The sequence below is a fragment of the Cetorhinus maximus genome, chromosome 30 (assembly GCF_964194155.1).
Source record: "Cetorhinus maximus chromosome 30, sCetMax3.hap1.1, whole genome shotgun sequence".
Lineage (NCBI taxonomy): Eukaryota > Metazoa > Chordata > Chondrichthyes > Lamniformes > Cetorhinidae > Cetorhinus > Cetorhinus maximus.
In genome coordinates this window covers 8,066,384-8,210,562 of record NC_135908.1, presented here as the reverse complement: position 1 = coordinate 8,210,562, position 144,179 = coordinate 8,066,384, and the positions used below count along the sequence as shown (strand labels likewise).

General features: G+C 42.0%; 2 protein-coding genes across 2 annotated transcripts in view; one reads left to right on the top strand and one right to left on the bottom strand.

Moving 5' to 3' along the window:
• The window catches only part of mfap1 (microfibril associated protein 1), a 12,403-nt gene extending 8,553 nt beyond the window's left edge, over positions 1-3,850 (bottom strand). The window contains exon 1 of the mRNA XM_078532393.1: positions 3,669-3,850. Within this exon, the coding sequence (XP_078388519.1) occupies positions 3,669-3,750 (82 nt within the window). The 5' untranslated portion in view covers positions 3,751-3,850. The remainder of the gene's footprint in view (positions 1-3,668) is intronic.
• Positions 3,851-29,611: 25,761 nt separating this feature from the next.
• furina (furin (paired basic amino acid cleaving enzyme) a) lies at positions 29,612-135,238 on the top strand. Its single transcript, XM_078532390.1, has 15 exons — positions 29,612-29,840; positions 87,508-87,606; positions 96,927-97,022; positions 100,027-100,155; positions 100,900-100,976; positions 102,832-102,920; positions 105,372-105,544; positions 105,795-106,007; positions 107,218-107,318; positions 108,370-108,473; positions 110,667-110,784; positions 114,634-114,813; positions 116,268-116,392; positions 117,829-117,954; positions 128,325-135,238. The coding sequence occupies exons 1-15, from the start codon at positions 29,670-29,672 to the stop codon at positions 128,891-128,893; spliced, it is 2,370 nt and encodes a 789-aa protein (XP_078388516.1). The 5' UTR covers positions 29,612-29,669; the 3' UTR covers positions 128,894-135,238.
• The last annotated feature ends 8,941 nt before the right edge of the window (positions 135,239-144,179 follow it).

Genomic DNA, 144,179 nt, shown 5'->3' with positions numbered 1-144,179 from the left:
TTCTGGAAAGGTTCCATCAGATTGGAAAGTAGCAAATATAACCCCTCTATTCAAGAAGAGAGGGAGGCAGAAAACAGGAAACTAGAGGCCAGTTAGCTTGACATCTGTTGTGGGGAAGGTGTTAGAATTGATCATTAAGGAGGTTATAGCTGGGCACTTTGAAAAACTCAAGGTAATCAGGAAGAGTCAACATGGTCTAGTGAAAGGGAAATCACGCTTAACCAATTTATTGGAGTTCTTTGAAGAAGTAACATGCGCTGTGGTTAAAGGGGAGCCTGTAGACGTGCTGTACTTTGATTTCTAGAAGGCATTTGATAAAGTGCAACATCATAGGCTATTGCGGAAAATAAAAGCTCATGGTGTAGGGGGTAACATATTAGCATGAATAGTAGATTGGCTGGCTGGCAGAAAACAGAGAATATGCATAAATGGGTCTTTTTCTGATTGGCAGGATGTGATGAGTGGAGTCCCGCAGGGGTCTGTGCTGGGGCCTCAACTTTTTTACAATTTACATCAATGGCTTAGATAATTAGATGAGCAGAGTGAAGGCATGGTAGCTAAATTTGCAGATGACACAAAGATACGTAGGAAAGTATGTTGTGAAGAGGACATGAGGAGGTTGCAGACAGATATAGACAGGTTGAGTAAGTGGGCAAAAATCTGGCAGATGGAGTATAATGTGGGAAAATGTGAGGTTGTTCACTTTGGCAGAAAGAATTTTAAAAAAGCAGAGTGTTACTTAAAAGAGAACAACTTCAGAATTCTGAGGTGCAGAGGGATCTCGAAGTTCTAGTGCATGAGTCACAAAAAGTTATTATGCAAGTACAGCAAGTAATAAGGCTAATGGATTACTACTAGGAGAGGAATTAAACATTAAAGTAATGGCGTTATGCTTCAGTTATGCAGGACGTTGGGGAGATTACATCTCGAACACTGTGTGCAGTTTTGGATCCCTTATTTAAGGAAGGATGTAAATGTGTTGGAGGCGGTTCAGAGAAAGTTTACTAGACTGATACCTGGAACGAGTGGGTTTTCTTATGAGTGTAGGTTGGACAGACTGGACTTGTTTCCACTGGAGTTTAGAAGAGTGAGTATATAATTGATTGAAGTGTATAATATCCTGAACGGTCTTGACAAAGTGGACGTGGAAAGGATGTTTCCTCTTGAGTCCAGAACTAGGGGGCACTGTTTTAAAATTAGGGATCGCTCTTTTAGGACGAAGATGAGAAGAAATTTTTTCTCTCAGATGTTCGTGCGATTTTGGAACTCTCTGCCTCAAAAGGTGGTGGTGGCAGGGTCATGGAGTATTTTTAAGGCGGAGATAGATACATTCTTGTTAGGCAAAAGAATCAAAGAATATCGGAGGTAGATGGGAATGTGGAATTCAAAATGCAAACAAATCAGACATGATCTTATTGAATGGCGGAGCAGGCTCAAGGGGCTGAACGGCCCACTTCTGCTCCTATGTTTGTATGAGACAGAGATTAAAACCACCATGGGCGAGAAGTCACAGAGCAGAGTTTGATGGAGGTGGAGGGAATCCATCACTGGAAAAACACTAGGATGGTACTGGGTGTCATAAGTGCCTGAGAGGAGGAGTGAGGGGTGAAACCAGTAAGATGCCTGAGAGAGACACAAAGGTGTGATTTAGTGATGTGGGTGACGGAGTGGAAAGTACAATCACGTAGGAAGGTTACAGGTTCCAGTCAAATCCAGATATCAATGCAATCTTCCACAATGAGCCTGTGACATTCCAGAGAGAAAGAGAGAGAGGGATGGCATTCGTTGATCTGTTATGGGGGAAGGTTGAGGTGAGCGGAATCAATCGCCAGCCAAACTGTCGCCTGGGCAGGACGGTCTGGATTGATTCCTCAATGGACACATCGGAAAGAGAAGGCGGGGGGATTATCCAGGGACAACAAGAGTTTCGGGCGGGGCAAAAGCACCCGAGAGGAAGGAAAGGCAAAGACAGGATGGGCCTTCAGTGGGATGTGATTCTCTGGGGGTGGGGGGGGAGAGTTGGCAGTGACTGGACTGGCCTCTGAGGCTGGAGCCGTTACCAAATAAACAACTTGTATTTATACAGCACCTTTAACATAGTAAAATATCCCAAAGTGTTTCACCAGACGACATCTTTCACTGAGTCAACAGCCCCCGCTCAGCCCCCAACTCACTCCGACCCCTCACCCCCCGGGCCCCTCGCTCGCTCCAAACCACACCCCCCCCCCCCCAAGGCCCCTCATTCACTCCGACCACCCACCCCCCCAAGCCCCTCGTTCGCTCCGACACCCCCACCCCGGCCCCTCATTCACTCTGACCCCACCCGGCCACTCATTCACTCCGACACCCCCCCGGGCCCCTCGCTCGCTCCGACCCCCCCACCCCACTCCCCCCCCCCACCCCGGCCCTTCATTCACTCTGACCCCACCCGGCCACTCATTCACTCCGACCACCCCCCCGGGCCCCTCGCTCGCTCCGACCCCCCCACCCCACCCCGGCCCTTCATTCACTCCGACACCCCCCCCGGCCCCCCGCTCGCTCCGACATCCCCCTGGCCCCTCGCTCGCTCCACCCCCCCCCGGCCCCTCACTCATTCACTCCGATCCCCCTGGCCCCTCGCTCACTCCGCCCCCTCCCCCGGCCCCTCGCTCACTCCACCCCCCCCCCCACCCGGCCCCTCGCTCATTCGGTTCGATCCCCCCGGACCCTCACTCACTCCGACACCCCAGGGCCCTCACTCACTCCGCCCCCCTTACTCACTCCGGCCCCTCCCCCGGCCCCTCACTCACTCCGGCCCCTCCCCCGGCCCCTCACTCACTCCGGCCCCTCCCCCGGCCCCTCACTCACTCCGGCCCCTCCCCCGGCCCCTCACTCACTCCGGCCCCTCCCCCGGCCCCTCACTCACTCCGGCCCCTCCCCCGGCCCCTCACTCACTCCGGCCCCTCCCCCGGCCCCTCACTCACTCCGACCCCTCCCCCGGCCCCTCACTCACTCCGACCCCTCCCCCGGCCCCTCACTCACTCCGACCCCTCCCCCGGCCCCTCACTCACTCCGACCCCTCCCCCGGCCCCTCACTCACTCCGACCCCTCCCCCGGCCCCTCACTCACTCCGACCCCTCCCCCGGCCCCTCACTCACTCCGACCCCTCCCCCGGGCCCTCACTCACTCCGACCCCTCCCCCGGGCCCTCACTCACTCCGACCCCTCCCCCGGGCCCTCACTCATTCCGACCCCTCCCCCGGGCCCTCACTCACTCCGACCCCTCCCCCGGGCCCTCACTCACTCCGACCCCTCCCCCGGGCCCTCACTCACTCCGACCCCTCCCCCGGGCCCTCACTCACTCCGACCCCTCCCCCGGGCCCTCAGCCACTCCCCCACCCCCCGGGCCCTCAGCCACGCCCCCCGGGCCCTCAGCCACTCCCCCCCGACCCCCCGGGCCCTCAGCCACTCCCCCCCCACCCCCCGGGCCCTCAGCCACTCCCCCCCCACCCCCCGGGCCCTCAGCCACTCCCCCCCCACCCCCCGGGCCCTCAGCCACTCCCCCCCCACCCCCCGGGCCCTCAGCCACTCTCTCTCTCCTCCCCCCCCCCCCCCCCCGGGGTCACTGTAACGACCGCCCGGGGCTCCGGCCGTGACTAGGCCTCAATCCCCTGGCCAGGCCCCCGTCACCTTTCTCATTGAGGACGGGCACGGCTCCAGCCGTGGACTGGATCGGCGGCTGTTTAGCGTTGAGACCGAGCGGAGCCGCCATGATTGCGCCGCCGGTTCCGGAGACAAAACTGGGGAGAGAAACGAAAACAATCGGAACAGAATCAATCCGCAAGATGGCCGCGGGGAGGCGCGTAGAGATGATGACATCAGAAAAGCGACCAGCCACGCCCCTCGGCCCGGTTTCTTTTAAGGGGCGGGCGGGGCTTAGTGTGAGGTAATACAATCAGGGGCGGGGCCAATGGATGGGCGGAGCTAGTAAAGTGGGCGTGGAATGGACGGAGCATGAGGAAAATACCCGGCTCACGGTAGTGGGCGGGGCTCTAAAGGGGATGGGGCGGGGCTTGCAGAATAGGCGTGGCTAAGGGTTAGGTTGTCTTTCCCAGGGAGCAGCCGTGGGTCTCTGGAGGGGGCAGGCAGCACCTGGGGGACTGGGTTCAGGGACAGAGGGCTTGGCCATGGAGACCACATGGTGTGAGGAAGTGGGTGAGCTACTGCCAGAAATTCACTGATGGCATCTGTCTGCACATTCATTGACTCCGGCAGCAGAGAAGGAGGCCATTCAGCCCATCATGTCTGTGCCAGCTCCTTTAAACCTATCCAGTTAGTCCCACTCCTCTTGCTCTGCCATGATTGAATGGCGGAGGAGACTCGATGGGCCGAATGGCCTAATTTCTGCTCCTATGTCTTATGGTCTCTTTCCCCACAGCCCTGCAAATTATTCCAGTGTCCTGGTGTCTTTAGAAAGTTCCTATGGAATCTGATTCCACCACAAATTGAGGTGGTGCCTTTCAGATCTTAACCACCCCTCTTCTGAAAATATTTCTCCTCATTTTCCCTCTGGTTCTTTTGCCCCTTGAGTCTGAAATTCATGTGTTTGAGTCCCATTCCATGGCTGACTTTCCCAGTACCGAGGGAGTGCTGCACTTCCAGAGGCAATATGTTAAACTGAGGCCCCATCTGCCTCTAAAGGGAGGCAGGGCACCTTGGTAATTTCAAGGAAGAACGGAAGGATTTTCTCTGGTGCCCTGGCTGGAGCCAAATTGGCTTCTGTGTTTAGATATTTTGACCATGGCAGTTCAAACTGGTTTGAGAAGTACTTTGCATAAGAACATATGAAATAAGGGCAGAAGTCAGCTATTCAGCCCCTCAAGCCTGCTCTGCCATTCAAAAAGATCATGGTTGATTTGTTTGTGTTTCGAATCCCACATTCTCATCCACCCCCGATAACCTTTGATTCCCTTGTCTAACAAGAATCTATCTACCTCTGCCTTAAAAATATTCAGTGACCCCGCCTCCACCACCTTCTGAGGCAGAGAGTTCCTAAGTCACACAGCCCTCTGAGAGAAAAAATTTCTCCTCGTCTCTGTCCTAAAAGGGCAACCCCTAATTTTAAAACAGTGCCCCCTAGTTCTGGGTCTCACCCACAAGAGAAAACATCCTTTCCATGTCCAACTTGTCAATCATTCAGGATCTTATATGCTTTAATCAAGTCACCCGTCACTCTTCTAAACTCCAGTGGAAACAAGCCCAGTCTGTCCAACCTTTCCTCATAAGACAACCCACTCATTCCAGGTATCAATCTAGTAAACCTCCTCTGAACCACCTCCAATGCATTTACATCCTTCCTTAAATAAGGAGACCAAAACTGCACACAGTATTCGAGATTTGCTAATGAATAAAGCCTTGAATAAACCAAGAGGCTAACACCAAATTTGGGTTTTCTGACTATAGCGGTAGCCTGACACTGGGACTTTGACACAAAATCTGCAATACAGCAAGTCCTCACTTAAAAGCTGAAATTGCATCCTGAAAATCACAACTTTATGTGAAACGACTTTAAGTGAATCATATTTTCTCATTAAAACCAATGTAAAAGCTGCAGTTAGGTTCCGTAGCATATTCCTCATCAGAAAAAACATTAAAACATTATACTCTTTAAGTTGAAATACTTTACATTACTCAGTTCCTATATTGGTAAATGAAATGACTTTTAAAATAAAATAAACTTAAAAATATAAAGGAAAGATGGTAACTTTATACTTACAGGACCTCTCGCTCACTGCCATTCCTGCTCACTACGCATCCTGTTCTCTGACCCTCCTGGTCGCTGCAGGCCCCTCCTCTCAGGAAGTTCCAGTTCGCGGCCTGTGTCGTTTCCTGACTCACTGCTGACCCACCAGACCCGTGGCCTCTCCCACCCCTGAACCCACCCTCTCGCTGCCGACCCCCTGGGCTCGAGGCTTCTTCTGCCCCGAACCCATCCTCTCGCTGATCCATCCTCTCACCAAATCTCCCCCTTCCTGATTCTCCTGCTTGCTTCTTCCCTCTCCTGGACCCTCTCTGTGGGCAAGGGCGCTGAAGATGAGCAGCGAGAGGCAGGAGGAGCACTTTCAGGAGGTAAGTTTCTTCAAGTAGTTTTGAAACAATGTTAATACAAATCTCATAATGCTAAACATCAATACAGGTCCCATTAACTGACATACATTAAAACAAAACCATGTTAAACGGAGCAACATTAAACAGGGACTTACAGTAATAGAGGATCACTGATGAAGAAACTTGAGGGGGTGCAGTAATTTATAAATCAATTAATAAATTGAATAAATTATGATAGTGATGGCAGGATGGGTGATGTGTTGCTACTGCAGCATGTGGGAGTAGCTGGACACCAAGGTGATCCAGAGCAAACACATCTGTAGTAAGTGTTTGCAGCTCAAGGAACTTCAGATCTGAGTTGAGGAGCTGGAGTCCGAGCTGCAGACATTGCATCACATCAGGGAGGGTGAAAGTTACCTGGACACTTTGTTCCAGGAGGCGATCATACCTCTCAGATTAGGTAATTCAGAGTAGGTCTGTGATCAGGAATAGGAGGGTGTGACTGCGGGTGAAGCAGGTTTGGCGACTCAGGGGGTAGCCTTTGAGGAGCCTCGGTCCCTGCAATTGTCCAACAGTTACGAGGTTTTTGCAAGCTGTGTGGATGAGAGTGGGGACCGCAGGGAGGATGAGTGAACTGACCACTTGGTACAGGGATCAATTCAAGTGGGGCGAGGAAATAGGAACGTAGTAGAAGTAGGGGACAGTATAATTCGGGGGATAGATACTGTTCTCTGCAGCCGTGAGTGTGAGTCCCAAAGGCTGTGTTGCCTGCCCGGTGCCATGGTTAAGGACATTTCCTCAGGGCTGGAGAGGAACTTGGACTGGGAGGGGAGGGATCCAGTTGTCGACGTCCATGTTGGTACCAACAACCTTGATAGGACTCGAAAGGAGGTTGTGCTGAAAGAATTTGAACAGTCAGGAGCTAAATTAAAAAGCAGAACCACCAAGGTAATAATCTCGGGATTGCTACCTGAGCCAAGGGCAAACTGGCATAGGGTAAATAAAGTCAAGGAGTTAAATGTGTGGCTCAGAGGTTGGTGTGGGAGGAATGAGTTTCAATTCATGGGACAAAAACAAAAATTGCTGGAAAAACTTAGCAGGTCTGACAGCATCTGTGGAGAGAAAGACAGAGTTAACGTTTCAAGTCCGTATGACTCTTCTTCAGAGCTAAAGAGAAGTAAAAATGTGGTGAAATATATACTGTTTAAGGGGGTGGGACAGGTGAAGCTAGATAGAGGGTCAGTGATAGGTGGAGGCAAAGGAGAGATTGTGAAAGATGTCATAAACAAAAGGTCGAAGGGGTGTAATCTTCAGATCATGAACTCTCTCCTCCATCTTCACCCCTTTTTGATCCCTTTTTTCCAAATATTTATTTAAAAATTTTTATACATATTTTTTCCCACCTATTTCTATTATTATTTTAAAAATGTATTTCCATTCACTGTTTCATCCCTGCCTTTTAGCCTACTTTGATCTTTTCTCCCACACTGTCCCCTCCCCCACCCCACCCTCACTAGGGCCATCAGTCACTTGCTCATCCTGCTTTCTACTCTTAGTGTCACCATTAGCACATCCTTTAGCCAGTATCACCACCATCAACACCCTTTTGTTTATGACATCTTTCACAATCTCTCCTTTGCCTCCACCTATCGCTGGCCTTCTACCCAGGTTCACGTGTCCCACCCCCTTAAACAGTACATATTTCACCACATTTTTACTTCCCTTTAGCTCTGAAGAAGAGTCACACGGACTCGAAACGTTAACTCTGTCTTCCTCTCCACAGATGCTGTCAGACCTGCTGAGTTTTTCCAGCAATTTTTGTTTTTGTTTCAGATTTCCAGCATCCGCAGTATTTTGCTTTTATTTCAGTTCATGGGGCACTGGCACCAGTACTGGGGTAGAAGGCAGCTGTTCCGGTGGGACAGGCTTCACTTGAACTGTGCTGGGACCAATGTGCTTGTGAACTGAATAACTAGGGCTGTAGAGAGGGCTTTAGGCTAAATAGAACGAGGGGGAGGGTTCTGGAAAGGGGATACGTAAGCTTACAAAGCAAAAGGACATGGCAGCCTTGCAGGGCAGCTATTTGGGTAATGATACCAGAGTGTGACAGGAAGGGACAGAGTGTACAAACTTAAAAAAAAACAGCAAATAGGGTCAAAAGAGGAAATAATGGTAAAAAGGTAAAATTAATGGCCTTTTACTTAAATGCACATAGTATTCGGAACAAAATAAATGAATTATCGGCACAAATTGAGGTTAATGGGAATGATCTTGTAGCCAATACGAAGTTGTGGTTACAAGGAGTTCAAAGCTGGGAACTAAGTATTCACGTGTATGTGACTTTTCAAAAGGACAGGCAGGATGGAAAGGGTGGTGGGGTAGCTTTGTTAGTACGAGATGGAATAAATACAATAGCAAGAAATGATCTTGGATGGGAAGATGCAGAATCCATATGGGTGGAGGTAAGAAAGAACAAGGGGAAGAAGACACTGGTGGGAGTAGCCTATAGTCCCTTGACAGTAACTATACTTTAGGAAAGAGAATAAATCAAGAACTAATGAGGGCATGTATAAAAGGTAGTACATTAATCATGGGTGACTTTAATCTTCATGTAGATTGGGAAAATCAAATTGGCAGAGGTAGACACAAGCAAGAATTCATAGAGTGTATTCGGGACAGTTTCTTAGAACAATATATTGTGAATCCAACTAGGGATCAGGCTATTTGGATATGGTAATATGTAATGAGGCAGGTTTAGTAAATAATCTCAGAGTAAAGGATCCCCTAGGAAACAGTGACCATAATATGGTGGAATTTAGCATTCAGTTTGAGAGTGAGAAACTTGGATCAGAAGCAACTGTGCTAAACTTAAATAAGGGTAATTACAATGGAATGAGGGCAGAGTTGGCTGGAGTGGACTGGGAAAGGAGTTTAGCAGAAAAGACGGTTGGTGAACAATGGCAGACGTTTAAGAAAATAGTTCATGAGTCTCAACAAAGATATATCCCAGTGAGGAAGAAGGATTCAAGGAAGGGGATAAACCAACCATGGTTAACCAAGGAAGTTAAGGACAGTATCAAATTGAAAGAAAAAACATAAAATGTAGCAAAGATTAGTGGTAAATTAGAGGATTGGGAAAGTTTTAAAAACCAACAAAAGATGACCAAATAACAATATAGAGGGAGAAAATAAACTTTGAGGGTAAACTAACAAGCAATATAAAAACGGATAGTAAGAGCTTCTTGAAGTATATTAAAAGGAAGAGACAGACCAAATTGAACATAGGCCCCTTAGAGAATGAGGTTGGGGAAATAATAATGGGGAACCAGGAAATGGCAGAGGAGTCAAGTAAATACTTTGCTTCAGTCTTCAAGGTAGAAGATAGCATTCCAAAAATACTAAATAATCAAGGTGCAAAAGTGGGGAAGGAAATAAATACAATAACTATCACTAGAGAAAAAGTACAAGGAAAATTAATGGGGCTAAAGACTGATAAGTCCCCTGGACCTAATGGGTTGCATCCTAGGATATTAAAGGAAGTAGCTACAGAGATAGTGGATGCACTGGTAGTACAACTTCCAAGAATCCTTAGATTCTGGAAAAGTCCCAGATGATTGGAGCCCGTCCAATGTAATACCCTTAATCAAAAAGGGAGGGAGACAAAAAAAAACTATAGGCCAGTTAGCTTAACACCTGTCATTGGGAAAATGTTGGAGTCTATTATAAAGGATGTAATAGCAGAGTGTTAAGAAATACATAATCTAATCAAGCAGAGTCAGCATGGCTACATGAAGAGGGAATCATGCCTAACAAATTTATTAGAATTCTTTGGGGAGGTAACAAGAGGATAGATAAAGGAGAACCAGCAGATGTAATATATTTGGATTTCCAAAAGATGTTTGCTAAGGTACCGCACATAAAGCTACTTAATAAGATAAGAGCCCATAGTGTTGGAGGTAGTATATTAGCATGGATAGAGGATTGGCTAACTAATAGAAGACAGAGAGTTGGGATAAGGAGGGCATTTTCAGGATGGCAACTGGTAACTAGTGGAGTGCCAAAGAGATCAGTGCTGGGGCCTCAATTATTTACAATATATGTTAATGACTTGGTTCAGGGAAGTGAATGTACTATTGGTAAGTTTGCGGAATACACAAAAATAGGTGGGAAGGCAAGTGGTGAGGATGACACAAGGAGTCTACAGAGGGATATAGACAGGTTAAGTGACTGGGCAAAAACTTGGAAGATGGAATATAACGTGGGAAAATGTGAGGTTATGCACTTTGGCAGGAAGAATAGAGGAGCTGAATATTATTTAAATGAAGAAAGACTGCAGAAAGCTGCAACACAGAGGGATTTGGGAGTTCTTGTGCATGAATCCCAAAAAGCTAACATACAAGTTAGAGAAAGCAAATGGAATGTTGGCCTTTATTTCAAAGGGAATGGAGTATAAAAATGGGGAAGTCTTGCTAAAACTATATAAGACATTAGTTAGACCACACCTAGAATACTGTGAACAGTTTTGGTCCCCTTATCTAAGGAAAGATATACTGGCATTGGAAGCAGTCCAGAGAAGGTTCACTAGGTTGATCCCGGGGATGGAGGGATTTTCTTATGAGGAAAGGTTGAGTAGGTTGGGCCTGTACTCATTGGAGTTTAGAAGAATGAGAGGTGACCTTATTGAAACATATAAGATTCTTAGGGAGCTTGACAGGGTAGATGCTGAGAGATTGTTTCCCCTTGAGGGAGAGTCTAGGACCAGGGGGCATAATCTCAGGGTAAGAGGGCGCTCATTTAAAATAGAGATGAGGAGGAATTTCTTCTCTCAGAGGGTAGTCAATCTGTGGAATTCTTTACTGCAAAGGGCTGTAGAGGCTGGGTCGTTAAATATGTTGAAGGCTGAGAAAGATTTTTAATCAGGAAGGGAATCAAGGGTTATGGGGAAAAGGCAGGAAAGTGGAGTTTAGGAATATCAGATCAGCCATGATCTCATTGAATGGTGGAGCAGACTCGATGGGCCGAATGGCCTACTTCTGCTCCTACATCTTATGGTCTCGTCAGGTAAGTAGTACAGAAGATGCCTCAACAGATGGAGCTATTTGATTAATATAGTAAAATTGTTCAGTTAGCTATGAACTAAGGACTCTTTGTTGGTAGAACACTCCATCTAGTTTACTTGCAACAAAATTCTAAGTTTCTATTAATGCTAAAAATCTGCAAACAAATTGCCATACCCTAGTGACAGGCAGTGTGTGTGCAGCCTGTACCCCAGTGAGAGTCAGTGTGTGTGGAACCTGCACCCCAGTGAGAGTCAGTGTGTGTGGAACCAGTACCCAAGTGAGAGTCAGTGTGTGTGGAGCCTGTACCCCAATGAGAATCAGTGTGTGTGTGGGTCCCGTACCCCAGTGAGAGTCAGTGTGTGTGGAACATGTACCACAGTGAGAGTCAGTGTGTGTGTGGGTCCCGTACCCCAGTGAGCGCAGCGTGTGTGGAACGCGTACCACAGTGAGAGTCAGTGAGTGTGGACCCGTACCCCAGTGAGAGTCACTGTATGTGGAACCCGTACCCCAGTGAGAGTCAGTGTGTGTGGGACCCGTACCCCATTGAGAGTCAGTGTGTGTGGGACCCGTACCCCAGTGAGAGTCAGTGTGTGTGGGACCCATACCCCAGTGAGAGTCAGTGTGTGTGGAACCCGTACCCCAGTGAGAGTCAGTGTGTGTGGGACCCGTACCCCAGTGAGAGTCAGTGTGTGTGGGTCCCGTACCCCAGTGAGAGTCAGTGTGTGTGGAACATGTACCACAGTGAGAGTCAGTGTGTGTGTGGGTCCCGTACCCCAGTGAGCGCAGCGTGTGTGGAACGCGTACCACAGTGAGAGTCAGTGTGTGTGGGACCCGTATCCCAGTGAGAGTCAGTGTGTGTGGGACCTTTACCCCAGTGAGAGTCAGTGTGTGTGTGGGACCCGTACCCCAGTGTGTGGAACCCTGTTGGATCCAGTGCCCTGGGTTTTTGGGGCTAAAGGATCTGGGTTGCACAGTTGTTTTGGGGTAACCGAGTTGGAACCAAGACAAAGAAGATCTGTAGATCGTTCTTAGAAGAAACACGTTTTATTTATTTACAAAAGAAACTCAGCAGCTACACTCGTGTGCTCACAACTCAAAACTCTGCCTTTACTGTTCAGACTCTAACTCAAGACTACTGACTACAGAGATATCCCGCACCAATCTGCTATTGGGCATCTATATTATGCAATCTTACATTGCAACATTTGTCTTAAAGTTAAATTACACATCAGATTACTACATCCCTCCCCCTTTACTCAGAAATACATCTCGCAATTTTTCTCAAAATATCAAATTATTCACAGAAGTAAATAATTTACAAAGTCAGTCTCTCTGGGGGTTTCCCTATGCGTGTAGAATGTCTCAACTCTACAGCTTCTGATGTTTTATCCGGAACCTCCTTTACTGGAATCGTCTGAGTATCTGGTTCTTCAGCAGGTACCTGCAAATCTGTTTCTTCGACTCTTTCAGGTACAGTCGGCCCTTCAGACGCATCTGTACTCCGTTGAGTTCTTTCAACAGGAGACGTTGACTCAGTCACAAACACTGGTGGAATCATTTCTGGGTATTTTGTTTCTCCTCTCCTTACATGATCCACCTGTCTCCGTTCAACTTGATCTTCCACTTTCACGTGGTAGGGAAGAGGTTCCGTTACTGCACTTGTTTCCCCTAACAACCATGCTGGCCCTTCTCTAAAAGTCTTCACAAATACTTTCTCTCCTACGTTAGAAGTCCCGTCACGACTGTGACAGTCATGTCCAATTTTCTGACTTTGCTGACTCCTTTCCACTTTCTCCCCCAAGTTGGGCATAATGAGGCTCAGTCTCGATCGGAGATGGCGCTTCATCAACAATTCCGCAGGTGTGACACCTGTTGTAACGGAGGGATGGTTCTAGAATGGAAAAGAAAGCGGGCTAATTTAGTCGCTATAGAATCTTCAGACAATTCCTTCACACCAGATTTGAACGTCTGAACTGCTCTCTCAGCCAGTCCGTTTGAAGAAAGGCGGTATGGTGAAGTTTTCACACGAGTAATACCGTTGAGGCTGATAAATCAGTGAAATTCAGGTAAATACTGTTCCATTGTCTGATACGACCACTTCAGGTAGTCCGTTGATTGCAAAACTTTGTCATAGCTTGTCTATTGTAGCAGATGATGTCGGTGACCTCACTCCATATATGTCCATCCATTTTGAATGTGCGTCGACGAGAATTAGACACGTTGTCCGCATAAAAGGTCCCACATAGTCGATGTGTACTCGCACCCATGGCCTTCCTGGCCACTCCCAAGGGTGTAACGGAGCTGTTGAAGGTAAATTTTGTACTTACTGACACTGCATACAATTTCTCGCTAGGTTTTCTATTTCTCCATCCATCCCAGGTCACCATAAATAGCTGCGTGCTATTGTCTTCATTCAGGAGATTCCGGGATGTGCACTGTGAAGTTCAGATAACAACAGCTTTCATCCTTTTGGAAGAACAATCACTCGTGCTCCCCACAATAAGATGCCTTCCTGGCTGGTTATTTCGTATCTTCTCTGGAAATACGGTTTCACTCCATCAGATTCTTGCTCGTGCCCAACCATGAAGAACACTTCATCTCGCACTTTGGGTAAGACCGGGTCTCGATTTGTCCAGTCTTTAATCTGTCTGGTACATATCGGTGATGAATCCAGGAAGTTCAATAATGAAACGGATTCTTGAGGAATTGGAACATTCTCATCTTTTACTTGCATGGCCAAACAGCTGAGTGCCTTTGTGTTTGCAATTTGACTTCTGGGTCTATGAATGAAAGTACAACCATACACTGCCAAGATCAATGGTATTATTTGTGTTTCTGTGTCTTCTTTCAATGGGCATTTTTCTTTCCAACACTGACTTTATTCTCGACCTTCTTTTCGACTTCCACATTGGCCAGACTAACCTCAGATGTAAGCTCGACTTGAGTGAACTCGGTGGTTGCGTTTTCCTGAATTTTATTACCTGTCTGCTTCTTAGAAAATCCTGGGGCTTTTGCCTCCAAAGCCTCTTTGGTTTCACGTAGCTGAGTTTTCAGCTCTTCCATCTCTTTTGTGCATTGGTGGCCTGCCTCCTGGAAAATTAAGCATTGACGTGTCTTCTCTGCCAAATCGTCCTTCATTTTACTTAGAGAAGTGCAGAACTCTTCCTGTTTCTCTTCATACTTTTCCACTTAGATAGGATGGAAACTGGTCGTGTGTGAAGATCTTTCGGCAGGTTTTGACTTTTCTTATGGAATCTCTGTGACAAATCAAGGTTGATTTCCCTCAGCCAGTTTCATCCTAGTATGCTTGGTCCTGTGCCTGCTACCACCATCAAGGGTAATCTCACTGTTTGACCTCCGTAGTGGACTGTGGCTTTACACACGCCCTTGACTTGTATGTCTTCTCTCATGTAAGTTTTCAATTTGGCAACAGTTTCTTCCAAATTTAGTTTCCGTTCCCCATGATTCAGGTACTTAAAAGTATGCTCACCTATCACCGTCGTGGCTGTTCCAGTATCCACCTCCATTCTGATAGGCCTCTCATCCACTCTCATGGTTACATAGATAGGCTCTGTTCTTCCTACCTTTAGATTATATAGCGAATAAATATCTGAATCTATTACTTCAGGCTTTTCAACGCTGTTAGCCTCATCGGGTTTTTGCTTTTGTCTGAAATTCTGCCTGATTCTACCTTTACAATGTCTCATGAGGTCTCCATTTTGATGACAGAAAAAAACATTCGATCTTTTTAAACTGCGATTCATGACAAAGTTGTCTGCTCCCACCTCTGTTACCATTATACCATGTTTTTGCTGCTAGGTTATCTCTTTTAATTTGTCTGCTAGCGGCGGCTGCTTCCCGATTCTGAGCAAAGCTTTGCACTTGCGCGATCTTATTGGCTGAGGCTCCCCACCCAACATGGAGGACGGCGCCATTTTGCGCTCCCTGAATGCTTTCGAGTCTCGCACTGCACCTCCCAATGCCAGAGTGATTCCCAATCCCTTCGGAAGATCTAGATTTGTTTCAGACAGTAATCCCTTCTTAATCACATCTTCATTTATACCGCACACCAAACGACCTCGAAGCATATTATTGATAGATGTACCAAACTCGCATTATTCAGTTAATTGTTTCAGACTTGCCACATAATAAGCAACTGTCTCGCCCGCGGCTCTATTCCTTGAGTTAAATTTGAACCGTTTCATCGTCACCGACGGCTTGGGCTGGTAATGAATCTTTACGAGGTTCACTGAGTCATCAAAACTTTTCGAACCTGGGGCACTGGGTGCCAACAAATTTTGAATTAATCCATCTGTTTTACTCCCACAGGTGGATAAGAGGATCGCACGCTCCTTCTCCTCCCCTGCAACGTCAATCGCCTGGAGGAAGAATGCAAGGCATTCGATAGAGTGAGACCAGTCGACCGAGGTTGGATCGAAAGGATCAACTCTTCCGAATTGTGGCACGCTCTGAGGGGATCGCTTCAACGATGAGGAAGGAAATTTTTCTTCACTCACAACTCGATTTCGGTTCTTCTGGTTTCTTTTGTTCTTGCCTGCTTTTTACCTCGCCCTTTCGTGTCTTTTCCTGCTTTTTACTCTCGTCACCAGTTTGCTGGATCTAGTGCCCCGGTTTGTTGGGGCTAAAGGATCCAGGTTGCACACCTGTTTCGGGGTAACCGAGTTGATATCAAGACAAAGATGATCTGTAGACCGTTCCTAGGCGAAACACATTCTGTTTATTTACAAAAGGAACCCAACAGCTACAACTCAAAACTCTGTCTTTACCGTTCAGACTCTAACTCAAGACTACTGACTACAGAGTTAGCCTGCGCCCCTCTGCTATTGGGTACCAAGATTATGTGATCTTATATTACAACGTTTGTCTTAAAAGTATATTACACATCAAATTACTACAAACCTATACTCCAGTGAGAGTCAGCGTCAGTGGAACCAGTACCCCAGTGACAGACAGTGAGTGTGGAAACCATACTCCAGTGAGAGTCAATGTGTGTGGGACCCATTCCCCAGTGAGAGTCAGTGTGTGTGTTGAACCCGTACCCAGTGAGAGTCAGTATGTATGGAACACATCCCGAGTGAGAGGAAGAGAGTGTGGGACCTGTACCCCAATGAGAGGGAGAGAGTGTGGGACCCATCCCTCAATGAAGTTCAGTGTGAGTGGAACCCATACCCTAGTGAGAGTCAGTGTGTGTGAAACCCGTACACCAATGAGAGTCAGTGTGTGTGGGACCCGTACCCCAGTGAAAGAGTCATTGTGTGTGGAACCCACACCCCAGTGAGTCATTGTGTGTGGAACCCGTACCCTGTGAGAGTCAATATGTGTGGAACCCATGCCGAGTGGGAGGAAGAGAGGGTGGGACCCGTACCCCAATGGGAGGGACAGAGTGTGGGACCCATCCCCCAATGAAGTTCATTGTGAGTGGAACCCATACCCTAGTGAGAGTCAGTGTGTGTATGGCCCATCCCCAATGAAGTTCAGTGTGTGTGTTGAACCCGTACCCCAGTGAGAGTCAGTGTATGAGGAACCCGTACCCAGTGAGAGTCTGTGTGTGTGGAACCCATACCCCAGTGAAATCAGTGTGTGAGGAACCCATACCCCAGTGAGAGTCAGTGTGTGTATGACCCATCCCCAATGAAGTTCAGTGTGTAAGTTGAACCCGTACCCCAGTGAGAGTCAGTGTGTGTGGAACCCATACTCCAGTGAGAGTCAGTGTGTGTGGAACCCGTACCCCAGTGAGAGTCAGTGTATGTGGAACCCATACTCCAGTGAGAGTCAGTGTGTGTGGAACCCGTACCCCAGTGAGAGTCAGTGTATGTGGAACCCATACTCCAGTGAGAGTCAGTGTGTGTGGAACCCGTACCCCAGTGAGAGTCAGTTTATGAGGAACTGGCACCCAGTGAGAGTCAGTATGTGTGGAACCCATACCGAGTGAGCGGGAGAGAGTGTGGGGCCCATCCCCCAATGAAGTTCAGTGTGAGTGGAACCCGTACCCCAGTGAGAGTCAGTGCATGAGGAACCTGTACCCCAGTGAGAGTCAGTGTGTGTGTGGGACATATACCCCAGGGAGATCAGTGTGTGAGGAACCCATACCCTAGTGAGAGTCACAGTGTATGGGGAACACCTACCCTAGTGAGAGTCTGTGTGTCTGGGACCCATTCCCCAGTGAGAGTTAGTGTGTGTGGGACCAGTACCCCAGTAAGAGTCAGTGTATGTGGAACCCGTACCCCAGTGAGAGACAGTGTGTGTGGGACCCATACCCCAGTGAGATCATTGTGTGAGGAACATCTAACCCAGTGAGAGTCAGTGTGTGTGGGACCTGTGCCCCAGTGAGAGTCACTGTGGTGGAACCCATACCCCAGTGAGAGTCAGTGTGTGTGGAACCTGTACCCCAGTGAGAATCAGTGTGTGTGGAACCCATACCTTAGTGAGAGTCAGTGAGAGTGGGTCCCATATCCCATTGAGAGTCAGTATATGTGGAACCTGCACCCCAGTGAGAGTCAGTGTGTGTGGGACCTGTACCCCAGTGAGAGTCAGTATGTGTGGGACCCGTGCCCCAGCGAGAGTCAGTGTGTATGGGACCCGTACCCCAGTGAAAGTCAGCGTGTGTGGAACCTGTACCCCACTTAGAGTCAGCGTGTTTGGAACCCGTATCCCAGTGAGAGTCAGCGTGTGTGGAACCCATACCCCAGTGAGAGTCAGCGTGTTTGGAACTCGTATCCCAGTGAGAGTCAGCGTGTGTGGAAACTGTACCCCAGTGAGAGTTAGTGCGTGTGGAAACTGTACCCCAGTGAGAGTCAGTGCGTGTGGAAACTGTACCCCAGTGAGAGTCAGTGTGTGGAACCCGTACCCCAGTGAGAGTCAGTGCGTGTGGAAACTGTACCCCAGTGAGAGTCAGTGTGTGTGGAAACTGTACTCCAGTGAGAGTCAGTGTGTGTGGAACCCATACCCCAGTGAGAGTCAATGTGTGTGGAAACTGTACCCCAGTGAGAATCAGTGCGTGTGGAAACTGTACCCCAGTGAGAGTCAGTATGTGTGGGACACGTACCCCAGTGAGAGTCAGTGTGTGTGGGACCCGTACCCCAGTGAGAGTCAGTGTGTGGAACCCGTACCCCAGTGAGAGTCAGTGCGTGTGGAAACTGTACCCCAGTGAGAGTCAGTGTGTGGAACCCGTACCCCAGTGAGAGTCAGTGAGTGGAACCTGTACCCCAGTGAGAGTCAATGTGTGTGGAAACTGTACTCCAGTGAGAGTCAGTGAGTGGAACCTGTACCCGAGTGAGGGTCAGTGTGTGTGGAATGTTTAGAAGTACCTATATTCAAGGAAAATAGAAAAAAACTGGGGGAAACCCGGTTGTAAGAACCAGAAAAACCAACAGAGGAAATTCTTTTGCGCACAAGAAACCAAAATGGCAGGAAATTAGCTAACTGAACACTTTTTATCTTTTCCAAGAACCCAGTCAGACCACAGCGTGTTTTCCCGAAGGTGATAACATATCTATGTCTTTTTGCTGAGACACACATAAATGTCGACTTGTCCTATGCTAGAGTCAGGACTGCTAAAACCACTCAGAGAAGCAGCTGGGAGATAAAACCATGCTCGAGCATTAGAAATAGGAGCCCGAGGAGGAGACCCTACCACCCTCCAAGCCCATTCCGTCATTTATCATGATCATGGCTGCACTCCATCTTCCTTCCAGAGCCCCTTATCCCTCGATTCCCTTCATGCCCAAAATCTATCGATCGTGGTCTTGAATAAACTCAGTGACTGAATGTCCTCAGCTGTTAGGGTAAGAGAGTTCCAAAGATTCATATCCGCTTTTACATAATTAGATTAAATTGTTACTGCTTTGCCATTGTGCATTTTTGGCTTTCACACCAGTGTTCTAAATCCATCATTAATCACTTTAATATGCAGTTTCATTTGTTTTCAAAACTTGACATCAACAGTTTGTTTTTGAGTTCATCTAAAGCTCCGCTGTCCCTGTCCTAACTCACACCAAGTCCTGTTTACTCCTCACCCTGTACTCACTGACCTACATTGGCCCCTGGCTGAAAACTCCAACTTATTGGGGTTGTTTGAGGAAGTAACATGTGCGATGGATAGAGGGGAACTGGTGGATGTACTGTACTTAGATTTCCGGAAGGCATTTGATAAGGTGCTACGTCAAAGGTTATTGTGGAAAATAAAAGCTCATGGCATAGGGGGTAACATATTGGCATGGATAGAAGATTGGCTGGTTAACAGGAAACAGAGTAGGCATAAATGGGTCTTTTTCAGGTTGGCAAGATGTAACAAGTGCTGTGCCACAGGGATCAGTGCTGGGGCCTCAACTGTTTACAATTTATATAAATGACTTGGATGAAGGGATGGTTGTCAAGTTTGCTGATGACACAAAGATAGGTAGGAAAGTAAGTTTTGAAGAGGACAAAAGATGGCTACAAAAAGATATAGATACATTAAGTGAGTGGGAAAGATCTGGCAAATGGAGTATAATGTGGAAAAATGTGAAATTGTCCCTTTGGCTGGAAGAATAAAAGAGAAGTCTATTGTCTAAATGGTGAGAGATTGCAGAAGTCTGAAGTGCAGCGGGATCTGGGTGTCTTAGTGCATGAATCGCAAAAGGCTAGTATGTAGGTACAGCAAGTAATTAGGAAGCTAATAGAATGTTATCATTTATTGCGAGGGGAATTGAATATGAATGTAAGGAGGCTATGCTTCAGTTATACAGAGCATTAGTGAGATCACATCTGGAGTGTGTACAGTATGGGTCACCTTATTTAAGGAAGGATGTAAATGCGTTGGGAGCAGTTCAGAGAAGGTTCACTAGGCTAAAACCAGGAATGGTTGGGTTGTCTTATGAGGAAAGGTTGGACAGGTTAGGCTTGTATCTGCTGGAGTTTAGAAGAGCAAGAGGCAACTTGGTTGAAGCCTTTAAGATCCTGAGGGTGGATGTGAAGAGGATGTTTCCTCTTGTGGGAGAATCTAGAACTAGGGGTCACTGTTTAAAGATGAGGCAAAATGTTTTTCTGAGAGTCGTGAGTCTTCGGAACTCTCTTCCTGAAAAGGTGGCGGAAGCAGAGTTTTTGAATATTTTTAAGGCAGAAGTTGATAGATTCTTGGTAAGCAAGGGGGCGAGAGGTTATCGGGGGTAAGCAAAATGCAGATTTGAGGTTACTATCAGATCAGTCATGATCTTTTGGAATGGCAGAGCAGGCACTAGGGGCCGAATGGCCTACTTCTGCTCCTTGTTCGTATGTTCGTAAAAGTATTAAAATTCTCATCCCTCTGTGGCCTCATCCTTCTTTCTCTCTGTAATCTCCTCCAGCTCCACAATTCTCCAACATATTTGCATTTCTCTAGTTATGATCTATTGCACACCCTCAATTTTAATCACTCCATAATCAATGGCCGCGCCTTCAGCTGCCTTTTCTTTTTATTCATTCACGGGATGTGGGATTCGCTGGCTGGGCCAGCATTTATTACCCATTCCTAATTGCCCTTGAGAGGGTGGTGATGAGCTGCTCCCTTGAATCACTGCAGTCCATGTGGTGTAGGTACACCCACAGTGCTGTTAGGAAGGGAGTTCCAGGATTTTGACCCAGCGACATTAAAGGAATGGCAATATATTTCCAAGTCAGGATGGTGAGTGACTTGGAGGGAACTTCCAGGTGGTGCTGTTCCCATCTATCTTCTGCCCTCTTGTAGCAGTGCATCTTGTAGATGGTGCACACTGCTGCTACTGTGCGTCAGTGGTGGAGGGAGTGAATGTTTGTGGCTGTGGTGCCAGTCAAGCGGGCTGCTTTGCCCTGGATGGTGTCGAGCTTCTTGAGTGTTGTGGGATCTGCACTTCTCCAGGCAAGTGGGGAGTATTCCATCACACTCCTGACTTGTGCCTTGTAGATGGTGGACAGGCTTTGGGGAGTCAGGAGGTGGGTTACTCGTTGCAGGATGCCCAGCCTCTGACCTGCTCTTGTAGCCACAGTATTTATATGGCTAGTCCAGTTCAGTTTCTGGTCTATGGTAACCCTCAGGATGTTGATAGTGGGGGATTCATGTTGGTAATACCATTGAATATCAAGGGGCGATGATTAGATTCTCTCTTGTTGGAGATGGTCATTGTCTGACACTTGTGTGACGTGAATGTTACTTGCCACTTGTCAGCCCAAGCCTGGATATTGTCAAGGTCTTGATGCATTTGGACACGGGACTGCTTCAGTATCTGAGGAGTCACGAATGGTGCTGAACATTGTGCAATCATCAGCGAACATTCTCACTTATGACCTTATGATGGAAGGAAGGTAATTGATGAAGCAGCTGAAGATGGTTGGGCCGAGGACACTACCCTGAGGAACTCCTGCGGTGATGTCCTGGAGCTGAGATGACTGACCTCCAACAACCACAACCATCTTCCTTTGTGCTAGGTATGACTCCAATCAGCAGAGTGTTTTCCCCGATTCTCATTGATGCCACACTCGGTCAAATGCTGCCTTGATGTCAAGGGCAGTCACTCTCACCTTACCTTGGGGATTCAGCTCTTTTGTCCATGTTTGAACCAAGGCTGTAATGAAGTCAGGAGCTGAGTGGCCCTGGCGGAAACCAAACTGGGCATCAGTGAGCACGTTATTGCCAAGCAAGTGCCACTTGATAGCATTATTGATGACCCCTTCCATTACTTTACTGACCTACTGATCGAGTGTAGACTGATGGGACGGTAATTGGCCGGGTTGGATTTGTCCTTCTTTTTATGTACAGGACACACCTGGGCAATTTTGACACATAGCTGGGTTGATGCCAGGGATGTAGCTGTACTGGAACAGCTTGGCAAGGGGTGCGGCAAGTTCTGGAGCACAAGTTTTCAGTATTATTGCTGGAATATTGTCAGGGTCCATAGCCTTTGCAGTATCCAGTGCCTTCAGCCATTTCTTGATATCACATGGGGTGAATTGAATTGGCTGAAGACTGGCAACTGTGATAAGACCATAAGACCAAAAGACATAGGAGCAGAAATTAGGCCATTCGGCCCATCGAGTCTGCTCCGCCATTCAATCATGGTTGATAAGTTTCTCAACCCCATTCTCCCGCCTTCTCCCCGTAACCTTTGATCCCCTTACCAATCAAGAACCTATCTATCTTGGTCTTAAATACACTCAGTGACCTGGCCTCCACAGCCTTCTGTGGCAATGAATTCCATAGATTCACCACTCTCTGGCTAAAGAAGTTTCTCCTCATCTCTGTTCTAAAAAGTCTTCGCTTTACTCTGAGGCTGTGCCCTCGGGTCCTAGTCTCTCCTACTAATGGAAACATCTTCCCCACGTCCACTCTATCCAGGCCTTTCAGTATTCTGTAAGTTTCAATTAGATCCCCCCTCATCCTTCTAAACTCCATCGAGTATAGACCCAGAGTCCTCAAACGTTCCTCATATGTTAAGCCTTTCATTCCTGGGATCGTTCTCGTGAACCTCCTCTGGACCCTCTCCAGGGCCAGAACATCCTTCCTGAGATACGGGGCCCAAAATTGCTCACAATATTCTAAATGTGGTCTGACCAGAGCCTTATAAAGCCTCAGCAGCACATCCCTGCTTTTATATTCTAGTCCTCTCGAAATAAATGCCAACATTGCATTTGCCTTCCTAACTACCGACTCAACCTGCAAGTTAACCTTAAGAGAATCCTGGACTAGGACTCCCAAGTCCCTTTGCACTCCAGATTTCTGAATTCTCTCCCCATTTAGAAAATAGTCTATGCCTCTATTCTTCCTACCAAAGTGCATGACCTCACACTTCCCCACGTTGTATTCCATCTGCCACTTCTTTGCCCATTCTCCTAACCTGTCCAAATCCTTCTGCAGCCTCCCCACCTCCTCAATACTACCTGTCCCTCCACCTATCTTTGTATCATCTGCAAACTTAGCCAGGATGCCCTCAGTTCCTTCATCTAGATCATTAATGTATAAAGTGAAAAGTTGTGGTCCCAACACTGACCCCTGCTGAACTCCACTAGTCACCGGCTGCCATCCTGAGAAGGACCCCTTTATCCCCGCTCTGCCTCCTGCCAGACAGCCAATCTTCTATCCATGCTAGTACCTTGCCTCTAACACCATGGGCTTTTATCTTACTGAGCAGCCTCCTGTACGGCACTTTGTCAAAGGCCTTCTGGAAGTCCAAGTAGATAACATCCATTGGCTCTCCTTTGTCTAACCTACTCGTTACCTCCTCAAAGAATTCTAACAGATTTGTCAGACATGACCTCCCTTTGATGAAACCATGCTGACTTTGCCCTATTTTACCATGCACTTCCAAGTATTCTGAAATCTCATCCTTAATAATGGACTCTAAAATCTTACCAACGACCGAGGTCAGGCCAATCGGCCTGTAATTTCCCGTCTTTTGCCTCACTCCCTTTTTAAACAGGGGGGTTACATTAGCAATTTTCCAGTCCTCTGGGACCCTCCCTGACTCCAGTGATTCCTGAAAGATCGCCACTAACGCCTCCACTATCTCTTCAGCTATCTCCTTCAGAACTCTGGGGTGTAATCCATCTGGTTCAGGTGATTTATCCGCCTTCAGACCTTTCAGTTTTCCTAGCACCTTCTCCTTGGTAATGGCCACCATACTCACCTCTGCCCCCCGACTCTCTTGAACTTTGGGGATGTTACTCGTGTCTTCCACCGTGAAGACTGATGGAAAGTACCTATTCAGTTCCTCCGCCATTTCTTTGTTCCCCACTACTACTTCTCCAGCATCATTTTCCAGCGGCCCAATGTCCACTTTTGCCTCCCTCTTACCCTTTATATATCTAAAAAAAATTCTTGCAATCTTCTTTTATATTACTGGCTAGTTTACCCTCATATTTAATCTTCTCCCTCCTTATTTCTTTTTTAGTTGTCCTCTATTGGTCTTTGTAGGCTTCCCAATCCCCTGGTTTCCCACTGCTCTTCGCCGCATTGTATGCTTTCTCTTTAGCTTTCATGCTGTCCCTGACTTCCGTTGTCAGCCACAGTTGCCTCGTCCTCCCTTTAGTATGCTTCTTCTTCCTAGGGATGAATTTTTGCTGTGTCTCCCAAATTATTCCCAGAAACTCCTGCCATTGCTGTTCCACTGTATTTTCTGCTAGGCTCATTTCCCAGTCAATTCTGGCCAGCTTCTCCCTCATGCCTCTGTAGTTGCCTTTATTCAACTGTAATACCGTTACATCTGATTCCAGCTTTTTCCTCTCAAATTGCAGGGTAAATTCTATCATATTATGGTCACTTCCTCCTAAGGGTTCCTTCACCTTAAGCTCCCTTATCAAATCTGCCTCATTACACATCACTAAATCCAGAATTGCCTGTTCCCTAGTGGGCTCCACCACAAGCTGCTCCAAAAAGCCATCTCTTAGACGTTCCACAAATTCCTTTTCTTGGGATCCACTACCAACCTGATTTTCTCAGTCTACCTGCATATTGAAATCCCCCATGATCACTGTAACCTTGCCTTTCTAACACGCCTTTTCTATCTCCTGGTGTATCTTGTGCCCCACATCCTGACTACTGTTCGGAGGCCTGTACATAACTCCCATTATGGTTTTTTAACCTTTGTGGTTCCTCAACTCTACCCACACAGATTCTACATCATCTGACCCCACGTCATTTCTTGCTATCGATTTAATTTAATTTCTCACTAACAAAGCAACCCCACCCCCTCTGCCAACCTGCCTATCTTTTCGATAGGATGTATATCCTTGGATATTTAGCTCCCAGCCCTGATCTCCTTGCAGCCATGTCTCCGTGATGCCCACCACATCATACCTGCCAATTTCAATCTGCACCACAAGCTCATTTACCTTATTTCGTATACTGCATGCATTCAGATACAACACCTTCAGTCCTGTATTTCCCGTCCCCTTTCTCATTGTCGTCCCTTTATCTGATGTGCTTGAAGTTAGATTCCTAGCCCTTTCCAAACATGCTGTCCTATTTTGTATTCTGGAGACTTTAATAGCCTCTCCTGGGCTCTCCTTTCTTTTCAGTTTTTTCATAATTTTCCATGAAGTTGAATCCATTCCCCCACACGCTAACCTGCTGCTTTGTTTCCCATTAGTCATACTTCTTGGAGTTTTACCCTTCCCTTCCCCCCCACTTTCTAGTTTAAAGTCCTGTTGACCACCAACTACCTACACCACATGGACTGCAGCGGTTCAAGAAGGCAGCTCACCACCACCTTCTCAAGGGCACCTAGGCATGGGCAATAAATGCTGGCCCAGCCAGCGAAGCCCACATCCCCGTAAGAATAAAAACAAGGAACCAATGTCGGTGACAGGTGAATGTGACTCCTTGCGAATCAGGACAGTGTGCACAGCTGGGTGTGTCAAAGATGCTGGGGATCTCTGGAGGGGGCTGAGATGGATCATCCACTCGGCACTTCTGGCTGAAGATTGTAGCAAATGCTTCAGCCTTATCTTTTGCACTGATGTGCTGGGTTCCTCCATCATTGAGGATGGAGATATTTGTGGAGCCTCCTCCTCCAATGAGCTGTTTAATTGTCCATCACCATTCACAACTAGATGTGGCAGGGCTGCAGAGCTTAGATCTGATCCGTTGGTTATGGGATCGCTCAGCTCTGTCTATCACTTGCTGCTTATGCTGTTTGGCACGGAAGTAGTCCTGTGTTATAGCTTCACCAGGTTGACACCTCATTTTTAAGTATGCCTGGATCTAAGCTCTGAGTATTCTCACTAAACCTCTCCACCTTTCTCCCTCTTTCTGCTCCTTAAAACCTACCTCTTTGACCTAGCTTTTGGTCATCTGTCCCAATATCTCCTTATGTGGCTTAATGTCAATATTTATTTTATAAATATTCCCTGTGAAGCGCTTAGGGGTGATTCCCAATGTTAAGCCAAAGACACCGGACCAAAGTGCATCTCCAACACTTGAGAAACTCAACACCATCCAGGACAAAGCAGCCCGCTTGATTGCCACCCCATCCAACACCATAAACATTCACTTCTTCCACCACCAACGCACAATGGCAGCACCACAAGACGCACTGCAGCAACTCACTAAGGCTCCTTCAACAACACCTTCCAAACCCACGACCTCTACCATCTAGAAGGACAAGGGCCGCTGACACATGGGAACACTGCCACCTGCAAGTTCCCTTCCAAGCCACTCACCATCCTGACTTGGAAATATATCACCGTTCCTTCACTGTTGCTGGGTCAAAATCCTGGAACTCCCTCCCTAACAGCACTGTGGGTGTACCTACACCACATGGACTGCAGCAGTTCAAGAAGGCAGCTCACCACCACCTTCTCAAGGGCACCTAGGCATGGGCAATAAATGCTGGCCCAGCCAGTGAAGCCCACATCCCTGTAAAAATAAAAACAAGGAACCAATGTCGGTCAGTGGGTGATAGGTGAATGCGACTCCTTGCGAATCAGGATAGTGTGCATGGCTGGGTGTGTCAATGGGTATTTGTGTGGGTGGGGTGTGTGGGTGGAGTGTGAATGTTTGTGTGGATGGGTGTTTGTGTGAATGTGAATGTGTGGGTGTTGGTGGGTGTGTGTTTGTGTGGGCGTGACTGTGTGGGTGATGGTGGGTTTGTGTGGACATTTGAAGGGGTGTGTGTGAGTGTTTGTCTGGGTATGTGTGGCTGGATGGGTGTGTGTTTGTGTGGCTGGGTGGTTGTGAGGGTGTGGGTGTGTGTGGCTGGGTGGTTGTGAGGGTGTGGGTGTGTGTGGCTGGGTGGTTGTGAGGGTGTGGGTGTGTGTGGCTGGGTGGTTGTGTGGGTGTGGGTGTGTGTGGCTGGGTGGTTGTGAGGGTGTGGGTGGCTGGGTGGTTGTGAGGGTGTGTGTGGCTGGGTGGTTGTGAGGGTGTGGGTGGCTGGGTGGTTGTGAGGGTGTGTGGGGTTGTGTGTTTGTGTGGGTGTGTGTGGCTGGGTGGCTGTGAGGGTGTGTGTGTCTGGGTGGTTGTGAGGGTGTGTGTGGCTGGGTGGTTGTGAGGATGTGTGTGACTGGGTGGTTGTGAGGGTGTGTGTGGCTGGGTGGTTGTGTGGGTGTGTGTGGCTGGGTTGTTGTGAGGGTGTGTGTGGCTGGGTGGTTGTGAGGGTGTGGGTGGCTGGGTGGTTGTGTGTGTCTGGGTGGTTGTGAGGGTGTGTGTGGTTGTGTGTTTGTGTGGGTGTGTGTGGCTGGGTGGTTGTGTGGGTGTGTGTGGCTGGGTGGTTGTGAGGGTGTGTGTGGTTGTGAGGGTGTGTGTGGTTGTGAGGGTGTGTGTGGCTGGGTGGTTGTGAGGGTGTGTGTGGCTGGGTGGTTGTGTGTTTGTGTGTCTGGGTGGTTGTGAGGGTGTGTGTGGCTGGGTGGTTGTGAGGGTGTGTGTGGTTGTGAGGGTGTGTGTGGCTGGGTGGTTGTGAGGGTGTGTGTGGCTGGGTGGTTGTGTGTCTGGGTGGTTGTGAGGGTGTGTGTGGCTGGGTGGCTGTGAGGGTGTGTGTGGCTGGGTGGTTGTGTGGGTGTGTGTGGTTGGGTGGTTGTGAGGGTGTGTGTGGCTGGGTGGCTGTGAGGGTGTGTGTGGCTGGGTGGCTGTGAGGGTGTGTGTGGCTGGGTGGTTGTGAGGGTGTGTGTGGCTGGGTGGTTGTGAGGGTGTGTGTGGCTGGGTGGCTGTGAGGGTGTGTGTGGCTGGGTGGCTGTGAGGGTGTGTGTGGCTGGGTGGCTGTGAGGGTGTGTGTGGCTGGGTGGTTGTGAGGGTGTGTGTGGCTGGGTGGCTGTGAGGGTGTGTGTGGCTGGGTGGTTGTGAGGGTGTGTGTGTCTGGGTGGTTGTGAGGGTGTGTGTGGCTGGGTGGCTGTGAGGGTGTGTGTGGCTGGGTGGCTGTGAGGGTGTGTGTGGCTGGGTGGTTGTGAGGGTGTGTGTGGCTGGGTGGCTGTGAAGGTGTGTGTGGCTGGGTGGCTGTGAGGGTGTGTGTGGCTGGGTGGCTGTGAGGGTGTGTGTGGCTGGGTGGCTGTGAGGGTGTGTGTGGCTGGGTGGCTGTGAGGGTGTGTGTGGCTGGGTGGCTGTGAGGGTGTGTGTGGCTGGGTGGCTGTGAGGGTGTGTGGCTGGGTGGTTGTGAGGGTGTGTGTGGCTGGGTGGCTGTGAAGGTGTGTGTGGCTGGGTGGCTGTGAGGGTGTGTGTGGCTGGGTGGTTGTGAGGGTGTGTGTGGCTGGGTGGTTGTGAGGGTGTGTGTGGCTGGGTGGTTGTGAGGGTGTGTGTGGCTGGGTGGCTGTGAGGGTGTGTGTGGCTGGGTGGTTGTGAGGGTGTGTGTGGCTGGGTGGTTGTGAGGGTGTGTGTGTCTGGGTGGTTGTGAGGGTGTGTGTGGCTGGGTGGTTGTGAGGGTGTGTGTGGCTGGGTGGTTGTGAGGGTGTGTGTGGCTGGGTGGCTGTGAGGGTGTGTGTGGCTGGGTGGCTGTGAGGGTATGTGTGGCTGGGTGGTTGTGAGGGTGTGTGTGGCTGGGTGGCTGTGAGGGTGTGTGTGGCTGGGTGGTTGTGAGGGTGTGTGTGTCTGGGTGGTTGTGAGGGTGTGTGTGGCTGGGTGGTTGTGAGGGTGTGTGTGGCTGGGTGGCTGTGAGGATGTGTGTGGCTGGGTGGTTGTGAGGGTGTGTGTGTCTGGGTGGTTGTGTGGGTGTGTTTCTGTGGCTGGGAACATAAGGACGAGGAGCTGGAGGAGACAATTCAGCCCCTCGAACCTGCCGGAAGAGAGAGGAATGAAGAAACATTTTGTTGACGGCTCTGACGTCATTGGAGAGGAAAGGCAGACGTCACAGCGGCAGCGCGGGGGCGGGGCCGGGGAGGCCCTGGCGTCAACCGTGCCCCCGGAGGCGGGGCCAAGGGAAGTGGGCGGGGATGAAGGAGGTGGGCGGGCCCGGGGTATGTTTTTCTCTCGGCGGTCCGGGGTTCCTGCCGTCCACGCATGCGCGCGAGCTTCGGGGGGGCGGGGTGTGTGCTTTGAGGGGAGGGGGGGTGGGGAGGGATCGCGCGGAGATAAGGGGCCGCGAGCCGAGCGGGAACCGGGTTGTTCACTCGGAGCTGAGGGGAAGCGGAGAGAGTGAGAGGCGAGCGGCGGTGTCCTTATTCCCCCCCACCCCCCTCTCCAGCCCCCTCACACACACACACACACACTCAGCCCCGCAACATGGACACCCGGCACCGCCACTGAGGGCCCAACTCCGGCCACTGCCTCTCAAATTTTTTTTTACCTCACGGAGTGACCGGCTCCTCAGGAGAAGAGGGGGTGGGGGACGGACGGAGTGAGTAAGAGTGACCATCCTTACGGGGATAGAGAGAGCGGGTGTAGGCCGGTTCCCCCCACCCCCCCTGGGACTGACGTGGGGGGCCGAGAGAGAGACACCCGAGCCTGGGGCCCTGAGGCGGCGGCGAAGCGGACAGGCGACCCTCACCCACCCACACACACACACACACACCCCCTAAGGTAGGGGGGGGGAAGTGGCCGGAGCGTTGAGGAGCCGCTGACCCACTGGCAGTCTGTCCGGAGCGGCCTTGGGGGATGGAGCCGGGGCTGAAGGCCGCCCTCTCCCTGTGGACCCTGGTCGCGCTGTGCGCCGCGTCCCCGGCCCTGGCCAAAGTCTACAGCAACACCTGGGCAGTACGGATCCCCGGGGGTCAGCAGGAGGCCGACAGGGTGGCCAGAGAGCACGGCTTCACCAACCTGGGAAAGGTGAGCAGACTTCTACACCCTCAACCCTTTACCTGTGTGACCCGACTATAAAAGTTCACCCGAGCAAACCCCCCCCCTCAATCCCCCCCCCCCCTCAATCCCCTCCCCCCCCCTCAATCCCCTTCCCCCCCCCTCTCAATCCCCTTCCCCCCCCTCTCAATCCCCTTCCCCCCCCTCTCAATCCCCTTCCCCCCCCCTCAATCCCCTTCCCCCCCCTCTCAATCCCCTTCCCCCCCCTCAATCCCCTTCCCCCCCCCTCAATCCCCTTCCCCCCCCTCAATCCCCTTCCCCCCCTCAATCCCCTTCCCCCCCCTCAATCCCCTTCCCCCCCCCTCAATCCCCTTCCCCCCCCTCAATCCCCTTCCCCCCCCTCAATCCCCTTCCCTCCCCTTCCCCCCCCAATCCCCTTCCCCCCCCCTCAATCCCCTTCCCTCCCCCCCCTCAATCCCCTTCCCTCCCCCCCTCAATCCCCTTCCCTCCCCCCCCCTCAATCCCCTTCCCCCCCTCAATCCCCTTCCCTCCCCCCCCTCAATCCCCTTCCCCCCCCCTCAATCCCCTTCCCCCCCCCTCAATCCCCTTCCCCCCCTCAATCCCCTTCCCTCCCCCCCCCTCAATCCCCTCCCCCCCCTCAATCCCCTCCCCCCCCTCAATCCCCTTCCCTCCCCCCCCTCAATCCCCTCCCCCCCCCTCAATCCCCTCCCCCCCCCTCAATCCCCTTCCCTCCCCCCCCCTCAATCCCCTTCCCCCCCTCAATCCCCTTCCCTCCCCCCCCTCAATCCCCTTCCCTCCCCCCCCTCAATCCCCTTCCCCCCCCCCTCAATCCCCTTCCCCCTTTCTTATTTTAAACAAAACTAACGAACGAATAAGTTTTCTCCATTTCCAACATACGCCAGAAGTCCGCGGCAACTTTTATCTTTAAAACGAATCCCCCCTCACCGCGGCAAGTTTAAATGGCTTCTGTTTTTGTAGTTTTTTTTTCTCTCTTAATTTAAAAAGAAGCTGTCATTATCCCCCGGCCCCTATGGGGCGGATTGAAAATGATTCACTTTAATTCATCAGGGGGGTTGGGGGAAAATGAGTGGGCTGCTCTTCAAAGGAAAGTTGGATCCGTCTATTTTTCCGGCGAGGCTTTTTTTTTGCTTTAAAATCGATATTCCTACTTCCCCCCCCCCCCCCGCCCCCCCCAACCTCTTGTATATTTCCGCCCCCCAACCTCTTGTATATATCCCCCCCAACCTCTTGTATATTTCCCCCCCAACCTCTTGTATATTTCCCCCCCCCAACCTCTTGTATATTCCCCCCCCCAACCTCTTGTATACTCCCCCCCCCAACCTCTTGTATATTTCCCCCCCCAACCTCTTGTATATTCCCCCCCCCAACCTCTTGTATACTCCCCCCCCAACCTCTTGTATATTTCCCCCCCCAACATCTTGTATATTTCCCCCCCCCAACCTCTTGTATATTTCCCCCCCCAACCTCTTGTATATTTCCCCCCCCAACCTCTTGTATATTTCCCCCCCAACCTCTTGTATATTTCCCCCCCCAACCTCTTGTATATTTCCCCCCCCAACCTCTTGTATATTTCCCCCCCAACCTCTTGTATATTTCCCCCCCCAACCTCTTGTATATTTCCCCCCCCAACCTCTTGTATATTTCCCCCCCCAACCTCTTGTATATTCCCCCCCCCAACCTCTTGTATATTTCCCCCCCCAACCTCTTGTATATTTCCCCCCCAACCTCTTGTATATTTCCCCCCCCAACCTCTTGTATATTTCCCCCCCCAACCTCTTGTATATTTCCCCCCCCAACCTCTTGTATATTTCCCCCCCAACCTCTTGTATATTTCCCCCCCCAACCTCTTGTATATTTCCCCCCCCCAACCTCTTGTATATTCCCTCCCCCAACCTCTTGTATATTCCCCCCCCCAACCTCTTGTATATTCCCCCCCCAACCTCTTGTATATTTCCCCCCCCCCCAACCTCTTGTATATTTCCCCCCCCAACCTCTTGTATATTTCCCCCCAACCTCTTGTATATTTCCCCCGCCAACCTCTTGTATATTTCCCCCACCAACCTCTTGTATATTTCTTTCCCCCCCCTCCCAACCTCTTGTATATTTTTTTTTTACCTGTGCCCTTGAGAGTATACTCCCAAACACAATCCGCGATAACTTTTTAAAAGGGGCTTGAAACAGATGTAAAATTTAAGGAAAGGAATGGTCAAAGGACAAGGGAATGAATTTGATGGTGTAAGCGCTCTTCAGAGATCTGACACAGAAATGATGGGCTGATTGGCTTCCTTCTGGCTGGAAAATGATCACTGATTCTGCTTCCAGTAGCCCACTTGTCATGCATTCTGTATTGCAATAACCCTTCGTGGAAACAACTTTTTTTTTAGACGCACCCAATTTGTTTTGTTTCTAAACATGTAATTTAGTTACATAAACAATTACACCTGATTATATTTCTCTCTCTCTCTCTCCTTAACTACAAAGCTAAGCCAAGCATTTGCTATATAAAGGTGCTGTGAGCAAGAGACTTATGCAATCAATATTCTTTATCATTGGTCCCTGAGGCTCTAATTTCTGTTCTGCTTTAAAGTTCTTGCAGCCCTTTCTCAGCCCTTGTGCTCTTATCCAATATTTTTCACCTCCTGATTCTCAGTTGCTGTTAGAAATTTAAAAATGAATGAGAGGATAAGTTGAATGGAACAAATGACTTCCCTTGCTTTAATATAAGCCATAACTTTTATTTGCAATGTCATAATTGTTTTTAATGTTGTAGGACTGATACAGTAGGTTTAGGAAGGTGAAAGGTAATGGAGATTCAATTTTATACTCAAACCTCTGAATAGGTTTTGGAATGAGACCTCAGGCCTCTAACTGCATATGATTTGGAGTATAGATTGTGTACTGTAACAATAAACCCTTTTATATGATTTTGATTCCTTTTTACCACTATATTTTGCCATCATATCAAATCTCTATAGACAGTGTTGTTGCATACTTTGCTGTTGGATGTTGCCACTTGTTCCTATCTTGTAAATACAAGTGTGGAGCCAGCTAGCATTCCTGGATCTCAACAGAATCTAATTTCCTAGATCACAGGGCAAAGAGTTCACTATATATGAACTACTGGTGTCTAGATATTAGCCAATATCCAGAATTATTTTGTGGTTACAGATTCAAGTTTTTGCCTCTAGCTCAGTGATATCTAGGAGTGGGTCATATGAGTGACGTAAGAGCTTGAATCATTCAAGGTTTAATATTGAATACTTAACTTACCCTTGTGAATATTCTTATGTTCTAAAGTATGTGTACTGGTTTTTAGTGTACCCTTAATTAAAAGTAATGATTTGCAGTGTCTACAGGTGCTCCTGTTTCTTGTAACGGATTTATAGAATTTTATTAAATCTTTATGCGAATATCTCAGAATGCAATTTTTAAAAACTAGTTGATATGTAGAAACTGGGGAGATGAGTATAGCAGTTTTCTAATGTCATTAACTTTGTTATCTACTATCCCACATGGATTTAATATTTCCTGTTTAAAAATTGCCATGTTTAGAAATACTCCAAGTCTTGAAGTGAGTTAACTGGCTGTCTGCTTGTGATACACTGAGCTGGTTTATTCATGCACTGCACTGTGCAGTTTCTGTTTCTGTAAATTATATATTCCTAACTATAGCCATCTTGTTTGGGGAGGATGAGGATGTTGTATTCTTGCTCCCATTTCTTAAGTTTTTATCCACAATCCCATAAAAGACAGTAGTAATGGGGGGTGAGAATATGCAGTATGAATTGAAACAATGAACAGGATACACTTCCATACCATTTTGAGCTTCAGATTGAGTGAGATGTAGCAGAAGGTTGTGCAATTTGGGAAGCAGTGAATACAATCATTGTAATGTCAGGGAGGTTCAGATGACAAGCTAAACTGCATGAGTAATGTTTTTTTTTAAATCTCATAAGGCGTCTAGGGAAGTATTATTCATGGTGACTTGAGACATTGGTGTGCTGCTCACCTCTGTTTCCATTAGCTGGTGTTGCTGGTCTAGAAACCTGTTTGAAGCTGGAAATCTCCAATAGAGGGGTGTGAATCTAGTTCTATAGGATTAGGGTGGGGGGAAGCATGGTGAAAGCTCATGAAAGTCTTAAATGTGCGACTGTAGTGACATTGAGTCCTTTATATTGCAGTTGCTATTAGCAGCAGGAGCTTTGCATAAAATGACACTTGTGGCATTTTAGGTCGATATCAGAGCCCCTTGAGTGAAATAGATTTTTGATTTCAGAACTATCCGTACTGTAATTTTGTACATTGCCCATGAAACTGTCCATGAAACCAATATTAATCAAATGTCCTGCAGAAATAATCATACTGCATTTGGGGTTAAAACATAGACACTGTTGCTGACGAAGTGGTTAGTGTTTAATGCTGTAATTCTGTACTGTGATCTTCAACGCGTGATACACTCTAAAGCAATCTTTGTCATCTTGTTGAATCATTTCTGTGTAATGTAAATGGAGTAATTTTCCTGAGTGAGCTTGATGAAAAATTTGAGTTTAATTTTGCCCAAGGCTACATTTGACCTTTTCATAGAAAATAGCAATCGCTTACAATGATTTGATTCTTTGCAGTAGGAATAAGAGTAGACCATTGAGCCCCTTGAGCCTGTTCCGCATCCAGTGAGATCAGCATCCCAGCCCCATTCATCCACCTTGGCTCCACACCCCTTAAATCCCAGAAAAGCCAAACAGGATCCGCAAAAATAAAATCCACTTTACAGTTGTTCTTGTGGTTCATGTATAGATTCAGTGTGTACCTTGTTTTTAAAGTTGGGCAATGGTATCTTAAACACCATTAATGGAAGAAGTTAAATAATCTAGTTAAATCAGTATAGTTAAAATCTGTTGGAAGAATATATTCGGGTTTAGTTACAATTAAAGAGCAATTTTAGTATTTGACCTTGTGCTCACTAAGTCGAGGAAAGGAAGTTAAGGTTGATTTGATTATAAACTGTTGTGCATCTGTTTGATTTTGGTCAAGATACAATTTCTTAGCAAATGGGATTTTTTCAGCAAAATTCTTGGTGCATCATCTTAGTACAACTATTTCTAAGTATTTTGAATTTTTTGGGTAAAGATTTGAGAAGAAAGGATAAAACTAATTTTATTACTGGATGGTCAGGATTTATACACTGCAAAATGCCATTGCTCAAGGACATTTAGCCCGTTCAGTCTGGCTTGTGTTTTTAGCATTAAGAATGTTTTTAATTATTAAAGATTGAGTATTTTTGTGAATCTCTGTCAGCTGGCAGATTAAGATCATCAAAATGTCATGTGATCTTACTGGATAGGAGTTTTCGGTGTGACTCTGAATGTAGTGTCTAGGCTACGGTGGAAAGAAACCTTTCAGTAACTTTCCCAAGTAGTCAAACATGAGCCGCAACAGCATTTTGAGAATGAGAAAGCCATTGCTAAGAGCTGCTAATGGAGCACTGCAATTGAATTTGAGACCTTACTGGTTGGTATATTCGTGTACGTGTCCCTTGATCTATTTATTCACTGGGTTATTATGGAAATCATTTTAGATGTTATATTGGTACTGGCTGTAAGTGTCTAATTTATCAGCTGAGTAGCCCTTGAACCCAAACCCAAAATGATAGCATCATCTAAAGCTGTAGGAGGAAAAGTAAACAGAACAGATCTCCAGTTAAATCTGAAACTTTTATTGAAATATGTAAAGGAAGGTGCTTTTTTTATTATGTAAGGCATCCACATTTCTCACAGCAAAGTCCCACAAATAAGGGAAATGACCAGATAATCTGATTTTTGAGTGAAAGTTTTAGTTGGGACACCAGGAGAGCTCTAATGCTCTTTGTATAGTGCCATGGAATTTTTTGCATTTACCTGCAAGGTTTCACATCTTGTACACTGTATCCCAAAATGAATGAGTAATTTGAAACAGTGTATGTGGCAAGTGTAAATATGTGGGAGCAATAGGTGACTATAGTTCCCAAAGCTGTTCACTACTGGAGTTTTCCAGGTATCATATTGGCAAAGAATTAATAGAGCTAATAGAAATTATAGGGTAGTCGGCAACTCTATTATCATTGTGTCAATGAACTAGATGGACTTTGGTCCTTTCTAGCCAACAATTTGTATGTTCCTATCACCTGAAAAATGGCATTATTGATACTGCATCACTACTGATACTGTTGTAAAATGTCAGCCTAGATTATGTTTTCAAATCTGTGGAGTGGGGCTTGAACCCATGATTCTGATGCAGGGGTAAGTGCTACTATTGAGCCAGGACTGACTCATGAAAACCCTAGTTCTTAAAAAGCTTTGTGTAAAGTACGTGTTGAGAACAAGACTCTTGTGCAAAATAATCCTCTTTATCTCAGTTAGCAAAACTGCTGCTTTCAGAGGTCGGGAGTTAATTGTTTGTGCTTTATTATGAGCACACCCTGGTCCCAAAACAGTGGGCATTCTCTAACCAGAGAAAACATCAATTTCAAGTTCTAAATATTTAAATAGCATGTTTGAGGTGTCTTGGATTGCAGTAGACCTTGTGTATTGTACCATGGAGGGGAAAATAATGACACCACCTGTGTGCTGGCGTGCACTAGCTCGATGACCAGTGACTAGAGCAGCTTAGCAACAGGCGCCAATACCCAAAACAACCCACAACATCACATGGCATTTCATTGTGATGCTTGTGGCAGACCCTGCCTCTCAAGGGTTGGCCTTCAGCAAAGATGCCCCAAATGAAGACAGCCCCCACCTGCAAAACTAACTGAATTGTTTGCTGTGTGTCCATCATTTCTCATAGATGGAAGGATGCCAACAACAGTATTTACTGTACAGACTTAAATTTTGCTTCTATATTATTTGCTCCCTCCCAACCATGTAAAAAAAAAAGTGACTGCTATTCAAATTCCTGGATTAAACAAAGTCTGTGCTCATTTCCTGAAACTTCAGGCGTGGTTCCGAGTAAAAACAATTACCATTTACGAGGAAAGAGATGTGGTGATGTTGAAGTGGTTGGTTTGCAAATGTGCGTTGTTATGTAGTGGCGAGATTTGAAGCAGCAGTCATTTGAACATTTGCTGTGTTTGGAGAGAATACATCTTTTGGCTGACTTAAAAAAAAACTTTGATTAAGATGCAGACTAATGTCAAAATTTTAGTTATAAAATTTAACTTGATTTGTGAAAAGTATTTAGGATTTGCAAAAAGTCTTTAGGCCCATGGACCTAGCACTTCTAAGTTTTAATTTGTTGACTTCAAATAGGTCTTCAATTTTGGTAGCATTCATTGTCTTCCTTGGAACCCAATATTTGCCAGAGTAATTTTGCAGCAATGTGATTTTTATGTGTAGTAACTGATTCAAATTCAATACTATTGCAGTTCAAGTTTGCGATTTTAAGTGCTGCTACTTTGAAAATGGTGAATATAATTAAATAAACTTGTAATCATGTGAAACGTTGAAGCATGTATAATCCTGAAACCTGACTGTCCATTTATAGTAAGCATTGGGATAGATGTCAGAGGGAATATTAAGGTGGAGTTATGTTTTTATTAGCTTTTGGAGGTCATTGATACTATTTTACAGTATTGTGACATGAGTATTATCACTAGGCTATTGTTGCATATTGGTATCAGCAGGCAACAGAAAAATCGTATGTAAGCACTTAGTTTTACATTGTAGTATTTGAGGTGGTAAATTGAGACAAAACCGCCCCCATGACAGGCCTATAACCACCAGAACTTCACCCTATTTCAAAATGCTCTCTCCAGATGTAACCCAAATTTGATGCAACAAACTCTGATTATATTGCTGTTTTTCTGAATACAAATTGAGTTGTAATATCCATCTACTTTCCAAAATCTTTTGGAATTTTCACAAGGAAAAGCCATGTGGAAGAATTTTTTGTTCCCTTTCACTGAATTTTATTGAAAAATATGATTTAAAGAATTATCATTCTTGTGCTAAATGTATTGCTGCACTGTATGTGGGGGACTGTAATCTGAAGGACACTGTGTTGAGAGAAATTTGTATCTAATGGTACTTTCTCTTTATTCCAATCACTGCAGTTTTTTTCTTGCCCAAGAGAAAGGATAAGTGTGAAAATTAGTCTGTTTACATAGTTAAAGTCATCTCTTGGTTTCCTTTTACACATTACAAAAATGTGGCATTTTGGTTTTTACAATAACCGCATGTATGTTACATTTCTGCTGTTACAGTAAAATTTCACACTAGTGTTAAAACAGCTATGGCAGTGTTTGCATTGTATTGTTACTACAGAAGCATCAAGAGCGCAAATAACCTTTGCCATGCCCCATCACACATTGGGCTAGAATGTAATGGTGTTCTGTTGTTTTGCCTAGCGAGATGCTGCACTGCATTCTAATATTTGTATGTTTTTATACTGTTGAAACGTTGTCTTAAATTCACACTGCGTACATTGCTTCTGGCTTTTTGGATCCTGTGGGGGAGTATATCAAACTTGGATATCGGGGAATAGTTTAGTTTTTATCCCCATCTCTAAACTTGGCTGCTCCCTACCTTGAAAGTGTGCTGATTCATGATGTGGTTTAGTTCCACAGTAGTGGCAGTCTTTTTATTTCACTCAAGCAACTATTGTTCATGTGAAGCCTAAATGCTGGCAAACTTTGGAATTGGGAGATATTACAGCTAGGTCCAACCCTGTCCTCTCCAGCATTTCCAGCACGGAATTTTGGATTAAAGGCAGGGGGAAAAGATCAGAGATGTTGAAGCTAATTGTAGCACCCCTGCTGCTTCAGCAGCTGAGCAACTAACTCAGCACTCAGGGATTGAATCTAGGACCCTCTTAGTTTTTGCAGATCTACTAATTGTCTTTAGCAACTGAGCCATTGAAGAGTCAAGTCAGACTGGTACTGTAAGTTGATTAGTATCACCACAACATATACATAGGGCTATTGGACATTTTGGGTAAAAATACTATGGGGGGTGGAGAGTATCCTGCACCACCCATAAATTGGCATGATAGGAATAGAGGAACTGTTAGGAGGGATTTGGATAAATGCAACATTTCACAGGTATACAGTGCAGTACTTCATATTTGCAGTGTTTGGCTCTAAGAAAATTAGCAAACCGTTGGGTGGCATTAGGTTGAAATGTGTATAAAATGTGCCAGATTTTTTTTTAGTCAGTTTGTGTACCACTTTCTCCAGAATAAATAGTGGTGCTAGTAAATAAACCTATAGCCTAAGGTTTCAAAATTTAGCAGCTTTGACTTTACTTGATAGTTTTGTTAGTACTTTGAGTGAAACCAACCAACATCTGTGCACACACCTAGCAGGAATTGCTGCATAGCTATTGGGAATGGATGTTGCATTTTGAATTGTATAACACTGAAGTGAATTACTAGTGGAAGCAGTTAGAAGAGATGAATGAGGATCATGCAAGAAGCTTATTGGCACAACATTAAAGTGCATTAACATAAATTTTTCCCAGAGCATTTTGGTATCAATATGCTAAACAAGCCATGTATTAACACTAGAATCTCTGTCAGCTTAGATTGGGTTATCAAGAAGTAATGCAGAAAATGTTTCCCAAAGGAAGTTTATTGGGATGAAATAATTATTGAAATAAAAGCAGGAATATTTTTTATACGGTTAAACATATAGTTGAACATTTTAAATGCCTATCAGTTTAGGAGGAATTAGGCAGAGGAGACTAGCACATTTCAATTTGCCCAGTTTAGGGCAATTGAAATGGGATATCACTGAAGTTTCATATTTCCCTGTGTTGTGACTGTAGTGTAATTATTAATTTGAATTACCTATTCATTTTGTGCTAGCAGTTTAAATTCCAGCTGGTCTGTATGTTGACAATGGTTTGACTGTTCAGCTGTCAGTCCTAGTTACATTGAAGGCCTTTTCCCTCTCCAATTTTGAAGGGATTTTAGAAGTTTTGTATACTATAATTGCTGGAAAAATCCACATGATTACTTACATTTTTAATATTTTAGCATATTCTGTCAGTAGGACAGAAATCCAATCTTTGTGATCAGCAATACATGATGTCAGCAAAATATAGATTGGGGCCTTGTGAACTTTGCACTGCATTTAAATCAGAAGACAGCTGTTCTGGATACTATATCTGTAATCGAAACTTGTTATGAAGCTGAGGTGATAGCTGGTTCCTGTTTGGGACAAATGGAGGTTATTGACATCAGGACTTGAGTTACTAAAATGTCTAGTGCTTAGGAAGTCAGTACTGTATTGTCATTGATTGAACTTTTAATTTTCAAACTTCTCTCAAAATAGTTTCTAATTTGTATATTTTAAAACTAGCTTTTAATAATGTCCATGATAGGTTTTCTGTTGAAGATTTATTCTAGGCATTTGTGTATTGTCTTTAGTGTTGGTGAATACTACAGACTGTTTTGTTCCATTCCTATATCACTTAAGTGATATGCAGCCATTGTGGTGGGCTCAAGATAGTACATCAGATCTTTTGAGTATTTGTGCCACTATGGAGTTAGTTTATTAAAACTCACTTGAGCCTGATCCTGATGCAGTTGGCTAGTGTATTCCTTGTCTACTGGATTTCACCTGCATGTGATGAACATGTACCAACCTAGCCTGTTGCTTTATTTGTGAAATGTTTTAGGGTAACTCGTGGCATGACTAAGCAATATTTAGCAGGTTTAAATGTCTTTTACTGATGTTTGTAATGCTAATGCAGTGGAAAACCACATCAAATGAAACAGTAATTTAATCTTCAAATTACTCTATAAAAAAATTAATCTTTTTTTTCTTTGTATCTGGAGAATTACTGAAGTTTCTTTAATACTAAAGTATTTGTGTGGCTGAACTATAATCTGTAGTAAATAGAATTGTTAGTCCATATAATTGTGGTGAAATGTAGAGTTAAGACCTTGTTTATTTGGCAGTTGTAATAATTGCATTTTTTTAAAGATTTATATTGGGGATTGGCCTGAAATTTTCTACTAAAGATTTAACAGAACAAGAACAAGACATTCAGACAGTAAGTCTGCGCTGGTGTTTCTGATCCACGTGAACCTTCTGTCACCCAACTTCATCTTGCCCTGTTGGTATATCTTTGCACTCCTTTCATGCACTTATCTCAATTAAACCATGTGGTGGCGAATTCAACATTCTCACCAGTCTTTGTAAGGAACTTTCTCCCCAAATTCCTCATTAGATTTATGAGTGACTATCTTGTATTTATAGCCTTGAGGATTTTATTTTCTAATGCTTTATACTTTAGTAAGCACAACTGACCAGTTGGCAGAATAATTATTTTATTTTCTTCGGATCTGTGATTTTTGTTTTTGGTCTCCCTCATGATCAAGTTTTGTTCCATGTAAAGTTTAGAATTTTTGGGAGCCAGTGTATAAATTTTGTTCTGTTCAATTAAACAAAAGACCTGCATGCCTGCTCAGGCAGAGGTAAAATATCTTATGGCATTATTCGAAGAAGAGCAGGGGCAATTTCCTGGTGTCTTGGCTTTTTAAAAAATTCATTCATAGGATGTGGGTTCCGTTGGCTGGGCCAGCATTTATTGCCTATCCCTAGTTGCCCTTGAGAAGGTGGTGAGATGCCTTCTTGAACTGCTGCAGTCCATGTAGTGTAGATACCAACAGTGCTATTAGGAAGGGAGTTCCAGGATTTTGATCCAGTGACAGTGAAGGCATGGCGATATATTTCCAAGTCAGGATGGTGAGTGACTTGGAGGGGAACTTCCAGGCGGTGGTGTTCCCATCTAACTGCTGCCCTTGTCCTTCTAGATGGTAGTGGTTGGGGGTATGGAAGGTGCTGTCTAAGGAGCTTTGGTGAATTCCTGCAGGGCATCTTGTAGATGTTGCACACTGCTACTATGCGTCGATGGTGGAGGGAGTGAATGTTTGTGGATTCAAATCAATCAAACAGGCTACTTTGTCCTGGACGGTGTCAAGCTTCTTGAGTGTTGTGGGTGCTGCACTCATCCAGACAAATGGGGAGTATTCCATCACACTCCTGACTTGTGCCTTGTAGATGGTGGACAGGCTTTGGGGAGTCAGGAGGTGAGTTACTTGCTGCAGGATTCCTAACCTGTGACCTGCTCTTGAAGCCACAGTATTTATATGGCTAGTCCAGTTCAGTTTCTGGTCAATGGTAACCTCCAGGATGTTGATAGTTGGGGATTCAATGATCGCAATACCATCGATCATCAAGTGGCAATGGTTGAATTCTCTCTTGGAGATGGTCGTTGCCTAACACTTGTGTGGCACAAATGTTACTTGCCACTTGTCAGCCCAAGCCTGGATATTGTACAGGTCTTGCTGCATTTGGACACAGACTGCTTCAGTATCTGAGGAGTCACGAATGGCGCTGAACGTTGTGCAATCATCAGCGAACATCCCCACTTCTGACCTTTATGATGGAAGGAAGGTCATTGATGAAGCAGCTGAAGATGGTTGGGCTAAGGGCACTAACCTGAGGAACTCCTACAGTGATGTCCTGGAGCTGAGATTACTGAGCTCCGACAACTGCAACCATCTGTGCTAGGTATGACTCCGACTAGCAGCAAATTTTCCCCATTCACTCCAGTTTTGCTAGGGCTCCCTGATGCCACACTCGGTCAAATGCAGCCTTGGTGGTAAGGGCAGTTACGCTCACCTCACCTCGGGAGTTCAGCTCTTTTGTCCATGTTTGAACCTGTAATGAGGTCAGGAGCTGAGTGATGCCCAGTTTGGGTTCCTGCCAGGACCAGTGAGTAGGTTATTGCTAAGCAAGTGCCGCATGATAGCACTGTTGATGACCCCTTCCATTACTTTACTGATGAGCGAGAGTAGACTGATGGGGCCGTAATTGATTGGGTTGGATTTGTCCTGTTTTTTGTGTACAGGACATACCTAGGCAACTTTCCACATAGATACCAGGGATGTAGCTGTACTGGAACAGCTTGGCTAGGGGTGCGGCAAGTCCTGGAGTACAAGTCTTCAGTACTATTGACGAAATATTGTCAGGGCCCATTGTCTTTGCAGTATCCAGTGCCTCCAGCTGTTTCTTAATATCACATGGAGTGAATCGAATTGACTGAAGACTGGCATCTGTGATGCTGGGGACCTCTGGAGGAGGCTGAGATGGATTATCTACTCTGCACTTTTGGCTGAAGATTGTGGCAAATGCTTCAGCCTGATCTTTTGCTGGGCTCCTCCATCATTGAGGATAGGGATATTTGTGGAGTCATCACCTCCAGTGAGTTGTTTATTTGTCCACCACCATTCATGACTGGATGTGGCAGGACTGTAGAGCTTAGATCTGATCTGTTGGTTGTGGGATCGCTTAGCTGCATTTATCTTCATCCAAAACACATCACCTTATTATTTATCTCTCTACTGTCCGTAGGACCTTGCTGTGCAAAATTGAATGTGATATTAGCCTTAGTAAACATTAATCAATTAGCTTTGGAATACCTTGAGAATGGGATAGGTGTAATATGAAATTCTTAACTTTTATGTTGGTAATTTTAGAAATTTTGTTTGAAAATCTCTCTTCCATGTTAGTGAGGATGAGAGGGCAGTCTGTTAACCAACCATTAGGCTGATATATCAACTTTTTGGTCTGGTCAGAGTATATTTAATGCTGGCATCTTGACAGAGGAGGGAGAAGCAAATAGTTCATGAGCTGTGGCTAGGTTGTGTTGCGCATTTATTGGTCAGACGTTAAGTTTGTGAACATGTGTACATTTGTAGGTGGGAAAGACTAGGACATTAAGGAGTTCCATTCTTTCCAAGTATGAGGAAATATGAGTGGGTCTTGATTTTCAACAGAGCAAGGGCATAGCGGATGAACTCTATATAGGATGGTGTATTTGAAATGTAAGAGAAGCAGTGACAATGCTATTGATGAAGCAGAGATGAGAATGTTGCAACAGCATAGAGTATGATATGTCATAGAATAAAATGTGCACTGTGGAGAATTCTATTGTTGCTCTTGGTTATTTGCTTTTCTGTTGCTGTTCCATACTCAGCAGGTAGTTGGAATGTGTAGACTTTGTAATTGTCTTAACAATACCTAGACTTCAAGTAAAATTAAAATACTAGTGTTGGCATTTTATGCCAATATATTAAATTTTAAATCAAGGTGAAGGACGAACCTGTAGTGTAGGAGCTGCTAAATTCGAGGGAAAGGTAAGAGATTATTCAAAATTAGGAAATGATGGTTAGATGACTTCAGGCTTCTAACATTCAAGCTCTAGTCATAAAGTGTGTTGCAAACAAGAGGTTCACTTCTCTTTCTGTTACATTGCCACTGCCATGGAATCTTATTCTCAATAACAATACCTGCCAGCTTCAACATGCAGAATTCTTTCTGAACAACCTTATAGTAAACTGCAGCTTGTTCTTTGGTACTATGATCTTGATCCTCCACTGCATGTGGATTTGATGTGTGAAAGGCTTAAATTTAGAGTGGATGTCTAAAAGCCTAGTTTAAACCTACATGGGGATGGATTCTCTATGAATATATCCCTTGGCTTGCCACTTTCGCAAAGGGGTCATGGGTAGTGAAGCTCCAAGCTAACCTTTTGAAACTTGATACAGCTTTCCTATAAATATCATGGAACTAAATCTGCTGTTGCATCAGGGTTCCTAACCCAAGCAACCCATCTGAACTTGTATGAAAAGGATATGGAAACATACCTGTGGGGCAATCATTGTTCCAAACTATGGTGCCTTCTCAATTGATGCTGTTAAGAGCTGAGCCAAACTTTCATTATCTGACTTTGCAGCCTCTTAACGCAGATTCTACAACTTGTGTACTCGCTTATTTTTCCAGACCTGTGCTTTGCTCCATTTTACTTGAAAGCTGAACTGGTCTCTTTGTCTCAGGAATGTCCAGTTTATATGTTACCCATAAAACAATGGCAAAATCGGATAAAGTTGCTAAAGTAAGAGTAACATTGCTTCATCTTTTAAAATATTTTCATGATGGGTGTAAGATATCCATATGGATTACTTGCGGAGCCTCAAGCTCTGCCTCTGGCTGTGTAATAATTAAAGCTCGATGCCTGGTTATGTCAGGGGGAAAAATCTGCTGGTTGGAGTCATACCTAGCACAAAGGAAGATGGTTGTGGTTGTTGGAGGTCAGTCATCTCAGCTTTAGGGCATCACTGTAAGAATTCCCCTGGGCAGTGTCCTCATCCCAACCATCTTCAGCTGTTTCATAAATGACCTTCCTTCCATCATAAGGTCAGAAGTGGGAATGTTTGCTGATGATTGCACAATGTTCAGCGACGAGTAACATTGTTTCATCTTTTAAAATATTTTCATGATGGGTGCAAGATATCCGTGTGGGTTATTTACAGAGCCACAAGCTCCACCTCTGGTTGTGTAATAATTAAAGCTCGATGCCTGGTCATTTCCATATACTATGCAAGAATGGAAGGTCAAATTATTCAGACTTGACTATTTGTGTTCCATTTTTTACTTTTCTGTTCCTTCCTCTCTTTTCCCTGCCCCCCATCCCCTTCAAATTACACTTGGGTGAACTAAATACCATTGTGCAGTATTCTTTCTGTTAAAGAATGTCTAGTACTCAAAAGCATAATCTAGATGTCATAGATGAATGCATTTGGAGATGAATTTTACTGATTTTTTTTTACATGAGGAAAACTTATAGTTCACTTTCTATTTGAATAGGTACTGCAATTGTCACTGCTAAGCTAAAGGAGTATGCATTAACTATAGCTGCAATGACTCGCAGCAGGCAGAGTTCCACATTTGCATTTCAGAATGAGAAGTGAGGGAAATGATCTACTGCTTGCATAAAAACAGCGGTACATCAACACTTGACACACAGAATATTTTGGTGAATGAGGTCTGGTGGGTGAAGTACCAATGTAATGGATTGTGCAGTGAAATAGTAGGAGCTGCATTTTCTCTCACTGCCTCACATGGCAGATTCCATGGGAAAAGAGCAAGGAAGTGGGATTTAATGAGTTCTTGTAGAGAGTTGGCATGTAAATGATAGGTCAAGTGACCACCTTCTGTGCTGTAGCCATTCATGGTCCTATGATATCTCTATCTTTTAAATTTTGTTAATTTTGTGCCCATCAAGGTGAGGGGTGACCGAGCTGGAGAATGATACTCTTGCCATTTCAGGCACCTGGTATTAGCATCAATTGCTCACCCCAAGGTCAGGTATTGCACAGCCAGATGCCAGTTCTTTCCCAACAATATGCCTCAGCTCATCCACTACTGCAGCACTGACATTCTTTCCATTTTCCATACTAGCTATACAGTGGCATTTCAAAGAAATTATTGGTGCCAAGATTGGGACAGTTCTGTACTTTAGGCCCAGTTTCACTCCAGACTGGACTGAAACTGCCCAAACACTTCACATATTGACCTTCCAACCAACAGACAAAGGACGCTTGTATCTCTGGGTCATCATGTCATTTAGACACCACCTGAACATTAATGATTTTGCTTTCCTGTTCCCCTTTTGACTATGGTACTTGTTAAAGAAGAGGGATGAGATCCACCACTTAGAAAATATCAATGGGATTAGACGCAGTCAACGTGGATTTATGAAAGGGAAATCATTTTTGACAAACCTAATGGAGTTTTTTGAGGATATAACTAGCAGAATAGATGAAGAACCAGCGGATGTGTTGTATTTGGATTTTCAGAAAGCTTTTGATAAAGTCCCACATAAGTTAGTGTAAAATTAAAGCACAGGATTGGGGGTAATATATTGGCATGGATTGAGAATTGGGTAGTAACAGAAAACAGTAGGGATAAACAGGTCTTTTTCAGAGTAGCAAGTGGTGACTAGTGAGGTACCGCAGAGATCAGTGCTTACGCCCCAGCCATTTACAATATATATCAATGATTTGGCTTAGGGAGCCAAATGTAATATTTCCAAGTTTGCTGACGATACAAAATTTGGTGGGAATGTGAGCAATGAGGGTGTTAAGAGGCTTCAAGGCAATTTAGACAGGTTGAGTGGGTGGGCAAATACATGGCAGATGCAGTATAACATGGATAAGTGTGGTTATCCACTTTGGTAGGAAAAACAGAATGGCAGAGCATTATTTAAATGGTGATAGATTGGGAAATAGATGCACAAAGGGACCTGGGTGTCTTTGTACACCAATCACTGAAAGCAAGCATGCAGGTGCGTCAAGCAGTTCAGAAGGCAAATGGTATGTTGGCCTTCATTGCAAGAGGACTTGAGTACAGCAACAAGGATGTCTTACTGCAGCTGTACAGGGCCTTGGTGAGATCACACCTGGAGTATTGTGTGCAGTTTTGGTTTCCTTACCTCAGAAAGGATATACTTTCTATAGAGCGAGTGCAGTGCAGGTTCACCAGACTGATTCCTGAGATGGCAGGATTGTTGTATGAGGAGAGATTGGGTTGAACAGGCCTATATTCACTGGAATTTAGAAGAATGAGAAGGGATCTCATTGAAAAATATAAAATTCTGACAAGGATGGACAGACTGGATACAGGGATGATGTATCCCTGAGCTGCTGGGGGGGGGTGTCTAGAACAAGGGGTCACAGCCTCAGGATAGGGGTAGACCATTTAGGACTGAGATGAGGAGAAACTTCTCCACTCAAGAGGGTGGTAAACCTAAGGAATTCTCTACTACAGAAGGCTGTGGAGGCCAAGTCACTTAATATATTTAAGAAGGAAATAGATTTCTGGACTCAAGGCATCAGGGGGTATGGGGAGAGCCCTGACCGACTCTGAAATATAGTGGAGGGAGATCCTTTGGATATCGCCTTATTCACCTTGCTGGGCTATACACCAGAATTTACAAGGTTGCTGTTGGTACAAAGGAAACTGCTTCACGTTACTAAATGCACCAGTATCATCTTAAACTGGAATTAAAATATAAACTAAAAGGTCACATTTTGCAAGTGTCAAATACATATGTTTAACCAATGGAATTAAGTTGAATTTGCAATCTCTGAGTTGGCGATGGCAGAGAGAAAGACTGCAGCAGTTTGGAGGTCATTGTATTAATTTGAAATTCATAAATGCTGGACAACTGAGGTGATGTGTATTATGCTAGCTATTAATTCCAGTGCCATAAAACTTTTGGTTAAATTGAAGTCAATTAGCTGAACCTATAAATATGTTAAATCAGCCATTTATTTTAAAACATTTGACATTTAATGCTATTCATCAGAATGAATTACTATGCGGTCCCTCAACTTCTAAAGCTGCAATGAATTTATTTAGTTTAACTTTATAGTCTTTCCTGAATACTGAACTTTTCAGGGACCATATGATCATATACTTCATGTAGGCTTAGATAATGTTTGATTAGTGCAACATTTGCTCTTCTTTAAATGCATTCTTTATATTGTCATGAAATACACTGATCTGTGTGTCCCTGGGTGTTAAACTAGAAGTCTGTGGAGAGCATAACCTAAGAAATAGGAGCAGGATTAGGCCATTCGGCCCCTCAATAAGGTCATGTCTGATCTGCCCATGCCTCAACTCTTTCGTGCCAGCTCCTCTTAGCCCTCAACTCCCTGATGTTTCAAAAATCTACCACCTCTTTAAATACTTTCAGTGATCTAGCCTCCACAATTCTGGGGTAGAGAATTCCAAACATTGACTACCGAAGAAATTCCTTCGCATCTCAGTTTTAAGTGAGCGTCCCCTTATTCTGTAACTATGTCCCTTAGATCGAGATCCCCCCACTAGTGGAAACATCTTAACATCTACCCTGTGAAACCCCCTCAGAATCTTGTACGTTTCAATAAGATCACCCCTCATTCTTCTAAACTGTAATGAATAAAAGCCTAACCTGTTTAGCTATTCTTGATACATCAATCCAGTCATCCCAGGAATCAACCGAGTAGATCTCTTTTGAACTGCCTCCCTTGCCACTATATCCTTTTTTAAATATGGGGACCAAAGCTGTACACAGTACTTCAGGTGTGGTCTCACCAACACCCTGTACAGTTGTAACAAGATTTCCCTATTTTTAAACTCCAACCCCCTAGCCAAAATTCCATTTGCCTTCTTAATTACTTGTAACATTTAAAGTACAGAATGTTCCAATGCTTGTTACATTGGTTCCTGCCTAGTAACAAAGATGGGACTCTCTGGGAGTGCCTTGATAGGTCCTCAGATCGGTCCAAGTCAGTTTCGGGAAGTCAGCCAACAAGTGACAGAGGCAGGGACTGGAATAGGTCCCAGTTAAGTTAAAAGGTTAGAGAAAGGGCTGCGGGGAGCAGACTTTAAGTAAAGAAAGCCATTGGGGCAAAAGTACCCCTTTGGAGTAGTGGTGTTCTGTTTGGCACGGCCGAAAGTCTGGAAGTGTGCTTATAAGCTAGTGTTTGAGTGTCCTCGGGGAATCCAGGGAGAAGGAATCTCAGAAGGCAAGATTGAAGCCCTGTGAGGGGGGCCTTTTTTGATTTAGCTGCAGGATGCCTTTTATCAAACGCAAAATCGAGCCTACTCTAACCAAAATATCGCTGAACATGGGAGTGACTTTTGGAAGGAATTCCAAGGAGAGATCTTCGAAGGTGAAGCTGGGAATCCCTCGTGAAAGAGTTTCAACGAGATTGTTTGACTTGGTGTTTACTGATGTCTGGCTGGGTTCTTGAGAAATCCATAGACTGCCTTGGTTGCACCTGTCATTTACTCTGTAGTGTGGTGTGTGCGACCACAGTTCATTTGTTAATTCACATGTACTTCATACTTGCCCTGAATGTTGGAGCATAAGATACATATTGTAAATTGTTTTATCTTTCTGAACTTGTTTGGTAAAGTTTGTTTTTGTTTGTTCAAAACCTGTGGAACCTTGTGGTTTTATCCCGAAAGCAGGTGTCTTGAATCTCAACCTTTCATCTACTTTAAACAAAATATTATTTGGTCCCTAAATGGATTCCTCCACCACCCCCCCAACGCCCCCATACAGGGGTCGGGCCAAGGATTATAACAATATGTCCAAGATTAGATCCAGAATCCAGCTGCCGTTACTCCTTTCCCAATATCTTTAGTGCAGATTGAAAGCTCAATCCACAGATCAACCCATTTTTCTTGTTCTTTCCATTCCAAAATAGCATTTACAGTTATTACCTCCCAATCAGAAAAAATCTTCAAACCTAATTTCAAAGTTAACTTGAATGTGCTTTTAGATTTTGTGATTCCTCTTTTCGGAATTCCAATGATTCTGTAACTTCAACAACCTCCCCTTGATTGGAATTGGACTTGGCATTTGAAGCTGTAGTCCACAAAAGTGCTTTTGGAAATGGATTTTCCATCAGACAACATGCCTTTTTTAAGACTTTGATTTAGCTGCAGGATGTCTTTTAACAAACGCAAAATCAGGCCTACTCTAACCAAAATATCGCTGAACGTGGGATTTTTTTTACAAAAGTAAAATATTGGAAAGCCAAAATACTGCAGGAAATCTAAAATTAAAGTGTGCTAGAAATGCTGAACTGGTCAGGTAGCATCTGTGGAGAGAAGCATAGCGTTAAACGTCTCAGGTTGATGAAGACTCTTCAGAACACAGTTTTCTTTGCCTACTCCATTCCTGTGGGTACCTTGCAAAAATGAGTTAGCTTTTGAAAGGATTGAATCTTGCTCTTTAGGTGACATTGTTTGTATCCAAGAAATCTCGTGCTTAAATTTGAAGTGGAAGCAGTTCGTAACTTATGTCCTTATGTCATTATACTTTAGTCACAAACTGGCGATGGTTTACTCGAGAACTCTTTGACTATAATGTTTATGCTAGTTCCAGTAAAGTTTGTGTTTTAGAGGAATAGAATTTCCACGAAGTTTCATGGGAAGGAATGAGTGGTAATCAATCTTCAATGAGATGCCTTCTTTGTGGGTTCCCTTTTTGAACCATAATTATTTAGTGACCTTACATTTTGCTTAAAATAGCTCTATTCCTGAGCTTTATTTCATTACAAGATCCATCAAATATTATTATTACAATTTGAATTTGTTTTAAACTTTCAGTAGTAGCATCCTCTGAGGGGAAGCTGGATTCTGGTTTACTTGCATATTGACTGTTCTTTTCTCCCATTCTACTTTTCTTCCTCTGTACAATTGTTTTGAAATGTAGTTACTGTTACTTAGGGTAATATATTTTAATACATAGATGTGGGTGTAGTTGGCAAGGCCAGCAACTATTGCTGTCGAGAGCTTATTTGCTTGAAGCAAGATCCTGCAACCAGTCCTAAACCATGAATAATTAGTTAATATGCTTGGGTTCAGGAATAAGTATTGATCAGAACACTTGGAGACCTCCCACCTCTTCAAATAGTGCTGAGGTATTTTACATCTATCTCAACATGCAAATTTAATGTCCAACCTCTGATACTTCAGTGCAGTATCATCCTAGGCTATGAGCACAAGTTCAACTGTGGGACTTGAACCCATAACTTTTTGACTTAGTTGTGTATGCTACTGTTGAGCCAAGCTTAGAATTGAGGTGCGATCCTATACCTGGATCAGCAGAAGAGATGGGCTACTATTTTGCCATTTAGAGAAAAAACCTGATCAAGAAAAGCTTTAAAAAAGGTGCCTACTGTAGAAATTGGAGATGGCTGCCAGTTGTCATAGTGAAGCTGTTTAATCCAGTACGCTGTTTCAGTTTTAACAGAGCACGTCACCTTTGTTGAAGAAAGTAGAGCTTTTAAAAAAGCTGTTGGAGTATTGGGGGTGAGTGACCATTCACTGATCTATGCTAATTTACTTCAAATAACTTAAGAGTTTTGTGAATAAGTAAACATTTGACCTATTGAACTGTCCTGTACAGTACACTTGAGTCTTTTTCAGACTATTTTTTTCCTTAGCGTATGCATTTAAATAGAAACTTCCAAATTGCCCCTAGTCCTTTTCTGTCTTGAAGAACTAGTTTTGTGGTATAAAAGCATGCGTAACATTCACTTTTAAAGCTTAATCTGACCTTCACAGGTTGGGTAGGCTGGGAAGAATAGTGGGTGTTGTCTTCAGGTGCAGCCAATGAGCAGAATATTTTATTATTGCCTATCAGTACTGATCAAATGTATCTGAAATGTTGATCTAACTTCTATTGGTGGAAGAGATGAGAAATCTTCAATAACCACAAAGGATTCACTTAATTTTTTTCAGTTGCAATGCAGTAACAAGCATGCATTAATGTGCCAAATGAATGGTTCTTTAATTCACTTACCTAAAAACATTAATTCGCATATACTGAAACAGTATAGGAAAACTGTCAATTGAGTTTATATGTTTTAATGCTGTGCCAATACACTACTTGTCATGTTGTTGAGGGATCACCTCGTATTGCCTGATGATTACAACTACCCAACACAAATCTGTAAATATCAACATTTTCCTCACCGTTCAATTCAACAAAATACTCTCCAGTGACAACTCTAGTTTCACAGTGAATCTATAAATGAGCTGCACTGCTGGTGGCTGTTCCAGTTCAAGTGGATATATAGTCTAAAAATTTCACATGCTTATTTTGGTTTAAATGGTATATTTTGCTAGAGCTGTAACTGAAAATTATAGCATTTCAGTAAGAATAAAATTTTACAATGAAGACTTCAAGACTAATTTACACTGAACTCCAGGGTACAGATATGTTCCATGTTATGCACTGTGATCAAGCAGCTGACTTGACAGTCTGCGCCTTGCAAATGTTAAGGCAAATTTCTATGGATTACTTTGAGTGTGGAAGATGAGTTAAGCACACTTCTGTGATTTTCCTTATTTAAGAAGATGGCCTAATGGTAAATGAGCTGAATCACACTTACTTGTTCTGCACCATTTGCCTTCAGGAACCACCCTTGGAATTACTCTTGGATCCAAAGATCAGACCCTCTTTCTTTCTTTCTCTCCTACAACTACATCCCATTTTTGTATGCCTGACCCCTCTCCCATTACAGCCTCTCTACCCCTGATACATGTGGGTCATGTTATCGTAGTTGACAATTTTGTTAGGCCTATTCACTTCCATCTAGTCTCTGCAAGGGATCTTCTATTAAAAATATTTTGTGTTGTACAGCATAATATTCCTGTTGCACAGCAGTATATGTCTTCTGACCAACTATGAGCAGCACCATGGGAGATGACCTTTGAATATTCTGGAATTCTGAAATTAAAAAAACTTAGAACAAATCATGCCTTTTTTCCTGTTTGGGTTATATAGAAGTGGAGGAAGGATTGTATTTTGCAGTTAAAATTTCATTAGAATTTTATTACTGGTTTTATACTTGAGCTGGATATAACTTGGTGTTTATATGATCCATTTTTGTAGTTTGTGGTTCTAATAGCAGCTGGAAATTTTATTTCACGGATGAGTATCGCTTACAAGGTCAGCAATTGTCCGCCCCTAATTGTCCATGAGAAGATGGTGGTGATCCACATCTTTGAACCATTACAGTCCATGTGATGTAGGCACACTGCAGTACTGTTAGAGATTTCCAGCTTGGATCAGTTTGACCCAGTGATGAAAGAATGGCGATTATAGTTCCAAGTCCAAATGGTTTGTGGTTTGGAGGGGAACTTGCAAATGGTGTTCCCATGCATCTGCTATCCTTGTCCTTGGAGGTGGTAGAGGTCATGACTTGGAAGGTGCTGTTGAAGGAGCCTTGATGAGTTGCTGCAGCATATTTTGTGGATGGTACACACTGCATCCACTGCGCACTGGTGATGGGGGGAGTGAATGTTTAAGGTGGTCGATGGGATGCCAATTAAGCGGGCTGCCTTGTCCTGGATGGTGTTGAGCTCCTTGAGTGTTGTTGGATTTGCACTCATCCAGGCAAGTGGAGAGTATTCCTCCATGCTTCTAACTTGTCTTGTATTGGTGGAGTGGCTTTGGGAAGTCTGGCAAGTTATTTGCCTTTGACCTGCTTTTGCAGCCATAGTATTGATTGCAGTATTCAGTAAGTTTCTGGTAACCCCCCAGGATGTTGATGGTTTGGGATTCAGCGATGGTAATGTTGTTGAACATCAAAGGGAGATGGTTAAATTCTCTTGTTGGAGATGGCCGTTGCTTGCCACTTCTGTGGCATGAATGTTCCTTCCCACTTATCAGGCTAAGCCTGATTGTTGACCTGATGTTACTGCATGTTGGCATGGACAGCTTCAGATTCTGAGTCGTCACAAATGATATTGAACATTGTGCAATCATCAGTGAACATCCCCACTTCTGACCTTACGATGGAGGGAAGGCCATTGAAGCAATTGCATATGGTTAGGCCTAGGACACTACCCTGAGGAATTCCTGACATGATTCCCTGGGGCAGAAGATGATTTGACCTTAACTACAACCATCTTCCTTTGTGCCAGGTATGATGCCAATCAGTGGAGGGTTTTCCCACAGACTCCAGTTTACTTCAGTTTTGCTATGGTTCCTTGATGTCACATTTGGCCAACTGCTGCCTTGAATATTTGTGGCGTTTGACAAACCATTTGAAAAGCTGAAAAAAGAGATGTCGAAGCTTTTCATTTTGCACTCATCAGGACACTTTCCAAGAATACCAATAAAAGGGAAAAACTACCAATTTCTACTGTATGAGAAGAGTGCTGATTGGTTGGCAAGTGGACTCTGCTAGAGGTGTTCTTATCAAAAATGCACCAGTGATGGTGACTGACGGTTAACTTTGAAATTTGAACCAGGCAGCTTGACCTTGAGTCAGCAAACTGAGCGTATTAATAGACTTTTCAGTTTTTAAATTCTTTTCGGGGATGTGGGCATCACTGGCAAGACGAACATTCATTGCCCACCCCTAGTTGCCCTTGACCCGAGTGGCTTGCCACCTCATTTCAGAGGATCATTAAGAGTCAACCACAGTTGGGTCTCTGGAGTCACATGTAGGCCAGACCAGGTAAAGATGATAGATTTTCTTCCCTAAAGGGCATTAGTGAACCAGATGGGTTTTTACGATTAGCTTTTCAATTCCAGTTTTATTAATTGAATTTAAATTCAATTGAATTGAGCCGAATTGAATTTAAATTTAAACACCAGCTGCCATGGTGGGATTTGAACCCTTGTTAGCCTGGGCTCCTGGATTACTGGTCCAGCTACATTACCACTATGCCATCATTTCCCCCTGTGGTTGTGGCTGTTATTGCAGTTAAACTCCAATGCTGGTCTTATCCATTAGCCACATGTACTTCTGACAGAATTTATTATTCAGTGGTTAGGATGAGAGTTTCAGTATGCTCTTTTTCCATTACTTATCCTTTGCACTTTTTAAAAAAAAATAAATCTTTCCTATTTCAAGGATGCCAGGACCCAGTTGTACTTGGTGCTGCAGTGCTGATATCAGTCCTGAGATACTCCTAGTTGCTGTGACTCATTGCCACACTATTTGCTCACAGAACCGTCATGGAGTTGGATATAAAAGTTATCCAGTTCCTAAACTGTGGATTATTCCCTCTGTTCAGAGAAAGTATTTTAATTATTCCACAGTGGTATTGCTTTGAACTTGTCCAAATAAATTGTCTTTTCAGTTTCAAACTTGGCAACTTTTGTTAAGGATTATTCTTCAGCTGAATGGAGAATAATCAGCTTAAGCTTTTTTAGAGTTGGCTTAAATAATTTTCCATGCAAGACCAGTTGGAATCTTTTTCATTAAATATTTGTTTTTATGGCACAACCAGTATCCCACACTGCATGACAATGTGATGCCACAAAAAATTCACAACTTCCTTGGAAAGCTCTTACCAGGCTTACATTTTGGACAGTGGATGATTCCTAAATACCCTTGTTTGTAGTTTCGCTCTGGATCTTGAATTCCTTTTATCGAAGGGTCTGATTCAGCAGCTATTGTGACAGTTTTGAGATTTTTGTCAGATGCATATATTAAAGCTATAAAATACTTTCGAAGTCATCAATAAATTTTTTTAGTTAACCTTCAGCAAAGATACATCAGTAGTTTATTGTTGCATTTCTTTGTTATCTTTGAAACATTAAGCACATTGAAAACGGCTTTTGAAGCACAGAAGGAAAAATACAATCTGTTTTCAAATGACCCATGGAGACAAGAGATTAACCTTTTCACATGCTGGGTGAATTATTTTCACCAAAAGGCCATGTGTTTGCATGAAAGCCTTGTATCAAACGAATGAATTGTTAAACAAATAGTTGTACAGTGCTCATTCCCTTTGAACTATAAAAGAAATAGCAGCTGTACATTATCTCAACACCTGTAAATGCGGTTTTTATTGAGAAACCATGGTGAAGAGCCAAGGCCTATAATAATACAGGACACCAATGAGGCTAGAGCAGAGAAGTTAAAGAAAATCTAGTGATTAAGTTGTAGCATAGCTGTGTTTTTAGAAGTTGCAATTTGAAGGGAGAAGGGAAGACTAGAAACACAGTTCAAATCAGTACTGCAGTCTGTTCACTAGTTGCAGAGCAAATCCAGTATACTTTTGTGGTGACTGAAAATAAATTCTTCAAAAGCATCTATTGTACAAGCAAAATTCCATAGCTTGGATATTTCAGGTGCCTTAGTTGAGCTGTCCAGTATCACTCACTGATACTGTATGATTCATTAATGTTCCTACCTTGTGTTTTTATCCAGAGGTGTGGATGCTGCATTAACTAGAATGAAAAGCGCACGTTTGTTAGCTTGCTGCAGTGTTATCTCACATAATGACTGATTTGGAAATGCAGTGACTGTTAGAGGCAAATGTGGTTGCTCTTTCATGCACAGCAAGATTCCATAAACAACAAGACTATTGTAAAATTGCGTCTTTGAACAAGGAAAAGTTTGCAGGAGCAGATGTGTGCATATTTGTGTGAAATTTTAAAATCCTTCCCAAGTTCAGCACCCATTCATTGTATGCGTTTCAGAATATTTTTGTGGCTTGTTATCCCTTGAGGTATGGAAATATTTTTATTGGTTTATTCTACATTATTTCACGAGGCGTATTTCAAATATTGTTCTTTGATCTGTTATAATGGTGAGAATTTGACAGATGCTGATTATGCTGTCTGCTGAACAACCAAAAAAGAAAACAGTCATTTGGTAGTACAGAATTTGAATATTGCTGAAGAAAGTGATATGTTGCCTAGGCTTTGTCTTGCTCTCATCAGGACAGGTCGCAAGATTACCAACAGTAGAGAGAACAACAATTTATACTGCATGAGAAGAGAGTGCTGATCAGTTGGAAAGTGGACTCTGGTAGAGGTGTTACCATGGAGAATGCAGCAGGGAGCAGTTAACTACCAAACTTTTGTTCAAATTCAGACCAGGCAGGTTGACTCTGATTGATCAAGGCATTGCCATGGGGAATGAACCAGGGAATGGCTGAGTATAAATTGTTGTTCCTTTTACTATTGGTAATCTTGCAATCTGTCTTGATGAGTGCAAGGTGAAAAGCATGTCTCTTTTTTTCAGCAATACTCAAAGAAAAGCTACATTTTGTGCATAGGTCCTCTTGCCAGCACCTGAAAGTTGAATTTTAGTGGAGAAGCCCACTGTTCTCATAGCTAACTAACAACAAGTCTGTGTGCATTTCTTAATAGCTTTGTTTGGAGGCGCTTGTGTATGGTGCTGGGCTTTCATGTAGCAAACACCCAACTGGCCCAAAAAAAGTTCAAAATTATATCTTAAACATTTGAAACTGGTCTTACCTTCCTATGACATTCTATGTGGTTTGTGTTGATACAAAGCCACAACTGCATTATCCTAATTGAACTGAGCTGTAACCTGCAGTAACTTTTTTTTTAAGAAGAAAAATGGTTGATTTCTGTTCCAGTTAATGTACTTACTAATCAAAATCTATTTCCCCACCACACTAATCTTTTGCTGCCCTCATTCCCACACCTCTACCTCTCCTTGTTTCCTTCCCCATCCTTTTTCAAGTTGGTGAGGTCTATTCCAGAACTTGTAGACTGAATCTGACATGAAGGTGCTAAGCTACGTATAGTGCAAGCTGGCGTAATGGCAATGCCAGACTTCAACAAAACACACATTCATGCAGATCACAAATGGATCCTAAACCGAGGAGATACAACACAACCTGATAGATTGGTGTTATTGCATTTTGGGAGTCTACAATAAGTTAGAGCCTCTTAAGCTTGTTTCTTTTTCTCTCTCTATAAGAAGTCCTTTTAATTGGCTCAGTAAGTAACATTAAAACCTCTTTTTTGAAAAGGTTAATTTGCTGCTAAGTCAGACTCCCCTCTGCCTTGGTTTCAATATCAAAGATATTGTATATTAATTAGTGCATATGCCAGGTCAGGCCTCTGTAACCTGACTGCAACTATTTGAAAAAGCTGCAGATTAATTTTTCCTGTCTGATTACATTCGTTCAACCATGAATTATTTAACGTTTGTGGCACATTTTCAGTTACTGTAAACTGAAAATGATTAAAACGGCCATATTTCTTACTAAAGTTGAACTATGATAACTGGTCAGAATTGAAAAGTTGAGATTAGGCATTTAAATTTTTGGTTTGGTATTTTTTCTTTTTAAATTTAAAAACAGTAGCTCTTTTTTTCTAATGCATCTACTTAGCTTAAAATTGACAAGTATGCGAAATCCAAGACTTGAGGATATATTGGAGCAGCCTGCCCAGGGTTTCTGTATCTCAACAGTATACACCCTGAATTAAAGACTAAAATAGAGAAGTTTGAGTGCGTAGCTAGTGCAGAAGAATGATTAAGTATACTTTTGGTCATATGTTGGACACGTGGAAGCTTGCAGTTACAGGATATTTGTAAGAGATGCTTCATTTTGCAGTTCCAAATTTCTGATTAATCCAATAAACACTGAAGTGCTAAATGTAATAAAATATTGACTTTCCTTTTCAAGTTTGTTCATTCAGACAAATTTTCCACTTGCTGTCGCTGAAGGATTGGTTGTAATTGGTAAGTGTTAGTGATCTATCTCCCTCTGGAAATTTTTTTTGTATTGGCCCACATGAGCGATCATCACTGTAGAACTTTAAAGATCTTCGTCTCTTGCCTTTTGTGTGGCTGCCATTTTTTAAAATTGAATTTTTGAGTGTAAATTATTGTATATTTGACACAAAAATAAAAATACCTGGAAAAACTCAGCAGGTCTGGCAGCATCTGCGGAGAGGAACACAGTTAAAGTTTTGAGTCCGAATGACCCTTCAACAGAACTAAGTAAAAATAGAAGAGAGGTGAAATATAAGCTGGTTTAAGGGGGGTGGGACAAGTAGAGCTGGATAGAGGGCCAGTGATAGGTGGAGATAACCAAAAGATGTCACAGACAAAAGGACAAAGAGATGTTGAAGGTGGTGATATTATCTAAGGAATGTGCTAATTAAGGGTAGAAAGCAGGACAAGCAAGGTACAGATAGCCCTAAGTGGGGGTGGGGTGGGGTGAAGGAATCAAAACAGAACTAAGTAAAAATAGAAGAGAGGTGAAATATAAGCTGGTTTAAGGGGGGTAGGACAAGTAGAGCTGGATAGAGGGCCAGTGATAGGTGGAGATAACCAAAAGATGTAACAGACAAAAGGACAAAGAGGTGTTGAAGGTGGTAATATTATCTAAGGAATGTGCTAATTAAGGGTAGAAAGCAGGACAAGCAAGGTACAGATAGCCCTAAGTGGGGGTGGGTTGAAGGTCCTTCCTTCACCCCACCCCCACTTAGGGCTATCTGTACCTTGCTTGTCCTGCTTTCTACCCTTAATTAGCACATTCCTTAGATAATATTACCACCTTCAACACCTCTTTGTCCTTTTGTCTGTGACATCTTTTGGTTATCTCCACCTATCACTGGCCCTCTATCCAGCTCTACTTGTCCTACCCCCCTTAAACCAGCTTATATTTCACCTCTTCTATTTTTATTTAGTTCTGTTGAAGGGTCATTTGGACTCAAAACGTTAACTGTGTTCCTCTCCGCAGGTGCTGCTAGACCTGCTGAGTTTTTCCAGGTATTTTTGTTTTTGTTTTGGATTTCCAGCATCTGCAGTTTTTTGCTTTTATCATTGTATATTTGAACCTATTTTACATTTTGCCCATGGGAAAATTTAATTAGATTTCTTGAGGCTTTGCAGTACTGTAGCTGTTTATTTAAGGATTGAAGCAATTTGTTTAGTTGCAGGATCTAGAATTTATTTGAGCCAAGGGAGTAAGGAGGTAACGATCAACTAATGTGACTGAGTATTCGTTGAACTATATCGTATGTCACTTTTCTAATTTGGAAAAAATTCTCACCATGAAGTGGCTTGTTTTTCAATTGGAACTTTTCCATAGCATTTGAGTCCTGGGTGTGAAAACAGATGTTTTGTTTTCAAATCTTGGCTTCCACTTGCATGTTGCCCCTTGTTTTTGCAGAGTGGAAAGGTGCCTTCAAATTTGGTGAATCTAGTTTCAGTTGAAAAACCATCCATGTCAAAACAGAAATATTTAAATGTTGGAATGACTTTCCCAAAAATACTTCAACCACTGTAAACATGAGCATAACCACTGGGGAGAGGAATTGAGGAAACTATTTCCTGCCCTAAGAATTTTTCAGACATCGTCTTTTCCTCCACCCTCCCAAGTCCTTATAAATGATCATGCCATCCATTGTGAGATCTTATTCTGAAGAGTTACTTTTCATGAGAAACCATATAATTAAATTATTCAAGAACTAAAAGCAAAGTGAGCCCACATGCAGGGAAAGAGGGCAGAAAATGCAATATTTGAAGTATAATTTAGTTCAATAATATTAAATAATTTGATAATTATATCAGATATATCAGCTATATTAGATAAATCTAATAAACATTAGATTTCACATGAAATGACCCCATTGGCACAACTTGCCCAGGATTTAGAATAGAATTGGGTGTATCTCTATCAAACTCACCCTATGTTCCCTCTTTACCTGTTTTTCTTCCCTTGTTCTATTTCTTAAGGTTATAATTTTTTGGAGAACAGTTTCAGGAATGCTAAGAACCTCTAGTACCTTGATGGAATTCGCAATCTTCATGTTTAGTGTCCACCCAAGTAACAGCTTGGATTTACTTAGCATCTTTGATATAGAAAAACATCCCACGGCATTTAGCAGAACCCAGACAAAAATGTACACTGAGTCAAACGAGGAAGAGAGTGGGAGGGATGACTCGGAGCTTGATCAGGGAGGTCAGTTTTAAGGACTGTATAAAGAGAAGAATGTGGAGAGGCAAAAGATTTCAGAAGGGAATTCTAGAAGAGTCATAGATGACTGATGGCATGGCCACAAACAATTTGGCTGAAGAAGGTTGGGGGGGATGTAGAACAGGCCAGAGCCATAAACAGTTCTTGGAAGGTTTAAAGTTTGTGGAAGCTACAAAGAGGGTGAGGAGAGGACATTGAAGTGTTTTAAACACGATGAGAATTTCAAAACGGGGGACATTGAGAACTGGGAGACAATGTAGGTAAGTGAGGACGGATGATGGGGGAGTGGGTCTTGGGATGGGGTGGGCAGAGAGGTTTTTGGTGAATTGAAGTTAATGGAGATTAAAGGATAAGAGTAAGGCCAGGTATATTCTAGTCTGGAGGTGACAAAGGCATGGATGAAGCAGAGGTGGGTGATGTTATAGAAATGGAAACGGAGGGGCAGAGGTGGGTGCAGGTGACTGAGGGAAGTTTGGTGAAGGGGGAGGAGGAGTTGTTTGTTTCCTCTTTCTATCTTTCTCACTCCATAGAAATTGGTTCTTGCTCTGCTACAGGGAAAGGAGCTAGCTGTTTGGTGATTCTCTGTAAATGGGTAAGCTGTTCTATCCCTAAGGTTTAAAATAGTATGCAATTTGGTGGTAAAGTTAATAAAATACATAAATCAACATTAATTGCTTAATAACATTAATAACTTTTTAAAACACGTTAAGGATGGCAGGACAGCTGACGTGTCAAGGCTGCAGCATGTGGGCGCTCATGGATGACATTGATCCAGTTCAAACATGTCTGCAGTAAGTGTTTGTGGGTTGAAGAACTTCGGCTCAGTCGCTGAGCTGCAGACTCTGCGACACATCAGGGAGGGGGAAAGTTTCCTGGATGCCTTATACCAGGAGGCAGTCATACCACTTAGGGTCTTCTGATTTGGTCAGTGGTCAGGAGGGTGTGATTGCTAGTGAGGCAGGGAAGGGGGCCCAGAGGGCAGGAGTGTGAGCCTCTGCAATTGTCCAACATGTTTGAGGTTCCCTCAACTTGTTTGGGTGAGACTGGGGGCTGCAGAGTGGATGAGCAAACTGACCATGGCACCTTGGTACAGGAAGTCATCCAAGTGGGGGGAGCAAAAAAGAATGTAGTGATGGTAGAGGACAGTATAGTAAGAGGGATTGACCCTGTTCTCTGTAGCAAAGAGCAAGAGTCCAGACAGCTTTGTTGTCTGCCTGGTGTCATGGTTTGGGACATCTGCTCAGGGCTGGATAGGAGCTTGCACTGGCATGGGGAGGATCCAGTGGTCGTGGCTCATGTAGGTACCAACGACATAGGAAGGATGAGGCAGGAGGCTTTGCATAGTCAGTATGATGAGCTGGGCACCAAATTCAGAAGTCGAACCTCAAAGGTAATTTCTGGATTATTACCTGAGCCATGTGCAAATTGGCATAGGACAAATAAGATTAGAGAAATGATTGCGTGGCTCAAAGACTGGTTTGGGAGAAGTGGGTTCTGGTTTGTGGGGCACTGACACCAGTATTGGGGAAAGTGGGATTTGTACCTTTTGGGATGGTCTACCTGAACCGTGCTGGGGTTGGTGTCCTCGAAAGCTGTCTAACTAGGGAAGTAGAAAGGGTTTTAAACTGAGTAGTGGGGTCAAGGAATCAAATTTGGGAAGTAGTGATAAACCAAAGAGTAGAGACAAAGCAAGAAAGAGAGATAGTACTATGGGAAATGATAAACAGACTGTGACAGGAAGGGACAGAGAGTACGAATCTAAGAATAAATCAGATGAGGCTAGATGCTACAAAAATAATAAAGGGACAAAACTGAAGGCTCTGTATCTAAACACACAGCATTCGAAACAAAACAAATGAACTGAGCGCAAATAGCAATAAATAAGTACGATCTGATAGCCATTACAGAGACATGGCTACAGATGACATAGATAGGGATCTGAATATTGAAGGGTCTGTGACATTTAGGAAGGAAAGGAAGTTAGGAAAAGGTGGAGGGGGTGGCACTGTTAATTAATGATGGTATTAGCACATTAGAGCGAGATGACCCAAGTTCAGGAAACCAGGGTGTAGAAGCGGTTTGGGTTGAGATGAGGAATGATAAAGGCAAGAAGTCATTGTGGGAGTGGTGTACAGGCCCCCAAATTGTAACTAGAACAGTAGGACAGAGTATAAAAGAAGAGAAAATGGGAGTTTGCCAGAAAGGTACAGCAATAATCATGGGGAATCTTAATCTACATATATAGACTGGAAAAATCATATGGGCAAAGGTAGCGTAGATGAGAAGTTCATGGAATGTTTTTGGAATAGTTTCTTAGAACATTTTCTGGAGCCAACCAGAGAGCAGGCTACACTAGACATGGTATTGTGCAACAAGATAGTATTAATTGGTAACCTCCTCGTGAAGTCACCTCTAGGTAGCAGTGGGCATAATATGATTAAATTTTACATTCAGCTTGAGGGAGAAACAAATGCGTTCAAGACTAGTATTTTAAACTTAAGGGCAATTATGAGGCATGTAAGTGGAGCTAGCTAAAGTGAACTGGCAAATGAGGTTAAGGGATAAGTCAATAGAAGTTCAGTGACAGGTCAATAGAAGTTCAGTGGCAGACATTTAAAGGGATATTTTGGAATACACAGAATAGATGCATTCCAATGAGAAAGAGAAATCCCAAGGGGAGGGCCCACCATCCATGGTTAACTAAAAAAGTTAAAGATAGTATCACACTTAAAGAAAAATGATTACGCAAAGACGGGTGGCAGGTCAGAAGATTGGAAAGATTTTATAAAGAACGGCAAAGAATGACAAAAAGATTGAGGGAAAAATTAGAGTATGAGAGAAAGCTAGCTGGTAATGTAAAGACGGACAGTAAGAGTTTCTATAGATATTTAAATTAAAAAGTTAACAAACTGAGTGTTGTTCCTGTCGGGAGTGCGTCTGGGGAATTGATAATGGAAAGTAAGGATATGGCGGTTGAAGTAAACAGGTATTTTGCTTTGGTCTTCACTATAGAGGACACCTAACATATCGGAAGTAGCTGTAAATCAGGAAATGGAAGGTGGTTGGTGTGGTGGGGGGGGATGAAATTACAATCGCCAGGCAAGTGGTACTGAGCAAATTGTTGGGGCTGTGGGCTGACAAATTCCCAGGCCTGGATGGACTTTACCCTCAGGTCTTGAAAGAAGTGGCTAGTGAGATAGTTAATGCACTGGTTTTAATTTTCCAAAATTCCCTAGATTCAGGGAAGGTTCCATTAGATTGGAAAATAGCAAATATAACCCCTTTATTCAAAAAGGGAGGGAGACAAAAAGCAGCAAACTATAGGCCAGTAAGCTTAACATCTGTCAGAGGAAAATGTTAGAAGCTATTATTAAAGATGTTATAGCAGGGCACCTAGAAAAATTGAATCAGGCAGAGTCAACATGGTTTTGTTAAAGGAAATCCTGTTTAACCAATTTATTGGAGTTGTATTTTTGAAGGAGTCACGTGCTGTGGATAAACAGGAACCAGTGGATGTACTGTACTTAGATTTCCAGAAAACATTTGATAAAGTGCCACAGCAAAGGTTATTGCAGAAAATAAAAGCTCATGGTATAGGGAGTAACATATTGGCATGGATAGAAGATTGGCTGGCTAACGGGAAGCGGAGAGTTGGCATAAATGGGTTGGCAGGATGAGACGAGTGGTGTGCTGCAGGGATCAGTGCTGGGGCCTCAACGTTTTTACAATTTATATAAATGGCTTGGATGAAGGGACTGAAGGTATGGTTGCTAAATTTGCTGACGACACAAAGATAAGAAAGTAAATTATGAAGAGGACATAAGGAGGCTACAAAGTGACATAAGTGAGTGGGCAAAGATATGGCAAATGGAGTATAATGTGGGCAAGTATGAAATTGTTCATTTTGGCAGAAGGAATAAAAAAGAAGCTTGTTATCTAAATGGTGAGAGATTGCAGAGCTCTTGAGATTCAGAGGGATCTGGGTGTCCGAGTCGCATGAACCTCAGGGTTAGTACACAGGTACAGCAGGTAATTAGGAAAGCTAATAGAATGTTATCATTTATTGAGGGGAATTGATTACAAAAGTAGGGAGGTTATGCTTCAGTTGTACAGGGCATTGGTGAGACCACTTCTGGAGTATTATGTACAGTTCTAGTCTCCTTATTTAAAGAAAGATATAAATGCGTTGGGAGTAATTTAGAGGAAGTTTACTAGACTAATACCAGAAATGGGTGGGCTGTCTTGAGAAAAGGTTGGACAGGTTAGGCTTGTATCCTCTGGAATTTAGAAAAGTAAGAGGCGACTTGATTGAAGCCTTTAAGACCTTGAGGAATCTTGACACGGTGGATGTGGAGAGGATGTTTCCTCTTGTGGGAGAATCTAGAACTAGGGGTCACTGTTTAAAAATAAGGGGTTGCTCATTTAAGACAGATGAGAATTTTTTTTTGAGTGTCTGAAACTCTTCCTCAAAAGGTGGTGGAAGTAGAGTCATTGAATATTTTTAAGGCAGAGCTAGATAGATTCTTGATTAACAAGGGGTTGAAAGGTTATCGGGGTTAGGCAGGAATGTGGGGTTCAGATTACAACCAGATCAACCATGGTCTTATTGAATGGCGGATCAGGCTTGAAGGGCCGAGTAGCCTTCTGCTCCTAATTTGTATGTTTGTATGGAAGTCAGCATTCTTTGTGACTGGGAGAATATGGGGTGGAATCTTTTGGGTTAAATAGCACGCCGAGGTTGAAAACAGTGGAAAACTTTGTGGCCATGGATCCTCTGAATCAGAGACCAAAACCCTGGCTGATCATATACTGAGAGTTTCCCCTTAGAATAAGAGGGGCATTGAGGCTAACTGAGCTTTGCAACACTGTTATCGAATAGTGCAACACCAGAGGAGACCATTAGGCTCATGTGCTAGCTCTTTGAAAGAGCTTTCAGTTTACTTCTACTCACCTATTATTTCCTATCAGCAATGCAAATATTTCCTTGTCAAGTATATGTCCAATTTCCTTCTCAAAGTTACTATGAATCTGCTTCAAATACATCATTTTCTTCCCCCAGTTCTTTTGCTCATTATTGGAAAAGTTCTTAAAATTGGAAAAGGACTGAGATTGTTCTACAAAAGTTTGAGTCCTTGGTGTTTATTTTTAAAAGTTATCTAATATGTTTTATTAAAAATGTAAAAAAAAATTCAGGGAAAGCAAATAGTGCGTGGTGCTTTGGGTAAGTCGATAATATGCTACATAAACGTCAGTTCACTTGTTCTTTTCCCTCGTTTTTTTTTAAACCTTTGCTGTCCCCAATTTTCTTCCATTTTTCTTTTGTCCTCTGCTCCTCCACAGCCCCACCAGTCAGACAAGTTGCCGAATGTTAGTTTTCTAATTGCGTTTAAAATGGTGTTGCATATACCTTTTTCTTTTTTTAAAAAAAGGCCACCTTACTGTTCCTTGATTAAATTGAATGATTCGGTCCTTTCAGGACGGGTTCAAAAAAACCATCTTGTAGCTTCTGGTAGGTGAATCATCCTTTCGAGATGTATGTTTATGAAGCCAACAGAATATTCAACCACTACAAGATTTGTGTAGTCCGTGAAGCTTCAGTGGAAAACTAACAAAGCAAATAATCTTAGTACCATGCCACTGACTTGCCTGTTTTAAAAAAAAAATTACTGGGTCCGTTAGTTTCGACCCTACTTGAAATTGAAGTTGACTGCCATAGTATCCTTGATTTCTCCTTAAATTAAAATGTTACTAATTCCTCTTGGACTGACTTTAAAGGGACAAAACACGCTATCTTAACGTCACTCATGTATGCCAATAGTTTTATTGTACATGACACATTGGTGTCCAAATCCCACTGGCCCTATTCTTTCCTTTTGTTATTCTGCATACCTTTATGCCAAAAATGGGACTGAACAAAAGATGGGTGTGGCAAATCCATAATAGAATAATCATAACCTGGATACTCTCCAATCTCTCTACTTTTGATACCACTTCTATAAAATGAAGAATGATGAGCCTTGCAGTTTGCCTATCAAATGCTTTTACATGAACAATCACTTGGTTTCAAGGATGGGTCTGTTATTTGATAGCCAAGCACAATGCCATTTTCTGGTTACCAGTTTTTGCGTTTGATTTTTCCTGAAGGGGTTAGTTGAGATGCTATAAATCAATGTTTTATTTTTTAAAAAGGGAAAATGCCGAGGGGCATTGAATGAAAAGCAATCAACTTTTAGATGAATTGCAACTGGCGTATGCAGTAGCTGTGGAAAATAAATACAACTCTATATGTGTGCCTATGATCGGATATTTCCTTCACTTGCAGGAACATTGAGTTCCTAGAGTTCAGGGCTTGGAATGTTTATCCACAGTTTGTACAAAGAGAAATAACCCTGTGCGCACGATTGCTGGTTGCCATGGTAATTGGAGTTCAAGGGACACTGGAGGTCCTTGCACTGAGATTCAGGATTGAGGCCTGAAATTGTCCATGAAAATGTCAGACTAACCATGCTACTATGTTAATAGCGTGCCTGCATGTGGTTCATATTTCAGGGTGGTGTTGTCATTAAGAAATCACTGACTAGCTACAGGTATATGGCTATGGCTGCACTAATTTGGCCTCTTGCACTTATTTTGGTTTAAAAAAAACACCCAATGCTCAATAGAGGTAAATGTGCTTTAGTTACTTATTTGCTATTGTGTTCATGCACTTAATTAAGAAGCATCTGTCAGCATTCAGTGAAAAACTTTGCAGCCTTCCTCTTGTGAAGTTTGGAATTCTGGCATGAATTTACCAAACAAAACACATCTTAGTGCAGTTCCTAGGTATTTGTCTTGCAGCTGCAAGTGACACTTTGACTTTATAAGATTGATTGGTTGTTGACTTGCATGATGAGACCAGCCACCCTTGCTCTCCAACCAAAATGGGGTTTGATGTTGCTTTACCTTAGCCGTGACTTACCCCGTTGGAGCTGCTAGTTATTGGTTTGATTGTCTCCTGGCCTGGGCTGGTTATTCTGAGCTGATCACAATAACTGCTCCCTTCTCCATGCAATGTTGCTGATGTTTCCATGGTAAGCTGGAGTTTTTACCCACTGCACCATTTTAGCAGATAAATAAGCAAGCAGCAACCAAGGAAGAAATTATTTTTTAAAAACTCAACTGCACTCTCTGCTTTCTCACTTAACTATTTTACCAACACACACAAGGTTTAAGTGAGCATGCATATGCCATATAAATTAGCACTGAGACTTGTACTCATTTTCTTAATCATAAATGCAATTAGCTGCATCCACATTCCCAATTAGCCACTGTATTGGGCAATGCCTTTTTAGTTAAACATTTTTCTAAAATCCAAATGAAGAGTTTAGTTGCATGAAAATATTCTTGGCTTTAGCGGGGATAAAAGAAGGTCTTGGCTAATTTAGAAAAAGCCAGCCTTTTGGACATAAGTCAATCCAACAATATGTGCACTACTATCTATTTTCACATGCCAGAGATGTACAGAAATTGAGTTTCTGGAATATCCCTATGATGTAAACATTTGGTAGGGATAAAATAAAATTGTCATTTGTTTCTATAATTTCATACTGTTACTTACAAAAGTTTGACTTTTTGATTATCTTAAATTGGGAAGCTGTAGAAACTTAAAAGCACAATGTCCTCTTTCTCATGTCTTTTGTGATTAAAGCACTATCAGTAAATCAGTACAAATTGATACCATAGTTGAATCTGAAACTAGACTTAAAATCTATTATGGAAATCACTTCTATATTAAGCACTTGCTACTTTAAAGATTAACTGAATTTAGGGACAAAATAGGTTTTAATCTTATTTCAAAGCGGGAGACTTAAAATTGATGTGAAACAGGCAGTAATTTTCAAGTAGGATTTTTTAATGGAAGCATTTTGACAAACAACTGTTTTCTGAAGCTGATTTTGGCCAAAGCAATACTATTTTTGTATGCTATCAAATTCCTGTGGTGTTGATTGCATGAAGAATACATTCTGGAGACTGTTCGTATAAGTGTGTTTTCCTAATAACTTATTGTAAATTTGTCTATGGTCAGAACCACAAGTGGCATGGTAAAAACCATACTTGCACCATCAATTATACCATGAAATTGGAGTGCTGCAATTGATTATGGAGCTGTTTATCTAATGAGGGGAAGATCTTCAGGATCCATGTTGTCGATTGTTGAGTAAATGTGGATGAGGGAAAACTTGTTGGTGAGGACCACTCTATATGGTCTAGTAGCTTAACAATAATCAAGTAGGCCATCAAGTAAAGATGGGCCACTTGAGTGAGTTATTGGAGATTGTTCCACAGCAGCTAGCAATCTCCTAGGAAATGAGAGAAATCATGGAGGAGGAATAATTAGATATAGATTTAATATTTCACCTTTACGTATGGATTCAAGTCAGCAAGTTCTTTGTGTGGCATGGAATGAAATTTGTGCGTCTAATAGTCTCTGGAAACGTTTTTAAGTGATTAATATTTCCTTGAAATGCAAAATATTTCATGGTTATTTTGTCTGTTTATCTGTCACTTGAATGATATCTATGCTGAATTAATAGAAACCATCATACCAAACATGGCACATGATCCTCCAGATTTTAAATACATGTTTGGGTACTGAATATTGGAGGTTGTAGAAGCAATTTGAATCAAATTTTTTCTGAAGTTATTGTATTCAATTTCTGTGCAGATATTGCCTCCTGCCTATTATTGACTGGGCTACAAAGCATGTGCGGAGTGCTTTCTATTTACCGTATGTTATCAAGAGTGGGACAGATTTGTATTTTTTTGTAATACTCCTGGGTACATGTATAACATAGCTTTAAATGAACACTATAGTGCTAGAATGGATGGCGAGACTTAGCCACAAACTGGTAGTGGAAGTTTTTCCTACGTGGCTTGAAAAGTAAGGTAATTCTGAAGCGAATTCATATTGTGCATGTTGTTTTTACGTAATAGATGCCTTTAATGAAAGCCTTTTGTGTATTACCTCCAAAAATACAAGTTTTGTGCCCTTGCTGGATGGATGAATTCTATTGTGGATCAGCTCTTTTTAGTACTTTCAAAGTATGCACTGCTTTTTAAATTAAGGCCATTTGTTTTCCCCTTCCTTCCTTCTCCAGTAAGGAGGGTACTAGCCTTTTTGACCATGCCTTTAGTAAATCCCCTAATTTTTCATGTTCCAACTTGATGTCCATCATTGGTTCTGTAATAAAAATGAAGTTCTGGAAAAACTCAGCAAATCTGGCAGCATCTGTGGAGAGAGAAACAGTTTAACTTTTTAATTCCAAAATGACTCCCCTTCAGAACCGAAGAGAGGCAGAAATGTGATGGTTTTTTTGCTGTTGAGAAAGGGGGAGGGTAGGTGGAGCAAAAAGGGAAGGGCAGTGATAAGTTAGTAGGCAGGAGAGATTATGACAAAGATGTCATGAAACAAATGGCAATGAGTGGAAATGGTAGTAGTAAAGGAACAAAGCATTGGCTGAGAGTAGTAGCAGAAGAAAGGTCAGCGCTGTCTGAAAGCAAAATAGCATGCTTTGAGAAATTTTTACCATGTGAAAAGTGTGCTATAAATGGAAGATGGCTGTTGAGTGTTGCCCACATTGGCTGCCAGGCCTGTGATGTTTGGAATTGCATTGCATTTTCATTGGTTAGCTCCTTTTAGGTCATCTTTTCATGCAGAAGCACTTGCTGCCAAACAGAGCAACACATTTCCTACAAAGATTTATTTATCTGTATTTTTCTTTATTTTTGCTGGAATTATGCCTGAGTAGTTTATTGTTGCTGATTTTGAATGCCAAATCACTCTACCTTTTTTCCAAAATCTTTTAGGGTTCCAAAACTCAAGTGTGGGATCACCCAAGTAATTCTTGATTTACCACTTTCTCTCCCCTACTCTTTTCAACTTCTAATCTGTGATATGGACCGTAGCTCATTACCTGGATTTCTTAAGTTTTTAAAAATCCTTGTTAAGTGCTCTTAAATGAATTTAAGAGCTTCTTAAAAAAGATTAAATTTTGCTGTAATTTCTTTGCTGAATATTGATTCAGTTTCTTTCAGCAGCATAGTTAACATTTCAGGTCTGAAGAAAGGTCCTTGATCTGAAATGTTAACTCTCTTTCTCCCTCCACAGATGTTGCCAGACTTGCTGAGTATTTACAGCATTCTGATTTTATTTCAGATTCACAGCATCCACAGTATTTTGCTTTTGTTTCTTTCAGCAACATCCTTACTAATAATACCTTTCACTTACAGTAGCCATCCAGCTGTTCCTGCTCTACTTATGATTCACAATTTTGGTTTCAAAGTTCCACGAAAAGCAATTTTTTGGCAGCCTTTTCCCAGTAGTCCTGGCCAATGTTATACCACATCTGTTTTAAATTTCTATATTTCAATATTAATCTCTTTGCTGTTTCACTAGTCCTGATAGAGTGAACTCTGTTACTCCCTACTCTGAATAGGAGCATTTATCTTAAATTGTTTTTAGCAATTTTGATGTGCTACTTTTCACTCCTCCTCCTCTGTCTTGAGGCATTGATGCTGAGATACAGCCCATGTCTTTCTGGCCATTGTTTATGTGAAGCATGTTATGGCCGCCTCTTCACTACAGGGATGCTGCAGGTGTGTCTGATCCAAACTATGCTGAAAAGACCCTCAACTTTCTAGCAATTTTTTTCAAGGTACCCCCCCCAACCCAGCTTTCACCCTGGAGCTGAAGAAAATGATCATCTTACAACTCCCCAAGCAGAGATCTCTGCATAGATCAGCAATTGAATCTGGAACTTTTGTGGTCTTTGTGGCTCATCTACTCAGTGGATGAAAGCGCAAAATCTATTGAGAGTCTGAGTTTTGGAGAAAACCAAACCTACAAATATGACTAATCTCTTCTCTGCATTGCCCTGACGGGAAACTTCCACAGTTAGCATGAGGATAATGAAGGGGTGTGACTGGTGCTTTTGGGCATCAGGGTTTTATTAGAGTCAACTAAATTTTCCCATGTATTCACTTAATTTTATTGAGTAATCTAATTAATTGTGACTCTCCCAGAAAGTATTTTGTACTATTTGGTGTTGGAAATTCTGCTGATGTCATTCTCTGCTCAGGAAAACTGGATTCTCTGATTTTTCTAACACCATGTTCAGTTCCTAATTGCAGCATTTGTGTTGAGGTGAACAGCCGAGTTTGATAGCGGTAAAGTTTTGATAAAGGTTCCAACTGAAAAGTTGGCTCTTAAGATCTAAACAAACTCCCTACCCTTTGTTCAAATCTCTTAGCTATATTTAGGAAAGCTTTGGCCTTTGTAGGCTTTTATACTGCAATGAAGACTCTTGATAATTGGTGCTGGCACTGTAACTATAACTTGCTTGGATGTACTGTTATTTCCTTTCAGTGGAAGAGTTATAAGATGTGCACAAAGACTTTGACTCTGAGATGAGTGAAAGTCTTGGTGCCAACCAATTTTTGCCAGAACAACAGATATGCTCTGATGAGCACTCTCCCTAGCTAACAAAATATGCTGGGTTTATCACCAAAGTGTCCAGTTCACTGACAGGATCAGACCAAATGATGAGTACTAATTGTATGTAGCAGTCAAATGAGATGGATTACTTACCTTTTGATATGGTCTCCCTCAAATTTATTCCACAGCTTCATGCGTATTTGTGAATAGAATAATATTGTTCAGGAATCTTCAAAGGGTATGAGAGGGAAGTGATGAGCAAAAAGCAAGAGCTAGATTGTGAACATTAGGTGAATTCATGTGTACTTCCTTTGGGTGTTCTTTTGCAGATGCATTATTTGGAATAATTCTTGGAACACATCTGCTCTTACCATACTTATCAGAGTTGGTGTTATAACACGTGATTTAAAAAAAAATTCATTCAGGTGATGTGGGCTTTGCTGGCTGGGCCAGCATTTATTGCCCATCGCTAGTTGCCCTTGAGAAGGTGATGAGCTGCCTTCTTGAACTGCTGGTTTATGTGCTGTAGATACACCCACAGCGCTGTTCAGAAGGGAGTTCCATGATTTTGACCCATTGATGCATTTTAGGTTCCACTGGAGATACCAGTTTCATATTATTTTGATATAATATGAGTGGGTCCTTGTGGAGAGAGTTATTTGCAAACTAAACTTAGAACTGCAAAATTTCTTTCATACGTGCCAAATTGACAAAATTGTTCTTTGTTGCATATGTAACTTTACTGTAGGTGCTTCACTATATTAATATTGAACTCTGACGTGAATCTGAGTGTGTCTCTGCTTTTAATGTGTGTCAGAGCAAGCCAGGTGCACTAAATGATTCCAAATTGGTTTTGGAAAGGAGAGGGAAATGGGATTATGTGACCATTTCCTTCAGAGACCCTGTACAAGTACCAAGAGCCAAATGATCGTCTCCTGTGCTATAGAATGTGTTTTTAGAATGGTCGTCAACATTCTTTCACCCTCCACAATGAATGCCTAGGTTTAGCCAAGGCTGACTGTGAATATGTACTTTCTTTCTCCAAAGGGGGGAAATTTTGAAGGAGTTTAAACCCAGCACTTTTCAGCACTTCCTACAGCCCAGTGCTAGAGTAGCAGGAGCCTGAGAACAAATTGTACTCCTTTTTGGAATGACATGAAAAGCAGTAAATGGAGAGGTAAAAAGAAACTAGGAGAAAATAGACCATGTCAAACTGATCCCTGGGCTGGGCACTGGTGACCAAATTGGTTAGGAATTGGGGACTGACTCACACCACCTCTCTGGCAGCATTAGGAAAGAGATCATTAATACTGGCTAATGTCAAAAGTTATCACTCTAGCCTAAATATCCAAATATAATAAATATCAAAAGTGGGGGAAATAATACCACAGTTGAAATGTTTGTGGTACAATTTAGAATTTTATTACCTAAGGCCATAAAGTGGAGGTGATTTACTGCCTCTTAGACTTAAAAACATAGAGCACTCAGTTGCTCTGGATGAAAGAGAGGGTGCATTAAAATGTAATTTCAGATGCCAAAGCTAATCTCTGTTTGAACTGTACAATGTTTTTGCTGTTAGTTTTTGAAGAGTATGTTGTGCAACCAGTATGGCCACGTGTCTCTGTGTTAACTTAAAGATGTGTCAACACCAGCCTACCCAGGGTGCTTGAGACAGTAAACATGAACTGCAGTACTTTGCAGAATGTATGCTTGTACTATTTGTTTTCTTTTTAACATGGCTTTGACCTGAACCTTGAATGTACGAATGGAAAGTGGACAGTTTTTTTGTAAACTTTGACTCCAGTGAGCTAAATCCGATGCTTTTGAAAAGACTGACGACTGCTATATGATTTTAAAGATGGTGGGGTTGAGCAAACTAGAAATCTTAATTATACAGAAATCAACAGATCAGAGGCCCTGAAAGGGAAGCATGCAGGTTAATATCCAGAGCTATCCATATGAAACATAAGCCTACGTTTATTTTTACTTTTTCAAATGCTGAGTTATCTTGTTTGTCTACAAACAACCCTGTAGTTGGGTAAATTTTGGATTTGCTGCATTAAATATCTTAAATTTACAAGACAAATATTTAAATTGTCTCAGCTTCTGTCAGTTGTTTTTTTTTCAATGTTAGCGTAGCTGTTGAGGAAGTTGGCTGAACACAAGGGAATACACTCACAGCAGTACTAACAGTTACTATGCTCAGAAAGGGAAATCTGATTTAGGAATATGTTTTACTATATTGAAGAAAATATGTAAAACCAGTTGTTGGCCCAATAAATAAAAACCCTGCAAATCTGGCTACCAAAGTGAAAACCAAATATCCTTAAAATACACCTTAGATTTATAAGGAGCTGTAAAGAGAAAAACACTGGTTAATGTTTTAGGTGAGCCCTTCATCCAGGCCAATAAACATCCACACTTGAACTGTTCGTTCTTATAGATGTTGTTGTACATCACAATACTTCCTGAATTTGACTACCTTTTTTGTTCAGAAACCACTACATGGGTGATTTTATTTTCTAGATGAGCAAGCAGGTGGGTGAAATTTAGTTGCGCTCTCCACTCCCTGCCAACTAACCTTTGTGTACTGTCTGGAGATCAGTTGAAAAGATTTGCTTTTTTTCTTATTGTTGTGTGATGACACAACCACGCTTTGAAACCAAAAGGCTGACATCTACTTCTGCAGACTTCTGAAGTAAAGTTAGGTGTAGGGCTTGGAGCAAGTGGAATCTGAGAGTTGGGGCAATTCACTCAAAAGAAACAAACAGTTTGAGCAATTTAAGGTCTATCTGTCTTTGTAATGCTAGACTAGATTTATCTGTACAGAAATTCAGCTCCCATGGTTGGGGCAAGTGACAACAAAATATTCACTTCCTGTACCAACAGTCTTTTAAATTATTTTTCTTCCAAAAAACACAAATAGAAAAGGCTAGTGACTTTTCTGAAGTTTTTTTTAAACAGTGGGCATGGATGGTGACTTGCTCAATTGTGCAATTCATTAAAAAAAACAAGGTGCATGTTTACCTAGAATCGATCCTAGACTTAAACTTTTATTTTTTTATTTTAAATGAGTCTGCTTTATTTTTCTTGTGGTACAGCTTGGCAGTGGCATGGTTGCTCTCTAATCATCTGTAATCCAAGTTACTAAACTAAATTTCATGCAGGTGAACAATACACTAATATTCATGGGTATTGTGCTTTGTCATGAAAATAGTTTTTCTTTTATTTCACTTTGAAGAAATCAAGGGTCAGGTAAAAACACAATACTGCGTAAGTTTTGAGTAATGTCTAGATGAGGCCACAGTTGAATTTTAAAAGCCTATAGACTCAAGGGGTAGAGTGAAGGTTCCAAGGAATTCTTTGTGTTTGGGAGTGAGAGATGGCATTAAGGAAGGTGGTTAGAGTTGGTGACAAAACTGTTGGATGTACTCTGATGAAAGGGCAAGAATTTAGCAGTTTTAATGGCTTTTTTTTATTACCATGCATGTTTAACTAATTAGAATTGATGGGCAGAATAAGCAATTTGTAATGCCATTCTCTGCAAAGTTGTGGTACATGGAGATAATTGTCTTGTTCAGATTGAGCAAAAGTAGTCTGATTCAAGGTCTTTAATACTTGCATTCACTTGATGCTGTATTAAACCTGACATAACCACAAGCCTGTGTGCTGCTGGCTGAGTTCAGCAGGAAAATGTGAGCGGCTTACTGATATTATATAGGTATTGTTGTAAATCCATTGTAGGTCTTTTTAAAGACCTGTTTATGTTGAAATGTGCAGCTGCCCCATTTCAAATTGTTCAAGTGTTAGGAGGACTCCTTTAATGCCATATGGTTTCTAATGCATGCAGACATACGTCTGGAAATTTAGTTAGTTGCATTTTCACATGTACAAAGAAAACTCGAGGAAATTTGTCATCTACAATATGATTCAGAATTCTATAGTTAAAGTACATTAGTAGAATGCCTATGGTATATGGAAAACTGAGAACTTAAAATAGCAGTACTTGCATCTTTCCCGTCCTATACTGAAATTTTAAAAATGTAGTGCATCTCTACTCTTCGCCACTCCCGCAACCCCATGAGAACTTTCAGCCATAGAATGCAGGAAGTTATATTTTTGTAATGCCCCATGTAGAAGAGGGCACAGTGGTATTAGAGGAACCCCAGCCCAAATGTCTGAGAGCTTATAATATCTTCAATCCTTGGCATGATGCCCAAATTATTCACGACATGGTTGGGGCAACTGTTAAAAGTAAATTGATATGCACTGGAAATTAACAGAATGTACTAATGTCACATTCATTCTTCTGTTCACATTTTTCTCTGTCGCTGCTGCAGTGATGCCCTTAATTAAACCACTATTCCTTTGATCTTCGAATAGTAAAGTCTGCCAAAACTTTCCCCACCATTGCCTTTTCAGTTTCATTATGCCAAAATAAGGTGCGATTCTCATAAATAGAATGGTGAACTTCAGCTTATTCAGCCTCTCCATGAATTTTAAGCACTTAGGGCTGTTTATCTTTTAAATAGGTATTTCAGTTAAGCTTCTGAGATATCCTTGTGCCTCTAATTCTGGCCTCTTGTGCTTTCAAAATAATTGTTCACTTTTGGTAACTCCTATCTTCAGATGCCCATGCCCCAAAACTCTGGAATTCCCTTCCTAAATCCCCCCCACCTCTCCTCTTCTGAGATACCCCATAAAACCTACCGCTTTGACCAAACTTTCAATCACCTGACCTAACATCTCATGGGACTCGGTGTCATACTTAATTTTATATTACTCCTGTGAAACGTTTTGGGATGTTTCATTACATTAAATGTGCTATATAAACATAAATTGTTGCTTGATGTCAACACGTACACTTCCTTCTGCGCTAACTGTATAGTGGTCGTGAGCCGGAACCCCAGCCAACTTCCTCCCAGAGGTCAATTGCAGCACCGTGCACCGGCAAACCTGTGGTCACAATATTCAAGAGAATATTGTACTTTGGTCCTTCTTAGTGTATGTATTGAACTATAGGGCAAGCTACCACATTCATATGAATTTGCTTCTGCTTTAAGAATAAATTCCACTGGAACAACACCAGGGTATCTCACTCTCAGCTTTGGAATAATAAAAAAAAAGTTACATTTTTATATAGCACTTTTCATAACTTTAGAACATCTTGAAGTGGGGGTATTGGAGAGGGAACTGTTCAAATTTTGATGGTTTTCAACATCCTCAAATTGATTTAAGAAATGTTTCAGTGGGAATGTAAATTGAGACAAGAGCCAAAAATCATTAAAGTACCTTGTTCACATGTAAATTTCATATGAGATAGACTGTCACCTGGTGGAATGAATGCTTCAACTAGATGCATTTTAAATAAAGTGTTAGATTTCTGATTCGGGAAAGCATGGAGAAAAGTAAGTTTTATGGTTGAGGAAAGGATCTGAACAGTGGGCCAAAAAAGTTGAAGGGTTGGTCGGGTGGGTGAGTAGTGTGATGCAGTGAAATAAATGGTGAGGGGAGATTCCTCCTTGGTCTTAACATTTGACTTCTTACATTGAACAGCAAAATTATGGTTGAATCAGACACTTGGCATCTGGTGCCAATTTTTTTTAAACCTAGTTCTTCCTGGGCAGTGTTCTTTTTAATAAATGGCTTAGGCCTATAGAGCACAATAACACAAATTCAAAGAGTAACAGGGAAGGAGAGATGCAGAGAAGCTAGCTCGATGATGACAAACTTGAGTGTTAAAAGCATGTGAAGCAATGAAAGATTGATAAGTAAGAGTTTGAGGTCTTGGGAAAGAATGAATTAGTGTATGCTGGTATAGAGAACATGTTAGTGTTGGAACAACTTGGGAATTAATAAAGCTCTATTCTGGCTAGATGGATAGTGAGTGGCAAACTCCAATATAACTTTACGGTGTAGTTATATTGAAAGCCCAGTTGCAGCCATTTAAATATTCTGGGTGAGTGAATATTTCTCCTTGGCAAGTGCTGTATAAAATATTCCCTGAATAAACAGTGCAGCTGAAGCAGCCTGATGGTGATAAGCAAAGACCACAATTACAGTATCTTATGCAATTGGAGATGGTGGAGAAGACTTTGCAAAATGTGTTTATAATGGATCAAATGAAACATTTGGCATCTGACTGATATTGAACCCATTAGTTCGGCTCTGGTTGCATGCTGCTGCTGTACAAGCTAATCCTTTAAAACAGCTTGAAACTGATAGGAACACAGACCAAGTGAAGTAACAACTTTTATTTTGGATTAGGGAAACTCTCATTTAGAACGCCAAATCTTAATCCTCAACCCAATTTCCAAGAGGGTAGGGGATCAATAAAACAGAACTAGCACTAATTTGGCAATTCCCATCAGAGGCCACAGAATAGCTGATGTGGAAAATACTGATGCCGTATGGTGCTCCATGCTCCAGTTGAAGGTGAGGGATATTTGGACAGAGTAAAGAGTTTTGGCTTGTACCTAACATGCTACGTGATCTGGTTTTTAGTGCAGGCACTAACTGGATGTCCAAAGTAGATGGTGTCCATTTCTCAATACTAGATTACCTTCACTTCACTTAATTCGCAAATGCTTTCTATTTACAATAAAACCTGTTAACCCAACCTCTGAGCTATTCATCTTTTTGCAAGATGCTTTCCATTGCAGCGATGGTATTTTACCCTGGTGGGGCCTATGCCTATTATTACAATTGCACAGCTGTCTTTTCAAGAAAACTAATAATGGCCACATGCAATGTCACATCTTTCAGAAATTTCTTGAACTTTTAATCTTCTGAAGCAACACTCTCTTGCATTTGAAATACTGCCATCTAATCTGGAATAGAATGCATTGAAAGAATTGTAAACAAGTTAGACAAACTTCTGACAAGCTGTCAGCCTTTGAGTGAGGCCATGGATTCAGAGCACAAGATCTAGGCTGGCATTCCAGTGCAGTACCAAGGGAGTGCTGCACTGTCAGGTGTGCTGTCTTTCAGATGAGGCGTTAAACTGGGCTCTGCCTGTCCTTGGTTGGATGTAAAAGATCCCACGATGTTATGGAAAGAAGAGCAGAGTTCTCCCTGGCATACTGACCAATATTTATCTCTCCGCCAACATCACTGAAACAGATGCACTGCTCATTAACACATGCTGTGCATATTTGCTGTTGTTTCCCACATTACAAAAATGACTATATTGGCACTGCAAAGCACGTCCTAAGGTTGTGAAATCTGCTATATAAATACAAGTCTAATTTTCTTTGTTTTACCCAGTTGTACTGAACTGTAAGTTTATTTATTCTCTTTCATTGTCTCGCTTGCTCCTGTGCTGTACTATTCACCTGCTAGTCCTTGAGCTTTCCTCCCTCATTCTGTACTCAAATTTGTATAGGGTAGAAAAACTTATTTTCCTCCTTTCCTCACTGTTTAGAAATTGAGATTAATTGTTGTTTTTTTTTCCAGGACCTTAACTTCTTCCACTTCTTGTTTTGCTGCCATTTGTAGTGTCAAGTTAGCTTAGTCAGTGGCACTCATGAGTTGGAAGGTCAAGCCTCGCTTGAGGTTGACACTGCAGAGCAGCACAAAGGGAGCTCTGCGTTTTCAGGTCAAGAAATGTTAATCTGAGGCCCCATTTTCCTGCTCCACATTGACGTTAAAGATGCCATGGCCCTATTAGAAGGGGAACATTAAGTTCCTCCTATGTCATAGCCAGCATTCTCTCGACTGTCCTCATGCCCTTTCTTTTCCCAGGCTAATTGCTAAGGATCTGAACTGATCCTTTTTCCTTGTATTTGTTATTTTCACAAAAAGACACATAAACAGTTCAAAAGACGGCCATACACCTGAAATGTTCTTGGTGATCGAGCTGTTCCAGAATTTTCTTTCTTGTGCTATAGAATCGCTTTTGCAGGTGCCTTGCTGTGTTGGCCCTGCTCCATTTATTGTGTGTTTTATAATATTAGACTTACAGTAGATATCAAGACTAACTCTTAAATGACTATCTTGCTATTAAAAATACTCGATGAGGTTCCAAATTTGTTGACTGGGAAATTAATTGAAGGAAATTCTACAGAAAATAGTAATGTCATTAACTAAAATCCAGATTGTCTCCTTACTCTTAGTAATCCTGGTTATGTTTTTGACTAAACCTGTAGATTGTTGTTTAATTTGCCAACCAGATGCTGAATTTGAAGCCTTTGTAATCTAGTGTTGGTCAAGATGGTTTGAATTAATGGCTCATTAAAGTAGATCCACAGCTGGAATAGATTTCATAATAGTGACAGAATAAAGTATATGTGAATTTGTGATCTCCTGGAGCTCATGGAATCTCTTTATTTCACCATAGTGGTTTTGTTCGGATTTTCGTTTGAAAGTTGTACGTGGGTTTATTACAACAATGTGGCCATGCTCTATTGACAGCCAGCAACATAAATAAGGCAGGCTGCACTGTGTAGAGCTGAATCAGAAGCTTGAATTATGGGCCTGGACCCTACTTACCAATGTATGTGATTGCAATATACAGGTGCACTTTTGTACTGCACTATTTTGTAATGTGAATGAGACTTGGCATCTTTGTTTGTTCTGTTAAATTAGTGTATATGAACACAATTTAGGTATTACAGGAGCACCAAGAAATTTGAGTCCTGTAAATATTGTTTATTCTGAACCAGGTGTGTATTTGTTATGCAGGGTGATTTCTATATTCTTTCATTTGGTACAATGCAAAGTGGATCTGCTCTCCCCTCACCCTGCCATCTAAGGTTAGGATAGATTGAAGAAAACTACAGATACATTATAAAGAAATTACATTTATACTGTCCTCATCATCTTCAGGAAGTACCAAAGCACTTCAGTCAAATAATTGCTTTTAAAGTATAGTCACTGTTCTTGGGTAGGCAAACACATCGACCGATTTGTGGGCAACAAGGTTCCACAAGTAATAAATCAGATAAATGACTCATTAATCTATTTTGTTGCAGAACTAATTTTGGAAGAACACTGGGAGAATTTCCTTGGCCTTATATAAGCCTCGTGAGATCTTTTATGTCTACCTGACGGGCCTTGAATTGATGTTTCAGTTGAATGGTGGCACCCCTGACTCTGCAATATTTCCTTTGGATTACCCTAAAGTGCCAGCCCAGATTATGTATTCTAGTCCTGGTTTAAAGTTTCCACTTGAGGGCAAAAGTTCTACCACTGAGATGTAGCAAAGTCTATTCCTCATTCATAGAAGTTTGTTTCCTAAAAGGATAATCAAGCCAGCTGTTAAGCACTTTAACATAACACTTCATTCTTGAAGAGGCTGTAGTAGAGTCTAAACTTGAAGTTCTAAAATGGAATTTTAGACTCCAATATTGGGCACAAATCCAGCTTGGGTTCAGGATGAAAGCCTTAAATCTGAGAGGTGATGGGCATTTTTACGTCAAATGGTTGTAGAAAAGTAGGGACAAGCATAAATAAAAGACAAGAAATGGACGGTGGTGGATCATGTGCTACTCCAAAGCAGACAACATAATGTCAGCATCCTCATAGCAAGTTGGTAATTCACGTCTACTCAACAAGTGCTCTTAACGTATTAAACATTTCACACACATTCCTGATTATATGCAGTTTGTCTAAGGAAAGTATGAATTTCTATAGGAACTACAAATTTTTCTACTCCACCTAAGTTTAGGATCTTTAGGCATTTAATTCAACTGCATAATTGCTGTAAACTAAAACCTAATATTTTTGTCAAAAAAGCTTCCAGATTTTAAAATCTATTTCTAAAGTTCAGCATCTCAATGACAGCATTTAGAATTGCTGGTGCTAAAACTGTCCCTAAAGCCCTTCAGTGTAAAAACAGCCCACGTAGCACTTCAGCGTTTGAACCAAACAATTGTCTGTTAACATTTTAAATGGATGTTGCTAAATGTTGGGATTTATTCATAACTTCAAATTATACACTTGAAATCTGAAGTTATTTGCGCGCACATTTTTTAAAAAGCACATGCTAAAGTTACTGAGCTAAATGAAGCTTCACTGTAAAAATTTGAGTTTGTATGGAAAAAAAAATCAGACTTGAATTAGGGAACTGCGTAGAAGCAGTAATTGTGGAAAGGCTGAATATACCGAGAGCAGTGAGTGGGAGAAGAATGAGGTCATCATCCAAATAAGAGTTTCAGGTAATGACCTTAATCAGACAATTGCCTTGTGATCTGTTCATCTTTTTTAAATCATCTAGGCATAGTTTATTGGTTTCTAGTCTGGCAATGCCTCAATTTTAAAATTCTCATCCTTGTTTTAAAATCCCTCTGTGGCCTTGCCCCTCATCTCTGTAATCTTCTCCAGCCTGACGACTCCGATCTCAGTGCTCCCCCAATTCTGGTTGCATGCACATACTTGATTTTTGATCCTATCACCATTGGCTGCTGTGACTTCACATGCTTAAGCCCCAAGCTCTGGAATTGCCTGCCCAAAATTTTGTTCTTTAAGGCACTCCTGAAAATTTACCTTTTGATCACCTCTGATAATATCTTCTCTAGGACACTGTGTTAAATTGTTGCTTGATCATGCTCTTGTGAAATGTCTTCGGACGTTTGACTATAATAAAGGTGCTGTATAAATGCAAGTAGTTGCTATTCCATTTTTAAAAATTATTTTGTCATTATTTCTCTGAATTTATTGTGATTCAAATGAGTTTAAAAGAAGACCTGACTGCTGTTTACAGATACTATCGATCCTGCTTGCATACAAGTTCTACGTACACAAAGGCTTCGTCTATCTGTTTGGGCTTTATATACAGCTGAGATTTGTGTAACATCATGCCTGTCAAATCTTGTTAATTTGGCATGAAAGTTACTCCCTTTCAGATTAAACACTGTCGAGTGCTCTGATTTGACCGCACCTTGAATACCGTCTAGTTTTGATCGAAGCACAGACGAACATATAAACACACGAGCATACGAATTAGGAGCAGAAGTAAGCCATTTGGCCCCTGGAGCGTGCCCCACCATTCGATAAGATCATGGCTGATCTGATTGTGATCTCCACTTTCCTGTCTACCTCCTATACTCCTAGATTCTTGACTGACAAGGCAGTCAACCTAACTCAGCCTTAAAAATATTCAGTGACCCTGCCTCTACTGCTATCTGGGGAAGAGAATTCCACAGACTAACAACCCTCAGAGAAAAAAATTCTCCATCTCAGACACGAGTGCTGGAGGCAGTGCAGAAAAGATCCATGAAACTGATTTCTGTGTCAGGTCTGAGATATAAGGAAAGACTAGGGTGACTTGTGGATTTTTACCCTTGAAAGGAGGCAATCTTAGAGAGATATAAGATAGTTGAAGGGAATGGAGAAGGTATGTTTGGAATATTTTAACCTAATTGAGAGTAGATCAGGGGTCAGATCTTCAAATTAATTAAAATTTAGGACTGATGTCAGGAAACCACGTTAGTATGAAAGGTTACTTCCAGGAAGAGAATATGGGGCAAAAGCCTGGACTGTTTACAAAATGGACATATCCTGGAAACTGGAGATTTAGGATTCCTTCAGATGAACAAAGGTGGGCTTAAGTGACTTTCATCTGTAATTGTTATGTGAAAATTGTGACCTGATTTCTTTGCCCTTTTTTATAGGGGGGGGGGGGGGGGGGGGAAGAGAGAGAGAACAGATGCAACTTCATATATTTGATCTAACTTCCTGACATTGACATCTCTGCATTCTTGCACAGATTGTACTCTATCTTTCTGTAATTTCTGTCACGTGCCTATTCTCAACTATAAACTTAAAGACATTTAATTACAGGTGTTCTAAGTAAGCGCACAGCTTTCCGGTGAATATAACTCATTTTTGCTCACAAACTAACCTAACTGTGTTAAAGGAGACATCATTCCAACAAGGTCATGTTTGTGTTCTGTCAATCCAATTCCTGCAAGTTGCATCATAGCATTAGTTGGAAGAATATTTCACAGTAAGAGAAAATTATTCTGGGGCCTTCACCTTTCTAGAAAAGGTGATATTTCAATATCTGGTCAATTTTATTAGGTTTAAGGTTTGCTAAATGCTTCAGAGCTTAGTGCAAGTGCTGTGAGGTTGTAAAAATAGATTGTATCAGTTATGGGCAGACTAATTGTTCAATCACTTCAAAGATGAAGCATTGGAGTCGGCTGCAGGCAGTCACAGGACAATGTTTTTGATATCGTCGTGAATCAATTACACCCACAACAAACGTTGCTCCTCTCAGTTAAAGCATTTGGAACAAAAAAATGAAGTGTTTAGTTGGCAGTCAGAGTTGATTCAGCCCATCATCCATTTCTAGTAGTAAATGGGAGCCTATGAGTAAATTAACTGAATAATTTGATTTTATTCATATAGTAAATCTTAACTCAAGCAATAAATTCTGGTTTCTGCGCTCCCCGTGCCCTCCCCCTGCCCCCAACACCCCCCACAGTACCTTTTTCCATAAGGCAGTGAGTCATGCTGGCCCATGCATGTTGGTTGTCATATGGTTTCTCACTCGGAGCAAAAGGGGCAAATCTTTACTGAGAAATACTTTGATCTGCTGGACCATCAGGCAAGTTAATGAATTCTTTTCTATTGCTGCATATTACATTCAAGCAACTCATTTATAAATATTTGCATTCTATTTTGTCAACACTGCATATTCAACAGAATGCAGTTTTCAGATTTTACTGAATATACATATATCAGGGTGCTCAAAGGCAATCAGTTATAACTGGCACAGGGGAGGGCTTGTAATAGGCCTCTTGATGAGTGATGGCAAGCTAATTTACCATCAAATGGGTAATACCTACATCTGACTCCTGTCCAATATGCACACTTTTAATTTTCTAGAAGGATCACTGGATTAACAGAAGCAGGAATTCTAGCTGATTTTGATTTGTTCTTCCTTGTAGCCCAAGGGTACAGGGGCCAACTACCAGTAACACCTCAACTGGCATCTCAACAACAACTTGGAATTTAACCTGAGACCTTTTAATCTGTGTGGTTCTGTTGTAGCACATTTACCGACTTAACCATCAAAAGTCTGGTGTAAACCTGTTGAAATAGTTAATTGCACATAATGAAATTAATGTGTGTGCCTGTTTGTGCACTTGTCTGGCTTATTTTCCCATTCATAAACTGATCCCGTAGGAAAATGAGTTATTCAGAAGTTCTACTTTTTCCATTATGACACCTGCCTGTTTTATGCCCAACTGATTTTACATGAGTTAATTGACTTGCCCCATGAGGGGAAAAAGCTCCATTTTGGAAAACTGTCCATAAGCTCCTTAAAAGGCCTAATTACTATGGGCACAAAGCCATACATATCATAGGTTCCCAAGTTCAGTTTCAAATCTGTATTGTTAACTGATCTCAAATGGTGAAGTGATGGGGGTTGGTGGTTTTGGATGGTTGTTACAATTGTTCTTTGTGCTTTTTAACCTGTGGAGGGTAACAGTCTGGGCTGGCTTTGGATGTAAGTGAGAATCGAATGAGGATCTGGTGTGATTCCCCTTGTAGTCAATTGGCCTGCCACCCTTACTGTAATATAAGAATGGCTGCTAGAGCAATGTAAATTGTATTGGAATAGCTGCTGACTCTGCCAAGAAGTAAAAGGAAACATTTGTCATATCTGTACAATAAAATTAAGACAACTTGTATTTTGAAATTATCCTACCTCTTTAAGTGCATTGTGATTGAGAATATTGTGAATGAGTCTTTGGAAAATGGTTGGATTAGAACATTGAAAGTTTGTTTTGAAGGCTTGTCTTCAAGGTACTGAAGCTATTTGAAGCATCCATATTGTTGCCCTGATTAACATCAACTAACTCAGCAGAAACCAAGTTGTTTTCAGCAACAACTTTCATTAATAGCAGTATATAAATGCAATAAAACATCCCAAGGTTCTTCATGGGAGCTGTATAAATAAAATATGATGCTGATCCAAATTAGAAGATATTAGGTCAGCTTTGTAAAAGGGAAAGATTTAACAAGCGTCTTAAAGGAAGAGAGTGGTGTAGAGAGGTTTAGGGAGGGAATTCCAGAGATCAGGGCCTTGGCAGCTGAAGAGACAGCTGCCAGTGCTGGAGCGATTAAAATTGAGAATAATCAAAAGGCCACAGTTAGAGGAATGCAGTGATCTTAGTGTTATGGGGCTGGAGAAGATTAAGTCTTACACAGCAATGCAAATTTCCTCTACGTCAGGAGTGTTACTTTTGCTTGACTTCATAGACATGAGTAAAGCTTGGGCTTTTTATAGTTAATTGTTATGACACAGCAGTTGGTAAAGGCTGAGTTTAAATCCAAGGGAAACTTGAACAACTGTCATAACCTGTATTTTCAATTGGTATGTTTGAGATGCAGCTCTGAATTCAGGAATAAGACCACCGAGCCCCAAGGTTTTTATATAAAACTAAATTAAACATTTATTAATTTAACAAATTAAACACATACACGTCTACAAATTACTACCATAATAACTTTTAAACAAATCCACAAATTAATCATTCCCAGGTAAATCTCAGTAACAGTAACCCATAGACTGTAAACAGACACCAGGCAAAGCACATTTGATCTTACGAATTCAAAATGAGGTTCCTTGTAATTTGGTTCCTTTGCAGATGCAGTTGTAGGCTTACAGGCTGGTTAGATCTTAAATGCCTCTTCCTTACACACAATCTCTTTTTCCCTCTTCATACCTAGCTTCCCCTTTGAATGTAAATTTTCCATGGTATCCTAGGCTTTTAACTTCATATCTTCTTACAAATAACATTTTCATCCCACTAATTTTATTAGTAATATAAACATATTGCTTGGCATCTCCGAGCCAGGTGCAAGATTTTACTCCCACTCTTGAATGCTTTATTCAACAAATGCAAATTTACACTTAACCTTTTTAACTTCCATACTGTTTACTCAATTAACATCTCAAACTACTATACGTCAAAACACCCAGACTAGCTGGCTTTAATCTAATTAAGACACACAGACCCCTCTACAATTCCAATTTAAAAATAATTTCCAATAACATTATAGACATTAATGTCTCCATGACAATATTTTGTTTAGTATTAATGAGTCTCTATTGTGTTTCTGTTCTGTAGATTTTCGATGATTATTATCATTTTCGGCACCAAGGGTTGGCGAAACGATCATTGAATGAACACACACATCATCAGAATAAGCTGCAACAGGACCCTCAGGTATGTATAAGACCAGACTTTAATTCATCTTTGCATTAAATTGGCTCTTAGGAACTTTGGCAGCCAAAGTAAAATTTGTCATTTCTATTGGGAAATGGCTTTTGTTTAAAGATAGTGTTCCCAAGTTAAACGCAAGGGCTATAATTCATTTGTGTACAAGTTTGAGAGAGCATAAGCAGCATTGTGAATAGAATCTCAGTAAACACACATGACAATAGTTTATAGACTCTGTACTTCCAAACTTAGATTTATCTAGAGGGAGTACTTTCAAGCTGAATAAAACAAGGATGAAATACTGGTGGTTTGAAATGAATTAAGATTATCATGTAAGAAGGTATATTGATAATTTGAAATGTGATTTGTGAGTGAACTATATTATTTTGAGCACACTTGTGTTTCTGCTTCATCACACATAGAACACCTAGATGAGCCTCTAGAAATAAGTAGTGAGCATAAATTTCAGAAGGTAAAATCTTTCTTGACCAATCTTTGAATTTTTTTGAGGTAACAGTAAAAGTAGACAATGGTAATGCAATAGATATAATTTATCTGAATTTTCAAGAGGCCTTCAATAAGATTCCACAAAATAGACAAATGAGGATGTGGAGTCAGGGGACAAGAGCTGACTCAAGACAGGAAGAAGAAAGTGGGTGTAAAAGGTAACTATTCAGAGTAGTACAAGATGAGAAGTGGTGTTACACAACAATCAGTGCTGGGACCACAGCAATCACAATTTATATTAACAATTTGGATTTTGGCATCAAATACAGTGTCATCCACAAATTTAGGAATTAAGTTGGGGGGTAGTCAGTAAGAGTACTGCAACAAATTACAGGAGGGCAATAATCTTGCAAATGGGAAATAATTGGCAAATGAAGGTCAACACAGGTAAATATGAGGTAGTACATTTTGCTAGGAAGAATAAGGACAATACATTACTTGAAAGATGCAAGTCAAAGTTGGGGAGAGGAACAAAGGGATCTCAAGAGTACAACTATGCTAATCACTACAAGCTGTGCCACAGGTTAGCAAGGCCATAAAGAAAGCAAACCAAGCACTCAATTTATTTCTAGAGGGATAGAATTGAAAAGTAGGGAAGTTATGCTAAACCTGTACTAGTTCTGATTGCCATATTATGAAAAGGACAGAGGTACTGGCGAGGGTGCAGAAAAGCTCGATATATCAGATTATATATAATCAGGAAAGGATTGACGAGTTGTCTCTAATTACTCTTGAAAAAGAAGTTTGAAGGGTGACAGAGGTATTTAAAATTATGAAATATTTTGGTAGAGTGGATGCAGAGAGAATGTTTCCTCTTGTGGGGAAGAGCATAATTAGAGGCCATCAATCTAGGATAGTGACCAAGAAATCCAATAGGGAATTCAGAGGAAACTACCCAGAGTTGAGAATGTGGAACTTGCCACCAAGTTGAAGTGCATAGTATTGATGAATTTAAAGGGAAGCTAGATAAGTATATGAGGAGAAGGGAATAGAGGGTTACAAAGGTAGATTTAGATGAGGAAAGATTGGAGGAGGCTCAAGTGGAACATAAATGTCGGCATGGCCTGGTTGGGCTGATTGGCCTGTTTTCTATGCTGTATATCTAATGTGAAGAGACTAAGACCTCACCCTGTATAATTTTTTATAAAATAGATATAGATATCCTAATGGCTATTTCTAAAATTTTATAAACTGGACAAAGCTTCAGTCATTTTAAAAGGTCAGTGTCTGCCTATGACCCTCAAATAAAAGGAGCTACCATGGCAGTATGGCAGAAACTTGCCTTGCTGTACTGCAAAAATCTGTCTCCCATTTTGCCATCTAACCAGCAACAACACAAAGCTTGAATACCTGGTCTCATCTACACTGTTTCTACTGGAACTTCTGCACCATTGCCTACAAGACTGTATCATCTCTGCGTGCTTATCTCATCATGTGAAGTTAACTCTGCTGTATAATTCACTTTTCCAGTATCGATTTTCAGCCTGTTGACCTCTGTGAAGGAATACCTCATTGGATTTGATTCTGGACTTGGAACCCATGTGAAACCCTGTTTCTTTTCTCTCTGGTCTCTGCACTGTGAATCTTTCTTTACTCTATCCCTCTTATACTGTATGAATGCCAAGGGGACAATGTTGTGTGGACCCCCCCCCTGCCAAGCATTTGTGTGTGTGCAAATAACGTAACCCTCCGAGTTTGCCCCATCTCGAGTTTGCTGTGGAGTTATTACTCGAAATTGGATCACATCAAAACTGAGGGGTTGGGAAATATGCTACCGCTTATAAAGGGGAAAGCAAATCGCCTTTCTGTTTACAGATGGCTGGTGAGAGGAGAGATTAGTACTGTTTAAATTAACCCCCTCCTGTCTGTATCACCTATGTAATCTTATGTATGTAACACATCTGGATCAGTAACTTGTCCTGGATCAGTTCAAAAGTCTAACTTTTTGGTGTACTGAACTGGATTTGCTTACTGTAATGTTTCTAGACTAGCTTGGGTGTCTGTGATCTGCTAGCTGTAATTCAGAACCTGGAGTCGGTGTTCATACTTCACAGACAAACAAAATCCAGCCTGGGAATACATATGAACTGAACTTGCTGTGCCTGTTTTTTGCACCCTAGGGTGGAACCAGAATTGAGTGTGTGGGAATGCAGACAGGCAACGAGTTCTGCTTTAACTCCCACGCTAATTCTTTAGATTCTTCTGGGAATTAAGGAAAACCTGAAACTGCTATTTTAATAGCTCCAATTGTATTCTGAGGCCTTGAGGTGCTGTTGTAGTCTCAACCTCATTCCCTTCAGCTCAAGTTCTGTGTTGACAGCACTGTGGTTCTAAATGAGGACATAGCCTGAATTCTGCTTGTGCATTTCAGTTTCTGATCATGTCTTTGTGCACTTGTATCCAATATAAGTGTGCTTAACACCCTAATTCGGGCTTCAGCCCTCTTCATGCACAATTTAGTTTGAAATTGAGCCAGCGTGCAGTATTGCCAACTTTGGGTGCGGAGCCGATGACTGACTGAGTAGGACTGCAAATTTTAGTGCTCTGCTTGGGTGGTGGAAGCAGTCCTTTAATCAACTATATCTTAGTGGGGACGCCTAGCTAATTCCTATTCGCCTCTGAGCATCAAAACATGAAGCACCCAAGCTGGAGATCGAGAACTGAGCCTGGGAACTTCCAATATTCTTGGGTTGTGTTGCACCAGACACCATATTTACATACTGGAATATCGTGTATCGACTATAGTGATGGTTACTCAACAGATGCATAACTGACAAGTATAGACTTCTGTGACATTCCAATTGCTTGCAATATTAACGAGTGCTGGTAAACCTTTATCCCTTAGAGGAATAAACCCATTTCAAATTTAGCCCATGTCTTGTACTTTTTATCTTTGAGAGAGAATACTACATAGAGGATGTACAGAGACTACAAAGATGATTCTTTTGAAGCCCCTTGATATTCCAGTATGTAAATATGGTGTCTGGTGCAACACAACCCAAGAAGATTGGAAGTTCCCAGGCTCAGTTCTCGATCTCCGGCTTGGGTGCTTCACGTTTTGATGCTCAGAGGTGAATAGGAATTAGCTAGGCGTCCCACTGCTGCTCGTTACCTTGCTGTAAAATGTGGTGAGATCAGGGTATAGCTTGGTTGTGACTCCTTCCAGAGAGGAATAACCCTCCTTATGAAGAATTGCCACATAGATGAGATACTGGAGGGCAATGTTTGAAGCTGCATTCCAGGAAGAGATGGTGTTTTGAGAAGGTTCTCTGAATATTTACTGTTATTTTGTCTTTCAAAAGAAAATTCTTCTATTTAGCAATAATTGACTGTTATTTAGTATCCCCATTCTAGTTAGATGGGGAGGTTAATGAACCAATAAAGGAAACACACAGCACACACTTGGGTTGAACTTTGATTAAGTAACAAAGCCAATGGGTTTATTTCCTTGGGAGTGAACCAACAGGATGCAGCTGGCAGAGGCAAACAATACACACAAAACATTCAACCTGCGATTTGTGAAATATTCCCATGCAAAGAGGGCAAGGTATGCCAGTTGCACAGTTTGTTTGAATAAATATGTTTACAGTCTTTTCAGAATTGTGTATTCTCCTTTTTAATTAAGAAAAGCAGGTAAACTAACTTCCTTCTTGCATTCAATTGGTAGAGCTCACAGGTGGGGCTGGATGTAGGTGCAAGCCTTCCCTTCTTGCAGTTTTATATTGAGGCACAGCGCAACTAACTGCAACTCACTTCTCAGCTGATGGAAATGCTGTCTATTTTAGCAGTATATGTGGTGTAAAGACTGCAGTAGTGACTATCATTGCAAGCATTGCAAATAGCTGCTCGCAGCATGCGCATAACTTTCTTTTTCCCCTCGAGATATTTTAGGCTGAAGTATTGTACAATTCTAATTTCCCCTGAAGGGTTGCCAACTCTTGTTGTATTCCTGGAAGTTTCAATCACAGACCTCATCTCCAATAGCCTCACCCAGTCAAACAGACTTTTTAAAACCATCTCTAGTGTGCTGGTTGTAAAAATAGTAACATTGCGAGAAAGTCAAAATAACATTTTTTAATGTTCCTAAGATTTTTCTCCCGAGTTATTCACAGAAATGTCGATGAGATTAATCTTCAATTCTTAAAGACTCCCAAGATGATCCTGGAGGGTTGATAACGCTACCCCATATCAGGTTTTAAACACTTTTTTGGAGAAAGTCTAGGTGAAATTGGTGCAATCAAATCTCAAAGGATACAGTGGGGGTTATTTTGGCCAAAGGGTAAAAACAAGTGCTCAATGGCTGCTGTGCTAATAAGACATGCCTGTTCAAAGTCTGGATTTAGAGCACAACTTTGGTTCTAATTGCTGATTACCATAATTTGAACTTGCTTCAGGTGTTAAACCAGACACCTGCGGATTTACAGTATGTATGGAGTTCTTGCACCCACTTTGAAGGTGTGGAGTCTTCTCCTTAGGCAGTCTTTCAGGATCAAGGATGACTTGGGTTCCTTTCTTGTTCAGTAGATTCTGAGATGGCTGACAAGTCAAATGCATGATCTGAAGACTACCATTTGTAGGCCAGTTGGTGCTTGAAAGGTTGGGTAGATGGATTGTTTGGAGGTTGGTGCACTCCCTCTGACGCCTTGACTTTGGCTCTGCATGTTCCTGATGAACATGTATTTGGTACCTTCCCAGATGAGGCTTCTCCATTTTGATCAGTTGCAAGCCAGGCTCTCCCATGAGTCAGCAGGGAGCTTGACCTCTTCAGGGATGTTTTGGGGGCATCCCAAAATCATTTTTCATATCTTGGGAGCCTCCACTCAATGACGAAATTTGCCTTCAATGTGCCAGTTCTGCCTTGGGCTGTCTAAGAAAGGTGTGGAATGAGTGCACTGGCTGGCACACAATGGCAAGTTGCAGGATGCACAGGGTCCTCATGGGGGAAGGCAGTGGATGCCCTGTATCTGCAGATGGACAGGACCTCACGTCATCCTCCTATCCCTGCCTCCTGTTGTTGATCTGCCTGGCTTCCTCCAGACCATATTTGTCTAACATTTCTCCAGTATTACTATTGGCTAATGACTGGGGAAATTGGCTATTGCAGGGGAAATCTGGACCTTGGCAGGAATTGGGATCCATGCTATTGATTTCACAATGTCTTTTTTCACGTTCAAGGATTCCCTTCATTGTGGTTGTTAGGCCCCTCAGCTGTGTCTGTTTTATTTCTTAAACCTTTGCTCTCACCACTCCCCCTCCGTTGGGTTCTGCTTTCCTCGCCTTCCAGCCCAGCAACCTCTATATTTAGTGGATTTTCCTCCACCTCATTCCCCTTATCTCCCTCATGGTGCTACCGCCAAACACACCTTTCCCTCCTGTCCCCTTTCAGCATCCCAAAGAGACCCTCGTCCACTCCTCAGTTGTGGTGCTCCTTCCCTATGGCACCTTTCTGTGCATGTGCAGGAGATTTAGCACCTGTCTTTTTATCTGCTCTCTGCCCACTGTCCAAGGTCCCAAACATTCCTTTCAATTAAAACAGCAGTTTACTTGTATTACTTTCAATATTGTATGTTAATATAATAGTCCACTATGTTTGCTGCTCACAATGCAGTATGCTGTACATTGGGGAGAGCAAATGTAGACAATCGCTTTGTGGAACACCTTTATTTCATCCACAATCTTGACCACGAGCTTCCGATTGCCTGTTATTTTAATTCTCCACCTTGCTCCCACCTTTACTCTGATTGTTCTGTATTTAGCCTGCTGTAGTGCTCCAATGAAGCTCGACGCAAGCTCAAGGGACAGCGCTTCATCTTTCGACTGGGCACATTCCAACTTTCTGGACTTAACCTTAAGCTCAATTTTAAATTGGCCCAGATACTTATCTGACTTGTAATGCTGCTTTGTTCTTGCAAAAGGCTGACACTTGATGAGCTAAAGGCTGTGGTGTAAATTTTGGATTAAGCTGAAACAATGAGATGCAAAATAGGTAGAAGACACCGTTGCTTTTCCACCAGTAAAATGAACTTCAGGGTTCAGTTCACATGTCCTCCTTTTTCTCCCTCTCCCTCTCTTTCCCCCCCCACCCACCTCCACAGGCAACTATTTGTTGCACAGAATCTTGATCAAATGCTTGGAGATCTGTGCTGTACCTTCAGTGCTTTCTAATTCTGGAGACAGATGCTGGAATTTTGAATTTCACCGCAGCTTAAAATGGATTTACTTTGCATGACCATTAAAGCATTGAAATTGATTCATTAGGATCTTAACTCATTTCTATTACAGGAATGAACTTAGTTGTGCAGGAACTGTGGGATCATACTTTAAATAGGTTGACAGTGGAAGAAAAATAATGACATGATATTTGGCTTTCATTAATAACTGGATCATTCCACTCGAGTGTTCCATCTTATCCAGCCATTTATCTGCTGTATTTCAACCTATATTTTCAAATATAATTTCTTTATTCCTTCCTTCCTGCTTTTGTTGATCTGTATAAATATTCATGAGCTGAAATTGTGAGCAGAAACCTTGAAGTAATAAAGACAGGGGAACTTCCAAAAGCAACAGCTAGACCTTGTTTGAGGGCTTCCATCTCCCAGCCCAAATTCGGACCTGGGCATATGTTCTTTTTCTTTTAATTAAAAAAAAGGCAGGGGGTGCTGTGTCCACATGTGAAATGAGCCTAATCATGCACAACCTTTCAACTGTAGCAGCCAAAAACTATGCTTTGCTTCTCATTCCTCAAGGTTACTACCACCAGCAAACACAAGTATTATCCACCTCAAGATAAGATACTCTGCTCACCCTCTCATTTCCACTCCCAAGATAGTTGACAGGTCATCCTGACAGCTGGTGTTGGGCAGTTTTATGTTTGTGTTGCATAAGACTTTCATTTGTGAAACCTGGCAGTAATAGCATATCTTGTGTTACAATCCCTGTAGAGGCCAATGACTTTTAAAAAGAAATTTGAACTTCCAATTAATAGCTGAAAGTGTGACGCATCAAGATTTCATTTTAAAACTTTAGCTGTAACAAATGACTGAAAAGAGCACTATTTATTAAACCGTATTCTATTTTCGTTGGCAACCTATACTTTAAACAACAAAGATACATCCCCCTTTTATATCACCCATTGCACTCACCACAGAATTACAGTCCTTTAGAGCAAACAGTCCACAGGTACTCCAGCTTCCAATGGGTTCTCATTTTCCCCGTTTTGATGAATAGTAACTTTGAGTAACCACTTCCAGGAGTTTCCCTCACTTTTCTAGAAGTTTCTTAAATCCACTATCAGCAGTAAAACTTGTCCTGATAATTCTTCCTCTCTGGCCAAGCCAGGACGAATCTCCCGGAATCCTTAGATGGCTGTAGGATGCGTCTCTGACTAGAGATGGTCTCCCTCCTGCATCCAGCTGTGGTAGTTCACAAAGCTTATCAGCCTCTTCTCCCTGCTTGCCCCACAAGTTGTGTGTGATATTCATTGATTTTTATGGGGAAGCATGTAACCTGATCTCAAAAATGGCTTCCTCTGCACTCTTCTCCCCATGGCAACATGAAACCTGTTAGCCTTGCATCCAGGTAGAAATCCTAATCAGTTATTCTTGATCCCAACTCTCTTTCATCTTAGAAGTAAATGGACAGTTTATAGAACAACTGTTTACAACCCGATATTTTCAATGCCTTTCCAGGACTTTCGGAGACTCAGCCTCCACTCCACTGCTAACACACAGGTTGCTGCCATTGTATCCAAGTATAAATGCCTCGCACATTCTTCCCAGCAAAACAATCTAAGCCTTCCTTTGATCTCTAATCAAACCACTCAGACTAACAAAGGTCACATGATCTCCATCATTTCATCCTAAATTTAAAAATATAGTCCCAAAACCTCGTCGCCATAAGCCTCACAATTGTAATGTGTGCAATGTGAAAGCACCTTGGGAGGTACAAGGTAGGGTGGAGCAAAACTAGTCACCTGACTTTAGATGGGATTGGTATTGAGTAATGCAGTTTCAGTTAAAGCTCTATGGCATGTCATCTGAGTACCACGTGTGATTGGGTGGCTGCTTTGAATAATACTGATTATATCTGGAGTTCTGGCATAGAAATGGAAAACATTAATTTAATTTTATGCAACGCAGACAAAATGATTTATATTGTACATTACTCAAGAATAATTGACTCTAAAATTTGAATGGAGTGTCTTGTGCAGAATTTCTGGGAAATGATGCAAAGGATGGGTGAAGGAGAAAGCCAACTGCAGTAGAGCTCTTTAGCACAAAAGTTCTTCCCCATCCCCCTCCAGCATTTGTCTAATTCTTAAATTGTTTTTGATAAGCTGGAGAGTTGGATCTTTGTTCTGCTGGTTGTAAGGGTGGCCTGTGTGAATTCACAAGAAGTGTTTCTCCAATGTCTTTCTCAACATCAGTCACAGCCTGGGGGAGCAGCGTGCTCTGCTGGTAGCTGCCTTTTGAGGTCTGGTAATTGTGGCCTAATTGACTTAGCTGAAATTGTGTCTCCAGTTTAAAAATGTGTCAGCTGGCCAGTATTTCTAATGATCTGGAAAGGAGATGTGAAATTCTGCATTTCCATTGTCAACATAGCTCGAATCTTTGTTATGTATAAAAAGCAATGCATTTTGTAAATTTGTCAGACATGGGTGGAGTACCTTGAACAGAATGTAAAATCTGCCACTATTTCCTTCCACTTGAATTTGTGCACTAATTGATTTAATTAATCTGGTTAAACAGAGTTGCTTTCTAATGTCTTTAGGGATGAATAGTTTCATTTTTCCTAAGATGCAATTTTATTTTTGTAAATAGGTGAAATGGCTGGAACAGCAAGTAATTAAGAAAAGGGCAAAGCGGGATATTTACGTAGAGCCAACTGACCCCAAATTTCCACTGCAGTGGTACCTGGTGAGTAGTAATTTGTGTTGCACCAGTTATGATCCTAGTTGAGGTTACCACTGGACAATCCTGATCCCAGGGTGGAACCCAGCTTGAAGATCCTAACTTTTATTTGTTTAGATACGTGGAGAGGGGCTACTGAACGGTGTCACTGGAGTCATCTAATGAACTTTTAACAAAAGCATAAAACATTTTATTAAACAAGAAAAGATGAACTATATTACATACTCCTTCACCTACAACTATACTTTTACAGATATATACAGATTTGTAAGGATAATACAAGTTTCCTTATATTCTAATGTCCACAGTAAGTACACAGCCCATGTAAACCAATAGGCACCCTGTGGTTAGACGCACCATACTCTGAAACCAAGTGACAGATGCCACCTCAACCAGATGCTATGGATCTCTCCAACTTCCCCGCCCCCCCCACCCCCCGTCGCTTGTCACACTGAACCAATCAGTCTCACTGAACTCTGTCTTTAACACGAGGGTTTCCAATCTCCAGTCTCCAATAACTTGCTTTTGAATCTTCTCTCAAACCGATGCTTTCTTTCAGACACCATTCACAAGTGTTCACCTGCAGGGTTTTGAACTCTCCTTCCGATGTTCCTTTCCCTTGAGTCACATGCATTCAAGCTGTCTTCCACGCACACTCTCACTGTATCTCAATGAAGTTAATGGGCAAAGAGAGTCTGTACTCAGACTCAGCCATCAACAGTACACCACTGCTTCACATGCCCATAGCAGAGTTGCAGACCTTCAGTTGCCTTTTTGGACCTTCTGGCCTCTTGCAAGCTGTCCTCGCTTTAAATCTGCTTTCTGCAGCTTTTGTCTCTAAATCTGAAGCTTGGAGCCTTTCTCTCTGCCCCTCACTCATAACTTCACTTAACAGAACCTTTTCCAGGTTCCTGTCCTTCCTTTGACTAGAAGGTCTACTTGGGACTTTCTCCTGTTCCATTCCCCTGGATTCTTGGGACCTTTTCATTAGCTTGAGACTGGCTATCTGTCCCCTTTGCTCCAGTCTCTCCTGGCAGCTACTTTCAAAACCAACTGATCTCAAACAGCTTCCAAATCAAAACTGCTGTTTCTAGTTTCTCCTGTGTCTGTGGGAGAGACCTGCCTCTCTGGACTTCGGTTGCTAGGCAACGGCCCAGTTTCTTTACTCTTTGTTTAACTTAGCTGCAGCAGTCATAAAACTCATTAGAAATGCAGGCACCTTTTAAAGTGAAACTAAAATTCAATTTGACCTTTCTTAACACAAATACAGATCAAGCTTAAATTTTAAAGCTAAAGCTCATTCCTAACACTCACAAATACAAATATAACCTAAACTATCTCTCTTTCCTAACACAGTCTATTAGAATGAAAAGATGAAGATTCTTCCCTGTGACTCTCCACGTTGAGGTTCTTTACTCACATTGATGAAGACTTTTCCCATACCTGAACTGTAAGAGAGAGTAAAGAAATCAAACTATAAAAAAAAATCTACATGGGAATAGGAACAGTGGACCAAGTTATAAGGGGGGGATAGTAGATGAGTTTGAGAAAATTATTTATTTTCGTTACATTTAAGCAAAGGAAATTTTGATATGTAAATTTATTCCAAGCCTCAACCCATCAAAATAGCTGTCTTAGTTTTTTTGAGCTTTGGATTATTGGAAAGAGTGTCCTTTTTACTATTAAGCATCCTGGTAACTAATCTTAAAATTAGAACTGGGTTCAGTCAGGGGTGATTCAGTTTCTCGCACAATTGGTAGTGGAAATCTGAAACTCTTTGATGCTCCCCTACCACTTCAAAAAGTTTGTTGAGGCGTGGGTTGACTGGATCAGTGAGTTGGAGGGGTGGTGATGGTAATCAATGTCGTCACTTGACAATTTTAAAACTGAGATCGGTAAATTTTTGTTAGGCAAGGATGTGGAGAGTTTTAGAACTGAGGCATGAAGATGGAGCTAAGGTACAGATCAACCATGATCTAATTGAATATGGCACATATTCGGTGCTAAATGGCCTACTCTGGTTTCTATGTTTATCCAATTAGAACACCGAAGCAGCACAACATTTATAGCAATGTGTTTTGCATTACATTTTGTACCAGATTGATGAATCTTGGGAGCTTTTGAAGTCCTGAGAAACAAGCATAAGCAACTGTCCCTCTCCCTCAATAATGTAACCCCGCACATAGGTAATTTTTGCCTGAATGAGTTAGTGTCCGTCTCCCCCACCACTACCCCCCCCCCAAACCCCCGGCCCCCCCATATTAATGCGTATCCCACAAAGAATTCAGCAAATCTTGAACTTGTTCAGACAGAGCCAACAGGAACACATATTTGGTCAGGGCTGGTGTGATCTTAAGCACCTGTTGGTCTGTTTTGTGCATAGTATGCTTGATTGACTCTATAGGAATTCAGAGATGCATCTTGACGTGGCCTAAGAGTGCTTTTAGAAAAACCCTGCAAGCATCTGGGGGCACCAAAAGCGTGTTTGTTTTTTTCCTGGTTAGCTCTGACCTATATAGTGTTTTTCATGGATTTTTAACTTTTTTTTAAAGTATAAACACTCTCCGCCCATTAACTATGTGCATGACACAAGTGACATTTGTCATTTTGCCTGTAATGTCTAGGATGGTAAGGACCAGATTTTATGCACTGTAGTTAGTAATTTCACTGACTGCTAATGAAATAAATATTGTGAATTAATTGAATATGTAGATGTCGGTATTAATGTAATGTGTTGTACCACTTAGAGTAGATAATAAAGCAGAAAACCGTGCTAAAGTGTTTATATCCCAGATAAATCATTAGTACTTATGTTTACATAGCATCTTTGTGAGAAAATGTCCTAAGGAACTGCCCAAAGGAATCTAAGGATTCAGCAGAGAGTGGGAGCAAAGTTAGGGAGGTGACGAGGCAAATGCAAAAAAGGATGTGTTAATATCACACGTCAATTCAAAGCTTCATATTGTTTGAAAGCAGGGCAGCTCATTTGCTGTGGTTGTCTATTGTCTAGCATAACATGAATCATCATGACCTGAATGTACAAGAAGCCTGGAAGCAGGGTTATACTGGGAAGGGTGTTGTTGTCTCTATTCTGGATGATGGAATTGAGAAGAATCATCCAGACCTATCAGCTAATTATGTAAGTAGATCTGTTTGTGATATTTTTAAGTTGATATTGGGGATCCAAATAGTTGCTACCCAATTCCTATGAGAAAGGAATGCTCATTCCCAACACTCCTGGTCTTCAAGAAAAATTGGAACTGTGTGCTGCCTCCCAAAATATTGGAAAAAGCGTCATAAAATCTTACATGATTAAAAACTGAGTTTAACCTGTTCACAAATTCTTCAGTGGGTAACCCTACCCCTTTTTCCATTTAAAAAAAAAACTCAAATTGGCCCTGTAGAAATTCTGACATCAAGATCCTCTTAACATTTAACACAGCTTTTCCAGGGCAGTGCACACCAGTGATGTCCAAGCAGCTCAGCAAATTGGAGGAGATCCAGTCTAGCTGGAATCAAATATTTCACTTCTAGAGTTAATGTGCAGTTTAATGTTGAAGCAAAAATAGCCAATGTGTTGAATAAAAATACTCTCTTTCTCTACCTTTTGATTTTCCTCTCCCCTTTAACATGAAAAGCTCTGATTCTTTCTTGACTTCAGGACCTGGGGGAAGAGGGTGTAGAAGAAAGATGAGTTTAAATAACTGTCTGATGTTTGAGTCTGCATGAATACCTTTACTTTTCTCGACTCAGAATATTTAGTGATATCAGTTAATTCTGAGTGGACTAGCAGGAGTGAACCATGATTCAATCCTTTGTTTTTACTATGGGTGTTACATAGGGAAGAGGGACCTAAAACTTTTTTTTCTCTCCGCCGTTCCAGGATCCAGGTGCCAGTTATGATGTGAACAATAATGACCCTGATCCTCAGCCTCGTTACACACAGCTCAATGATAATCGGTAGGTCACTTCAGTGAAAGTCCATGGTGAATCCAAGGGTTTTTACATGATTTTACTTCAGCGGGTGACTGCATCTTGATACACAAGTGGTTTCCAAGTGATTTCCTGTGGGGACCCCTCTGTCTATTGACATGCTCCTGAGAACCCCTGTTCCAATTTCCAAACAATGTTGGTTACGCACAGGAAAACAATACTGTTATTTTAGGAAGGGTGGGAAGTCATTGTAGAGGATGGAGAAGGGATTTACTAGACTGGTTCCAGAAGTGAATATTACAATAATGTAAACAGACTGAAGAAACTGGCATTTCCCCTTGGATCACAGAAGGTTAAGAGGAGATTTTATAGAAAATCATGAATGGTTTAAATAGACTAAATAAACAGAAACTCTCCAATGGCTGAAGAATCTGTAACCAGAGGCTACAGATTTTAGGTGACTGGCAAAAAAACCAGAGGCAGCATGAGGAAAAAAACCCTATGCAATGAGTGGTTAGGAGTTGGAATGCCCTGACTGGATAGCATGATGGGTGCAGACTCAATAATAACCTTCAAAAAAGAAATTGGATAAATTCTTGATGGAGAAAATAAATTGCAGGGAAATATGAGGAAAGCAGGGGAGTGGTACTAACTCGGTAATCTTCAGCAGAAGCTTCACAGACTCAATGGACTGAATGGTCCCCTCGGTGCTGTACTTTTCAGTGATTCTATGATTACAAAAATGACTAAGTGTATAGCAACAGAGTTAATGTGCTGATAAGTCGATACATATAGACGAATACAGGATTCTAACGAGTGCATTACTTCTGTATGGTTCAGACCCTGGAGTGTAAATACCATGAACTTCATGTCATCTCTGGCACCATAACCCTGAATTCTCAGGACCCTGAGGGCTACTGTAAGAAAAATAACCCAGGAAGAATAACATTTAACACTTGGGAGAGCATCTACTTGAGGACTAATCTCCTGGCGCTTAATAACACCATATAAGCAGTATTAGGAGAGGAGAGCAATTCAATGTAGAAAAAAAACTGACTTCTGAAAAGAAAGCTTCTGGGATTTGTTTTCTTTTTGTCTGTTGGTATTTGTCCAGAAATGCGCTACAATTGGGCAACAATGAATTCATGTCACTGAAATTTTAATAAAACTAATTTTCTCAATGAAAAGCACCAAAACAAAACAATTATACATTCTGTCTTTCTAGCATGGGTTTTGCCTGAAAGGAGCATTTTCATAAAACTGGGATTAAGTACCAGTGATTGCAGGCTTGTCGCGGATGGTTGAAAACTCAACAATACATACAAACCTCTTGTTACAACAGCCTAGGTAGCAAAGGGAAAACAAAAACAGAATTACCTGGAAAAACTCAGCAGGTCTGGCAGCAACGGTGGAGAAGAAAAGAGTCGACGTTTCGAGTCCTCACGACCCTTCAACAGAAGTTCTGATGAAGGGTCGTGAGGGCTCGAAACGTCGACTCTTTTCTTCTCCACCGATGCTGCCAGATCTGCTGAGTTTTTCCAGGTAATTCTGTTTTTGTTTTGGATTTCCAGCATCCGCAGTAGTTTTTTGTTTTTAGGTAGCAAAGGGGTTGTTATCCAGTTGAGGGGAATGCTGATAAACTCTTCTGATCTCCCCATGACATCGGTGTAATGAAGTTTTGTTAACGTTGATTATGCTGACGGAATCCATGGAGTTGTTTGGCATTTCAGATGATGGTACACGTGTGTACACGCTGCACGGAGATGGGAATGAAAGGGATAGAAGAGGGAAATGTGTTAATATGTAAAAAAAAAAATTGCACATATAACAGTTTAAACAGTACATGATTTGCAGAGTTCTCATGTTTGCCATTTCTTCTTAGACATGGAACACGATGTGCTGGTGAGGTGGCAGCCGCCGCCAACAATGGGATTTGCGGTGTGGGGGTGGCGTATAATGCCAGAATTGGAGGTATGTTTCAACTGTTTTTAATTTCCTCCACCAATCATTTCCCCTCAACCCTTTTCATTGCTGAATAAACGTATTCTTGCTGTGATATTCTGTTAATGCTGAAAGTCCAGTTGGCATTTATTAACAAATGTTAGCAGACTATTTGGAACATCACTGCTGGATCTGATTCTATTCACCATCCCATTGATCAGAAGCAAGAGCCCTGGGTGAATTGTGTTTTTAATTTGCCCACTGCACACTAGTTTAAAGCCAGTTGAGATCCACTGACTCAGACCAGAAACTGAACCAGGGAATTTCTTGGTCTGTGCAGCTCTATCACAGGGACCTGCTAAGCCCATGGTGTTTATAAGTTTATTCTATTGGATGAATCTGTTTGTTGAGGTAATTACCTAGCTAAAAGAGGTGTGTAGACTATTGAGATTATTTTCATTTTTGTAAGAAGTGCACTGGATAAATAAGTGTGAATGCAATTATTTTCTCCCCCCCACTATCCCAACACCACACCCTTCAATAACATTCCTTACTTGACATGCCATTCCTTAAGTTTTGTATGAAATTTTATTCATATACTGTCTTGCTTTCTCTCTGTCTTTAAAAAAAAATAGTGATTGCCATCTTGAAAAACCCATTGCAAAGAGTATCATCTTCTAGGGCAAGCATGTTTTGAGCCCCACTGTAATAAATTTCTCACCTGAGTCATTGAGTGAGAGCCAAAGCAATGAGTTAAGAAAATCTGATGTTGGTAGACTTTGCCAAGCTACAAGGGGATATTGGTTGCCTAAGTAGGGTGCTCACTATTTTGGCAGAAAGGGGAATAAATAGGTGGGTGATTGGGGGGTGAGGGGGGGGGTGGTGGTGGTGGTGGGGGGAACTGTATCAAAATATCCCTGTGAAAATGAGAGAATATTAACTCTTCATGGCAATTCTATATAGTCTGCTGTACAAAGCTCAAGTCGTGTTCATACAGCAGCATGTGGGTTATTTGCTATGAATTCTTTGCTAGTAGGCAGGAAGATTATTTTTCAGTTGCTAGAAAACCTGCCTGTTGAGGATATAAAGTCTTCATACTACCTGATGCCAACAATAATTGTGGCAAATTTGTGAGGCATTTGAGGTATAAAATGTTGTGCTCTACATTCCTGCTGTGAATCTGTTTTATGTTATTCAACTGTAATTAGTTTAATAGAAAACACCAGGATACACATTGGAATTGTTTTTTAAAGCACAACTTTCAGTTTGTTTTCCCTGCCTTCCCCTCCTCCTTGTTGAGATCAATACCTTAGACACCATTCTGTCTCTGGGTTATTGGCCAAAAGGCTGTTTAAGTGAGAGCCTTGTCAGCGAGTGTCAACATGCTTAACAATAAAGGGCAATAAAGTTAAATTCAGTCTTTATACAGCACTTACACCAGGAAAGTGGATAACACTCGTGAGCAAAAACTGGTCATTGAAAAAAAAATTGTTTCTCCCTCTCCCCTCCCTCTCACCCACATAACCATTAGTGTAGTCAAACCCTTAATGTGTTTGTAATACGTTCTTTTGTCTACTGTCTTAATATAGATACTAACCAATGCTCCATTTAAATTGTGTGCTGGTGATTTCTTTTAAGTGCACTACCCCCTTGCATAGCTACGCAAGAAAACTTATACCTGTTAATTTAAAGGGGCCAACTTGTGGGCAGCCTGCGCAGGGATTTTGGGGTTGCTGCACAGTTGGGCAGTTTCGAGGGAGTATTGATGTTAACCTATTTACTTTGAGCTAATTCCTCCACTAACCTTGTGGACGAAGGAATCTGATCTACTTTTGTAGCATTTTTAACATTCAAAGTGCTTTATAGATGGGAACCAACGAGCTGATGGAGGAAAGCATATTGAGAAATGTGGATGCTGGAGTACAGGGATCTGATGGGTTGAATGGCCTTTTCTTGCACTGGAATTCCCTCCCTAAATATCTCCATCTCTTTCTTCCTTTTAAGACCCTCCTTAAAACCTGCTTTGACTAATCTTTTGGTCACTATCTTAGTGTGTGACTCAATGTCAGATTTTGTTTATTGCCTTGAGACCTTTTACTACATTAAAGGTGCTATATGAAAGCAAGCTGTTATTGTTGACCACTCCCAAACCAAATTGGGAATGTCTATGGTGACTAGCTCCCTGCTTTCGCTCTAGAAACTTGATGTCTCAGCTTGTGGCCATCAGCTTATTGTTCACACAGCCAGGTATGAAATCCCAGGCCTTAGTAATTTTATGGTGCTCTTAAAATTATATTTTACTTAAACTTAAAACAGTTTTTTTTTAACTGGATGTACTTAAAGCACTTCTCTTTTCACCACTACTGCTTTCCCTCTGGTAGTTTGTCAGCTATGTTTTGAACCTGCGGATGCCTTGTAGCTCATTTCCCAAACTGACTAGTCCCACTATTTTAACTTGTATATTTTCTCGATTTTCTGTAGGTGTGCGAATGCTGGATGGAGAGGTGACTGATGCTGTGGAAGCTCAGTCCCTTGGCATGTACCCTCAGCACATTGACATTTATAGCGCCAGCTGGGGTCCAGAAGATGATGGAAAGACGGTGGATGGACCTGCTAAATTAGCACAGGCAGCATTTTTTAAAGGCATTTCTCAGGTAAAGTAAAAATTATCTGTGCATGTTGTGCACAATATGTTCTGTACAGTGGAATATGCATTTCTGCATAAACTCGTTTGGCCAAATGACCTGTCTCTATGTTGTAACTTCCATGTAAGGGGTTTGGCTAAGATGCAGATCTGATAAATACAAGCAGGAACCATTTTGTAGCACAGAATTATACAATTAAATTTTGCACAAAGCTCCATAAGGTGAACAATGTTGACTTGCTTTGATAAAACGTTTACAGGGACGCGGTCATCTAGGCTCAATATTCGTATGGGCTTCTGGGAATGGTGGCCGGGAGCATGACAGCTGTAACTGTGATGGATACACAAACAGTATCTACACCCTTTCAATCAGCAGCACGACTCAGAATGGGAATGTGCCTTGGTACAGCGAGGCATGTTCTTCAACACTTGCTACTACGTACAGTAGCGGAGGTCAATTTGAGAAACAGATTGTAAGTAGCCTGCGATGTTAGTTTTGATGCTATCCAAATTAACCTTCGTTTTTACGCCATTTCTGTTGTTGATGCAATAATGTTGGAATAATCCGCACCCATTTTCAAAATGTTGCATTCAAAGCTGCTTTCTTTTAATTTGATAATTGCCTAATAACAGTGGAGCCTGAATTATTTTCCACATGCAGGTTTTACATTATATTATGCAAGTGATCATTAATCTGATTCAATCGCAACATTTAAGTGATTACTTCCCTCTTTTTTTAAAAAAAATAATTAAAGGGCATGCAGTGACATCTGGGAAAACCAGGTTAGAGTGGCCAGCTGAGTGAAGTTGGTAGTGGAACAGACACACTCATCCTGATGGTTTCCTTTCTGCGCCTTAAATTCGATTGTCCTATGAAATGTACAGTGATATGTCCAAAGGTTTAGGTAATCGCTGCTAAGTTAGCTCGTCTTAGCTGGGGCTAGGAAAGAGAAGCAAATACAAATATGGATGTAGCTACATTTGCACTGGCAGTAATGGACAAGATTGGGCATAGTAATATTTTGGGCAAAGATCATTTGGGCTTTATCTACCCATTCGAACCTCCCCATTAGTTTCTTAATATTATTCTGCAACTAATAGCTATATTAGTTTTTCTAACAGGCAAATATACTCTTGTTTTTTTTTAAACCCTGCCAAGACACTCTACCACCACCTCTGCTGGCAATCTGTTCCACAATTCTACTGCTCTCTCACACATAATAAGGCTAGTTTCTGCCAAATGAGACCGAATCACAGTGGTGCCTTTCCATTAAAAGCTCTGCTGGCTGTGGAATGAGAGAACTTTGATCTCTCTCTACCCCCATCCTGTTTAAGCTTTGCGTGTGTTGCCACTGATGTGTGACAGGCCTCCATACAAACTGCCTTTGTTACGCATCATCTAGATAGAATTAAATGTTGGAGGGAAGGCTGTATAAACCAGGTATTAATGCTGTATCACTCGTTTTCTGTTCTGATTACAAAAACACCTGGTCTGAAGTTGAAAACACTAATGTTTCAGATTGAGACCTTTTGTTAGAGCTAATGCTGACAGACACGTTATGCATTTTCTGTGTGTTTTCTCATACTCGCAGCTCTTGGTGCCAGTTTCTAGTGCCTCATAAAGATGTTTGCATGTTTTGGTTGCTCAATACCTCATCATGCTATTCCTTTATTTCTCTTTAGGTTACAACTGATCTCAGACAGAAGTGCACAGAGTCACATACTGGAACTTCTGCCTCTGCTCCTCTTGCTGCTGGAATCATTGCCCTCACACTGGAAGCGAAGTATGCATCACTGTATAACATTAGCATAACATTTGTGTGCCACTTGTTAGTTAAGGTTCTAATAGATGAGGTATTTAAATTGTAGCTATTTGCTATCAAAACTGCATCAGGTGTGACTTAATTGCCAAACTGTGCTGTATTGGTAATTTTCTTGCTCCACTACAGACCCCTGTCCCTCAATTCTCTCCTCCTCCCCTTAGAGGTGTTTGGATTTTGCTGGAATGTAGTCCTGTGGGTATCATTTAATTCTTCACTTAAGCCTAGTCTGAGAGTCTTTGCTGGCACCAGGACCAAGAAAGCATCAGTTCAGGTCAATTCTGTTTGTACCTGACTTGACAGAGGTCACTGGGTACCCATCATGAATCGGGTTCCTAGCTTTAATTTTCCCTCAACTCTCTCTTGATTCTCCCCACACCCTAAGGCTCTCAGAAATCAGGCCAATGGTAGCAATTCAGTTATTTCCATGATTAATTTGTCCACTACCTCAGCAGACTGAAGATCAAACCTGGTAAGTTGATCTGAATCACAGTCTATTTGCCTACTGAACTATGAAGAGAACTTCAATAAATTTAAATTTCTTCAGATATGATTTTTAAACAAGATTAGTTGGTATAGATGAGATGAACAAAAATGCAGGTCCATACTCTATTAAATAAAAACTAAAATAAAGGCAAAATACTGCGGATGCTGGAAATCTGAAACGAAAACAAAAAATGCTGGAAAAAATTCAGCAGGTCTGACAGCATCTGTGGAGAGAGAGACAGAGATAACACTTCGAGCCCGTATAACTCTTCAGATCCAAAAAGTCATACGGGCTCGAAACGTTACCTCTGTCTCTTTCTCCACAGGTGCTGTCAGACCTGCTGAGTTTTTCCAGCATCTTTTGTTTTCGTTAATTAAAAACTAATCTGCTTCAGTTTTGTCGTCCTTTGCAATTTACACCATTTTTAAAATCTGGTAAGCTAATGTTGTGTTGAAAATTGCATGCCTCATAACTACTGATGCTGAAAATCTCTCTCTGTTCATTATTTTTTTCCTTCTTTCTCTCTAGTAAAAATCTGACCTGGCGAGACATGCAGCACCTTGTAGTACGAACATCCAAACCTTCCCATCTTTCAACTAATGATTGGATTACAAATGGTGTTGGCCGGAAAGGTGAAAATAGCAGCTTGTTTAATTTGACTGCTTACATCTTCTGTTGAGACTCATCTAGAAATAGAAGAAAAATGAGGGACAAAAAACAGGCATTCAGTTTATAGACTCATAGATGTTTACAGCACAGAAGGAGGCCATTTGGCCCATCGTGCCTGCGCCAGTCACCAAAGATCTGACTACACTAATCCCATTTTCCAGCGCTTGGTCCATAGCCCTGGAGGCTATGGCAACGCAAGTGAATATGTAAATACTGCTTAAATGTTAGGAGAGTTTCTGACTCAACCACCCTTTCAGGCAGTGAGCTCCAGACTCTCACCACCCTCTAGGAGAAAAAATTTCTCCTCAACTCATCTCTTAGCCTTCTACCTCTTACCTAAAATCTATGCCCCCTGGTTATTGACCCCTCTACTAATGGAAAAAGTGCCTTCCTATCCACCCTATCTATGCCCCTCATAGTCTTATATGCCTCTATTAGGTCCCCTCTCAATCTTCGCTGCTCCGAGGAAAGCAACCCCAGCCTATTCAATCTTTCCTCATAGCTCGAATCCTCCAGCCCAGGCAGCATCCTGGTAAATCTCCTTTGCACCCTCTCCAGTGCAATCACATCCTTCCTATAATGTTTTGACCAGAACTGCACGCAGTACTCCAGATTGTGGCCTACCCAGAGTTTTATACAGTTCCAGCATAACTCCCCCTGCTCCTCCAGGGATCTCTGGATATGCACACCAAGGTCCCTCTGATCTTCAGCATTTTCCAGAGTCCTACCATTCATAGTGTAATCCCTTGCCTTGTTAGCCTTCCCCAAGTGCATTACCTCACACTTTTCTGGGTTGAATTTCATTTGCCACTGCCCTGCCCACCTGACCAGTCCGTTGCTATCCTCCTGCGGTTTACGGCTACCCTCCTCACTATTTACCACCCTACCAATTTTCATCGAAGTTTAACCCTGCGGTCCCCTAATTTTCCCATCACCACAACAGTTGCAACTTGTGCAGGTCTCGGCATTCCTAACTCTTATTTGGCCTGGGTAGGTTATTCTATATACTTGACAATGAGTAAAGAAATTCTTTCTAATACCTGTGCAAAATTATTAATTTAAATATTTGTTTGCTGATTCTATTTTCTTGTCTTAATTTGAATAAATGTTCTGTTTTTCCCCATTATATCTATACTTTTGATAAGGTTTTCCATAACTACCTTCTCTGTAATCTGGAGAATTTAATTTTGGGTAACCTTCTCTCAAGGCTCAGTCCCTTGCTGAGACGTGTGCATCTTTGTTAGCATGTTGATAAGAGTCCTGTAGGGTCACTGCATGCTTCTTGCAAGCTCTTTGGATGCTGAGCGATCTTGCTTCCAATTGATGGACATTGTCGCATTGTATCATATTTATTGTAGGCTCTGGAACTCCTTCATTAAACCTCTTTCTCTCCACCACCTCTTTTTAATGTAGTCTTCAAAACCTACCTTGTTGACCAGGCCTTTGGTCACCTGTCCTTATCGTCTATGCGGCTCTATCACATTTTGTTAAATAATCACTTCAGTGAAACACCTTGGTTAACGGTGTTACATAAATGCGAGTTGTTTTGCCTTCACACATGTAAAAATGAGAAAGGGAAAAGCATCTGAACAAAATGGCAGCTACAAAAGGTTTGTTTTACTATATTATGTAAATAAGGATGTGAAAGGTAGGATGAGAGATTTGATGGGAATCCTGTCCTTAACCCGCTAACTGTTCGGCATTTTCCATTCCTTTACCAGAGCTGGAGAGACAATCTCAACTTGAATCTTTTTCAAATTGTCAGACAGTGAAGGGTAGCTGCATTTTAGGACTTTTTTTTCCTCCCCGTGCACCCCCCCCCCCCCCTTTATTTTTTCCTCTATATCCTGCATCTCTGCTTTTTCTGTTTTCACCCCCTCCACCCCACCCCACCCTTTTTCTTTGCTCCCACCCTCCTCCCCAACCACCAATTTGGATCATACTTTCAATGATTGGCATCTGTGAGAGATGATAGGAATGCAGCCTCAATTGAGGTCAGTTGAGATCATCTGTACTTCTGATGCCTGATGGGCAATTCTAGATTGTATGTTTACAGAAAGCCTGAAATAACTTTGTCCGCTCAACTGTATAAGAAAAAATAGACAGGAATATTACTGCAATCTGTGTTACTAAGGTATTTCCTTGTTCTCATACAGTCAGTCACTCCTATGGGTATGGGCTGCTGGATGCTGGAGCTATGGTTGCATTAGCTAAGAATTGGACAAGTGTTGGAGACCAACGGAAATGTGTCGTTGTTATCACCTCTGAGCCAAAGTAAGTAGAGGTTGTTTGAGCTGGATTTCCCTTGTAAATATGCAGAATTCTACCATTATTTGCCTTTATTTTCATAGTTCCTGTGTGTATTGCAATGTGTTTAAAGAGGAATGTTTTGTGAATAAATTTCTGCTACAATTATGTGAAAGATTCTTTGCCTCCCTTTTCCATCAATTTTCTACCCCCTGTCATGAAGCTATTAATGTATATAATATTATTAGAAAATATTTTTCTTTTAAAATAGAGGTTTAGTCTGTGGGTGTGTCTTAATTGGATTAAAGCCAGCTAGTCTGGGTGCTTTGTGTATTAGTTTCGATATGTAAGAGAAATCGCGTGCATTTGCTTTTGTTTTGAATCGAGCATTCAAGAAATAGGGTGAAAACAGACACCTATCCAGCAGCTACCAAGCAATATGTTTATATTACTAATAAAATTGGTACTATGAAAGGGGTTTTATTGTTAGAGAGGTTTAGTTCAGAGGTTGTTTATACAATAAGAATTAACATTCAGTGGGCAGTGGTAGGTATAACAAGATGACCGTTTTGGGTGTGCAGAGGAGAGGCAGCGTGAGGTCAAAAGGCAGTTGCAAGCCTCCAACTGGTTCCACAGGTTTTGAATTCATACAGTGAAAATGCTTTGCCTGGTTTCTGGTTAAGTCTATGGGTTGCTGTTGCCTTAATGGAGATTAGCTTGGAAATTTGTAAAAAGTTATGATAGTAATTTGTAGCCATGTATTTTAACCTGTGTAAATTAATAAAATGTTTCATTTAGTTTAATGTAAAACGTCGAGAACTAGTGGTCTGATTCTCTGAATTTAGAGTCGCATCTCAAACATAACACCTAAAATGATAGGTTATGATAGTTGTTTAAGGTTCCCTTCTGGGATTTTTAAGTAACTCCGCTTTACCAACTGCATTGGTCGTAACACCCTCCCACCCCATCCTCAAGGCATGAACTCCTGCTCGGAGTATCGTTTCTCTATTAATGGTACTGGCCAGTACTTCTGATTGGTGGTCACTCATCTGCGAATCAACAGACCTTGGAGGATTCCCAGGCCATGCCCAATCTTGTTTATGTCTGCACACATCCTGTTTCCAACAGGATCACAGGATAGCAATCAGGCACAAGATCTCTTGATCCCCCTCCCTAAACCTGTGATGGTGAGATTAATTCTTGCGCCCCAAATACAAGTTTTACATCAGCTCAGACTAGGATCGGCTTGATGTGTGGGAATCAGCTACTCTCTATCTTAACCAACCAATCCAAAGGAAAAGCTATGGAAAAACTTTGTAAACCTGCTTTGTTCCTGTGATTTAATAATGGGCGGGCATTAACTTTGTTTGCACCCTGGGATTTAAATAACATTCTCCCAGTAGCATTGTTGGTAAAGACATTGATTCGTTTGATAATGAACCAATTTTGATCCCTGATCTGCATTAGTCAATGTTATCTGACCCTGGTGTCTGCAGGCAAGAAAAGATATAAAATTTCCCATTCCAGTCCTGTTTGCTGCCAAGTGATAATATGACATGGTTGTAGTAGCTAGTTCATTACTTAGTAGCCTTTTGTCATGTAAGCATGGATATTTGGTCAGTAAACTGACTGTTTTGCAATCCATAATAAGTATCTTCCCCCTTCACATATAAAGATGATCAATTCCATTCATAGCTGTGTAACTTTTGATTCAAAGCATCAACAGTTTAAATCAAACTTTGCCTTAACCCTCCCTGGCCCCCCCAATTAAAGGTCATTGATTCATAGCTGGCCACACCTTCCTATTAGTGTCCTACAGACCCCTCTTTGTGCACATTGCTGAGTTCTTGGCTGATAAGAGTGCAAGAAGTGTTGGCACATTCAAAACAAGTTCTTGAAGTAGCCCTTGCTCCAACATACTAACACTTTATAATCTTAGCGTGACACCATACTGGAATCATACCCTGGGTAATAAGTTGTGTGAGACGTTCATATTCCCTCTCTGCTGCTCTTTGAGGTCAGATTGCGAGCTGATTTGAGTTGTGCTAACATTTTTGTATCACCACAGAAATGGCTCTGATGTACAGTAAGTGTGAACATTTACCCAAGTGGCATTTGAGTTTTTTAAAAAGCTGCCTGATGGTAAAATTTATTCATGGAAGCCAAAAGAAATTGACAGTTGTTACCTGATGCCTGTTGGTATCTCATTTAGGTTTCATGTGTCTGGCTAGTTGTGCTTAATCAGGTCAAGGAATGAATGGTCTTTTGTGATGACGGTGTCTGACAGATTAGTTACCACAGGACTGTGGTTGTTGGTATAGTAGCAGGATTAAAGACTGGTGTGTGTAAACTGTGTGCCTGTATGTGACTTGGCTGATAACCTGTTTCTAATGAAGGGACAATTGTCTACTACCTGTGTGAATAGTAAGATCTTTGTAATTGATCTGCTGCAATTATTGTTTGTGCTTTTGCCAAATTACCTTTATTCAGAGATGATATAAAAAAAACCTAAGCACCAGCTTTAATAGCCAGTTTATTATTTCTCTAAGAAACACTCCCCAGAAGTATTATTACCATTTTACTACTTTACATTGCTCATTTTAAATTACTCTGTCTAGAATATTTGAATATAATCTTTGCATTTTATTGCGTTAATATGAAATGGGAAAATATCAACATTTATTTAAGTCACTCAACCACAGTAAGTGAACCACAAAATCCAGGAAGATCCCAGGTTTGCTATTCTGCCTGATCTTGGACAAACAGCAGTGCAAAAATCATTTTAAGTCTCTAAGTTTGGCAGGGTAGTTGGCTGGGATTCGTGCTGTCGGTTACATAGCATTACCCCTACCGAGTAGTTTCAGTTATAGTGTGACAAGTTTACATGGGCAGTTTCCTGTATAAAGATAAAATTTATAATACAAATATAAGAACAGGGTAGAATGTATAATGTGGACAGATTTACCTCTGCAGCCTGGTACAATTGTTTTCCCGAACTCTAACCCAATTCCACTTGAAATCTACACTTAGGTTTTGAGTTAACCTCGACATGACTATTAATTCTATCCTGAATAATTGTTTCCAGATTGTGGTGAAGACTACGAAACTTGGTGCTTGGGCACACTGCCCTGGTCTCTGTCAGCATTCCTCTACCCTGTCTTTTTTTTTGTAAGTTTTCCATATTGGCTGTTCTTTCCTCCTCCACCCAAGTGCCCAGTGAATGTATGACTCCATAATTTCTCCATGCATGTTGGTGACTGACACCTGCTTCCAAGACTTCACATAAAAATGCAGCATTCAGGCCCCAAGTTAAAGCTAAATACAATAAGTGAAGAAAAGATTGTACTGTCCAAGCACATCTCAATGTTCCAAAGTATTTCATATATTTGAGTTTCTTTTAAGTCCATTTGCACACAGCAAAGAAATGCATGTCAAGCTAATCTTTCTCGTGGTGTTTGACAAGGCTTAGGCGATGTTGTCACACCCTGTTGTTCTCCAAACAGTGCTGGGGGTTCTTTTCAGAACCACTGGAGCAGGCCGGTGGAATTTCTTGTCTATAAGCTCATCTTAAGGTTGACATCTTTGATCAAACAGAATTCTCTCAATACAACACTAGTTTGTCAATCTAGGTTGTGTGTCCAAGTCTAGGGGTGGACCTTGAAACCACAACAGTTTGGTCTTAAGGCAAGACGTCTACCAGCTAGGCCAAGGTGAAATATACAGGATTCAACCTGGAGTTTACACTGCAACAGATAGCTAACCCAATGAGGCCCTGGGCCCCAGTTGACTGATCTTGTTCATTCTAATAGATACTGTCTTTACGTAATTCAGAGCTCAGGAAATTCTACAGTTCTGATGTTCAGCTTGTCTTTTTAGGGATATCGGTAACCGATTGGAGATACGGAAAAGGGTTGATGCATGCCTTGCGAGTTCAAATTTTATCCACTCTTTGGAACATGTGCAGGCAAGAATCACACTATCATATAACCGGCGTGGAGACTTGGCTATATACCTCACCAGTCCCATGGGAACAAGGTCAACTCTGTTGGCACCAAGGTATGATATTGCTAACCGCTCAGTCAAATCTGTAACTCAAAAGAGATGTGTCTTAAAATTGAGTAATAAATAACCTACATATTATAGAATTGAGAGCAGAGTTCCATTATGTGTAGATTTTGTTAGCTAAAGTATTATTGTTTTTGGCACCATTTTGTTCATTTGCAATCGGCAGAGAGGAGTTTAAAGATCAATCTATTATATGTAGCAACCCTCTGAGGGGTGGCTGGATGACTCATTTTCTCCTCTCCCATTCCCAAACATTTGGCAATTAAAGCTCTATGGAATATGATGGAGTGGGAAAGGATGATGTATGTGCTGAGGATGAACCATTTGAAATCCAATCCCCGATCAGTCGTTCACTGCCGATGACCATCGCACCTATTGTTGCAAGCCAGTCACCTGGAGCATGCTCTATCCACCTGACCAGGGTAACCATCAGAGCCTCGATGGCATAACCAAAACTGATCAGGCACAGACACAGCAGTGCACACTAGTAGCACTCCCACTGCTTTAAATCAATCTCTACAGCCACTTTAAAGCTCACTCATTGGCCGTTGTACCAAATTCTGTACGCTATAGGTATATCACTAGATTGTAAGCAAAGAATGATGGCAGTTTAAAAGAAAGTAACTGTGTCAATATTGAATCTGTATCACTGTAAAGTATTCCAAAGGAGTCCTGCTAATGAAACTTGCTAGAACCCTGTCTCTGGAAAGAACAAAATATATAAGCATTGCTGAATTGAAACAAATAATCAAAGCAATGCCTTTATTTAGGGGCTTTAAAAACAAAAGAAATTTTAGCCTTCCTAGAGTTGAAGATGAGCTGAGTCATCCCGTTACAGGAGGTTGACCTTTAGGAGAGGCGTTCGAGGGAGGTAAATCTGATTTGTGAGACCCTTTTGATTTTGTCGAAGTAAATAGAGCATGTTATTGAACCTGCCACTGCAGGCACATCTGAGAGTCTTTATCTCTAGCAATGATTTGCCCAGAGAGTGAACTTTAATCTACTTGTTTATGTGTAGCTCATACTTTATCTATTGTGGCATTCGGCTTTTGAAACTAGGGACCGTGAACTAGAGTGCTTTATTCCTACACTCTACACTTCCGAGAACTTCCAGAGCACTACCCTAAATGTGATGATCTCCAAGTGGGATTTCAGGAGGTCACAATTAAAATCCTGTGCATCACTCAGCAAATAGAGCGTAGACTTTACCATTTGTATGTAGAATGTTGATTTTGCATGATTAGTAGTAAAATTGGGAGAGAATATAAAGCATTGCATTGTACACTTCCGTAAATGCAGTAGAGTATGTACAATTACTTAAACCCTTTTATTTATTTTGGGGCAGAGACAAAAGAAAATAATGGTGTCAATTTTTCTTAGTATTTTGAGTTGGAAGAACCATTGGGCTTTGTACTATCTTACAGTTGTGTTTTTAACTGCTGCAGACAGCATGACTACTCATCTGAGGGATTTACTGACTGGGCATTCATGACTACACATTCCTGGGATGAAAACCCCTTCGGAGAATGGGTTCTGGAATTGGAGAATATGTCTGGTGCAAATAATTATGGTTTGTGTTTCCAAAATTGGCATTAAGTAGTTGATCTGAAACCCCTTTTTCCAATGGCTATGTGTAAATCATAGAAATTACACTACAGAAAGAGGCTATTGTACTGCTGGATCTACCTACTCCTCTATTGCCTTTTCTCTGCTCTTTCCCCAATCCTTTAATATTTTCCAATATGTATTCACTTTTAGATGATCTTGTTTTCGCCTCTTGGTATTTCATGACCTAACAAATACACCATGTAAAAACATTTCTTCAATTACCTCCATCATTCACCTAGTAACGATCTTCTATCCCCATGATACTGATTCACTAACCATTCTGAGACTTCACAAAAGCAAAATGCTGAGGATGCTGAAAATACACCAGAACACAATAAATAGGAGCAGGAGTAGACCATTCAGCCCCTCGAATCAGCTCCCCCATTCAATATGATCATGGCTGATCTTGGACTTCAATACTACTTCCCTGCCTGTTCCCCATATCCCTTGATCCTCTGAGTGACCAAAAACCTGTCCGTTCCAGCTTTAAATGTATTCAGTGATGGAGCATCCACAACCCAGTGGGGCAGAGAATTTCCGAGATTCACAACCCTTCGAGTGAAGTAATTTCCCCTCATCTCAGTTGTAAATGATTAGCCCCTTATCCTGTGACTGTGCCCCCATGTTTTAAATTCCCCAAACAGCAGAAACAATCTCTTGGTGTCTACCCTATCAAGCCCCTTCAGAATCTTGTAGGTTTCAATGAAATCACCTCTCATTCTTCTAAACTCCAGAGAAAATAGATCCAATTTGCTCAGCCTCTTATCATAGGACAAATGGTCCCTCATCCCAGGGGACAGCCTTCTTTGTACTGCCTCCAAAGCAAATATATCTTAAATGTGGAGACCAAAACTGCACACACTACTCCAAATATGGTCCCATCGAATCTCTCGACAATTCTATCAAGACCCCTTTATTTATGTACTCCAATCCCCTTGCAAATCTGAATGAAAACTGAAAATGCAGGAAATCCTCAGCACGTCTGGTAGTATCTGTGGAGAGAGAAAAACAGAGCTAATGTTTCAGATGCTGCCAGACTTGCAAAGTATTTTCAATATTTTCTGTTTTTATATGAAGCAATCTTTTCAATGTTTATGCTCTTAAAAAATTCATCATTTTCAAAACTAGTTTGATCTGTATCTAGATGAGAAAAGATAGCTTAATGGTTAGTGTGCACCTTCATGGAAAATATATTAAAGGGCCACACCCCAACTGGTGTCTTGTTCCCACTTGCTAGCTTTCTGATGCTGATTAATTTTTTGTAAATACAAAACAAATTGAAAGTGTCTTTGCCCCCTTGTACCTCAGTTTTGTTAGATGCCTAGCTGTTGTTGTTTAATGTGCCTGCTCTAACAATGTATAGCAGATTTTTTTGTAATATAGAAACTATTTATTCAGGCACCCTGAGACAGTTTACACTGGTTCTGTATGGGACGGCACCGACTAACTACAGCCAGCAGAAATTGACCAACATCACGCGACCTGCCAATTGCAAGACGCTGAACTCTCAGCAAGTGTGTGCAGGTGAGTAAACAAAAAAAAAAGAAACAGGGTTTGAACTTAAGAGGAATAGAGATTTCTGTCTCGGAGCACCCTCTACAAGCAAAAATAGAAAGCCATTAATATGTATTGAGAAACCCCTAAACTCCTTCCCCCACTAACCTCCCAAAAATAGTAACACAAAGAGTAATTCATGAATGTTTTGTATACCGTTAAGAGAACAGGTTGATATTCAGTTTAATTTGGTTTGACTTATTAGTTTTTTCAAAATGTCAGAAATTAAATGACTAAAGAATGAAAATTCTTTCAAATTCTGTGAAATTGGCATAAATTGGACAGAGCTTGGTGAAGGCTTTCTGTAAATTTACCAGCCTGAATGATTAGTGGTAACTTTCAGTGGTTAGAAGATGCTTAAGGTTACACTTAACTATCATTGGATTTTTTTCTGCTTGTGCTTTTGTGTTTTGGATAAATGTGTTGAGCTCCCAGTAATTCAGAACTGTCTTGCAGCATTATTGGTCTGTCTGGTACAGCTGACCTCCTGGTGCTGACTCTCCCTGTGAAAAAGACCTTTTCATGCTTGAATTTAAAAGGCCAAGCATGGAGATTTGTGGAGTGATTGAGGGTGAGTGGGGGGGGGAAGAAAAGATAATTTACTGTAAACTCAAAGCTATGTTCAGAAAGATTTACAAGTGTATAGTTAATAAGCCTCCTAACAATAGCTGCAGTCTAGGATGAAGTATAAATCAAGAAATTATGGGGGTTTGTAAAAACGTACTGCAATAATTGTGGGTGAGTTTTAATCTTATAGATTGATTCAACAAATTTGCAAAGAGGGGAGTTCATAATGTATTTGGAACAGTTTCTCCAAACAGTACATTGTGGAACCAACCAGGAACAGGTTGTTTCAGGCCTGATAATCTGTAATGAGACATGATTAGTTAATGACCTCACAACAAAGGACCCTCTGGTAAGAGTGATCATAACATGATGGGATTTCAAATTCAGTTTGTGTGAGAAATAAGGTTCTGAAACTAGTGTTATACTCTTGTAATTTCCTTTTAAGTTTGAAGAGAGCATTGGCTGAAGTAGACTGGCAAAATAGGTTAAAAGATAAGGCAATGGAGAAGCAGTGGCAGACGTTTAAGACGATACTTCATAACTCTCAACAAAGATGTAGTCTTTCTTGATGGACTATGCTAAGGATGCACCATCCATGGCTAACTAAGGAAGATTTAAGATTGGGGAAATTTTTAGAAGCCGGCAAATGATGAAAAAATGAGAAATTAGAGTATGATAGAAAATTGGCAAGGAGTATAAAAACAGTCAGTAAAAGCTTCTACAAGCTTGGGAAAAGGAAAAGAGTAACTAAATTGGGTGTTGGCCTCCCAGAGAATGAGACTGGGTAATTAATAATGGGGAAATAAGGAAATGACAGAGGCTGCAAACTAGTATCTTACATCTATCTTCACAATAGAAGACACAAAAAGCATCCCAAGAATAGTAGAAAATCAAGGGGCAAAAGGAAGGGAGAAACTTAAAATGATTATGATCACTAAAGAAAAAGTGCTGGAAAAAACTAAAGGGACTAAAAGACGACAAGTCCCCTGGACCTGATGGCCTGCATCCTGGCATCTTAAAAGAAGTGGCTGCAGAGATAGTGAATACATTGGTTGTAATCAAAGTTCCCTAGATTCTGGAAAAGTTCCAGTGGATTGGAAAATTGCAAATGTAACACCTCTGTTCAAGAAAGGGGGATAGAAAGCAGGAAACTGTAGGCCAGTTAGCCTAACATCTGTCATTGGGAAAATGCTGGAATCCATTATTGAGGATGTAGTAGCAGGACATTTAGAAAATCATAATACAATCAGGCAGAGTCAGCATTGTTTTATGAAAAAGAAATCTTGTTTGACAAGTTTGTTGGAGTTCTTTGAGGACGTAACAAGCAGGGTGGATAAAAGTGTACCAGTAGATGTAGTGTTTTTGGATTTCCAAAAGGCATTCACTGAGGTGCCACATAAAAGGTTAATGCACAAGATAAGTGCTCGTGGTGTTGGAGGTGATATATTAGCATGAATACAGGATTGGCTAACTAAAAAACAGTTGCGATAAATGAGTCATTTTCAGATTTGCAAGTAGCAATGAGAGGAGTACTGCAGGGTTCAGTGCTGTGGCTTCAAATATTTACAATTTTTTAAAAATTCATTCACGGGATGCGGGCTTCACTGGCTGGGCCAGCGTTTAATTGCCCATCCATTGTTGCCCTTGAGAAGGTGGTCGTGAGCTGCCATCTTGAACCTTTTGCAGTCCATGTGGTGTAGGTAAACCCACAGTGCTGTTAGGAAGGGAGTTCCAGGATTTTGGCCCAGTGACAGTGAAGGAACGGCGATATATTTCCAAGTCAGGGTGGTGAGTGACTTGGAGGGAAACTTCCAGGTGGTGGTGTTCCCATCTATCTGCTGTCCTTGTCCTTCTAGATGGTAGTGGTCGTGGGTTTGGAAGGTGCTGTCAAAGGAGCCTTGGTGAATTCCTGCAGTGCATCTTGTAGATGGTACACACTGCTGCCAATGTGCGTCGGTGTTGGAGGGCGTGAATATTTGTGGATGTGGTGCCAATCAAGCCGGCTGCTTTTGTCCTGGATGGTGTCAAGCTTCTTGAGTGTTGCAGGAGCTGCACTCATCCAGGCAAGCGGGAGTATTCTATCACACTCCTGACTTGTGCCTTGTAGATGGTGGACAGGCTTTGGGAAGAAAGTAGGTGAGTTACTTGTCGCAGGATTCCTAGCCTCTGACCTGCTCTTGTAGCCACAGTATTTATATGGCTAGTCCAGTTCAGTTTCTGGTCAATGGTAACCCCCAGGATGTTGATAGCAGGGGTTTCAGTGATGGTAATGTCATTGAAGATCAAGCGGTGATGGTTAGATTCTCTCTTGTTCTTCTAAACTAATGAAGGGACCGAATATATTGTAGCCACACTTGCTGACGGTACAAAATAGGTAGTAAAGAGGATACAAAGAGTCAAAGGGATATAGATAGATTGAGTGGGCAAAAGATTGGCAGGTGGAGTATAATGTGAGAAAATGAGGTTGTCCATTTTGACAGGAATAGAAAAGCAGACTGTTATTTAAATCGAGAGAGACTGCAGAAGAATCTAGGTGTCCTTGTTTACGAATCACAGTCAGCATTTAAAGTAAGTAATTAAGAAGGCAAGTGGAATGTTGGCCTTTATTGCAAGGAGGGTGGAGTATATATAAGTAGCAAAGTCTTGCTAGAAATGTACAGGATATTCGTGAGACCACACCTAGAATATTGTGTGCAGCTTTGGGCGTTTTACTTAAGGAGGGATATATTTGCGTTGGAAGCAGTTCAGAGAAGGTTCACTTGGATAATTCCTGGGATGAAGTAGTTATCTTGCAAGGAAAGGTTGAGTATGGTGGGCCTGTATTCATTGGATTTAGAAAAATGAGAGGTGATCTTATTGAAGCATATGAGACCCGGAGGGGGCTCAGGGAGCTTTAGGGCAGATGCTGAGAGGATGCTTAATCTCATGGGGAAATCTAGAACTAGGGGGCACAGTTTCAAAATAGGCAGTCTCCCATTTAAGGAGTAGATGAAGAATTTCTCTCAAAAAGTCGTTTAATATTTGGAATTCTCTTCCTCAGAGCAGTGGAGACTGGGTCATTGAATATATTCAAGGTTGAGTTAGACAGATTTTTTGATTGACAAGGGGGAGTCTTGGGTTATGGGGAAGCAGGCAGAAAAGTGGAGTTAAGGCCGCAATCAGATCAGTTATGATCTTCTTGAATGGCAGAGCAGGTTCAAGAGGCCAAATGGCCCACTCCTATTTCTTATGATTGTAAGTGTTTTGCCTTAAAAATACCAGAATGAGCATTTGCACTAACTGGGTTAAATTACTACTTGAGTGTTTGGATCTTTAATCCCTTGACAAATGCTGTCATTCTTAAGATTAGAAACCAGCATAAGTTTATATCGGTGATTGCCATGATTATAGTAAGTAAACAGTTACATAGTGAAATAAAATGTTACATTAATTCGTAAGTGTTGTAGCTTTTAGAATTTTTCTTTTAACGAAACCTAGGTGAAAGGCTACCGTTCAAAATGCTGAACACAGTGACTTGACCGATACTCCAGAAAAGGAGAGAAGAAAAGGTCTTTTAGGAAGCAATAATTAGATAAGAACATAAGAACTAGGAGCAGGAGTAGGCAATTCAGCCCCACGAGCCTGCCCCACCATTCAATACTATTATGGCTGATCTCATTTCGGCCTCCGCTCCAATTTCCCGCCCTCTCCCCATAACCTTTCAACCCGTTACTAATTAAAAATCTGTCTATCTCCTCAAATTTATTCAGCCTCCCGGCATCCACTGCACTCCTGAGGTAGTGAATTCCAGATTCACAACCCTTTGAGAAAAGTAATTCCTCCTCATCTCTGATTTAAATCTACCACCCCTTAGTCTAAAAATATGGCCTCTCGTTCTAGAATGCCCCACAAGGAGAAACATCCGCTCCACATCTACTTTGTCTATCCCCTTTAGCATCTTATATACCTCAATTAGATCTCCTCTCATCCTTCTAAACTCTAGCGAGTATAGGCCTAAACTCAATCTCTCCTCATAAGGCAAGCCCCGCATCTCTCGAATCAATCTAGTGAACCTCCTCTGAACCGCCTCCAATGCAACTACATCCTTCCTCAAGTAAGGGGACCAAAACTGTGCACAGTACTCCAGGTGTGGTCTCACCAATGCCTTGTACAGTTGCAACAACACTTCCCTATTTTTATACTCTATTCCTTTAGCAATAAATGCCAAAATTTCATTTGCCTTCCTTATTACCTGCTGTACCTGCACACTAGCTTTCAGCGATTCATGCATGAGGGCACCCAGATCCCTCTGCACTGAAACATTCTGAAGTTTCTCTCCATTTAAATAATAAGTCGCCTTTTTATTCTTCTGACCAAAATGGATAACCTCTCACTTATCCACATTAAACTCCATCTGCCAAATTTTGGCCCATTTACCTAACCTGTCCATATCCATTTGTAAATCTCTTATTTCTTCATTGCAACTTACTTTCCCACCTATTTTAGTGTCATCTGCAAATTTAGCTATAGTACCTTCTATTCCTGAATCCAAGTCATTAATATAGATTGTAAATAGTTGGGGCCCAAGGACCGAACCTTGTGGCACCCCACTAGTTACAGCTTGCCATCCAGAAAAAGACCCATTTATCCCGACTCTCTGCTTTCTGTTGGTTAGCCAATCCTCTATCCAAGCTAATATATTACCCCTAACTCCGTGTGATCTTATCTTTTGTGCAGCACCTTATCAAAGGCCTTTTGGAAGTCCAGATATACTACATCTACAGGATCCCCATTATCCACTTTGCTTGTCACATCTTCAAAGAGCTCTAGCAAATTAGTCAAACACGATTTACTCTTAAAACCATGCTGACTCTGGATTGCATTTTGACTTTCCAAATGCCCCATTACTACTTCCTTAATAATAGATTCCAACAATTTCCCGACAGACGTTAAACTAACTGGTCTATAGTTTCCTACTTTCTGGCCCCCCCACCGCCCCTTTTTGAATAAAGATGCCTGCCAAGTTTGAAAAGCAAGGTAGTGAAGGGTGTATTAAGTGTGAATTTTAACATGTTTCCCTAGGATCAGGCAGCTGTGAGAGTAAAATGTAGGATGCAAATATTTGCAACTTAAGAGAACTAGTCAGGAAAGTTCAGAGGAGTCATCATAATAGTGTTGATAGACAAGGGCAAGTAAAGTTTCACCTGAATGTGAGGGGTGATTGGAGGCTTGTGGTGTAGAATGAAGTCAAACCAACTGAACCAAACAAGATTTCAAGGACCGATGGTTGGGGGATCTGAGAATTTGAACCTTGGTTTGAAATGTAGCTGTCATTGGACAAGAATGCCACAGGTGGGTTTTATATGAAAAATGACGACTCCGGCTTCATCTTGAATCCTTATCATGAAGCAATAACCGTGGGTGTTTAATTGCTTTGAGGGAATGGATTTGACTGGGATTTGAAGTTATTGGTGCACATTGGAGTTGGACAGTTTTACATTGAGGCTGCGTTCATTCTTGTTTTTGACTATTAGCAGCTGCCATATCATTGCCAGTGTTACATGCACAGCATTCCCAGACTATAGAAGTAATGTTCTTTTAATAGTGGCTTGGTAGAACTACAACCTAAATGCACTTAAATTACTAACTAGTTATGCAAACTCCAGCACTGAGCACTGCTGCATTTTGCAGGATTTCTCAAATGATGCTAGAACTGATATTTGCTTTAGATCTTGGGCTCGATAAAATTCCTAATAGAAATAGCACAGTGAGCAATGGCGATTCCCTGACGGTCATGTATGTGATTGGCCTCCCAAAGCTGAGTAAATATGATTTTTTTAAAAATGTCTCAGTGCAGTAATTAGCTTGTTTTTTTGCAGGAGTGGGTCGATGCCCAACTCAGTTTGAGATTTTTTTTTCTATTACGTCTTTTGCTTTCCAACATACTTTAAAAATTCCGCTTGACTGGAGGTCCTTTTTGGTGGGGGGGGGCTTAAATCTCTTCTGCTTTGATAGCCCATTAGAAGGGAAGCAGTTCTTTGTGCTCTGAAAGTGAACATTGATTATACACTTTGCTCTTTGCAGCAAAGTGACCTGTCACTGGTGTCTCAGGGATAAGTTGGCACATTATGGTTGCTGACTATGGACATGATATGACGAGAGCTCTCCATAATATCAACGTTCTGACCAAATACCAGCATTTTGTGCTGATTAAAGTGCAGAGAGGGAGCTACTTTTATAGGCACACATCTCTTTACCCCATTTCTCAAAATATATGTTTACATGTTTAAGATCTTAAATTTTTGGCTCCTTGGGTAGCTTAATAGTGAATGCACATCATCCAGCTCAGAAGATCCAGGTCCTGTCTATACTATGTGTTTATACAGTTGCTCTTAGCTGGACCGCGATAGGGATACTACAATTGAGGTTGATATCTCTGGTCTAGGGAGGGGAAAATTTGGGCACGACTCCTGCTCCTGGTTAATCTCCAGTCTGTGTGTGTGTGTCTGGACATGATTGAGATCAGTTGAAGTTCCCCTGCATGGTTGAATAACCTGTGAACATTTACTGCCTAAGTGCTCACATAATGAATGGTTCCTTGGGCAAGACACCAGAGAAGTGTCTGTGCTTTGCTAAATTTTAACAATTGAGTTAAGCACCTGGATTTTATCAGAAGAAAATAATTGGGAAAATGCTTTGAAAAACTTCAAAGTTTGTCATTTTAATTTATGCACCCTGCTAAGCATTTTAAAAGGCTTCTGTCTACAGTAGGTTGCAGATACAGCTAGTTCTGTTTTTGTAAATTTGTTGTTCGTTGTAACCTGTTTGCTAAATGTTTTGCTGCTAAGGTGGAGCTACATTTCAAAGCCTTAACTTGTTTTGAATTGAATTTTAAAGCGCACAATTATCTGTTTATTGATCCATCAGTGAAAAAATGAATCTGATGTTTTGATCTCCTTTGGAGCCATGCTTCAACGGGGAACATTTTAATAGGTGATTTTAAAAGAAGTTTGCGAGTTTCTTTGAAGTTCACAGGTTATTTTCTCACTTTTTATTTGTCCTTTAGGAGTTAATTTTATAACCTTCTGTTTCATGTCTTTACTTTTTTTTCCCTATTTACAATTTTTAAAATAGAGTAGCTTGATAGGAAAAAACATCCTTATTTTGTGATTTCTTATAAAAGGGAAAAGATCTGTGAAGTGGAGAATCTGGAATGAAAACACAATACGGCCACTGTTAGTCTAGAGAAGATGGCTTAAGACTTCAAGTGTAGACCCTGCATCAGAAATTCTGATGAAGGGTGCCCACCTAAAATCTTATCTTTCCTTTTTCTTTCCTATAATGGATGCTGTAAATATTTCTAGTGCTTTTGTGTGATTTCATGCCTCTTAGGGTTAGTAAGCTTACAATATCTTTTAAATTTTGTACTGAGGATTGGTTGTATCTGGCTTCATTTATTTTTAATTATTGCCCATTCTATTTTTATTTGATACTAAAATATGCATTTGCCCTGGTTTATAGCTGGTGCTCCAGCAGCGCATTTGCAAATTTAGAACAACCTGCAAGTGTTGTTGCCAAGCTCATTTAGTACACCATTGGATTTCTTGTTAGTGCTCATACTTCACACTAAGTTCACGTAATCTGCTGTTTTATACCAGGGCTGTTATGCACATTGTAATTTTCTGCTGCTAAGGTGGAGCTGCATTTCAGTTTGTCTAACATTTTAGGGGACACAGTGCAATTTTAATACACTTAACCTCCGACTGTGTTTGTTTATCGTGAGTTTAATTGCTGGTCACAGGAGTGTTCATAAATGATTAGGTCAGAAGATAATGTGAAATAGACACTTATGCCTTGAAGTGTGTCATCCAAAATGATCTGAAATGTGAAATGATCTTTCAAAACTTGTATATCTACAGATTTGCGTCAATAACCTTTGAGGAGAGGAATATGCTTAAGTCAGCATAATTTAACATATCGAAACACTGCTTGTTGGATGTGCCTTATAATTTCTCTTGCTATTTTCTTTGGTTTCATGTCTGAGATGCCCTTTGGTCTGTGGTCTGGAGTTTGCCTTTACCTACCTAATATCCTAGATGGCTGAAGACATAGCTGTTGGGTGGGCTAAAGGGGAGGAGGCAATGTACAAAGACAACAGTCAGAAACAGGTCTTGGATGGGTTATAGGGCTGGAAGAGGTAACAAATTTTTGGCGGGGTGTTGTAACACCATTAAAGGAAATAAACTTAGGTAATTTAATCAATAAATGTATGTAAATGGAAGCAATGACTATATGACTGGGAAATGAACAGTTGCAAATTGTTAATAGAAAGTTGACTTGCATCTCAAGGGGTTGGAATTTGAAGCGAGTTGTACAGATTTGTAGATCTCATTTGGAATACTGTTCAGTTTTGAGACCCAAACATCAGGAAATAACTTAAAGGATACAGCACAAATTCCCTAGAATGATACATGCTTGAAGGGTTAGATTGCAAGGAGAGGTTGCATATATTTGTTTTGTATTCTATTTAGAAGTTTCTATCTATTTAGAAGTTTAAGGTGTCATCTCGTAGAGGTGTTTAAAACAGTTTCTCTGCATCCACCCAATTGAATCTCTCTTCCCTCTTGCGGGGGAATCTGGAACAAGAATACATAATAAAACTAGGCCATTTAGGTATGAAATCAAGAAACAGTTCTTCAAAGAACACTGAAAATCTGGAACTCACTCCCAAGGTCTGGATGCAAGGACAGTTGGAACTTTTAATACTGAGAGGGGTTTTTGTTAGGTAAAGGTGTCTAGGTATATAGAACTAAAGCAGGTAGATGAATTTGAGATACTGGTGAGCCACAATGTAATTGAATGGCAAAACAGGGTTAAGGGGCTGAATAAACATACGAATTAGGAGCAGGAGTAGGCCACTCAGCCCTTCAAGCCTGTCCTGCCATTCAACAAGATCATGGCTGATCTGATTGTAATCTCTCTCCACATTCCTGCCTACCCCCTGAATATGAATGGCTATTTCCTGTTTTTTTAGGTTTAGTTGAATTGAATGTGAGTTCCCTCAATATTAATCTTTAAGTGGCTAGTTGTTGACAATATGCCACAATCTGTCTTTTGCTGACTCTTTCAGGTTGACTATTCAACTTGAATAAAATATGCAAAATCTGGTAGAAATTAAAGGCCTATGAATAATGCATTTGTATGCAAATAAAGCCATTATACTTCTATTGTGTTAAATGGCCTAGCCCCTTCCTCAACTCCTGACTGGATGTAATGTCAATAGTAGCTGTATCAAAATCAACTGTGATTTAACCTGGCTTTTAACCCTGTGTAATGTAGCAGAAAGATAGAAGGTAATACCATAATGAACCTTAGACTAGAATGCTTCATTCTTGTTGCTCCTAATTCTGCACCTCAAATTGCATTCTCCTCTCACCAATGCTTCAGCTCTATACAGTTCAAAATATTCTGACTCAACTCAATTTTGAAAGGTCAGCATCTCTAGTTGTTTTAGCTTATCGTTCAAGAGAACACAGTAAAAGTGGGTGTGAAATTTTGTTTAAAATTTTGTACAGATTCCTCAGACCTTTCCAGCCTTCAGTTGTTAAATCAAAACTAATCGTATCAACTGTGAGTGAGATGTTAGATCCTGTTTTATTATTAAATCCAATTAAGGAGTATATATTGTCTGAATTTCTTTGCCTCGTCTGTTTAGAGCTTCACTATAGTTGAAAGGTTATCACTACTGAAATTGTTCCTGAAGTATTTGTTTCTCTCCTATTCTGTCTTCTCAGAATGTGAAGATGTGTTTTTCCTGCATCAGCAAAGCTGCGTGGAAAAATGTCCACCTGGCCTTTATAAAGGACTCATCGATGGTCCCTTGGAAAACAACATTGAATCTCCACAAGTTTTGGGCTGCCTTCCTTGTCATGCTTCTTGCCGCACGTGCAATGGGTTTACGGCCAATCACTGCCTTTCTTGCCTGCCTCATTCACGCTACAATGAAATTGAGTTGAGCTGCTCACCCCAGATGCAAGTCAGCAGAGAATCTCCCCTGGAGAAAGAGGAAGTTGTTGAACCGCTCACTGAATCACATGTACCTATATGGTTTGCGTTGACCATCTGTGCCTTCATTATAATGGTATTTTTTATAATATTTATAGTTCTTCAGGTCAGGTCAGGATTCCAGTTCAGCAAAGTGAAAGTCTACACTCTACAAAACGGGAAAGGGATTATATCTTACAAAGGAATTTCTGACACCTGGAAAGATGGGGATTTATCCGAATCGGATTGTGAAGAATGTGATGTTGAGGGCCGAAGTGAGAGAACAGCATTTATAAAGAAGATACAAAGTGTCCTCTAATATTCCTCTTTCAAATGTTCCATCCTGTTGCTAATGAAGGGTTGTGTGTGTTTCATTTTCATGGACTTCTGAGAAAAGTGTCTTTAGGGGACAAGGAATCCACACACCCATTTTTATCTGGAAGGTGGGTGTTTGAAATGATGTTAGACACAATCCCTCATAGCTGAACTATTGACAATACTGGAAATTGGGCATTTTTCACAGCTCTTAAGAAGTAGGTTGGCGACCCTAGTTCCCAGCAAAACCTGGTCAGGGCCATAGAATGGTAAAGTGGAATGTTTTTTTTTAACAATTCAATATTATATAATGGGTAATAATGAAAATTTTGAGACTCCCAAAATTAACAAGAACATTCTTGAAATTTCAGTTTAGAAGACTTTCAGAAAGTTGTTTTAATCACAACATGATCGAAGGGGACAGAAACTTATGTTTGGTAACACATCACAACCAGTTTTTGAGTAGAAATATTGTTAGTTCCAAAGGGTACCATTTTTGCACTTTAAATTTTTTTAAAAATCCATCCCTTAAAAACACTCTTGAATTGTAATTGAAGTTTGAATTTTTTTAAAAAATTCTCTCCATGTAGTCATTGACTCATTGGGTCACTCACTATAGTGGGCTGAGGTATCCGGACCAGTAAGGTCTCTGATTCAAACCCTAGTCTGCATGGCTATGGCTCGGTGCACTTGGTTGGGGGCTGGTGGGTGAGCTAGGGAGGAATGCAATCAGCCAGGGTTCGTTCTATGCCTGCTAAAAATGTCCATGTGAACATCTGAGTCAAGTATGGATTTGGCATGGTGACCTCCATGGCTGACCAAACTGATAACACTTCCTATCAGAGCTTAGATGTGAAAATTGGCACTTGAGTGAGGTACCAACAAACTGACAGTCACCTGTGAACCTGTCAGCCAGCAACAGCTGCTTCAGGAGAGGAGGGAAGTAAAAATATAATTAATTTGTCAGCAAAAACATCACCTTCCAGAGCAGATTGCAAATTGGAGTCTGGCAATTTTGAGGCAAATAAAATAATTAGATAGTGAAAACAAACCACACTAGAATTTTATATTTGTTTTATGCATGATCTGAACAATTCACTTGTAACCCAGGGAAGTGGTGATGCACATACAAATATACTTGCAACCTGGAGTTCAAATTGAGGCTGGGGTCTCTCTCTGTATGTAAGGATTTTATGCAAAGTGACTGGCCCTAAATAGCATGAGGCCTATGAGGCCAAAAGCATAAGCCCTCCTACCAAATTGGAGATCTCACCTTGAAAAACCAGAGGCTGGTATAGGAAATGGAAAAATGTCATTCTAGTGCAGTCGGAGGTGCTTTTGAGGTTAGTGCTGAAGTACATTATTTGGCCAAGGAAAAGAGACCTCATGCGACCTAACTTAAGAAAACATTTAATTTCCAAGCAGTAACGAACCACTTTGGGCACAGAAGTCGTCCCCTAAGTAGTATAAATATTTATGCACATCACTTTACTTACTGAGGTGTTGGTGCAACTCACCTCAATAGCACTTTGTACCAGAACTCCTGCTATTTCAGTGTCATTTTCAAATAGTGTCTTCCAGTTATTTTAATTGAAGGATTTTGCTATAAGCATACTACATATTATTGGTCAGAGAAGTCTGATCAGGAAAAGCTGTCACAGCTGTTCTATAAAGGAGAACAAATAGAGCAGGCTGAAGTTGGGCGTTAAATGTGATTAATCTAAAGTCACGTTTTCTTACTGCAGATTGCATCACTGCATTCAGTTTGCTATCCAGGATTTGTGGATACAAATATACTTTGTTGAACTGTTTCAGAATATGCACCAAGCTGCAGGACGGAGTATTATTTAAGTATCCTTTCATTTTGAGGAAAATACGAATGGGGAATGGATAACATAAAGGGTTACCTCTGGCACCTGAGTGCTAATCCAGCCCGGACTGATGTGATGGGAGTTTCTCCAAGTTGTAAAGCCCTTGTTTGAAATGAGCCTGGTTATTTTCAAATTAACCCTTAAGTGAGCACAGACGCACAAAGTGCCCTTAATTTGGTGTTAAATTGGCAATCTAATTCAAAGGTCACAGGGTGGCTGATGGGGGAAAATGTCACACTGATATAGTGTAGGCACTGCTATTCTGGAGCTGAGGCCAATTGAAGGGATAGTGTAGAGGGAGCTATGTCTGACCTGAGAGTGTTTAACATTGGCAAAGACTATCTAAAATGGAGAAAGTGTTCCACTTCCAAGCATCAACCACTACAAACATGAACTTCACAAAAACGTACCTGCTGATGCATAAATCTGGACACAAGTAGAGAAACTGAACAATCTTAGACAGGGTCCATTCTGAACAGTTTAATAGAGTCTACCCTCTGATCAGTGTTGCTACCTCCTTAGTTAAACCTTAGACACAAATTTTAGTTTTCCCCTTTTACCATTGGTGCCTCCTTACCTGAGATGGTTTGCTGTGCTGAAATTTGTGGATATTAGCTGTGAAAAATGTTTATCTTCTCTGCTGTATGTCTGTATAAAAAAAATACAATGAGCACAAAACATTGGGGTGGGTGGGAAGTCTTTTTCTTCAAGTGGGGGTATTAAACTGAAATGGGGCTTTGGGACAGAAAATCCCTCAGACTATTGAAACCCTCTCAGGGTGATTCACTGATGACATCAAGGCTTCCTTCAATGAAGCAAGAGAACTGCCTCAGAAGAATAGTCTTTTTTAAATTGTTATTCTTGATTTTATAATACATCAACAATTATGGATAAAAACATTGAGCATTTAAAAGAAAAACTTCAGGGCTGGTCAGGGAATAATCTTACTCTCAGAACTTGGTTGTATCTGCTATAGATGTTTTTCCTAGCCTATGCCTAGTTAAATGATCCATTTGCTCTATATTTGTAAGTGGATGACTAACCTTTTTTCCCCCAATCAGTTTGTCACCAGGATTATGTAGCATACCGGCATACTTACACACTACAGAAAAAAATCAAAGTTAAACCAACATTTCAAGGCTGTTCTATACTCTTAATTCATCACCTCAGATTGCTCCCACTGTTACCCTAGCCAGTGACTAACTTGTTCCCTTCAGTAATTCATCCTATTGTTGCAACAATGCTTTCCCTAGAACACCAAGTCTACAGGGACAAAATCTCTAATGCTCAGGCAGGTGGGTTTTTTCCCTCACGGTTCAAGTGGGCCTCTCAAAATTTCACACACCTAAACCCTGTTGGGAAAATTATGCATTTACACAACTTCATATTACCCAAGTTGAGTCATAACTGTAAATGCTGAGTTACTGGTTTTACCTGAATTAGGGTAGGAGACTGATTTCAAATTTGTCAAGTATAGAGATTTTGAGGAGGGTTTAGGGTGGAATAAATTGTTGCCTTCAGCTAAAATTGAAAGAATATTTTTCCAGTGGCCAAGTAGAATTTAGGTGAACTTTAAACACCAAAATGCTCCTTTTAACCGGGATATAGGAGTGTACTTTGGTTGGGGAGAATTTAATGTTAGGCCGATTTTATTTTGTTCTGCAGGATAACTTGCTATTTGGGAGTGATGTCTTCAGTGAAGCATTGTGCTTGCATCGTAGCTTTGCACATGGTTCTAACAAGCCACACGAAATGGAGAGATTCTTTTGGATCTTGTCTGAAACCTGCCATTACCCATGAGCTGTTTTCAGGAGAAGCCCTGTCCTTGATAGTTATCCTTTTCAGTTGAACTAAGCCAGAGCAGCAGTTGGGGTGCTATATTTGGCCTCAGTGCCCTTACATCAGGGATACTGAAAAGCCTCCGCCGGTCCTGCTCCTGATTGTTATCCAGTAGCCCCCACTGGGAAGTGCATGTGTGGGAATGTCCATTAAGGATGGGACTGAACTTGGCTCTGATGCTTTCTACAGTTAGAGACTGCTAACTTTCATTGGACTTTCATATGGAGAAGGTCCACCTCAGTTAGGTATAGCAGGAAAACCAACCCCAATAAGAATTGACACATTCAGGAATTGAGGGCAGAAAGATTACCATGGGAACAAAAAATCATTTATTTTGATGCTTTGTGCAAACCATGTTGAACAAATGGGGTTTTAAATATTTAAAGTTTTTCAGATGAAATGAATAGAATTTGCCTTATTAAGTCAGTCAGGCTTTTGTTATAAAAGTTAGCCTATTCTGTAAACCCCTGAGGGTGTCCTGTATGGTTTAGCAGCCTTGCTAACATAATTCCTGATTGTGTTATCTATTGACTTTGCACTATATGCACAATATTCTCTCCCCTTCTATTATTGTGAATCTCGAGCACTAAATCAGTGTTGCAAAAGCATTGCTGAAATCCCAGGTGTTTAAGCAGTGCTGGTTCGTTCTGGCTTTTTTGAACTTGAGTAAAGTGATGGCACCATGTGACTTTTATTTTAATAAAGCAATATGATTATGGGCCTTGGTGTTGGGGGGGAGATCTATGATTGTTAATCAATGAATTTATGAAAATAATTGTAAATAATTGTAATATATATATTATAAACCATGATTTCATAATATGCAACCTCTTAATGTGTAAAGGAATTCAGCAGTACGTATGCTTCCATCAGGGAAATCCTGAGTTGAATTGATTGTCCCGGTGCTTTGGATAATGAGAGGAAATGACTTTGTCTGTTCTGCTGCTTTGTTTTTGCAGTGCATTGTGGGATACTTGATGGGGGTGGGATGGAGGACAAGGGCCACAGAACTAAAAATTGTGCCGTAGCAGTCTTCTCTTGTATGGGTGATCTATGAATCCTTTACAGATCGCTACACCCAACTTCCATCCCTATCTGTATTGCACCCAATCACTCGGTTTGGTGCCGCGTTTCTCTTTCCTGCAAGGCACGACTATTTTCCATACTGTGCTTCAGATGGGAAAGGAGGGGATAATCTTGCCTGTTGCAAGTGACCAATTTAGACTCTATGAACTGTTCCGTCCATTCCCAATACATCTTTTCACAATGTTAAACCGCTCCAAGTTCCCATGTTGTCAATGCACTTTAGACTGCCTTATTTTTTGATGAACCCCCAGATGGTTTGCCCTGTAAATCACTATTCTGTGATATTCGTTCCAGCTTTTTGTGCTCCTACACCCACCATGTTGAAACACCAAACCAAAATCATTTTTGGAAGGGCTTGGGAAATAGCTGGCGAAATAACGTAATACTGTTCTGGGTGTTTCTTTTTGAAGAAATTATTGACGCACTAGCATACAAAAAAATGTTGAGGATGGAGGGATTAATCTGGTCATTTTGACTGTTTTGCACAACTCTTAATGGTGACACTTTATTGTGCAAAACTATAAATGATTAGTCATAGTTATGCCAGAGTGCCAGGGTCTTTCTAATTGATTTGGCAATGTGCTTGTCGCCATTAGTTTTATGCATTTCTGGTGATTAATCAGTCACAGATAACCTTTGTCCTAACTAAGTAAAAAACCAAGTGGCAGAAACGTTTGCACATTTTGTTGGAGATTAAGTGTAGTTTTAGTTCATAAATGAAAACACTTCAGTGGATTACTATGTTCTCCTCTTCCCCTTCCCTCTCGCAATTTGTAGCTGTGTTGCACTAATATATTTTATCATTCCAAATCTTGTCTTATGCATTAACCATTCACAAAGTTGTCTTTAATTGAAAGTACTATTTAAGAGACTCTCCCAGGGGCTTGGCAAGTGAAGGCATTCTGCAGAGTAGCAGTGAACCATACAAACGAGAAGGTATTTTGTTTGATTCTCAATCTGTGCTGAGTCATTAATTTCAGGCAAGGTGAAACTGCAGTTGACCTCTGAATCTGAAGATGAAGATGGTGAAATTAGAAGAGGAGCACATCAAGCCATATTCTGGTACTTGCCATGGTAAAACAGCCCATCAACTCCCTTTGCCTAAGCTTGTATCTGAAGACACTTGCCAGAAGACTGGAAGCCAGCTACCACCTATTGAACCATACCCTAATGTGAGCCAAGCCTTTGGGAGAGATGGGGAGAAAATTAGGGAGGAGGTGGGGGATATAAGAGAAATGTGCAGCACCCAAAACCATTCACAAAATTAAATTGAAAGGGCTACATAAACTCAGTTGCAGTTCTTATTCCACAGTGCAATGCATTAAAACATGAGAGATGCTGGCTGCTTGCTGTGATGTGAAGTCCAATTGCTATAATGCTGATATTGTGGATGATTTACTAAGTGAACAGACATATTTTTGTACAATATTATATAGTGCACAGTAATTTTCTTGTAATATAAAATTGCTTAAAACAAATTACTCTTATTTAATGGATGTGGAAATATTGTCATAGATCTACTTAAAGAAATTAAAGACTGTTTCAAAGCAAAATGATGTATTTTTTTTCCTAATGTCAAGTCTTTTCAGGAAGATGTTTTAAGTCTTTACAGATCACCTGTGTATTTTAAAAATCTGGACTTTGTAATGTTCCAATTAACAACTGTGCTATAGCTTAGTCAAGAGCTCTGATGTCACAAGAACTTCTGTGCCACACTGCACCAATCTTGGAGTTAGGCTGTGGGCAGGTGGAGTTGTAACTCCTTGGATTGCAGGATGTGTTCGTTATATAAGACAAAAACCAAAAGGCTCGGAAGAGGGCGTTAACGACAATCAGCTTTAAATATACTCTTTCTGCATTTGGAAATTTTTGTCTGGAGAAGTTGAAGATCCTTTCAATCTGTGTCTCCACAGGGGTACAATGTGATCTACCAGAGTTCAAAGAAAATTTCAAAAGTACTAGAAATGGAGAAAAGGCAGGTTTTTGGAGCAAATTTCACTTTTTTGTCATTGAATAAGGCTGACAGGTAACAGAGCAGGTAAATGTAGCTTAGACAGATTAGCATGATCTAATAGAATGATGGACCAGGTTTGATGGCTGAATGGCCTACTCTTGTTCTACTCTTGGCCTACTTGTTAAAATTATAGTGTGTACAAACAAGAGCTTTGGGAACAGCAGAAAGCCAGCAACCATTCCTTCTTCTTATATCCTTTTTGCCTCCAGAACTAATTGAACTAATTTAAATTAGTTCTTGAACCTTTTATATGCTTAAATAGCAATTCATATAAACACAGCCTCTATATTTAACAGGTATCTCACCAATAACTCTGTTGTAATCCAGATATTGGATGCAGAACAGAAACAGAAATACCTGGAAAAACTCAGCAGGTCTTGGGTCATGAGGACTCGAAACGTCAACTGTGCTCTTCTCCACCGATGCTGCCAGACCTGCTGAGTTTTTCCAGGTATTTCTGTTTCTGTTTTGGATTTCCAGCATCCGCAGTTCTTTGCTTTTACCTATTGGATGCAGAACTTGGAAGATGAGTAATTGCATTTTTATTTCTTCTCAGAAATGAATGTGTCCAGAATTGTTGAGAGATTCAGCTCCATCTGTGGATGGCTCCTGACTGAATATTTCCTTAAATGTATTCATGCTACTCAGTGGGGTCGAGTTATCACATGCCGCAGTCCATGTGGAGCCATGTGCCAGCATAATCTTTGAGGAACTTGAATAAATCCTTGACTGGAGCAGGAAAGCAAGAATAATGTAGATCGCCTTTTGGGAGAGGAGCTAGCACTGTGGATTAGATGGGCTGAACGCCCTGTTGGAATTTCTGTTAGTTAACCTGTGCCTTGGCTGGTTCCTTTTGAGCAGTGAAAAGCACAGATCAACTTCTGGCCTCTGCCCTGGAAAGAAAGCCTTTTAAACCCAGGCAAATTAATCTTGCGTGCTCTTTCTTATTTGCCCCATTATTGAATCTAATGGGCCTGGAGTTTTAGAGTCATAGAGATCTACAGCACAGAAAAAGGCCCTTTGGCCCATCGAGCCTGCGCCAGTCAAACAAGTACCTAACTATTCTAACCCATTTTCCAGCACTAGGCCCATAGCTTTGTATGCCATGGCATCACAAGTGCATATCCAAATACCTCAAATGTTATGAGGGTTTCTGCCTCTACCACCCTTTCAGGCAGAGAGTTCCAGATTCCCATCACCCTCTGGGTGAAAAAATTCTTCCTCGCATCCCCTCTAAACCTCCGGCCCCTTACCTTAAATCTATGCCCCCTGGTTATTGATCCCTCCACCAAGGGGAAAAATTCCTTCCTATCTACCCTATCTATGCCCCTCAATTTTATACACCTCAATCATGTCACCCCTCAATCTCCTCTGCTCCAGGAAAAATAATGCCAATCTATCCAATCTCCTCATAACTAAAACTCTCCAGCCCAGGCAACATCCTAGTAAATAATCTCTCCACTCTCTCTAGTGCAATCCTTCCTATAATGCAGATTCCAGAACTGCAAGCAATATTCTAGCTGTGGCCTAACCAGCGTTTTATACAGTTCCAGCACAACCTCCCTGCTCTTATATTCTATGCCTCAGCTAATAAAGGCAAGTATCCCATATGCTGCCTTAACCACCTTGTCTACCTGTCCTGCTACCTTAAGGGACCATGCACACTAAGGTCCCTCTGATCCTTGGTACTTCCCAGGGTCCTACCATTCATCATGTATTCCCGTGCCTTGTTCTGTCCAAGTGCATCACCTCTCACTTATCTGGATTAAATTCCATTTGCCGCATATCAGCCTGTCTATATCCTCCTGTAATCTAAGGCCTATCCGCCTCACTATTTATCATCCCACCGATTTTTGTGTCATCCGCAAACTTACTGATCAACCCTTCTACATTCAAGTCTAAGTCGTTTATGTTTACGACAAACAACACCGATCCTTGTGGAACCCCACTGGACACAGGCATCCAGTCACAAAAACACCCCTCAACCATCACCCTCTGCTTCCTGCCAGTCAGCCAATTCTGGATCCAATTTGTCAAATTGTCTTGGATTCCATGGGCTCTTACCTTTGTTATCAGTTTCCCATGCGGGACCTTATCAAAAGCCTTGCTGAAATCCAAGTAGACTACGTCAAATGCATTGCCTTCATCTACGTCACCTCTTCAAAAAATTCAATCAAATTGTTCAGACATGACCTCCCCTTAACAAAAACCATGCTGACTGTCCTTGATTAAGCCCTGCCTCTCCAAGTGTAGATTAATGCTGTCCCTCAGAATTACTTCCAATAGTTTCCCCACCACTGAGGTTAGACTGGCCTGTAGTTCCCTGGTTTATCCCTTCCTCCCATCTTGAATAATGGTACCACAGTGGCTGTCCTCCAGTCCTCTGGCACCTCTCCTGTGGCTAGAGAGGTGTTGAAAATTATTGCCAGTGCTCCAGCTATCTCCTCCCTTGCCTCACTCAACAGCCTGGGATACATTTTATCTGGGCCTGGAGATTTATCTACTTTTAAGGCTGCAAGATCACTTAGAACTTCCTCCCTTTTTATGCTAATTTCTTAATTATATCACAGTCCTCCTGTCTGATTTCCATACCCATGTTGTTCCTCTCACTTGTGAACACCAACACAAAGCATTCATTTAGAACCCTACCTACGTCTTCCAGCTCCACACACAAATTACCACTATTGTCCTTAATAGGCCCTACTCTTTCCCTAGTTATCTCCTTTGTTTTACCTGTCAATGTTTTTTCATGCCCCCTTTTTGCTCTCCTAATTGCCTTAAGTTCTCCCCTACACATTCTATTCTCCTCTAGGGCTTCCAGTGTTTTGAGCCCTTGGTATCTGTCATAAGCCTCCCTTTTTCTCCTTATCCAATCCTGTATGTCCCTCGACATCCAGGGTTCCCTGGATTTGTTGGTCCTGTACTCTCCCTATTTCCTTCTTGAATGAGTCCCACTGTTCTGACGCAGAATTACCTAAAAGTAGCTGCTCCCAGTCCACTCTGGCCAAATCATATCTGATCATATTAAAATCGGCCTTCCCCCAATTTAGAACTCTAATTTCTGGCCCATCCTTGTCCTTTTCCATGACAACCTTGAATCTAACGGAGTTATGATCACTATCTGCAAAATGCTCCCCCACTGATACCGCTACCACTTGCCCAGCTTCATTCCCTAAAATTAAGCCCAGGACCTTCTACGTACTGACTTAAAAAGCTCTCTTGGATGCATTTTAAGAATTCTGCTCCCTCTAAACCTATCACACTATGACTAACCCAATTAATGTTGGGGAAGTTGAAATCTCCCACTATTACTACCCTATTATTTTTACATTTCTCTGAAATTTGCCTACATATCTGCTTTTCTATTCTCTCTGACTATTTGGGGGCCTATAGTACACTCCCAGCAATGTGATTGCTCCTTTTTTGTTTTTCAGTTCTACCCATATGGCTTCATTTGAGGAGCCTTCTAAGATGTCATCTCTCCTTACTGCTGTAATTGATTCCTTGATCAATATTGTGATACACCATCCTCTTTTACCTCCTTCCCTGTCTTGCCTGAAGACCCTATATCCTGGAATATTAAGCTGCCAATCCTGCCCCTCCCTCAACCATGTCTCTGTGACAGCAATGACATCATACTTCCATGTGTTAATTTATGCCCTCAACCCTTATTCATCAGACTCCTTGCATTAAAATAAATACCATCCAATCTTGCCAAGTTCCCTTGTGCTTTAACTGGCCTATAGTTTCTATGCCTTCCAGACTCCCTTGCTCTCTCTTCTAATTTTGGCTGTGCATCTCCCCTGCTGAACCTCCTCTCAGGATCCCATCCCCCTGCAAGTTAGTTTAAACCCTCCCCAACAGCACTAACAAACCTCCCCGCAAAGTCCCATTCCGGGTCCGGTGCAACCTGTCCATCTCATACAGATCCCACCACCCCCAGAAACAGTCTCAATGTCCCTCCAGCACCATCTCTCCAGCCACGCATTCATCTGGACTAACCTCCTATTTCTATACTCACTAGCACGTGGCATCAGAAGTAATCCAGAGATGATTACCTTTGAGGTCCTGTTTTTTAATGTTTCCTAGCTCCCTAAATTCTGTTTGCAGGGCCTCATCCCTCTTTCTACCTATGTCATTGGTACCAATATGTACCAAGATCTCTGTTTGCCCTCTCCCTTTAGAATGCCCTGCAGCTGTTCAGTGACATCCTGGACCCTGGCGCCAGGGAGGCAACATACCATCCTGGAGTGACATCTACAGCCGCAGAAATGATTGACTGTTCCCCTTACTATTGAGTCTCCTACCACTATTGCTCTTCCCCACTTTCCACCACCAACCCACCCCCTGTGTGCAGTGCCACGAGTGTGGCTACATTCCCCAGATGAACCATCACTCTTACCATTTTCCAACACACAAAAACAGTTCTTGAGCGAGATGCACCCTAGGGATTTCCTGACTACCTGCCTGACACCTTTCTTCTGACTGATGGTCATCCATTCCCTCTCTGTCTGCACTTCCATAAGCTGTGGGGTGACCAAGTCTAAAAACAAAACACACAGCCTCGCGGATGCACCTCAGTGCCTCCAGCTGTTGCTCAAGCTCCGAAACTCGGAGCTCAAGTAGCTGCAGCTGGTGGCACTTCCCGCACACGTGAAGCGCAAGAAATGTCTAAGACTTCCCGCATGTTGCAGGCAGTACATAACACAGGACTGAGCTGCCCTGCCATGCCTCTAGTTGAAAAAAAACCCTTTAAGTTAAATACATTAAAACAAAACGTTAAATTATTTATGTACTTTAAATAAAAACCAGAACCCTTAGCTTAATCTATTTTACACTGGAGAGAAAAAAAAACTGGAGGAAAACACCCACTACTCACCAATCAGCTCTCACCTTTGTGCTGACGTCACTTTTTGGAGCTTCTCCGCTGGTTCTGATCTCTCCGCTATGCTCTTGTGATGTCACTTGTTATTTTCAACAAGAACTGACTGCAGGACACTCTTCCCATACTGCTTCACCGCTATGCTGACTGCAGGACACTCTTCCCAGACTGCTTCACTGCGATGCTGACTGCAGGATGCTCTTCCCAGACTGTTTCACCGCGATGCTGACTGCAGGACACTCTTCCCAGACTGCTTCACGGCTATGCTGACTGCAGGACACTCTTCCTAGACTGCTTCACTGTGATGCTGACTGCAGGACACTCTTCCCAGACTGCTTCACTGCGATGCTGACTGCAGGACACTCTTCCCAGACTGCTTCACCGCGATGCTGACTGTAGGACACTCTTCCCACACTGCTTCACCACTATGCTGACTGCAGGACACTCTTCCCAGACTGCTTCACTGTAATGCTGACTGCAGGATACTCTTCCCAGACTGCTTCACCGCAATGCTGACTGCAGGACACTCTTCCCAGACTGCTTCACTGCGATGCTGACTGCAGGATGCTCTTCCCAGACTGTTTCACCGCGATGCTGACTGCAGGACACTCTTCCCAGACTGCTTCACGGCTATGCTGACTGCAGGACACTCTTCCTAGACTGCTTCACTGTGATGCTGACTGCAGGACACTCTTCCCAGACTGCTTCACTGCGATGCTGACTGCAGGACACTCTTCCCAGACTGTTTCACCGCGATGCTGACTGTAGGACACTCTTCCCACACTGCTTCACCACTATGCTGACTGCAGGACACTCTTCCTAGACTGCTTCACTGTAATGCTGACTGCAGGATACTCTTCCCAGACTGCTTCACCGCAATGCTGACTGCAGGACACTCTTCCCAGACTGCTTCACCACTATGCTGACTGCAGGACACTCTTCCCAGACTGCTTCACTGTGATGCTGACTGCAGGATGCTCTTCCCAGACTGCTTCACCATGATGCTGACTGCAGGACACTCTTCCCAGACTGCTTCACCACGATGCTGACTGCAGGACACTTCCCAGACTGCTTCACTGTGATGCTGACTGCAGGACACTCTTCCCACACTGCTTCACCGCTATGCTGACTGCAGGACACTCTTCCTAGACTGCTTCACTGTAATGCTGACTGCAGGACACTCTTCCCAGACTGCTTCACTGCGATGCTGACTGCAGGACACTCTTCCCAGGCTGCTTCACCGCGATGCTGACTGCAGGACACTCTTCCCAGACTGCTTCGCTGCGATGCTGACTGCAGGACACTCTTCCCACACTGCTTTACCACTATGCTGACTGCAGGACACTCTTCCCACACTGCTTTACCGCTATGCTGACTGCAGGACACTCTTCCCAGACTGCTTTACCGCTATGCTGACTGCAGGACACTCTTCCCAGACTGCTTCACTGTGATGCTGACTGCAGGATGCTCTTCCCAGACTGCTTCACCATGATGCTGACTGCAGGACACTCTTCCCAGACTGCTTCACCACGATGCTGACTGCAGGACACTTCCCAGACTGCTTCACTGCGATGCTGACTGCAGGACACTCTTCCCACACTGCTTCACCACTATGCTGACTGCAGGACACTCTTCCTAGACTGCTTCACTGTAATGCTGACTGCAGGATACTCTTCCCAGACTGCTTCACCGCAATGCTGACTGCAGGACACTCTTCCCAGACTGCTTCACCACTATGCTGACTGCAGGACACTCTTCCCAGACTGCTTCACTGTGATGCTGACTGCAGGATGCTCTTCCCAGACTGCTTCACCATGATGCTGACTGCAGGACACTCTTCCCAGACTGCTTCACCACGATGCTGACTGCAGGACACTTCCCAGACTGCTTCACTGCGATGCTGACTGCAGGACACTCTTCCCACACTGCTTCACCGCTATGCTGACTGCAGGACACTCTTCCTAGACTGCTTCACTGTAATGCTGACTGCAGGACACTCTTCCCAGACTGCTTCACTGCGATGCTGACTGCAGGACACTCTTCCCAGGCTGCTTCACCGCGATGCTGACTGCAGGACACTCTTCCCAGACTGCTTCGCTGCGATGCTGACTGCAGGACACTCTTCCCACACTGCTTTACCACTATGCTGACTGCAGGACACTCTTCCCACACTGCTTTACCGCTATGCTGACTGCAGGACACTCTTCCCAGACTGCTTTACCGCTATGCTGACTGCAGGACACTCTTCCCAGACTGCTTCACCGCGATGCTGACTGCAGGACACTCTCCCCAGACTCCAGGACACACTTCCCAGACTCTTTTGGACAGGGTTGTTTTGAGTGCTGTTGTTTCATTAACTATAAATTCAAAATATGCAGAGATCTCAAGTTCCTGAAACCAATAGATATCTGCAGATTAATGGGAACAGGGATTTAAACTTTGCGTGGTTTGGAATATATCGAGGCACGTGCAATAATAGCAACGCAAGGAGTAACCTGCAAACACACTTGCTAAGTTGGTAACAGATGCTTGGAGAGGCCAGTACAAGATTGCTGCATGAAGCTAGTTCTGGTGGAGATGTGTAATGGTGTACTTTTACCCCTGTGTGTCACTGTTGCTGAATTAGTATTTGAAGCTCTGCTTTCATAATTTTGTTGAACTGGTTTCTTGGCAACCAGTCACGATTCTGCCCCAGCGAACATTCCTCCCACCGTCGTAAGTAGATATTGCTGGCTGTTTATCTCATTGCCAAGATGTTTCTGGCACTTCAAACTAGCTAAGAGACACTTTAAGACATTTTGCTGTGATAATAATGTTATGACTGAATTGTTAAGCTGTTCCGATTGGTGGTTACTGTGCAGTTTGTATTTAAATCTGAAAAATGCTAAAATTGAAAGACTATTTGGTCAAGTCACAGGAATTTTGTAGTTTTACTAAAGAGAAAGGAAGATGATTTGCATTTATGCAACATCGATCAAGTCCTCAAGAAATGTCCATAGGTCTTCACAGCCAGTGAATCATTGAAGCGCTGTCACTTTTTTTATATATAGGCAAATGTGACAGTCAGTTGTGCACAGCAAAGTCCCACAAAAAGTAAATGGGGATGAAGCAGCAGTGACTTGAGGAATGAGTGTTGGCTAGGAGACTGATGCAACTTCCTGCCATTGAGAACATTTTTTTTTTAATTCGTTCATGGGATGGTATGAGGCTGGAGAAGGAAACTTTTGAAACACTGGGCAGAAGCCACCCGGCACTGGAACAGGTCTCAATGTGGTGAAATCGGCCTGTCCAGGATGAAGCTAAATGTCAAGTCGCCCTGTGAAGTGCATGATTAGTTTCTAGGGCCATTTGTGTTCTCTGTTACATCAATGATTTAGACTATAGGCTTCGAGGGAGTGGTGTACAAATTTACAAATGATATTTAAATAGCCGTAGTAAATATTTGAGGACTTAAAAGACGCTGAAATAAGATGGTAGATTGGGAAAAATCAAGTGGCAGATGGAATTAAATAAGTTGGTATATTTTGGTAAAATGAAAGTAATAATTATACTTGGGCAACAAGATGACAGATGGATTTCCAAAACAAAAACAGAATTA

Excerpts from the sequence above, each read along its gene's own strand:
- furina (XM_078532390.1), top strand. The coding sequence starts at position 29,670 with ATGGAGCCGGGGCTGAAGGCCGCCCTCTCCCTGTGGACCCTGGTCGCG. Across the intron at positions 97,023-100,026 it reads TTCCACTGCAGTGGTACCTG|CATAACATGAATCATCATGA; the intron begins GTGAGTAGTAAT and ends TCTATTGTCTAG. Across the intron at positions 116,393-117,828 it reads GTCTGGTGCAAATAATTATG|GCACCCTGAGACAGTTTACA; the intron begins GTTTGTGTTTCC and ends CTATTTATTCAG.